The sequence below is a fragment of the Salmo salar genome, chromosome ssa05 (genome assembly GCF_905237065.1).
Source record: "Salmo salar chromosome ssa05, Ssal_v3.1, whole genome shotgun sequence".
Lineage (NCBI taxonomy): Eukaryota > Metazoa > Chordata > Actinopteri > Salmoniformes > Salmonidae > Salmo > Salmo salar.
Window position 1 is genome coordinate 78,979,085 of NC_059446.1, and position 143,442 is coordinate 79,122,526.

The 143,442-nt window shown below is 44.2% G+C and overlaps 7 protein-coding genes, 1 non-coding gene and 1 pseudogene across 14 annotated transcripts in view; 6 read left to right on the top strand and 3 right to left on the bottom strand.

Annotated features, from left to right (window-relative positions):
- Positions 1-557: 557 nt before the first annotated feature.
- trnat-ugu (transfer RNA threonine (anticodon UGU)) lies at positions 558-630 on the bottom strand. Its single transcript has one exon. It is a non-coding gene; the product is annotated as a tRNA-Thr (tRNA).
- Positions 631-3,552: 2,922 nt separating this feature from the next.
- On the top strand, positions 3,553-5,247 carry LOC106574265 (H-2 class II histocompatibility antigen, A-Q alpha chain). The gene is made up of 4 exons (XM_014150051.2): positions 3,553-3,813; positions 3,891-4,154; positions 4,292-4,573; positions 4,763-5,247. The coding sequence occupies exons 1-4, from the start codon at positions 3,756-3,758 to the stop codon at positions 4,891-4,893; spliced, it is 735 nt and encodes a 244-aa protein (XP_014005526.1). The 5' UTR covers positions 3,553-3,755; the 3' UTR covers positions 4,894-5,247.
- A 279-nt stretch (positions 5,248-5,526) lies between these two features.
- On the top strand, positions 5,527-10,214 carry LOC106574261 (H-2 class II histocompatibility antigen, E-S beta chain). Its single transcript, XM_045719035.1, has 4 exons — positions 5,527-6,328; positions 8,638-8,910; positions 9,037-9,318; positions 9,432-10,214. Exons 1-4 carry the CDS (start codon positions 6,265-6,267, stop codon positions 9,611-9,613), a joined length of 801 nt encoding a protein of 266 aa, XP_045574991.1. The 5' UTR covers positions 5,527-6,264; the 3' UTR covers positions 9,614-10,214.
- Positions 10,215-11,519: 1,305 nt separating this feature from the next.
- Positions 11,520-25,942, top strand: LOC106606101 (cytoplasmic dynein 1 light intermediate chain 1). The gene is made up of 13 exons (XM_045719036.1): positions 11,520-11,649; positions 11,825-11,898; positions 18,075-18,191; positions 18,357-18,587; positions 18,799-18,968; positions 19,224-19,317; positions 19,554-19,689; positions 19,817-19,928; positions 20,386-20,445; positions 20,647-20,691; positions 20,892-20,982; positions 22,816-22,926; positions 25,043-25,942. Exons 1-13 carry the CDS (start codon positions 11,561-11,563, stop codon positions 25,120-25,122), a joined length of 1,410 nt encoding a protein of 469 aa, XP_045574992.1. The 5' UTR covers positions 11,520-11,560; the 3' UTR covers positions 25,123-25,942.
- A 15,346-nt stretch (positions 25,943-41,288) lies between these two features.
- Positions 41,289-52,932, top strand: LOC106606103 (CKLF-like MARVEL transmembrane domain-containing protein 6). Its single transcript, XM_045719037.1, has 5 exons — positions 41,289-41,478; positions 41,898-42,027; positions 49,769-49,945; positions 50,124-50,222; positions 50,438-52,932. The coding sequence occupies exons 2-5, from the start codon at positions 41,905-41,907 to the stop codon at positions 50,600-50,602; spliced, it is 564 nt and encodes a 187-aa protein (XP_045574993.1). The 5' UTR covers positions 41,289-41,478; positions 41,898-41,904; the 3' UTR covers positions 50,603-52,932.
- A 4,679-nt stretch (positions 52,933-57,611) lies between these two features.
- LOC106605965 (CKLF-like MARVEL transmembrane domain-containing protein 7) lies at positions 57,612-72,335 on the bottom strand. Of its 2 annotated transcripts, XM_045719038.1 has the most exons (11): positions 72,191-72,335; positions 71,380-71,775; positions 70,908-71,261; positions 70,741-70,809; positions 70,141-70,185; positions 69,953-70,051; positions 69,807-69,845; positions 69,563-69,635; positions 68,488-68,537; positions 62,900-63,076; positions 62,656-62,715 (listed from the first exon to the last, which is right to left on the bottom strand). In XM_045719038.1, the coding sequence occupies exons 1-8, from the start codon at positions 72,231-72,233 to the stop codon at positions 69,571-69,573; spliced, it is 1,110 nt and encodes a 369-aa protein (XP_045574994.1). In that variant the 5' UTR covers positions 72,234-72,335; the 3' UTR covers positions 62,656-62,715; positions 62,900-63,076; positions 68,488-68,537; positions 69,563-69,570. The 2 variants fall into 2 exon arrangements, with proteins under 2 accessions (XP_045574995.1, XP_045574994.1); XM_045719039.1 differs by lacking the exons at positions 68,488-68,537; positions 69,563-69,635; positions 69,807-69,845; ... (4 more) ...; positions 71,380-71,775; positions 72,191-72,335 and adding exons at positions 57,612-58,253; positions 58,613-58,694; positions 67,006-68,454 and having other exon boundaries at positions 62,617-62,715.
- A 3,161-nt stretch (positions 72,336-75,496) lies between these two features.
- Positions 75,497-77,163, top strand: LOC106605966 (sialic acid-binding Ig-like lectin 15). The gene is made up of 3 exons (XM_014201990.2): positions 75,497-75,660; positions 76,060-76,455; positions 76,654-77,163. The coding sequence occupies exons 1-3, from the start codon at positions 75,606-75,608 to the stop codon at positions 77,073-77,075; spliced, it is 873 nt and encodes a 290-aa protein (XP_014057465.1). The 5' UTR covers positions 75,497-75,605; the 3' UTR covers positions 77,076-77,163.
- A 12,458-nt stretch (positions 77,164-89,621) lies between these two features.
- Positions 89,622-143,442, bottom strand: part of LOC106585489 (sodium bicarbonate cotransporter 3) — an 81,414-nt gene continuing 27,593 nt past the window's right edge. For 2 of the 6 annotated variants that reach the window (XM_045719040.1, XM_045719041.1), the window contains exons 2-26: positions 137,735-137,816; positions 126,291-126,434; positions 125,962-126,100; positions 125,695-125,855; positions 125,363-125,551; positions 123,661-123,780; positions 118,616-118,725; positions 113,090-113,247; positions 112,825-112,912; positions 112,547-112,693; positions 112,274-112,374; positions 108,800-108,974; positions 108,542-108,675; positions 102,944-103,189; positions 100,853-100,958; positions 100,450-100,611; positions 100,170-100,283; positions 98,346-98,507; positions 96,779-97,030; positions 96,452-96,520; positions 95,958-96,131; positions 95,631-95,762; positions 95,464-95,546; positions 94,025-94,132; positions 89,622-93,169 (exon numbers count right to left, since the gene is read on the bottom strand). In XM_045719040.1, coding sequence (XP_045574996.1) covers positions 93,088-93,169; positions 94,025-94,132; positions 95,464-95,546; positions 95,631-95,762; positions 95,958-96,131; positions 96,452-96,520; positions 96,779-97,030; positions 98,346-98,507; positions 100,170-100,283; positions 100,450-100,611; positions 100,853-100,958; positions 102,944-103,189; positions 108,542-108,675; positions 108,800-108,974; positions 112,274-112,374; positions 112,547-112,693; positions 112,825-112,912; positions 113,090-113,247; positions 118,616-118,725; positions 123,661-123,780; positions 125,363-125,551; positions 125,695-125,855; positions 125,962-126,100; positions 126,291-126,434; positions 137,735-137,816 — 3,438 coding nt within the window. In that variant the 3' untranslated portion in view covers positions 89,622-93,087. Of the gene's footprint in view, positions 93,170-94,024; positions 94,133-95,463; positions 95,547-95,630; positions 95,763-95,957; positions 96,132-96,451; positions 96,521-96,778; positions 97,031-98,345; positions 98,508-100,169; positions 100,284-100,449; positions 100,612-100,852; positions 100,959-102,943; positions 103,190-108,541; positions 108,676-108,799; positions 108,975-112,273; positions 112,375-112,546; positions 112,694-112,824; positions 112,913-113,089; positions 113,248-118,615; positions 118,726-123,660; positions 123,781-125,362; positions 125,552-125,694; positions 125,856-125,961; positions 126,101-126,290; positions 126,435-137,734; positions 137,817-140,172; positions 140,305-143,442 lie in introns of those variants that run through there. The other 4 variants (XR_006769998.1, XM_045719044.1, XM_045719043.1 and 1 more) reach the window with 4 other exon arrangements.
- Positions 103,698-104,921, top strand: LOC106585583 (complement C1q-like protein 4; annotated as a pseudogene).

The following is a 143,442-nucleotide window of genomic DNA, read 5'->3' on the forward strand; positions in this document are numbered from 1 at the left end:
ACAAGTGAATAACTTTACCTTCCTATGATTGCTCCTTGATCTGTCTGAAATCATATTTCTGTGTTTGTCATGTTGCTGTATGATGATAGTGTTGCTACTTGTTAAATCATATTTCTGTGTTTGTCATGTTGCTGTATGATATATTTGCTACTTGTGAAATCATATTTTTGTCATTTGCGTATGATGATAGTGTTGCTACTTGTTTTATCTGCCCTCTGTAAGATAACACCGCAACACTCAACATATTGTTACCTGTTTTTAATTTATTTAAAAAACAAAATACTTATCATCCTTACTGAACAAACTAGTTGTGCCACATTCTGTAATCACTCTGTACTACCACCTGCTGTAAGGAGGTTTGACAGTTTTAAAAGATGACTTTCTCTTTAGGATGCAGTTCTTTTTTGGCTTGGGAGCAAGACGGGAGATGAGTTAGAGAGTTCCTAACGTGTTTTCCGGGGCAGGGTTAGTTTGAGAGAGCAACAGTCCAATGGCTGCCGTGTGACAACAGGTGCTACTGGCCTCAGGGTCACAAATCAGCGTGGCCAAAATATGTCAGGCCCCAGCGAGAATTGAACTCGCGACCCCTGGTTTACAAGACCAGTGCTCTAACCACTGAGCTATGGAGCCTTACTTGTATAGCAACTCAGAGACTCGGCTATTTAATTACCACATCCCTACTGGCTACAATACAGATGCCACACCTCAGTAATATGTCAGACTCCTTGTATAAACACAAGTAACGATAGCTGCCGGTATCATCCCACAAAGCCTTCAGAACAGCCATTTTAAATGATATCAAGTGAGTACCACATTGAGATATACTAAGACCCAAGACAGGGTTTAGGCTCATCAATGAGTTTGGCAGAAAGAAGATTACACCGAGCTACCCAGAGAGACAAGATTATGCTTGTACTGGATCTCTGCTTGTGTCTTTCTGTGTAGATCTGTTATCGTCCAGTCTAGTTTGAACTGTGAACTGTTTGACCATTCACAGAAAGCTTTGAGGATGAAATTCTTGACTGGGCCAGGAAAAAAAACAAGATTTCAAAGGGTTTATCAAAAAGCCAATAGAAGACTGGATTTATCCTGCCTTCTAAGTTCTAAATAGAAAAATACAGTAGATGTGACAGTGCCTCCTGGTGGTATAAAGTGTTTAAAACAGGATTATAAACTGTTGTTCAAGTCCTGAATGCTGATTGACTGACAGCCGTGGTATATCAGACCATATACCACTGGTATGATAAAACATGTATTTTTTACTGCTCGAGCTACGTTGGTAACCAGTTTATAATAGCAATAAGGCACCTTGGTGGTTGTGGGATATGGCCAATATACCAGGCTAAGGGCTGTATCCAGGCACTCCACTTTGTGTCGTGCGTAAGAACAGCTCTAAGCCGTGGTATATTGGCCATATGCCACACCCCCTTGTGCCTTATTGCTTAAATATAGTGCTTAGTTCACCAGAGGAGTCCTCTACTCTCCTGGGGCCTCATTTATAAACGTCGCTTGGCACAAAAGAAGGAGTACATCACTTTCTAAGCAAACTTTGGGACACTGGCCCATATGTACGCACATAAACTGGAGAAATTAGAAACTGCGACTCCGATGGCAGAAGGATGAAACTCGAGAAACGCTTTGAAATTGATACCATTGTGTAAAATAAATCGAAATATTACCTCTCACGTATGATATGAAGAGTTCCCTGGAGTTCACACACACACACACAAAACACGATTTAGGATAAATACAAACGGAGATATGTTTTTGCAAAAGAACCCCTCATGTTGTCCAGTTTAATCGGGAATCATATTTAATTGGATCTGTAATTATTAAACAATTAATGCATGTTATGAAATGTATTCTAATAAATACTAAGGTGAACAGGAGGACAAATTATGTTATAACTGATTTACGACGTTTACGATGCAATAGCCGGGCAGATACGAGTGCACCGTTTCATATATTATCACATGTTCGTTGCGCGGAACTGTCAATGTGATAATGGCCCTGTCATTGTCAATCAGGGTAATTACCACGCCTGAAGGTGTTACGCAATTGGGTAGCTTTGACTATCAAATGGGTGGGTATTAAAACTCATGCAATTACAATGCGTAATGACGCACAAAAGCTGCTTTGGCACTGTTGGGAGATGTGGCGAATGGAAGAATTCAGAGAGCGCGACTTTTCAGAGACCAGCAAGATTTACTGGCCAATGATGAGGAGTGCTTTATGAGCCGGTTAGGATTGCCGAGAGCTGTTCTCTTGGATCTCTGTGCTGTAGTGGGCCCAGCTTTACAGAGAAGCACCCGCAGAAACAAAGCCGTGCCTGCACTTCAACTCCTTGGCAACCTCGTTGATAGCGTCGATGGTGTCTCTCTGCGTTGGCAGGACTGCATCTGAGGACACGGCCGCTGGAGGGCTGTGACGCACAAGGTGCTGTGGAGACGCCGGGGCTGGGCGCACTCAGCTCCTGCTCAGCAGCACCACCGACCCCGCTGGAACACTCAGCTCCTGCTCAGCAGCAGCACCACCGACCCCGCTGGAACACTCAGCTCCTGCTCAGCAGCAGCACCACCGACCCCGCTGGAACACTCAGCTCCTGCTCAGCAGCAGCACCACCGACCCCGCTGGAACACTCAGCTCCTGCTCAGCAGCAGCACCACCGACCCCGCTGGAACACTCAGCTCCTGCTCAGCAGCAGCACCACCGACCCCGCTGGAACACTCAGCTCCTGCTCAGCAGCAGCACCACCGACCCCGCTGGAACACTCAGCTCCTGCTCAGCAGCAGCACCACCGACCCCGCTGGAACACTCAGCTCCTGCTCAGCAGCAGCACCACCGACCCCGCTGGAACACGCAGCGACTAAAAACAATAGAATGTGTAAACAACTTGAATGCATCTGGTTTACTCTTTTCAAACGAGTGAATACTAATTACATACCTGGATCATCCGGTGCGTCTTGCATGTCCGTGTCCCACCCCGTCACTACTCAAGAGGTGGGCCCATATAATACCGGCAAGTCGCTCATCAAGGGGGTTGAGCTCCGGTGTCCCCTTTCCGCCGCCCGTGGCACAAACACTTTGTAAGGCTATGCGCCTTTTGGCCTCCACTTTTGACGGACCACTTTTTAATTTCTGAGCCAGCAGCATTCACAGCGTCCGCCACATGCTGCCGCTAACGCCTTTTTGGCATTTGCAATGCCCACAATGTGTCCACCAAACCATATTTTTGTCTTGCTTTAACCTCCCCTACAATAACTTCCACTTCACACTGGGTGACATGTTACTTTTCTCCTTTCTGTCGGGATTTGTCGTTATGGAGAAATATCAGAGGCGTTTCACTGACTATTTATAGGCAACTATGTGCGTTAAAAGGGTGGAACAAGACGCTCACTCACGTGCGCCAAATTTCGAGTTTATTGTGATTTATAAAGGGAAACTGGCGTGGGACGTGCGTACGTATTAAATCAGAATATTTTTGTGCATAATCACTTTCTGTGTTTCGTCCCTACGCCACCTTTTGACGTGAATCCTCCGCCCAGTTTTATAAATGAGGCCTCTGGTCTGTAAACTGTTTCTTCCTGGATACAGTAAGAGTGAAATAAATGTTCTGATTGGTTCTAGTCTAGGTAATGCATGTTTAGCAGTAGTATCTGTAGATGAGACTAAAGTAAACGAGAGGCGGGACCAGCACTGGAGTTGTCAGTGCCTTATTCTCGGCAGAGTTCTCCCACACGCTCACGAACTGAGAGATGAACCTCTCTGTGGCTATTGTTGTTCTCACTGCGGTCGTCTGCACTTCGGCAGAAAGTAAGTATTTTATTGATTTTAATGATTTGGTGTATTTATCACTCAACTGAACTTATGTTATCTGTTTGGGTTTCCAGTTCCTCATGAGACCGTCTATGTGCTGGGGTGTCTTGAGAAGACAAAGGTGAAGGCGGAGGCAGAGCTTCAGCTGGATGGGGAGGAAGTGGTATATGCTGACTTCCAGAGTGGACAGGAAGTTTGGACATTGCCTGAGTTCCTGGGGCCATTCTCAAGCTCCACTGTTCGTAACTTCTACAAGAATGCCGTTAAAGGCAGACGATTGTGTCGGGATGCCTTGGCTCTTTGGATATTTGAAGAAAAGAGTCCACCTGAGGTAAAAGGTAAAGAGCAAATCAACTTTTTGACAATAATTAAAACAAAGATGAAAAGTGACATTTTTGGTGAAATAATAAGTAACAAAAATGCCTATGTATTACAGTGAGTGATTTTTAAAGCTAGTGGTTGTATTCCCCCCCAGATGCCCCTGAGAGCACCATCTACCCCAGGGCTGAGGAGGAGCTGGGGGTGGAGAACACCCTTATCTGCTTTGCCAATCATTTCTACCCCCCGCCTGTCAAAGTCAACTGGACCAAGAATGGCCTGGAGGTGACTGAGGGAACGTCTCTCAGTCGGTACTATCCTAATGAAGATGGAACGTTCCACCAGTTCTCCAGCCTGAGTTTCACTCCACAGGAGGGGGACGTCTATGGCTGCACTGTGAAGCACACAGCCTTGGAGGACCCCAAAACCAGGTTCTGGGGTGAGCAACTGTTTCTCTAAATGGGGTATTTTATTAAATTATCTTGGGTCTTTAGAAACCTCTCAGATATAAGAAAATCTGAAACTCAGGGTAATGTTTCCTCATGAACTATTACCACTGCAATATATAATAGTTGAAAGATGTATTTCTTCAATGTTTTGATGGCACCGCTCTCCTCTTGTCCCCCAGAGTATGAGGTACGTGAGGTGAGTGGGTCCAGTGCTGGTCCTGCTGTATTCTGTGGAGTGGGCCTGACTCTGGGACTGTTGGGAGTGGCTACCGGAACATTCCTGTACGTCAAAGGACAACAGTTCAACTGAATTGTGACATAAATGTAAAAAATCCTCTTGCAGTTTTAGGTAAACAATGGGACAAAGAATTAGTGGCGTACCGCAGTTTCATCTTTTTTTGAGGGGGGGAAACCGCTAACTTTGTACAATTTTACACATTTTGCCATGAGGCTGAGAGAAAATGTTGAAGTTTAGCAGCTAATTTCCTGTCATTTTAAACATTTTTGCCATGGCTTATGACATGTTCATATGTTATCTGGGTAGGGGGGGCCTGACCACCTTTTCTTTTTGGGGGGTGCAGGGGGGTGTGTGGTACACCAGTGCAAATAATATTAACTACTCTAACTGTTCAAATGTTTTCCTGTCAATAAAATATGAAATATTTTTTTGGAACAAAGGTATCATAAATATGCACCCAACCTGAGACGTTCAACAATAGACACATGAATGGATCACATTCATTAATTGTTCCCGTCTTACATTGTACACTGCAAGTGGGTAATTCCCCCTCCGTCATCAATACTTACATGATCACAAACTTGAATGTCATTTCACCATTTACTAACTATCAGTTGTGTGGTAAACAGGAGGAAGTATTTATACAATGTACTGAAACTGTGAGTGAGAATGGGAGAGCATGTCTGAGCTATTGTGGGACCAATACCATAGAAACCCAAACAAGACTAAAGTAGTAGGTTGGTTAATATTTACACAGTGACAGGAATAAGAGTTTTATTGTATGCAATAACTGGTATAGAACTTTGCCTGGTGTCAAATCAATAATCATAAACAGGGTTGGGTAGTTACTTTCTAAATGTAATCTGTTACTAGTTAAGTGTCAAATTGTAATCCGTAGCGCAACTTTTGAATTACCCAAACTAACAGATTACGTTCAGTTACTTTTGCATTACTTTCCCTTTAAAGAGGTGTTAGAAAAAGACAAAGGAACCATCCAACACATTTGGTGTGTCATAGTGGTCTCTGACTTGTGGTCAGACTCGCTCAGGCGGACAAACTTAAACTTGTGCAATTGTTCAACGCTGAATTGAATGTCAGAGAAAACAAAGTGTCAATGTATTTTTTCACAAACATCCTTTCTGAATTTAAAAGTAATTCAAGAAGTAATCTAGTTTTTCTAAAGAATCTAATCTGAATACAGTATTTTAGCTGGTAATGTAGTTACACATCAGTCATGAATTACAGTGCTTTGTGATATGCTTAGAGAGAGAGTATCGCGATATAACAAATTACTTCCTGAAAGACTTGAGCTGTTTCGCTACTAGACTGACATTGGTCCATCCAATCTGATTCCTCATTCTGTTCCGTTATAGACACAGGCCAACATTAACCACATAGAGACATAGGAGGTATCTAACTCTGTTCTCGCTCTGAGAAGTAAACATGTCTGTGCTGAATCTCTCGTCCATCCACCTACTGCTTCTCTTCTCCTCTCTGTCTGGAGTAGGTGAATAAAAATCTGCTCCTGTCCTATAGATGTGATCAGGTTTGACAGGAACCACAGAATGACTTTGAATTGATCAAGATACACAAAGTCAGTCCAAAGTCTCAGTTATCGTCTTGAGCTTTGCAGAATGACTGCCATTATAGACACTTGTAGTGGTGAGATAATCAACATTAATCCTGTTGTTTATGGTCTCTGTACAGAGAGACTGAAGTGATTGAAGTCCAGTGGTGGAAAAAGTACCCAATTGTGATACATTAGTAAAAATATAGATGCCTTTTTAATAGAAAGTTACTCAAGTAAAAGTCACCTAGTAAAATCCTACTTCAGTAAAAGTCAAAGTATTTGGTTCTAAATATACTTAAGTATCAAAGTAAATGTAATTTCGAAAATATGCTTAAATATCAAAAGTAAAAGTATAAATTGTTTCAAATTCCTTATATTATGCAAAGCAGATGGCATCATTTTCCTTTTTTTAAAATGGACAGATATCCAGGGGTGCACTCCAACACTCAGACATCATTTACAAATTACGCATTTGTGTTTAGTGAGTCTGCCAGATCAGAGGCAGTAGATGACCATGTGTTCTCTTGACAAGTGCGTGAATTGGACCATTTTCCTGTCCTGCTAAGCATTCAAAATGTAACAAATCATTTTGGGTGTCAGGGAAAATGTATGGGGTGAAAAGTACATTATTTTCTTTAGGAATGTATTGAAGTGAAAGTAAAAGTTGTCAAAAAAAAATAATAGTAAAGTACAGGGAGCCCCAAAACTACTTAAGTAGTACTTTTAATTATTTTTACTTAAGTACTTTACACCACTGTTGAAGTAATAGGCAAAATTGCCATGGGGGATGGGGGGGACATGTCATTTCTTTAAAATAAAAAAAGGATGAACACGTCATAAACAATGGCAAAATGTGTAGAATTGCAGGAAACTGGCTTTAAAGGTCAACTTTGGGTACGAAAAATGGTCCAACAGAAATGGGGTGTGCCTTCGCTGGTTCATCGCTGTCATTGTGGTCATGTGTGCCGTGACCGACTTAGCTAGTTCGTTAGCTAAGCTAGCCGCTTGTAGCTAGCCAGTAACTCCAGTATGTATTGATATAATTTCACAGGATTTGTTTTTGGACGGAAGCTGTAGAGATTGGTAAGAAATGGCACTTCTGTAGCCAAATATCTTATTCATCCATTTTTGGGGTTTTTAAGCATTACATGACCTCGTATGATGGTGGGTTGATCAGTTATACAGTTTAAAGCTGTTGTTTTTGCTGTGGTTTATGCCCAAATTTTACTTTTAAAATAACTGTCCAGTGTTTCCAGATTTCTATGAAATATGATATATAATTAATTACAATAATTGTGAAATCGTTTTCCATACAGTACCCCAGGAGGATGACATCATCGTCTATGAGGAAATGGCAAGCATTTTTTAACCGTCTGTTTGAGGTGGTTTTTGTTTTTTTCCCCTCCAATTTATGCTTTGGCCACAAATACGAGTTAACAGTATGAGTTAACAGAATATTCACTTTTAAAAGTGAGATTTTCACTGGACAGTTACTTTAAAATGGCAACATTTTCTCTCAGCCTCATGTCAAAATGTGTAGAGTAGCAGGAAACCTGCTTTAAAACTGAAGGGAAAAATCTGAAGAATAGCATGAGATGAGCTATAAAAGAGCATTTGTTTTTCTCTGCCCCATGTCAAAATGTGTAGAATTACAAGAAATTACCTTTCAAACTTCAAAATCGTCTCTGATTCATGACAAAATGTGTAGAATAGCAGTATAAACCTGCAAATTTTTCTCTTAGCTGTTTCCCCCCCCAAAATTGTTTTCCCTAAAAATTATATTTATTTTTTATTTTGGGGGAGGGGCCTTCAGCTTTCCACTTATACTGTGTTTTCAAAATACCCCTCTATATATCCCTCAAAATAACCCTCAAGAGAGTCATGTCAAGCTGTGTAGAATCGCAGGAAATGCATTTTAAAATGTCCAAAGACATTGCAGGGGATGACCCCCCGTCCCCCCTCCAATATCTACACTACCATTTCACCCTTGATTTAAGTATTTAGTGGCCAAAGTGTGTCATCCTCTGCGTTCTTGTAATCGTGCACTGATGAAATTGTGCACTAAACATGTTTGTATTTTAATAAAGAATTATTCCATCTTATAATATTTCTATAGTCAAAGATGCGTAAAGAGTGAAATCCACAGAATGTATTTGTTTTCTCTGGTCTGTTGATCAGATGATATTATGAAAGAAGAGAAACGAGACCTCCAGATATCATCTTGTTTGTAACTGCTTATTTGACAGATGGCTATTTTGGACACTTTGAGATGAGGTGTTGGTTCAGCTCCGAGGATCCCCGAGATATTGAGTATCTGCTGCAGGTCTACGGCAACAAGAAGTTACTGGGACAATACAACAGCACAACAGAGAAATGTACGGTCTACACACAATGGATGAAGAACTTCACTGAAACGGCCTGCAAAGGCCCTGCTTTTCTGGCCGACAGGAGAGAAGAAATGAAGAAATACTGCAGCAGCAACGTTCCTGTGGTATATGGGTACTTACTAGATAAGGCAGGTAAGTGTATGAGTACATACTCAATGGTAGTGATAAGGAGGAGTACATACTAGATGAGATAGATGAACATCATGAAAAGAGCACGAGGCAAGCCCTGAAGAACCCAGTATGTTCTTCCCTCTCCAGTTGAGCCCTACATCAGCCTGAGATCAGTGGAGCCGTTCAGTACCAGACACCCGGCTATGCTCGTGTGCAGTGCCTACGACTTCTACTCCAAACCCATCAGAGTGATGTGGCTGAAGAACGGACAGGAAGTGACCTCAAATGTGACTTCCACAGAGGAGCTGGTCAATGGGGACTGGACCTACCAGATCCACTCGCACCTGGAGTACACTCCCACACCTGGAGAGAGAATCCCCTGTATGGTGGAGCACTTCAGCCTCACTGAGCCCAAACTGTATGACTGGGGTAAGTGGGTGTGTGGACTTGGAGTGTCTGAATGAGATACGAGTGTTTGGGAGGGAGGCTTTATAAGTCTATTTATTATAAGATGTATGTCTTAATTGTTTGTGTAATTACAGACCCCTCCCTGCTTGGGCCTGAGAGGAATAAGATGGTGATCGGGGCCTGTGGACTGCTGCTGGGGGTGGTCTTTATAGCAGCTGGACTGATCTACTACAGGAAGAAATCTACTGGTGAGGAGACACCGGCTATTCTATGTCAAAACAACCAAATACTTTTCAAGTCCAAATTTGAAATGTAACTTTATCTGTTTCATTCTCTCTCAGGATTACGAGTGTTGGTGCCGACCATGGCGCTGCCAGAAAGTTATGGCACCATATAGTGGTTCACACCAGTCTGCCTTCTGAAGGTTGTGATCTGAACCCACTTAATTAGTCTGGGTACCAGTCTTTTTAGCTAACATTCCACTCCTCGTAGCCTTTTCCGTGACATATGCCAAGGAGGTCAAGTAGTGGAATGTCAGCTAAAAAGACTGGTACCCAGACTACCACTTAATCATTCCAAGCATAATGTCCTCTGTCTCCCAGGCCTTTTGCATTGGAGGAGAGGAGAGGTTGCAGCCAGAAACTCCCAAGGCCCTTCTATAGGGATCACAATCACGACATTCAGATCAAGAGTTTACCACCGAGTGGCCAACGTGATCAAATCTATGTCCACATCCTGTGCGTCTGAGACGTTAGATCTATGATATGATTTTGTAAGGTATTTTCAGATGTGACAAACAAGATTGGTTTATGGAATTGTTCGTCCTTAGGTTTCGATTCTAATTCTTGTTTCAATTGGCAACTGATGTTATTGTTAACTTGGCTTTGTCTTTTATTAAAGTAGTCTTATTTTGCAGTTTTCATTTGTTTGGGCATTTGTTGATAGATTCGCAAGGGGTAGGCTATATTTAACCAATAAGGTCCAAGGAGGTGTGGTATACAGCCAATATACCATGCCAAAGGGCTGTTCTTTTGTACGACACAACGCTGAGTGCCTGGATACAGCCCTTAGCAGTGACATATTGGCCATATACCACAAACTTCCAAGGCGCCTTATTGTTATTATAAACCAGTTACCAACATAAATATTACTGTAAATAAGAAATGTTGCATCATACCCGTAGATCAAGTCACGTTCCACTGCTTAGACGATGCCAGATCTTACAACACCTAGGTATTTTACCTTTCAGCTAACCACATATGTTATAGCAATCTGTCAGTCGATGACACAAGTCGATGGACACAGTCGACAGTCGATGACGTGGCGTGCAACCATTGGTTGTTGCATGCAACGTCTAAGCAGTGGAAAGCAATCATACTGTCTGATATTCCACGGCTTTCAGCCAATCAGCATCCAGAAGCCAAACTACCCAGTTTATAAATGTCTATATTAGTGAAAGGCTATATAAGGCTATAAGTCAAATTACTTCCTCTCATGCTTTCTCTTCCTTCATGGACACTTGTGCAAAAAAAAAAAATACAATGTAATGAAAGCCATTTGAAAGTAAACATCCTCCATATTGTTTTCACTCATCCTTTGCTTTCAGATCAGTGCAAATCAAGGAAAGGAGACTAAGACACAGGAAAGGAGGCTAGGCTAGGACACCGGAAAGGAGGCTAGGCTAGGACATAGGAAAAGAGGTTAGGCTAGGTCACAGGAAAGGAGGCTAGGACACAGAGGTCTAGCACCAGCAGACACTCCGTGCCAGAGGATTGGTTTGCGTTCCAGGTCATCTTTTTTTGCAGTCACAGTTTGCTCCCATAAGATTGATGTATCTTACTATCATGTTGTTCCTGATCCTTTCTACAGTCCAGACGTTGTGAGTATGCTCATCTACAAAGCGTGACTGCAAAAAAGATTAAATACAAGTTGGAAGACAACTTGAAAGTAAAATGTATATTTTAAAAAATATATCAATGCAACTTTTCCCATTCCGAGCAGACACAGATTGTATGACTGCATCATTTAATAATTTATCATTTTGCACATACCCGTGTTTAAAATGTCTTTTTCACTCTGTGCATGGTGCTGCACAGGTTTGCTGCAAGTTGATTATTTTTAGATCAGTGATTCTGCGTGGCTTCCTTGTTTCAAATTTGAACTTGCCATGACCGCAGCGCTTATAAATGAGGGATCTGGAACGCGCCCTTTATTATGCCAATTCAAACATCCGGGCACTTAATCCATTCAAGGTTGATAGAAGATGGCTTCGACAGTGAGAATTATGTCAACTGCAAACACACTAAATTCTATAGAAAATCAAACCAGCGACGAGGATGGCCAGAATTTATGGTGAATATTGATCCTGAACTGTACAATAATATGGCTTAAGAAAGACTTGGCTCGCCTGTCAGAGCCACTTTGAATGGTTTTAGGGTTTGAAAGATCTGGTTCTAGGGAGTAGCGCATCTGAATGGCAGGGATACGGGTGCTTGGTATTTGTCTGATGTCATTGTCTCTCTTGCAGGTCCTCTATTTTGAGTGAGGTATCGACGCGTTCACGGTCAAAATTGCCGTCAGGGAAAAATGTTCTTATTATGGGTAAGTCTATTTAATTTTCTGCTTTCATTGTGTAATATTGGCACGGGCTGGACCACCTGCTCTCTCCGCTCCTCCAGAGTGTGCGGGATGCTAGACAAGGAGTGCCTCACCACGCGTTCTGTATTCCATTACAATGTCAATAACAGACAGTATTGGACCATTCTTGCGAGGTTTGAGAACCAATTGATTATTAACTGAATTATGGCAGGCTATTGTTGAATGAATGCATTTATAACAGCGCGGCCTATAATTGTCCAACAAAATATGGACAGTGTTTCATAGACGACTGAAAATGGCAATTTCTGCAGAAGGTCAGATCTGATCAGATCACATTGAACGAGTGATTTATATTCAACACCTGCTAGTTTAATCTGTAAAATAAATCCCTCAACAAGCAAATGAGATTACATATATTTATCTGGTCGACTAGTGGTATACAGGGCCTTCAGAAAGTATTCACACCCCTTGACTTTTTCCACATTTTGTTGTTACAGCCTGAATTTAAAATGGATTAAATTGAAATGTGTTGGTCACTGGCCTAAACACAATACCCCATAATGTAACAGTGGAATTATGTTTTTTGAAATGTATCAAAAATGAAAAGCTGAAATGTCTTGAGTCAATAAGTTTTGGTGTAAAAATTTGCTTAACAAGTCACATAATAAGTTGCATGTGTGCAAAGTGTTTAACATGATTTTTGAATCTCTAACCCACACCTACAATTATCCGTCTGTCGAGCAGTGAATTTCAAACAGATTCAAACACAAAGACCATGGAGGTTTTCCTATCCCGAAAGCAGACATTGAATATCCCCTTGAAACATGGTGAAGTTCTTCATTACTGGATGATGTATCAATACACCCAGTCACTACAAAGATACAGGCGTCCTTCCTAACTCAGTGATGGTAAATTCGGCTCTTTTTACTCACTCAGATCTTTGACTCGTTCAGTCAAATGAATGAATCTTTTGACTCATTTTGTTCATTTGAGTCAGTAAGATCCAATTTATGCTTGACCCAAAATATGGTCGGAGGCGCCCAATGGATGGTGTGACTCAAATACGGAAATTCCAGAGGGTGAGCTCGGTACCGCATCGCCGTGCTCCTCTCAGATTTTGTAAATAATGTGGATGGCTCCGCATTGACGTGATTGGTCGACGGTAGGTGAGGGCGATAAATCCTGTGTATACACAAACTCACATCCATAACAACAGCTCTACGGCAAACGATGAACTGAAGACTGTCATTCACAGTAGGGGGCTTATTGGAGCTGTCATTTGTGACTGAGACTTGTAAATGTGTGCTTTTAAACAATGTACATTTTGTTAATTGCTAGGCATACAAATGCCATTATTTCTGGATACATTTGAAACGAGGTCCATCTAGCTGTGGCTGCTACCGGACTAGATTGTGAACGACTCTTGGCGGAATGCATTGCTTGACTGCCGTGAGAGTTCAGTCGTTCACGAACTGCAGCCAACCAAACGATTCGTTCTCAAGTTGGAGTTTGCTGAGCAGAGGCTGTGTATGGTTTGGTTCTACTAAGCTGTGTCCATCTTAACATTAAATCAATTAAATGCAGTCATTCTTGCACCATACGACCAATTATCAGTTCTAGACATGTCTGTCTTCTCTATGCTCATGATGTATTTCCCTGTGCAAATATGACGGACAGTTGGGGCACGTCTCTGGAGCTGCTGAGCCGGAGGAGCGTGTATGAAAGGCGCTGCTTGGTCATTCCGACGTCTGCATTGGCCATGCAGCATTTACGATGACACGGCCTCTGCAGAAGTCAGAGGCCAAGCAGCACAGAGCTGTTGTGAAGGATGTTGTCAAGGAAGTGAGTTTGTGTTTATACAGGACCTCCCACCCTCGCCTATCGTCAAACAATCATGTCAATGCGGAGCTACAGTTGAAGTCGGAAGTTTCCATACACCTTAGCCAAAGACATTTAAACGCAGTTTTTCACAATTCCTGACATTTTAATCCAAGTAAAAATTCCCTGTTTTAGGTCAGTTAGGATCACCACTTTATTTTAAGAATGTGAAATGTGAGAATAATAGTAGAGAGTGATTTATTTCAGCTTTTATCACATTCCCAGTGGGTCAGAAGTTTACATACTCAATTAGTATTTGGTAGCATTGCCTTTTAATTGTTTTTACTTGGGTCAAACGTTTCGGGTAGCCTTCCACAAGCTTCCCACAATAAGTTGGGTGAATTTTGGCCCATTCCTCCTGACAGAGCTGGTGTAACTTAGTCAGGTTTGTAGGCCTCCTTGCTCGCACACGCTTTTTCAGTTCTGCCCACAAATTTTCTATGTGATTGAGGTCAGGGCTTTGTGATGGCCACCCCAATACCTTGACTTTGTTGTCCTTAAGCCAATTTGCCACAACTTTGGAAGTATGCTTGGGGTCATTGTCCATTTGGAAGACTCATTTGTGACCAAGCTTTAACTTCCTGACTGATGTCTTGAGATGTTGCTTCAATATGTCCACATCATTTTCCTTCCTCATGATGTCATCTATTTGGTGAAGTGCACCTGTCTCTCCTGCAGCAAAGCACCCCCACAACATGATGCTGCCACCCCCGTGCTTCACGGTTGGGATGGTGTTCTTCGGCTTGCAAGCCTCCCCCTTTTTCCTCCAAACATAATGATGGTCATTATGGCCAAACAGTTCTATTTTTGTTTCATCAGACCAGAGGACATTTCTCCAAAAAGTACAATCTTTGTCCCCATGTGCAGTTGCAAACCGTAGTCTCGCTTTTTTATGGCGGTTTTGGAGCAGTGGCTTCTTCTTTGCTGAGCGGCCTTTCAGGTTATGTTGATATAGGACTCGTTTTACTATGAATATAGATACTTTTGTACCTGTTTTCTCCAGCATCTTCACAAGATCTTTTGCTGTTGTTCTGGGATTGATTTGCACTTTTCGCACCAAGGTACGTTCATCTCTAGGATACAGAATGCGTCTCCTTCCTGAGCGGTATGACGGCTGCGGGGTTCCATGGTGTTTATACTTGCATACTATTGTTTGTACAGATGAACGGGGTACCTTCAGGCATTTGGAAATTGCTCCCAAGGATGAACCACACTTGTGGAGGTCTACAATTTGTTTTCTGAGGTCTTGGCTGGTTTCTTTTGATTTTCCCATGATGTCAAGCAAAGAGGCACTGAGTTTGAAGGTAGGCCTTGAAATACATCCACAGGTACACCTCCAATTGACTCAAATGATGTCAATTAGCCTATCAGAAGCTTCTAAAGCCATGACATAATTTTCTGGAATTTTCCAAGCTGTTTAAAGGCACAGTCAACTTAGTGTATGTAAACTTCTTACCCACTGGAATTGTGATACAGTGAAATAATCTGTCTGTAAACAATTGTTGGAAAGATTTGGGAGGTGCACAGCGACGCGGTATGGAGCTCAATTTGGTCTCTGTGTGCCTCCGAAGTCTCCGCAATTGTGTCAAACCATCCATACAGCGCCTCCAACCACATTTTGGATCAAGCATGAATTGGCTCTTAAAACCTGTTAGGGACAGACGTTCCCACCAATATCCAATGGTAGAGCGTGGCGCGAAAAACAAATACCTTAAAAATGCTATAACTTAAATTTCTCAACATATGACTATTTTACACTATTTTAAAGACAAGACTCGTTAATCTAACCACATTGTCCGATTTCAAAAAGTCTTTACAGCGAAAGCAAAACATTAGATTATGTCAGAATGCCAAAATAAATCACACAGCCATTTTCAAAGCAAGCATATAGGTCACAAAAACCAAAACCACAGCTAAATGCAGCACTAACCTTTGATCTTCATCAGATGACACTCCTAGGACATTATGTTATACAATACATGCATGTTTTGTTCAATCAAGTTCATATTTATATAAAAAAAACAGCTTTTTACATTAGCATGTGATGTTCAGAACTAGCATACCCACTGCAAACTTCCGGTGAATTTACTAAATTACTCACGATAAATGTTTACAAAAAACATAATTATTTTAAGAATTATAGATACAGAACTCCTTTATGCAATCGCGGCGTCAGATTTTAAAATAGCTTTTCGGCGAAAGCACATTTTGCAATATTCTGAGTAGATAGCTCGGCCATCAGAGGCTAGCTAATTTGACACCCACCAAGTTTGGTGCTCACTAAACTCAGATTTACTATAAGAAAAATTGGATTACCTTTGCTGTTCTTCATCAGAATGCACTCCCAGGACTTCTACTTCAACAACAAATGTTGTTTTGGTTCCAAATAATCCATAGTTATATCCAAATAGCTCTGTTTTGTTCGTGCGTTCATGTCAGTATCCGAAGGGTGACGCGCGGGCGCATTTCGTGACAATTTTTTTCTCGAAATATTCCATTACCGTACTTCGAATTATGTCAAACGCTGTTTAAAATATTTTTTTTCTGCTATTTTTCTCGTAAAATAGCGATAATATTCCAACCGGGCGACGTTCTATTCATTCATAGACTGAAAGAAAAACATGGAGTCGTCTCGTGCATGCGCACTCCACTGTCATTGTTCCCTGCCTGACCACTCACGAAAACTCCTGCTTTTTTTCGCCCAGAGACTGCAGAGACGTCATTCCGCTTTCTGATGCCTTCTGAGAGCCAATGGAAGCCTTAGAAAATGTCACGTTACAGCAGAGATGCTGTATTTTTGATAGAGATGCCCTAGAAGGACAACAAATTGTCAGACAGGGCACTTCCTGTATGGAATCTTCTCAGGTTTTGGCCTGCCATATGAGTTCTGTTATACTCACAGACACCATTCAAACAGTTTTAGAAACTTTAGTGTTTTCTATCCAAATCTACTTATATGCATATTCTAGTTTCTGGGCAGGAGTACTAACCAGATTAAATTGGGTACGTTTTTTTATCCGGCCGTGAAAATCCTGCCCCCTATCCCAAACAGGTTAATCCTGCTGTAGGACTGACTAATTGCGGCCAGCACTAGAAGGTCAAACGAACAACTAGGAGCCAATTTATGCCTTTTTAAATGAACGAGTCACTCAGAAAACATATCATGACTCTCAAGTCAGTAAAAAGAGTTGTTCAAAAATAACAGATTGTTTGCAAACTGCACATCATTAGAAGGAAACCGGTCAGGGATTTCAGCATGAGGCCAATGTTGACTTTAAAACAGTCAACATTGGCATCAACAACATTGAAGTTACTCCATAATACTAACCTAATTGACAGAGTGAAAAAAGGGAGCCTGTACAGAATAACAATATTCCAAAACATGCATTCTGTTTGCAATAATGCACTGTTTGGGGCAAATCCAACACAACACTGAGTACCACTCTTCATATTTTCAAGCATAGCAGTGGCTGCATCATGTTATGGGTATGCTTGTCATTGGCAAGGACTAGGGAGTTTTTTTTATGATAAAGATAAATGTAATAGAGCTAAGCAGTGGCAAAATCCTGGAGGAAAACCTGGTTCAGTCTCCTTTCCAGCAGACACTGGGAGATGGTCACCTTTCAGCAGGACAATAACCTAAAACACAAGGCCAAATATACACTGGAGTTGCTTACCAAGATGACATTGAATGTTCCTGAGTGGCCTAGTTACAGTATTGACTTAAAAACATTTATGGCAAGACTTGAAAATGGCTGTCTAGAAATTATCAACAATCAACTTGACAGAAAAAATAGTTATGTGCAAATGTTGTGCAATCCAGGTGTGAAAGATTCGCTCACTGCTGTAATCGCTGCCAAAGGTGATTCTAACATATATTCAACCCGCTGAGTCAATACATCTAATCAAGAGTTTCATTTATTTATATATATATATATTTTATTTGACAAATGTTAGTATTTTCCACTTTGACATTACAGAATATTTTGTGTAGATCGTTTACAAAAAAATGTCAATTACATCCATTTTAATCCCACTTTGTGACACAAAATATGGAAAAAGGTGAAGGGGTATGAATATTTTCTGAAGGTATTGTATTGGCCCTGCATATAGGCCTAACTGATTTTGTGAGCTATAGCTGCATTGATGCAAAATGATATACTTGTATAGGCCTAGAGCAGTGGCCACAGCAGGCAACTGACCTACAGGCCTAATGTAGCCTACAGTAGTCTATAACAGATTTGAATGATTTTGCTTAGCATGCAGTTTACCTGCAAGTCTGTGTTTCATGTATGCTACAGGTGAGACGGGGGCAGGTAAGACCACTCTCATAGCCAAACTGCAGGGAGTTGAAGAATACATGAAAGGCAGAGGACTGGAGTACCTGTACTTTAACGTTCACGATGATGACATCGATGGTAAGTGTGTCTTTTTGGACATAATGAGAATACAAGATTTGTTTTAGTTTATAATATAACTCTGGCTTCAGTGTATGATGGGTCAGTAGCGATCAATAGGATAGCCTGGTACAATTTCTCCTTTTTGGTGTGATTTGACCCCAAACTGTGTGTGTGTCTGTGCAGATCATGCTATGTGTAACGCATGGATTCTGGACGGTGACCTGTACCACAAAGGCCTCCAGCAGTTTGCTGTGTGTGGGGAGAACCTGGCCGACACTATGGTCCTGCTGGTAGTGGACATGTCCAGGCCGTGGACGGTGCTGGACTCTCTGCAGAAGTGGGCCAGTGTGCTACGAGAACACATCGACAAGCTCAGAGTCAACCCAGAGACACTGAGGGACATGGAACAGAGATGTATGCCTATGAATCTGAGAGAGAGACGTTCTTACTTTATAACATTAAAGACTGAAATAACTACTTCAACAGTATTTCTTTAAAACTTTGATTAGCCATGAGATGTAAACTATAAAGTTAATCGAGATGATGAATTGTTCTGAGTTTGAATTAAAAAGGGCAAAATAGCACTCTAAAACGGAATCTCTTCCACCCTCTCCCCTACCGCTAGTGGTCCGACAGTTCCAGGAGTACACAGAGCCAGGGGGCGACCACAGCGCCTCTCCCAAGAGGAGGAACCCCGTGGCTGGGGAGGCTGAGGAGGAGTGTGTGGTGCTCCCCTTGGGAGAGAACACACTCACACACAACCTGGGCGTGCCTGTTATGGTGGTGTGTACAAAGGTATGGTGGGCAAACCTCTGGCATTAGGGAAATAAATTCAGTTGCCTTGTTAACTCAACTTATCAAAGGATACTTTGTGGCGTTGGTATGGTTACTTTATTCATACATGTGTATAAAGGATGGAAAATCTGTCATTTTGTTTTACACTTTCTCATTTCCTCCGCTTTCAATTTCTTTTTCATTCTTGTCTTGTGTGGCTTACCTTCTCTCTCTCTCAGTATTCTCTTTCCCTCTCTTCACTTCCCTCCTTTGCAGTGTGACACGTTTCTCAGTCTAGAGAAAGAGCATGACTACCGGGAAGAACACTTTGACTTCATCCAGTCTCACATCCGACACTTCTGCTTGCAGTGTATCCTTCTGCCTCACAGACTGATCTAAGAGTTGGCATTCCGCTGGCGTTATTCTTTCAAACTAATATATTTTCATATTTTCTTAGATGTACTAACAATGTGCAGGCACCAGTTTCAGGATTTTCTTTCTTGTGTGAAGTGAGCATGGTTTTTCTTAGCTCGCTAGTAAAGGGGTCTTTAAGATATCGTTGGCCATTCTAGCAATAATACTATCCTTGATGTAGTGGCCTCTCAGATGGTGCAGCGCTGCTATGCACGTCAATGAAGGAAAACAAAAACATAGACCTATTGTATAAATACCTGGTCCATAGATTATACGGGTTTCCCTTTGACCTGCCGGCCCAGGTGGTGGACAAAGACTCAGTATTCATGTAAGTGTGACTCAGTGTTCTCACTAATGAAACATTTAAGCCCTTTTCTCATGTGCTGTTGACAATGACATTAGTTATTTATATATATATATATATATTATGCTTTTTTTGGTTCATTGTCTTCCAGCCCATCAGGATGGGATAATGAAAAAAAGGTTTCCATTTTATATGAAAACTTTCAGTCGTTGAAAAGGGAAGACAAGTTTGAGGAGGTTATCGTCCAGCCTCCTGTTAGAAAGGTAATGTCACTCCCAGATCTTCTCCTTGTTTTTGGCACAGACATTAAGTATTAGAAACAAGTGTAATTGAACAGACCTTTTAACTGAACTACACTCTAGGGGTAGTATCTTGGAGTTGATTGAAATTGTGACTGAATCCAAAATCCTTAGCCCTGATCAGGGTCAGAGGTTACTACTGGCATGCAGGGTTGGTGCTGTGCCTGGGTGGACTGGGGGATTCTGGGTGTTTGCTCTCTCTCCAATCCTCTCCTCTGGACTTTAATGGGCCCCGGGTTGAGTACCATAATCTCAAATAACATCAGATTACCAGGATGAGCCTGCCTGCACTCAGATTACAGTGCCAAGGCCAGGCAAATATGTACTTAATCGGATGTACACTAAACTAACACATTAGGATGACTTGCATGTCATTTTGTGGAGAAAGTGTTTGTTTATCATGTTTAGTTTTTTTGTGCAGTTTGTACATGAAAAGGAACTAGGTGTGGAGGATGACCAAGTGTTTCTCCTAAAGCTTCAGGTAAGTGAGAATGTACACTATATATTTGTACAGCTGGTATGACCCAAACACATTACTTTGATAATATTGCATAATGCTAATCTGACATCAGCTGTGATAAGTTTATTTCTGCCAGTTGCCATATGAATTAGGTTAGTCGTATTAAGGGCTTCAGACTCTATCTGGACTCTCACTGACATGCTCTGTGTTGTCTATTAACAGACCCTGTTGTCTAAGCAGCCCCCAGCGGCAGCAGGCAGACCAGTGGTAAGTGTCTGGGGAAACATGCTACTGTAAAGGACCTAAAGAGTTCATGTAAATCTTCTGATACATGCAATTAATGATCCTCTACTCCTTCTTCCTTTCCTGTCTCTTCTCCTTCTCTCCCCTCCTTTCTCATCCTCTCTCTTCTTCTCTCTACTGTTCCTGTATCATCCCTCCTTCATTCCTCCTCCTTTTCATCTCAGGACACCACAAACAGAGCACCCACTGGCTCTCCTCGGGTGTCAAACCGCTCGGCAACAGCAAACGTGGCCAATGTGATGCCCATGCAACCAGGTACTGAGACCATAGATCCCCGATAACTCATTCTACTAAAATGACAAAGATTAGCTTTGGCACCAGTATTAAGTTTGCACCTACTGTGCATTTGGAAAGTATTCAGACTCTAGAGTTTTTACACATTTTGTTACATTGCAGCCTAATTCTAAAATGGATAAAAAAAAATGTAATCCTAATTCATCTACACACAATACCCCATAATGACTGCAAAAACATGTTTGTAGAAGTTTTTGCCAATGTATATAAATAAAACGGAATTATCACATTTACATAAGTATTCAGATCCTTTACTCAGTACTTTGTTGAAGCACCATTGGCAGCGATTACAGCCTCGAGTCTTCTTGGGTATGACGCTTCAAGCTTGGCACACCTGTATTTGGGGAGTTTCTCCCATTCTTCTCTGCAGATCCTCTCAACCTCTGTCAGGTTGGATGGGGAGCGTTGCTGCACAGCTATTTTTAGGTATCTTCAGAGATGTTCGATAGGGTTCATGTCCGGGCTCTGGCTGGGCCACTCAAGGACATAGTGTCCTTGAGTGGAACCAGAGACTTGTACCAAAACCACTCCTGCATTTGTCTTGGCTGTGTGCTTAGGGTTGTTGTCCTGTTGGAAGGTGAACCTTCGCCCCAGTCTGAGGTCCTGAGCGCTCTGGAGCAGGTTTGCATCAAGGATTTCTCTATACTTTGCTCCGTTCATCTTTCCCTCGATCGTGACTAGTCTCTCCGTCCCTGCTGCTGAAAAACAACCCCACAGCATGATACTCTCAGGATACACCGCCATGCTTCACTGTAGGTATGGTACCAGGATTCTTCCAGATGTGATGCTTGGCATTCAGGCCAAATAATTCAATCTTAGTTTCATCAGACCAGAGAATCTTGTTTCTCATGGTCTGAGAGTTCTTTAGGTGCCTTTTGGAAAACTCCAAGCGGCTGTCATGTGCCTTTTACTGAGGTGTGGCTTTCGTTTGGCCATTCTACCATAAAGGCCTGATTGGTGGAGTGCTGCAGAGATGGTTGTTCTTCTGAAAGGTTCTCCCATTTCCACAGAGGAACTCTGGAGCTCTATCAGTCACCATCGGGTTCTTGGTCACCTCCCTGAACAAGGCCCTTCTCCCGCGATTGCTCAGTTTGGCCTGGCGGCCAGCTCTAGGAAGAGTCTTGGTGGTTCCAAACTTCCGTTTAAGAATGATAGATGCCACTGTGTTCTTGGGGAACTTCAATGCTGTGGAAATGTTTTGGTACCCTTCCCCAGATCTGTGCCTCGACACAATCCTGTCTCGGCGCTCTACAGACAATTCCTTCCACCTCATGACTTGTTTTTTTTTCTCTGACATGCACTGTCAGCTGTGGGACCTTATATAGATGGGTGTGTGCCTTTCCAATCATGTCCAATCAATTAAATTTACCACAGGTGGACTCCAATCAAGTTGTAGAAACTTCTCAAGGATGGTCAATGAAAACAAGATGCACCTGAGCTCAATTTCGAGTCTCATAGCAAAGGGTCTGAATACCTATGTAAATAAGGTATTTCTGTTTTTTATGTTGATTACATTTGTGAAAAATTCTAAAAACCAGTTTTCACTTTGTTATTATGGGATGTTGTGTGTAGATTGAGGATTTTTTTATTCAAGCCTATTTTGAATAAGGCTGTAACGTAACAAAATGTGGAACAGGGGTCTGAATACTTTCTGAATGCGCTGTATATTTTGTACATAGGGAATATACCGTTAGCCTAACTGTTATTTTTTTAAACAATACCTGCCAACCTCGCCTGTGCAAGTTCGCTGAGTAACTGTGATGTTTTGTCTCTTTGTTTTCGCTGTGCCATTAGGCGGGCAGACCAGCGAGGGCGTGCTGGCTAACTTCTTCAACAGTCTGTTGAGCAAGAAGACCGGGGAAGGGGGTGGGGCCAACAACACGCCCAGAACAGTCCGGAAGTCAGGTACTGCTCCACACATGGAAGATCTGTAACTCTTTTGTCATACACCTTCTAGTAAAGTTCTAAGGAGCACAGTGACAGATATTCTTCCCCAAATTTCCACAGAAAGACAGGACTTGAAATATAAAACATCCATTCTGTCATCTCACTGGTTGTTTAGGTGCACTGTGCACGTGTGTGTTCTGTCCCCCTGATCTCTCCTTTATTAGACTCTCTCACTCCTTCCATTGTCTTTACCAGCGGTTCTAAACCTCAGTAACTAAGCTCATGAGGCATTTACAAGTTATATTCTTCAAGAGTTGTTGGTGTAATAGAGAATTTCCATGGGAACCAGAAGGTGAGCAGTCATTGATCAAATCAATCCGATTGAATACAAGTTGCAACAGGGAGACAACCTCCAGCATGGAACATTTCCAACTGGCCTTCTCTAAGCAGGCCCTATGTTCTAATATCACAACACCAGTGTTCTGTGAACACCCGCCGAGAGTCTTGTAGGAAGTCACCGCATCATCTGCTAGTGCTACAGAATCACAGAATACAATAACAATCAGTGTCCTTGTACCTCCAGTCTGGCATCAATCACTATCAACAGATATGAGCACAATCCATAACATTCAGTATCAAGTCTAGTGACCAGCAACCCATACACAATGAGTGTCCCAAATAAAACGTGTGTAAATCATGTGTATTACATGAAGGGAGAACATATAAGTATTGTGGTAATATGAACTTTATTCATCTGAAATATTCCCATTACAAATGGCTACATATCAACACAAGTTCAGAGATGGATGTACCAATCTTACACGGAACAAAATGTATAAAATACAACATGCAACAATTTAAAAGATTTTACAGAGTTACAGTTCATAAAAGGAAATCAGGCAATTGAAATAAACTCATTATCCCCTAATCTATGGATTTCACATAACTGGGGATACAGATATACTTCTGTTGTTCAGATACCTTTTTTTTTTTTTAAGTAGTGGTGTGGATCAGAACCAGTCAGTATCTGGTTTGACCACCATTTGCCTCATGCAACGTGACACATCTCATTCGCATAGAGTTGATCAGGGTGTTGATTGTGGCCTGTGGAATGTTGTCCCACTCCTCTTCAATGGCTGTGCGAACTGGAACACGGTGTTGTACATGTTGATTCAGAGCATCCCAAACATGCTCAATGGGTGACATGTCTGGTGAGTACGCAGGCCAATGTGTCTGTACGTCCAACCAGCCTCACATGTGCAGGTCCTGGGCTGGCGTGGTTACACGTGGGCTGGCGTGGTTACACGTGGGCTGGCGTGGTTACACGTGGGCTGGTGGACATTCCAACTCTTTACATGTTGTGTTTATATTTTTGTTCAGTATAGATTGGCCCCTTTTTTAAAAGTAGTTAATAGTTCTGTCCTAAATTATCCTTTTTTGTTTATGCTGGTTTTCAGTCAACCTTCTTTTAATAATCATGACGTAATCTAGAATTGTCTAATGATGTGGATGGTAGATCAACTGATCATAACTGAGGTCTCAATATGGATTGTATTTTAGAGCCCCTTGCCTGGTGTGTGTGTGTGTGTGTGTGTGTGTGTTAGTGGATGCTGGCCCCGCTGGCCCCGCTAAGGTTGGTGTATCATGTAACTCTCCTGCATGCGTTCATATTCACGGAGCATGCTCACTCTGCCATATTACCATTGACAAAATCCTTATTTTATGTTGTACTTGGTCAATTAGACCGAACGGCCTGTTTCCCTGCCCTCGTGTTGCCTTATTTGAATGCCTGCGCACACTGAGAGCCTGCCTGGCCCAAATGAGTGGCTGGGTGCTCCATCGGCTCCCCAGACGTCAGACAGGTCTGCCACTAACGGACAGCACAGAGCTCACGTCCTCCATATCCTCTCTGGTTGTAGACATGTATCTGGGTCTTCAAGGCCTTAGTAGTTGGTTACAACTCATTTCATTGTTTTCAGAATTTGATGTATAGTTTGTTTCAAATGTGTGTTTTATTTGTCATATTCAAATGCTGCCACAAAGAGAGTACAATTGCAGGCTGATCTTTGTCCCAATACTAGTAATTGGGTGAAAGTGTATTTAACACCTACACCTATTTTGTAAATTCTTCCAGCGTCAAAGGTGGGACTAGACGGTGAGCCAGAGGCATCCTCCCCAACCTCCTCACCCCCAGCCGACATGGAGGAGTCCTGAACCCCCCAACCCCTAACCCTCCCTGCCACCCCACACGCACACACACTCGCTGGGTCCTCTCCCTCTTTAGACCCTCGACTGTCAGATGGATCAGAAGCTGGACTGGAAACAGAACAGAGCGGTCTTGGAGCGGTTGCCGTGAGACCGAGCCTTGCATGCCAACCCGTTGAAACACCACCAAAGCAAAATGACATGGACTTACTGAAAACCATCAATGTATTACATAGAAGATAAGCTCACAGGATATTGGAGGGAAATGGAGTAAGTCTGACTCGTTGTTGCTTTCTTTTAGAGCAACATTAAAATGAGAGGAACCGGATGTCTTGCGTGTGGTCTTGAAGCCACTGTGACAAATGCACATCCTTGATGTCACTCTGAACACTGTGGCTGTCTGCGAGGATGTTTTCAAAGTGGAGGAGATTGATGTTTTCCATTTGTAGAGATGGGTCTTTGGTAGACACCAGTTCCATTGTTACATGATGTCATAATGCACTGGCACACTGATGGATGAAGACTGCTGTACAATCAGGCAGAATGATTGAAATAGTGTTTTAGTGCTTATAATGGTCATAATCAAGGGTTCTGTTAGAACTCAAGAATCCAGAGTCAAGGATGATGCTCTAAAACCAGGGAAATTAATTGGTATTTTCTTTTTACTTGTGTTCATTTGCTTGGTTTGGATTAGGGTAATAGGCAGACCACTGGAGTGTTTATTGGCATAGGGGAATCATCTATCACAATCTTAAAGTAGTCAAGTTGTCATTAACTATTCAACTGTTAAATCTGCCATCATTCAATAAAGCTGTATTACTAATCAGAACTCTGCTTTGTTCTGTTTCTTTATGCCTATGGTACCTCTTGCATGGTGCAATAGCCAATGGTATTGTATGACTTCCACCACTATTATTGAGTCGTATCCTGGTACTGGCCGGGAAGTCTGAAAGACGAAAAGGAGGTCGCGGAACGGGGTGCTAAGAAAATCATCGTCGTTCAGTTTCAAATAGGGAGAAGATCTTGATGAAATCCAGTGGAGGTGGTTGAGCAACACTGGGCTGTGATTGGAGGTTAGGATTGAGTGAGGAAGTAGGAGAGGTTGTGTCTGCTAAAGTTCTTTGTGATGGAAGTTTGGTGTGTTTCAATGTTAAACAGTATGAGCAGGTATGTAAACATGTGGTTGACAGTAGCATGCTGGATCAAACTGGACGGCAGTGGGTGAAGGGAGTTATTGCAGGAGTTCCAGAAAGTGTTAACATGCAAGAAATAAAGGACCACTTGAAGGTAGGCGCTCTTATCGAGGCAAAGCACCTCCAGATGACATGAGATGGAACATGGGATGGAACAAGGTGGATAGCTTGTCAGTGCTACTATTGGTATTGCCAGGGACAGTTAGGGTTGGGTATATGAGTTACTATGTGTGAGCATATGTTCTGACACCGTTGCTGTAACTGTCAAAGGTTTGGGCATGTGGCTGTGGTGTGTAAAGGCAAAAGGAGATGTGCAAGGTGTGGGGGAGGACATACATACTGTATGTGGAGACAGGGTCCAGTTAAAGTGCTATAACTGTGGGGGGGGGGGGCGTATGGGGGTTGTTCAGTGGTGTAAAGACAGGTGTAAGTGTGAGCGTAACATCTCGTATGCAGAAGCAGTGAAGGTAGTTCACGCAGAAACAATTGAGGCACTGAGGAGAGCAGGTATTCCAGGGCAGATTTGGATGCAGGTTGGGCCTGATGTAGAGAGCAGGTATTCCAGGGCAGATTGGGATGCAGGTTGGGCCTGATGTAGAGAGCAGGTATTCCAGGGCAGATTGGGATGCAGGTTGGGCCTGATGTAGAGAGCAGGTATTCCAGGGCAGATTGGGATGCAGGTTGGGCCTGATGTAGAGAGCAGGTATTCCAGGGCAGATTGGGATGCAGGTTGGGCCTGATGTAGAGAGCAGGTATTCCAGGGCAGATTGGGATGCAGGTTGGGCCTGATGTAGAGAGCAGGTATTCCAGGGCAGATTGGGATGCAGGTTGGGCCTGATGTAGAGAGCAGGTATTCCAGGGCAGATTGGGATGCAGGTTGGGCCTGATGTAGAGAGCAGGTATTCCAGGGCAGATTGGGATGCAGGTTGGGCCTGATGTAGAGAGCAGGTATTCCAGGGCAGATTGGGATGCAGGTTGGGCCTGATGTAGAGAGCAGGTATTCCAGGGCAGATTGGGATGCAGGTTGGGCCTGATGTAGAGAGCAGAATGGGGGAGAACACAAGACTGGTAGGAGACATGAGGAAGGTTGTTACATTTGTGACAGCAGCACTCAATTGCACAGAAAAATGACAATCAATGACTAAGCCGATACAGATCATAGTGGAGCAGGCAGTGAGGCATCTTGGGATCACAGGACTGACAGGGGAAAATGTACAGGATGACCTCAATAAGATTGAGAATCAGTCCAGCCAGGAATCATGTATTGGTTAATTTTCATTATGGTGTTAATCCTTCACTGGAACGCCAGAAGTTTGATGGTGAATGGGCAAGAGTTCAAACAGTTTCTTGAGGAGTTACCAGCCAACCTGATGTGATAGGTCTCCAGGAGACATGGCTAAAACCTCATCTAGATGTTGTATTACAAGGTTGTTGCAGTCTGTGATACCTTTTATAATGCAGGGGATCCCATATAGGTGTGTGGGAGAGGGGAGTGGGACAGCAGTATGTTGTGGTTGGGAGGGAGGGGGGAATATGGTAATAATGAACCTTTACAAGCTGTGTAAGAGTTGCTGGTCCTTGGAAATGTAGAAGGTAAAGATAGGAGACAGGTAATGTGGTGGGGGATTTTAATGTTCATAGTACACTCTGGGGAGGGTTATAGACTGATAGGAGACAGGTAATGTGGTGGGGGATTTTAATGCTCAGTACGCTTGGGGAGGGTTACAGACTGATAGGAGACAGGTAATGTGGTGGGGGATTTTAATGTTCATAGTACACTCTGGGGAGGGTTACAGACTGATAGGAGACAGGTAATGTGGTGGGGGATTTTAATGCTCATAGTACACTCTGGGGAGGGTTACAGACTGATAGGAGACAGGTAATGTGGTGGGGGATTTTAATGCTCATAGTACACTCTGGGGAGGGTTACAGACTGATAGGAGACAGGTAATGTGGTGGGGGATTTTAATGTTCAAGTACACTCTGGGGAGGGTTACAGACTGATAGGAGACAGGTAATGTGGTGGGGGATTTTAATGCTCATAGTACACTCTGGGGAGGGTTACAGACTGATAGGAGACAGGTAATGTGGTGGGGGATTTTAATGCTCATAGTACACTCTGGGGAGGGTTACAGACTGATAGGAGACAGGTAATGTGGTGGGGGATTTTAATGTTCATAGTACGCTCTGGGGAGGGTTACAGACTGATAGGAGACAGGTAATGTGGTGGGGGATTTTAATGCTCAGTACGCTCTGGGGAGGGTTACAGACTGATAGGAGACAGGTAATGTGGTGGGGGATTTTAATGCTCATAGTACGCTCTGGGGAGGGTTACAGACTGATAGGAGACAGGTAATGTGGTGGGGGGATTTTAATGCTCAGTACGCTCTGGGGAGGGTTACAGACTGATAGGAGACAGGTAATGTGGTGGGGGATTTTAATGCTCATAGTACACTCTGGGGTGGGTTACAGACTGATAGGAGACAGGTAATGTGGTGGGGGATTTTAATGCTCATAGTACGCTCTGGGGAGGGTTACAGACTGATAGGAGACAGGTAATGTGGTGGGGGATTTTAATGCTCATAGTACACTCTGGGGAGGGTTACAGACTGATAGGAGACAGGTAATGTGGTGGGGGATTTTAATGCTCAGTACGCTCTGGGGAGGGTTACAGACTGATAGGAGACAGGTAATGTGGTGAGGGATTTTAATGCTCATAGTACGCTCTGGGGAGGGTTACAGACTGATAGGAGACAGGTAATGTGGTGGGGGATTTTAATGCTCAGTACGCTCTGGGGAGGGTTACAGACTGATAGGAGACAGGTAATGTGGTGGGGGATTTTAATGCTCAGTACGCTCTGGGGAGGGTTACAGACTGATAGGAGACAGGTAATGTGGTGGGGGATTTTAATGCTCAGTACGCTCTGGGGAGGGTTACAGACTGATAGGAGACAGGTAATGTGGTGGGGGGATTTTAATGCTCATAGTACACTCTGGGGAGGGTTACAGACTGATAGGAGACAGGTAATGTGGTGGGGGGATTTTACTGCTCAGTACGCTCTGGGGAGGGTTACAGACTGATAGGAGACAGGTAATGTGGTGGGGGATTTTAATGCTCAGTACGCTCTGGGGAGGGTTACAGACTGATAGGAGACAGGTAATGTGGTGGGGGATTTTAATGCTCATAGTACGCTCTGGGGAGGGTTACAGACTGATAGGAGACAGGTAATGTGGTGGGGGATTTTAATGTTCATAGTACACTCTGGGGAGGGTTACAGACTGATAGGAGACAGGTAATGTGGTGGGGGATTTTAATGCTCAGTACGCTCTGGGGAGGGTTACAGACTGATAGGAGACAGGTAATGTGGTGGGGGATTTTAATGTTCATAGTACACTCTGGGGAGGGTTACAGACTGATAGGAGACAGGTAATGTGGTGGGGGATTTTAATGTTCATAGTACACTCTGGGGAGGGTTACAGACTGATAGGAGACAGGTAATGTGGTGGGGGATTTTAATGCTCATAGTACGCTCTGGGGAGGGTTACAGACTGATAGGAGACAGGTAATGTGGTGGGGGATTTTAATGTTCATAGTACACTCTGGGGAGGGTTACAGACTGATAGGAGACAGGTAATGTGGTGGGGGATTTTAATGCTCAGTATGCTCTGGGGAGGGTTACAGACTGATAGGAGACAGGTAATGTGGTGGGGGATTTTAATGCTCATAGTACACTCTGGGGAGGGTTACAGACTGATAGGAGACACGTAATGTGGTGGGGGATTTTAATGTTCATAGTACACTCTGGGGAGGGTTACAGACTGATAGGAGACAGGTAATGTGGTGGGGGATTTTAATGCTCAGTTGAGTTTCTGTTGAGGACTAATGTCACCAGATCAAAGTGGGTTCAGGAAGGCAGGGGAACGATGGATCCTGCACTGTGCCTAGAGTCAGTCATATGGAAGGCACAGGGAAATAAGGTGGTGGTAGCTGTTTTCTTTGATGTACAGAAGGCTTATGATGTGGAAGGAAGGCCTACTTATCAAGCTGGATAACATGGGGGTTGGAGGAAGAGTTTTTAACTGGATAAAGGATTTTCTTTTTGGGGCAATAAATACAAGTGAAGGTGGGGAACTCTGTCAGAAAGCTATGAGTTAGATAATGGTACCCCCTCAGGGAAGTGTCATTAGTCCTTTGTTGTTCTCTGTTATGATTGATGATGTATTCTCCCAGGTGAGATCTGATAATGGGAGGTCATTGTTTGCGGATGATGGGGCACTGTGGAAGACAGGGAGAAATATTACCCATACAGCCAGGAGAGTTCAAGAAGTGATTCGTAAAGTAGAGCAGTGGTCCCTCAGGTGGGGCTTCATGTTTTCAGTTGAGAAAACAGACTGTTTTTTTCTAGAAGGAAGGTTGGGGAGGAAATATACTTGAAGCTGTATGGAAGGAATCTGGAGAGGGTGGGAGGGGTTTAGGTTCCTGGGAGTCTGGTTTGACACTCAAATGATATGGGCGGAGCATATTAACTGAGTAGTTGTCAAAGGAAAGAAAATATTGAGTGATGCGTTGCTTGTCAGGAATAGAATGGTGTTGAATGATATATATATAGCGCTGTTAAGGTCATCAGTGGATTATGGAAGTGTAGCATATGGATCAGCAGCTCAGACATCTTTAAAAAAGCTAGATGTTATCCAGGCTCAAGCCCTAAGAATATGTCGTGGAGCCCTTAGGACCTCCCCGGGGGCAGCGATGCAGGTAGATTTGGGAGAGATGCTGTTAAAGTTATGAAAACAACAGCTAGCCATGACATATTGGGTAAATCTACAAGGACATACGGTTACACATCCTACAAAAAAGGTGCTCCTAGAGTGCTGGGAACATGAACAGAAATCTGAATACAACTTTGGTTGGATAGGCAATTGCATGGCGAGAGAGATGGGGTTGTTTGGGAGGGAGTTTACATTTAAATGTTTTTACATTTTAGTCATTTTTTTTGTACTGGCCCCCCGTAGGAATCGAACCCACTATCCTGGCTTTGCAAACACCATGCTCTACCAACTGAGCCACAGGGAAGGCCCCTCTGTTTCTTCCTGCTATCCCACCTTGGTTTCTCCCTCAGTCAGTGATAGATCTAGGGTTGCTTGGGAGGGTAAGAGATGTTGAGGAAGGAGTAGATTCAGTTTTAAGTGAACATTTAAGAACACAATGCTATGCTTTCTTGAATATATTCACAGATGGATCAAAGGACCCTAAAACAGGAAGGAGAGGAGCAGCTTTTAGTGTTCCTGAGTTTAAGGTGGCTGTGACGAAAAGAGCAACGGATGATTTATCTGTTTACACATGGAGTTGTTGGCCATATTATTGCTGCAGAGTGGGTGGAGGAGGTGTCATCTGCTCTGACTCCTGTGCAGCACGGGTGAGGTTTTGCAGTGCTTGTATAGGGTGAAACAGATGGGGTATTTGTGATCTTCCTCTGGGTAGCAGCTCACTTGGGATAGAGGGGAATGAGGTGGTGGATGTTATAACAAAGCAGGCTCTTAAACATCCTAATGTTGAGATAAAATTGTCAGTCGGTAAAGCATAAGCCAAGGGGTTAATCAATCAATCAAATGTATTTATAAAGCCCTTTTTTACATCAGCCGATGCCACAAAGTGCTGTACAGAAACCCAGCCTAAAACCCCAAACAATGCAGATGTAGAAGCACAGAAGCACACAAAAACTCCCTAGAAAGGCCTGAACCTAGGAATAAACCTAGAGAGAAACCAGGCACTGAGGGGTGGCTGGGTGGAGATTATAACAGAACATGGCCAAGATGTTCAAACGTTCATAGATGACCAGCAAGGTCAAATAATAATAATCACAGTGGTTGTAGAGGGTGCAACAGGTCAGCACCTCAGGAGTAAATGTCAGTTGGCTTTTCACAGCCGATCATTCAGAGTTAGAGACAGTAGGTGCGGTAGGGAGAGAGAGTCGAAAACAGCAGGTCCAGGACAAGGCAGAACAGACGAAACCGGAACAGCAGCACAACCAGGTGGACTGGGGACAGCAAGGAGTCATCAGGCCAGGTCGTCCTGAGGCATGGTCCTAGGGCTCAGGTCCTCCGAGAGAAGGAGAAAGAAAAAGAGAGAGAATTATGGGGAGCATACTTAAATTCACTGAGAGAGAAGGGAGGAAAGTGTAGTCACAAGGCTGAGACTGGGACACACAAGGCTCAATAGTACATTGAAATTGGTGGGGAAGCATCTGACTGGGAGGTGTGATCATTGTCAGGAGGCGATGGAGACAGTGGAACATGTTCTATTTCAGTGAGAGAAAGGGAGCGATTGTTATTAGATTTGAGGAGTAATGGGGCTGAAGAGCCAGGATTACGTGAACTGCTGGGGAAATCTTCAGGGGATGTAGTATTTAATTATGTATTTTGTTTCCTTAGGGAGATGAGATTATTGGGTAGGATTTAGACCTTCACTGTCTCTGGTCCACACTCCAGTCCAGTTGGTGGCAGTAATGCACCTTAAAGTTGGTTGCCAACCACCATATAAAATCCAGACGATGAAGAAGAGTTGTATCCTGAATGCTTTATTTCTGTTCAAGGGATGCAAGGGGGAGCCTTGATACGGAAGGGGAATGAGCTCGTGAGTCTGATGTAGGACAGCAGGAGGAAATGGTGACTGTGCTTGAATTTGAAAGTACGGCAAGTAAAGTGTGTAATAATGAATGGAAAATAGTGACATCAAAGAATCGAACAAAACAAGCAAAAGTTGTAGTAGAAGACTAGGACCGGTCCAATAAGGCATTTCTTATTAGACTGTGTTTTTTGGACAAGGAGATTCATTCTGGAAATACATTTGTAATATCGAGTACTGTGAAGAAAGCAGTGGGAAAGGTGGTTTCAATAAAGGTGACTAGAAGCGGCCTTGTTTTGGTTAATTGTGTTGATGAAGAACAGAAGAAGCGTGCACTGGATCTGGCTAGATGTATTGATCTTGGGAGCAGGGCGCCTGCCAAAGGAGTTATAGCTGGAGTCTCGTTGGATGTAGATAATGAGTACCATAATTTCCGGACTATTAAGCTCACCTGAATATAAGCCGCACCCACTGAATTGAAAAAAATATATTATTTTGAACATAAATAAGCCGCACATGTCTATAAGCCGCAGGTGCCTACCGGTACATTGAAACAAATGAACTTTACACAGGCTTTAACGAAACACGGCTTGTAACAAAAAATAAAAAATGAGCAGTAAGCTTTAGTTGTCTTTTTGTACTGAGTCAATTCCTCACGCTGCTGTTTCCAATGTCTTATCATCGACTCATTAAGACCAAGCTCCCGAGCAGCAGCTCTATTTCCTTTTCCAACAGCCAGATCAATCGCCTTCAACTTGAAAGCTGCATCATATGCATTTCTCCGTGTCTTTGCCATGATGAGGGTGACAAAATGACTACTGTAATCAGAATGATGGGAAGTTTGAGAGCGCTCGATTTAATCTAAACAGTAAACAAAAAAGTTGTTTGACCGTAACCCGTTCGGCAATTTCATTGGTCTAATGAAAGCTTCATGCCGCCAAAAAACTGAGCACGTCACAGAATGTGGGTTTTTTGGCGAAAAAAAAGTTGTGGGTTATAGTCTGGAATTTACGGTACCTTAGTCAGAAAATCCAAGGAGTGGTCTGTGCACGTCGCCTGACCCGTATGGTAAATGGAAGGAAGGAGAAAAGCCTGTCGATATTACTGTTGTTTGAGGAGACTCTACCTGAATATGTGAAGGTTGGATATGTGAGGTATGCGGTGAGAACATTTGTGTTCAAACCATTACAGTGTGGAAATTGTAAAGGATATGGGCACGTGTCAAATTTTTGCAGACAGAAGAAGTATGATATTGAAGAATCTGTCAATGGAAAATGTTGCAACTGTGGTGGGGATCATACTCTGGACTTCCTTGAGTGCCCTGTTAGGGTGAAGGAGGTCGAGGTGTCAAGGATCAGGGCTGCCAGCGGATCTCCGAGAAGTTTTTGGGGCTCCAAGACTTCACAGCAGAAGCATTACAAGGACTTTTGTCGCTAGGAAATGTCCCGCCCTCACCGGAGGCTTCTGAGGCTGTGTTGGGACCTGATTAGAATTCGTTTTTTACAGAAAAGCATGTTGATTTTGTTTAGTTAATTTCTTTTTTGATAGTTTGTATGATATTTTATTTATTTTTACCCAAATGTTTTCCTTTTTGGGATCCTTATTATCCACCTTCACAGTAGGTGGCGGAATGCACATCTAATTGTTGCGAACATCATTATAGCATAGAAGAAGAAGAAGACCTTTTGACTTGTTTCACAATATTGTTGCGTCACAGTATCCTGTATGAAGACTAGACTGTAGTCTATCTAGGCTAGACTACTCTACTATGGGGGGTGATAAGTGCCAGAATTAAGCCTTGTGAAGCTGCTGATACCTCTCATGAAGTCACTTAACGTCTTCCTAGCACCATAAAATACCGCCATGATTTAACATGGACTGTCAATGGAGACAGTTTTTTTCTAAGATGTCAAATTGCCGACGTGTTCACTTCACGTTCATGTCACGTAGACGTGTCCACCCCTAACACATAAAGTCTTAGAGAGAAGATTACTTCATTCTTACCCGTATCTGTCGTTCAGTATGCAGATTTTCATATTTGTAAGGGTATGACACACAATCTATAATATTGAACTCTGCTTTGGTCAAATAAAGCAACCATTACAAAACAACTTATCAGGGCAAAATTTGTACTGTGACACTTACCGATCATGTGCCATGGTGAAACAACTGATGGGCTTCAACTCTTATGCCAGGCTTCACCCTCTCAAACTTCTGTCAGGCTAGACCTTTAAGCACAAGGTGACAAATTGAAACATTGTGTTCTCTCTGATATGACATTTATTGAAATCATAATAATTTCAGATATAATAGAATTTGATCGATAAACAAAAGGTTATTTTACTTGCCCAGCTGTCCACATCCTTGACAATCCCATGCCAAAAGAAGCATATGTTGATTTTGGCAATCAGGCGCTTCACTCTGAAATGGCCAACATGCATCTCGGTCAGCATAGCCTCCTTCTCCTCAGTGAAAATCCCCCTCCTGTGTGGCTGGCCATCCTTCCCCCATAGGTACATGTGATTGCCTAACAAGTTTAAAGACAAGAGTTGTTGAAATACTCAAGTCCAAGTAATTTTGCACGACTGTCTTTCTTTGTTTCTCTCTCTCCCCCATCTCTCTCTGTCTTTCACTCTCTTCCCACCTCTCACTTTCACTTTCATCCTTTCTTTATCCCCCCCCCCACCAAATCTCTGTCTGTGTGTCTGTCTAGCAAAGACACCTAGTTAAGGGCAGTTGGAATGCCATAATTGGTAAGACCTATCCATTTGATTGATCAGGGTTAACTTGTATGTCTGTCATATTGAGGTATCTAGCTATAACTAAATGTATAACTAGCAACTTCTAGATGAACTACCTAGATGGAAAATGGTTGTTGAAAAATGGTTGTTCATAGCTAAATCCTTCCAGTTATGTAATAGAAGTTAACCGCTTTACGTTACCCTGAATAGTGAATTTCTGCCCCCTACGAATGTTGCGCCTCTTGTCGAGATCAGTGGTCCCTTCATAGTACTTCACCTGGTTGGAAAGATCAAATAACATCTCCTTGAGGGATGCCATTGAAGTGCAAGCTACATGTAAACAGAAAGCTACAAAAACAGTTAGCTAGCTAGTTAACGTTAGCTAAACAAAACTGTCTGGCTAGCTAGCTAGCTGACTAGGGAGGCTGATGTAAGTAAATAAGTAACGTTACAGTAGCTAGCAATTTCAATCCAAAAGCAGCTTAATTTTTTTCTCCCTATTTAACAATATTTTGTTATATAAAGACAAATATATGGTAAAGAAAACATTTGTTAGACTACAGACGGAGTCTTCTTCTTTGATACTATAGCGGTTTACAAACAAATGTCACAGGCGCATGCCGCCATCCACTGCCCTGGCTGTATATCAGCCCAAATACAAGTAAACAAAAACAAAACCCAACATAATCCTTTATTCAGATTCAACTGCCAACACCCATTCCTACAGGCTCTGGGGCCTGAGAAAGAAAAGCATCTTCAGCCAGTATTCTTTGCAATGTTTCGGCAGTGAAGTCCTTGAAACCCAAATACTTTTTTTGCAGGGGAACACTATTTGGCATGACAGGCCCTTTAATTTTTCATTTGTTTTCCATAAATGACTACTGTAGTGGAAGGATGAGATGGTGATAATACTCCTGACTGGCTGGCGTTCCCGTGGAAGTCCTGGGGTCACTGACGCCAGGAGAGGTGTGAAGACATGAAAAGGTGAATCAACAAAATGAATGTAACTGTGTGAATTAAATTGTCATGTTTGGATTGTTCAAGAGTTCAATAAGAGCTATGAATTTTTTTCTATTTTATTGTACTGCAAGTGCTATGGATTTATAGTTACAGGGAAACTGCGGATAGTTCAGAGGGTGCGACACAAGGGTGCGCTCCTATCATTTAAATATAGTTGATTAGATGAGAATCTGGTTGTGTTTTCCTTTCTTTGACTTTTCCCCACGCCATATGTGTACCCAATTAGGCTAAATGTAATCCTATTAATAAGCTTGAAATGTTTTCCTATTAATTTGCATAGGTTAACCATTGTGATTAATGATATTTACTATCTTCTACTTTTTATGAATAAACAGGCATCTGTAAAAACAACAAAAAGTTGACGCTCCGCATAGGCCCTTTGATTTTTAATTTGTTTCCCATGAATGACGACTGTAGTAGAAGAATGAGAGAAGATGATATACTCGCGACTGATTACGAGCTGGCGTGCGAGGCCCAGCATAATGACTCAATCACCATTTATTACATGGCAGATGGCAGACCATCTGTGGGCTATCACAAGTTTCAAACATACCTTATCTGTGGCGATCTCTAAGAAGAGACATTCTCATGGAAGTCCTGGGGTCACTGATGCCAGGAGAGGTGTGAAGACAGATGAAAACGTGAATCAATTAAATTAATGTTACTATTAAATTGTCATGTTTGAATTTTTCAAGAGATCACAAAGAGCTACACATGTGTATATATTTTATTGTACTGTAAGTGCTATGGGATGTATTGTTACAGGGAGTGTTATTTTGTTTGTCGGGCAGCGGATGTTTCAAAGAGGGAGTGACACAAGGATGCACTCCTATCATTTACATTGAGTTGATTAGATTTGAATCGGGCCGTTTTCCTGTCTTTTGTTTTAAGCAGTCAAAAGTGCAAAGAAATGTTAATTCAGCTTTGGTATCCGTTTCTTCTTGAATTTGGTTAAAAGGACAGTGAATTTGTTCATACTTTGAGAACTTGCTACAAAGCTCTTGTGTGTATCAGACACACATTGTGTTGTTTTCTCTTAGAGCCTATTCTGAACTGAAGACGTGCTACCACGTTGTTTTAGCCTATTGGTGATAGTCATATACTTTGTTATTATGTAGCATGTATTTCATGTACACTAATTTTGTGTCAATTATTTCATGCTATTAGTTAAATAGAGTAACTTCATTCCTCGTTTACAGAGTAATTATTTGATTGACTAAATGCTTCTAATTTAGAAGGTCTATTGGTAGTAAATATTATCACTAAACACATATGGTAGCATATTAATGGGTACCACCTTGACATCTCTGATCTGCTTGCCTCAATTCATTAATGCTAGAACATTGGTCGCCAGGATTAGGTTTTTGTATCTAGTCTCTTAATAATTGCATAATGGTGCAAATTAGGCATGTTCATTATAGTCATACTGAGTAGGTGATGCATTCATTCGCTATCTTGCTAGATCCTCCAGAGACGCACAGGGCCTGTTGCATTTATTTTTACAAAAAAACAGAACCACCACTGCAATATAGGTCTACACTCAAAACGGGTTCTCTTGGTGACTGCGAAAGATCCCTGTTGGAACCTCTAAAAGAGTGTACTCAACAAGTTTAGCCTAAGTTTACACAATTTAATTCTGTACTCAAACATCTGCCTGGTATTCGATAACATGCATCATAGCACCACCACCTTTGAAGGTTTTCAGTAACCTCTGCTCAGACTTAAATTGCAGTGTTCCAAGAACCTCCACCAGGGGTGACTGTAGTATCCTCAAACGGACAAAAAGGAGACACAAGAGGCACCCCACACTCATTTTAGATCTCAAGGGGTCTTTTTTTCCATACTGTATGCTCTCACTCTCATCACTATCTCCTTTGCCATCTTCTCATGTCTTTTCTTGGAACTCCATCCACACACACACACACACACACACACACACACACTGTAGCATCTTGTTTACAATTTTCACATTTTAGGCATCCAGCTGAGGCCTTGGATGGATCATGTTGCAATGAGATGGCCACAGGGGTATGTACAGTACCAGTCCAAAGTTTGGACACACCTACTCATTCAAGGGTTTTAATTTTTTTTACAATTTTCTACATTGTAGATTAATAGTGAAGTCATCAAAACTATAAAATAACACAGAATCATGTAGTACCAAAAAAAGTGTTAAACAAATCAAAATATGTTTTATATTTTAGATTCTTCAAAGTAGCCACCCTTTGCCTTGATGACAGCTTTGCACACTCTTGGCACACTCAGATCATCCGTTCACCTACTCTGCCTCTCTCACAGAGGGACTCATCAGACCAAAGGACAGATTTCCACCAGTCTAATGTCCATTGCTCGTGTTTCTTGGCCCAATGAAGAATCCTCTTCTTATTGGTGTCCTTTAGGCCAGATTCCCGCAGTCTCCTCTGAACAGTTGATGTGTCTGTTACTTGAACTCCGTGAAGCATTTATTTGGGCTGCATTTTCTGAGGCTGGTAACGCTAATAACCTTATCCTCTGCAGCAGAGCTAAAACTCTGGGACTTCCTTTTCTGTGGTGGTCCTCATGAGAGTCAATTTCATCATAGCGCTTGATGGTTTTTGCGACTGCACTTGAAAAAAACTTGAAAAATTCTTAATTTTCCGTATTGACTGACCTTCATGTCTTAAAGTAGTGATGGGCTGCCATTTCTCTTTGCTTATTTGAGCTGTTCTTGCCATAAAAAACACAACTAAGTGACTCAAACACATTAAGAAGGAAAGAAATTCAAAAAATTACTTTTAACAAGGCACACCAGTTAATTGAATTGCATTCATTATGAAGCTGGTTGAGAAAATGCCAAGAGTGTGCAAAGCTTTCATCAAGGCAAAGGGTGGCTACTTTGATGAATCTCAAATATAAAATATATTTTGATTTGTTTAACACTTTTTTTGGTTACTACATGATTCCATGTGTGTTATTTCATAGTTGATGTCTTCACTATTATTCTACAATGTAGAAAATAGTAAAATAAAGAAAAACCCTTGAATTAGTAGGTGTGTCCAAACCTTTGACTGGTACTGTATGTACAGTCCTTTCCAGTGTGGTGGCAAATTAGTTGAACAGGAGAAGAGGATGTGGTTGCTTGTGGAGAGAGAACAGTGTGGCTGGTGGGTAAAACAGCTGCAGTGACGCTGATTGAAGTAGCGTACCCACCCACCCACATTTACAATTTCATTGATCAATTTGATAAATAATACTAGTATATACAGTTACATTATTGTAGAATAGGCTACTCCTGTATCCAGACATTTACATATTACATTTAAGTCATTTAGCAGACGCTCTTATCCAGAGCGACTTACAAATTGGTGCATTCACCTTATGATATCCAGTGGAACAACCACTTTACAATAGTGCATCTAAATCTTTTAAGGGGGGGGTTAGAAGGATTACTTTTTCCTATCCTAGGTATTCCTTAAAGAGGTGGGGTTTCAGGTGTCTCCGGAAGGTGGTGATTGACTCCGCTGTCCTGGCGTCGTGAGGGAGCTTGTTCCACCATTGGGGTGCCAGAGCAGTGAACAGTTTTGACTGGGCTGAGCGGGAACTGTGCTTCCTCAGAGGTAGGGAGGCGAGCAGGCCAGAGGTGGATGAACGCAGTGCCCTTGTTTGGGTGTAGGGCCTGATCAGAGCCTGAAGGTACGGAGGTGCCGTTCCCCTCACAGCTCCGTAGGCAAGCACCATGGTCTTGTAGCGGATGCGAGCTTCAACTGGAAGCCAGTGGAGAGAGCGGAGGAGCGGGGTGACGTGAGAGAACTTGGTAAGGTTGAACACCGGACGGGCTGCGGCGTTCTGGATGAGTTGTAGGGGTTTAATGGCACAGGCAGGGAGCCCAGCCAACAGCGAGTTGCAGTAATCCAGACGGGAGATGACAAGTGCCTGGATTAGGACCTGCGCCGCTTCCTGTGTGAGGCAGGGTCGTACTCTGCGAATGTTGTAGAGCATGAACCTACAGGATCAGGTCACCGCCTTGATATTAGTGGAGAACGACAGGGTGTTGTCCAGGGTCACGCCGAGGCTCTTAGCACTCTGGGAGGAGGACACAATGGAGTTGTCAACCGTGATGGCGAGATCATGGAACGGGCAGTCCTTCCCCGGGAGGAAGAGCAGCTCCGTCTTGCCGAGGTTCAGCTTGAGGTGGTGATCCGTCATCCACACTGATATGTCTGCCAGACTATATCAGGATACCGTTATGATTTCATTGGTCTTGTCAGGCATGATTTTAGGTCTTTGATCGAAGTTGTATTTTGTACCTCGTTTTTCTTCTTTAGTGAAAAGTACTTATGCATCCCCCATTCAATTCAGTTCGAGTGTGAATGTGTAGGCCTAGTGTCAGTGGAAAAATAAACCCATAGCTCCAGCACAGAATGGCATGTAGGAGTAGTTTATTACAATGTAAAATATGTATATATCCTATAATACAATGGCATGTAGGGGTAGTGTATTACAATGTGAAATACTATATATCCTGACGACATGTTAGTTACATGTAGGCGTCACGTAGACGTTAGACGTTCAATGGTAGGCAACAGCCACACGGTGGTACAGTTGCCTAAGCTTAATTCTGGCACTTATCACCCCCCATACTCTTCTGTTAACGACAGGGGTGTAGACAAGCCGTTCATTTGCGGAAGTGTGGGTCCAGGTTTTAAACAAGAACGCAACAACAAAGGGCATCGCATTGGAAAGTCGTGGAAATACGGCATCTATCGCCAAGCCATACCAATTCAGTTGGTTGCTCCAAACTTGACGCGTGAGTCCATCGTTTATACTTTTTTTGTTGCTTACGCTATAGCCTTTATTAGTTTTTCCTTTCAATTTGATTTCATCTTTATTAGCTGTATGTTCTCACATATGTGAGTGTTTGATGCAGTCTACCCTAGCCAAGATACCCGATGGAGTTGAGTGCGGAGGCGACGAATTTTCGACTACATAGAGTCAGTATCAGTCGATACTTGTAAAATGCCCAGTGACAGGCTACCCTAAATTTAACACAAAGTTATTTCTTCCATCGTGTCTTTTGAAGTTAACAAAATGCCACGCTTTCGCTTTCGCTCTGTAGTTTGTCGCTGGTCTGATAGTGTTAATAAATGATAGGCCTACACTAACATGAAGTACATAGTTGCAGTCTTATTGAAGTTGTACTTTTTTCTTCAAATCTATTCCTTTCAGTCACGCCATGGCAGCTGCGGAACCCGTCTACAGTCCAACAACAGTTTCAGAGACTAAATCCAAAAAGTGGTTAATTGTACCAACAGATAATTTGGATAAAGTCAGATGTTTGATAAAGGTGGTTGAAGTGGTAAGTAATATTCTTATCATAGTTCTTATGATACTGTTAATGTTCCACTGTGCTGGGCAAGTCTTAATCCAAGCATAACATGAAAGTACACTGAACAAAAATATAAACGCAACATGTAAAGTGTTGGTCCCATGTTTCATGAGCTGAAATAAAAGATCAGACATTTTCCTTATGCACAAAAAGCTTATTTCTCTAACATTTTTGGCACAAATTTGTTTACATCCCTGTTAGTGAGCATTTCTCCTTTGCCAAGATAATCGATCCACCTGACAGGTGTGGCATATCAAGAAGCTGGTTAACCTTTCTGGGAAGAGGGTTCCACTAGGGGAACACCTGGCCTACAGCCAGTGAAATTGCAGGGCGCCAAATTCAAACAGAAATCTCATAATTAAAATTCCTCAAACATACAAGTATTATACACCATTTTAAAGATAAACGTCTTGTTAATCCAACCACAGTGTCCGATTTCAAAAAGGCTTTACAGTGAAAGCACACCATGCGATTATGTTAGGTCAGCGCCGAGCCACAAAAAACCATACAGCCATTTTCCAAAGAAGGAGAGGTGTCACAAAAGTCAGAAATAGCATTAAAATTAATCACATACCTTTGATGATTTATCTGATGGCACTCCCAGATCTCCATGTTAGACAATAAATGTTCGATAAAGTTCATCTTTATGTCCAAATACCTCCTTTTTGTTCGCGCATTTAGTCCAGTAATCCAAATGCACAAATTCTAGACGAAAAATCAAAAAAGTTCCATTTGAGTTTGTAGAAACATGTCAAACGATGTTTCTAATCAATCCTTAGGGTGTTTTTATCATAAATATTCAATAATGTTTCAACCGGACAATACTGTTTTCATTAGAAAGGGAACGGAGCGCATGACTAAACTAAAGGCTTTCACCTGGGCCATCTGCTAAGAGTGCTCTTATTCGCCCCCCTTTCACAATAGAAGCCTGAAACAACTTCTAAGGACTGTTGACATCTAGTGGAAGCCTTAGGAAGTGCAATCTGACCCCACAGACACTGGATATTCGATAGGCATTCACTTAAACTACAAACCTCAGAATTCCCACTTCCTGGTTGGATTTTTCTCAGGTTTTCGCCTGCCATATGAGTTCTGTTATACTCAGACATTATTTTAACAGTTTTGAAAACTTTAGAGTGTTTTGTATCCAAATCTACTAATTATATGCGTATTCTAGCTTCTGGGCCTGAGTAGCAGGCAGTTTACTCTGGGCACACTTTTCATTCAAACTTTCCAATGCTGCCCCCTATCCCTAAAGAGTTAAATGACATGGTCATTACACAGGTGCACATTGTGCTGGGGACAATAAAAGGCCACTCTAAAATGTGCAGTTTTGTAACACAACACAATCGCACAGATGTCTCAAGTTCTGAGGGAGTGTGCAATTGGCATGCTGACTGACTGGTGGACATTCCTGACTGCAGGAATGTCCACCAGAGCTGTTGCTAGAGAATTGAATGTTCAACATGGTTTTAGAGAATTTGGCAGTACGTCCAACCGGCCTCACAACCACAGACCATGTATATGGCGTTGTCTGGGCGAGCGGTTTGTCAACGTTGTGAACAGAGTCACAACGTGGTGGGGGGGTTATGGTATGGGCAGGCATAAGCTGCGGACCATGAACACAATTGCACTTTATCTAAGGCAATTTGAATGCACAGAGACACCGTGACGAGATCTGGAGGCCCATTGTCGTGCCATTCATCCGTCGCCATCACCTCATGTTTTAGTATGATAACGCACGGCCCCATGTCGCAAGGATCTGTACATCATTCCTGCAAGCTGAAAATGTCCCAGTTATTCCATCGCCAGACGTCACCCATTGAGCACGTTTGGGATGCTCTGGATCGACATGTACGACACCGTGTTCATGTTACTGCCAATATCCAGCAACTTCGCACAGCTATTGAAGAGCAGTGGGACAATATTCCGCCGGCCACAATCAACAGCCTGGCCAACTCGATGTGAAGGAGATGTCACACTGCATGAGGCAAATGGTGGTCACACCAGATACAGACTGGTTTTCTGATCCACACCCCTACCTTTAAAAGTATCTGTGACCAACAGCTGCATATCTGTATTCCCAGTCAAGTGAAATCCATAGATTAGACCCTAATGCATTTATTTCAATTGACTGATTCCCTTGTATGAACTGTAACTCAGTAACATCTTTGAAATGGTTGCATGTTGCTTTTTATATTTTTGCTCAGTGTATTTCAGAGGGGAGACCAGAAGGTTGTCTTCCTATCTGTTCTGATGGCACCAAGTAGTAAAACAGGGTTAGATCAACTCTGGTGACAATATGACTTTTATCTAGTGGTGTCATCACATGTTTACTTTGTGCTCCAGATATAAGACCAGATGAACAAGTTTGTATGTAAAATGTCTAAGTATAAACACCTATCTCCTTGCCAGTTATGATACCATGTTCCTTGTAAGTGGATAGTCTGCGTGTAATAAATAGAATATGCAGATTTTCAAATGCTACCATTTCATTGTTTTGTATGTAACTGGCTGCCAGAAACTGTGGGCTGTTTATCCCACAATTAACAGGCAAGTTTATAAATCTTTGTAGCTTTCTTAGGGTGTGACCATTGTCAGCTGTTTTTCTTGACTATTCCTTGAAATGTGAAAGTCAGAACAGTTGCAACAGTGATGATGCACCCATCAGACCACTCCCAGTCCTCCCACATCCCCTTCATGATGGCCTGGGGTATTTGTCAGCAGAGAGATGAACCTCAGGAACCTTTAACTGATCGTCAGGCCTAAGACGGCAAAGTGGTTTTTCAGATTTCAGAGTCCAAATCTGTCACTATGGAGCTGCTGAAATCAGATCCTGTATCTTTAGCTCTATATAGCCTGTCTAGAACAGCACTCATTTTTTACATTTACATTTTAGTCATTTAGCAGACGCTCTTATCCAGAGCGACCTACAGTAGTGAATGCATACATTTCATTTCATACATTTATTTTCTTTTTTTCTGTGCTGGCCCCCCGTGGGAATCGAACCCACAACCCTGGCGTTGCAAACACCATGCTCTGCCAACTGAGCTACAGGGGGCTACAGGGAGCCCTGTCCACTCCAATTGGACAGTTGGACATATCACCTATCTCACATATTAAAGAGGAGACTGGGTCGGAAACCATTTTAGACTATTTAAATGCCTCGTTTGCCTATATGAAAGAGCAGCTGTGCTTAAGTCAGCGTGTGTGTGGCGCGCATATGTTCTGGCTGGGGGCGTCTTTAAATATCAATTCTGTTGAATTGGATGAGGATACTACAGCTTGGAATTCTGTTGAATTGGATGAGGATACTACAGCTTGGAATTCTGTTGAATTGGATGAGGATACTACAGCTTGGAATTCTGTTGAATTGGATGAGGATACTACAGCTTGGAATTCTGTTGACTCATGTTTGACCCCTTTCTGTGTCCCGCTGGTCATCACAAGTGGCAGAGCTGTGAAATGTCTACATTTGAACTGGATATCATCAATGGCTTACTCTTATTTCTAGACCCCCAATGTCAAGGCTTCAACTATTTCACTGCCTTCCTAACTGCAGTGAAATGTCATCTTCAATTGAATTCAAATCACATGCTTTATGGCTGCTATCTTGTATTTCTCCCCAGTTAACAAGATCTTGAAACAAACTCTTTCCGGGCAGAGGGAGGGCTTATTTGGGTGAGGGCACGTCTTGTAGTTTTAGGTTGGCCTGTGAGTAAGCAGGTTAGAGGTGGAGGTTTACTAGTTGCCATAGTTTGTGATTGAGCTCTTAGTCCAGGCAATTTTTTTGGTGTTTTGCATCTCCTTCTGAAGCAGTCAGAGTTGATTCAGAGTTTGTCTCTTGTGGAAGCGCAGTCTGGAGACAGACAGTGATGACACAGCTCTGTCTTCCTCAGATCACTGGGTCCTTAGTCAAGCTAATCAGAGTCAGGTGTTAGCAATACCATCTAGCGATGCACTGCAAATGAAATTAGCAGCCAGATGCAAAATGTCATTACCAGGGTTATTTTAAGCCTTGCTGTTTGACCTTAGTGTGTGTGTGTGTGTGAGAAACAATGGATTCCTCCAAATATGATCAAAATTGCAAGAATGCGTGGCAAGCTCATTGCACATAAATATCTGTGGATTTAAATGTAATTTAAAGCATTTCCTGCTTAAAGCCACAAAGAACCCTGGATTCTAATGCTTTTTAACTCTGCTCTTTCTCTTGCAACACAACACTTTGCTAGAGTTGTGTGTTCATAGAACATTGTGGAGAACACACACGCACACACAGTCTTGCACAGCTAACCTTGTGGGAACACAATTCAGTGCTATTCAAAATCCCATTTTCCCTAACCCGTACTCATACCCTAACCTTATCCCAAAAACCTAACCCGTACTCATACCCTAACCTTATCCCAAAAACCTAACCCGTACTCATACCCTAACCTTATCCCAAAAACCTAACCCGTACTCATACCCTAACCTTATCCCAAAAACCTAACCCGTACTCATACCCTAACCTTATCCCAAAAACCTAACCCGTACTCATACCCTAACCTTATCCCAAAAACCTAACCCGTACTCATACCCTAACCTTATCCCAAAAACCTAACCCGTACTCATACCCTAACCGTATCCCAAAAACCTAACCCTAGCTCCTAACCCTTAACGTAATTCTAACCCTAACACTTATTCTAACCTTAACCCTAAACCCCCTAGAAATAGCATTTGACCTTGTGGGGACAAACAAAATGTCCCCAGTTGGTCAAAATGGTTGTTTATTTACTCTTCTTGTGGGTACTTAAAAAAAATACTAAATTGGTTTAATCTTTATTTAACTGGTCCCCACAAGAATAGTTAAACACACACAACAGACCGTAAAGAAAGTGTTAAAGGTGCTGCAGAAGATGTTGTCTTGAGTAGGAGGCCCAGTCAATTATTACAGTGTTGCCGTCAGACTGTCTGTCTGGTCATGTAATGAAGCTGCAGATATAGAGCTGTGGCTTCAGTAACACCAGGGCTGGGGAGACAGACCATGGTGCATTTTACCTTGTAATATGGAACAAAGGCCTACATACTGTACAGTTTAAGCTACTGTTTTTATAGATACACATATGGCACATTATGCTCAGCACCGTATTACAGAGAACATGTTTGCTGTCTATCGTTTAGTTTTAGGTACCCATTTAGCACTGTCTAGCTGAATAGTGTGAGGACAGATCCTCAGCGCAGTATGCTATCTGGCGTGGGGACAGATCCTCAGCGCAGTATGCCATCTGGCGTGGGGACAGATCCTCAGCGCAGTATGCCATCTGGCGTGGGGACAGATCCTCAGCGCAGTATGCCATCTGGCGTGGGGACAGATCCTCAGCGCAGTATGCCATCTGGCGTGGGGACAGATCCTCAGCGCAGTATGCCATCTGGCGTGGGGACAGATCCTCAGCGCAGTATGCCATCTGGCGTGGGGACAGATCCTCAGCGCAGTATGCCATCTGGCGTGGGGACAGATCCTCAGCGCAGTATGCCATCTGGCGTGGGGACAGATCCTCAGCGCAGTATGCCATCTGGCGTGGGGACAGATCCTCAGCGCAGTATGCCATCTGGCGTGGGGACAGATCCTCAGCGCAGTATGCCATCTGGCGTGGGGACAGATCCTCAGCGCAGTATGCCATCTGGCGTGGGGACAGATCCTCAGCGCAGTATGCCATCTGGCGTGGGGACAGATCCTCAGCGCAGTATGCCATCTGGCGTGGGGACAGATCCTCAGCGCAGTATGCCATCTGGCGTGGGGACAGATCCTCAGCGCAGTATGCCATCTGGCGTGGGGACAGATCCTCAGCGCAGTATGCCATCTGGCGTGGGGACAGATCCTCAGCGCAGTATGCCATCTGGCGTGGGGACAGATCCTCAGCGCAGTATGCCATCTGGCGTGGGGACAGATCCTCAGCGCAGTATGCCATCTGGCGTGGGGACAGATCCTCAGCGCAGTATGCCATCTGGCGTGGGGACAGATCCTCAGCGCAGTATGCCATCTGGCGTGGGGACAGATCCTCAGCGCAGTATGCCATCTGGCGTGGGGACAGATCCTCAGCGCAGTATGCCATCTGGCGTGGGGACAGATCCTCAGCGCAGTATGCCATCTGGCGTGGGGACAGATCCTCAGCGCAGTATGCCATCTGGCGTGGGGACAGATCCTCAGCGCAGTATGCCATCTGGCGTGGGGACAGATCCTCAGCGCAGTATGCCATCTGGCGTGGGGACAGATCCTCAGCGCAGTATGCCATCTGGCGTGGGGACAGATCCTCAGCGCAGTATGCCATCTGGCGTGGGGACAGATCCTCAGCGCAGTATGCCATCTGGCGTGGGGACAGATCCTCAGCGCAGTATGCCATCTGGCGTGGGGACAGATCCTCAGCGCAGTATGCCATCTGGCGTGGGGACAGATCCTCAGCGCAGTATGCCATCTGGCGTGGGGACAGATCCTCAGCGCAGTATGCCATCTGGCGTGGGGACAGATCCTCAGCGCAGTATGCCATCTGGCGTGGGGACAGATCCTCAGCGCAGTATGCCATCTGGCGTGGGGACAGATCCTCAGCGCAGTATGCCATCTGGCGTGGGGACAGATCCTCAGCGCAGTATGCCATCTGGCGTGGGGACAGATCCTCAGCGCAGTATGCCATCTGGCGTGGGGACAGATCCTCAGCGCAGTATGCCATCTGGCGTGGGGACAGATCCTCAGCGCAGTATGCCATCTGGCGTGGGGACAGATCCTCAGCGCAGTATGCCATCTGGCGTGGGGACAGATCCTCAGCGCAGTATGCCATCTGGCGTGGGGACAGATCCTCAGCGCAGTATGCCATCTGGCGTGGGGACAGATCCTCAGCGCAGTATGCCATCTGGCGTGGGGACAGATCCTCAGCGCAGTATGCCATCTGGCGTGGGGACAGATCCTCAGCGCAGTATGCCATCTGGCGTGGGGACAGATCCTCAGCGCAGTATGCCATCTGGCGTGGGGACAGATCCTCAGCGCAGTATGCCATCTGGCCTGTTCCTTCCAAACAATCGATAAGGAAACAAAAACAAAGTCAGGAACCGTGTGAGTCAGTTAAAGTGTGGTTTTGCTGGCCTTGTGGCCTTTCTTAGGAATCTTTATTAATAGTGACTATTGAGAAATCAAAATGGGGTCTGTGGCTGTCGTAAAGGGGTGGATCCTTTAGCTGGTCACCGTTATAATGGCAACATGAAAAAGCTATTTTGTGTGGCGCGATTATGAATAGAGCCAGTATGTGGTGCTTCCATCACGCTGTGATGAGCTTTAAGAGTACTGTGATGATCACACCAGAAGAATCCTCTCATTGTGAAGATTACATTAAAGAGTTGTCCCTTCCTCCAAGCCCAACTCTGAACTTCGCATGAAATATTTAGACATTTTCATATACCCTCATTTACATAGGGCTATGATAGTCACTCAATTCTTGAGTCAACTCTACTGATGTCACTATATTGGCACAACATATAAATATAGCGTCAGAAGACGTAATACTGAGTTCATCAGTACTCAAGCAATACATAAGCATGTTTGACGACACTAAATGACCTCTAACCTGTTCTATATCTGAGACAAAAAACACAACTTCCCATTTAGCTCTGGTAGTACTACAGTGCCATCTGTTGTTGAGACTGGGGTAGTACATGATCAGTTAGTTTTGACTTGTGTCCTCAGCTCCTGTCGTTTGTGGCCTTCATTCTTGAAGAGGTAGTGACGAACTGTATGAGCTGCTCTCCGCTGTACTTCTTTGAGTTTGTCAGCTGCACAGCCTTCCTCTTCACAACTCTCCTCCTCATCCTCCTCGCTACCACCCTGCACAAGAGAGTGGGCATCAGCTGCTGGCCCTCCCTGGTGAGTACTCAGTGTGTATGAATATACACATTTTGTGCACATATGTTAATAAATGAGGCCCACTGACCTGCCTAACGTGTATGTTTATCATTCATAAGAGTGTGTGTGTGTGTGTGTGTGTGTGTGTGTGTGTGTGTGAGAGGATACGTGTATAACCATGCTGACTTGTCTCTTGCAGGACTTTGTGTACACAGCTTTGATGGCTGCATTCTTCCTCATCGCCTCCATTGTGTTTGCCTCAGATAATAGTGGAACTGACCTGGAGAATGCTGCTGTGGTAAATGAACATCTTTACTCAGACTGTCCTCATACCTCAGGATCCTGGTTACTGTTTTTTTCAAATGAAGACAAAATGTCAGCCCAAACCAAGCTGGGTTTAGATTGAAAGGAGAACTATTTTGTCAAACTGTTTAGTGTCGTTTTTTTCTGTTTGTTACAAGATGTTTTACTAATGTTAACACTTGGTAATAACTTATTACTATTTATATTCAGGCATTTGGCTTCCTGGCCACTGTGGCATTCCTGGTGGATGCTGGCTGGTTTGTGAAGACCAGGGGTTTTCCTTTTAAAAAGACCAACCAGCAAGCAGCAAGCAACGGCGGGGCCCCCGTGGCAGAGGCCGAGAAACTCAACAGGGAACAGAACGAAGCAGACTAGGCCCAAGGATACCTAAACGAGTAACACTGGTATCTCTTTGTCCCACATTTACACACGCAAACAAGCAACACACTAAGACTATCAGAGGGCCACCTTATATCTGCTTAAAGGAAGGAAAGAAATCTCCAGTAGTTTTAACATCTTATTCAGAGGCCTGTGCTGTATACATTCTGTTTCCTTGGACCATGGACCTGCTTGGAATGGGACCACTCATTGATAAAAATAGACCAAGGCTCTCCAACCCTGTTCCTGGAGATCTATCCTCCTGTAGGTTTTCACTCCAACCCCAGTTGTAACTAACCTGATTCAGCTTATAACCAAGTAATTATTAGAATGAGGTGTGTTAGATTAGGGTTGGAGTGAAAACCTACAGGACTGTATCTCTCCAGGAACAGGGCTGGAGTTTAAACCTACAGGACTGTATCTCTCTAGGAACAGGGCTGGAGTTTAAACCTACAGGAGGGTATCTCTCCAGGAACAGGGCTGGAGAGTCCTGGAATAGATTTATGAGATTTTAAGATCACTGTATTGCCTTACCACTGACTGTCATTACTGCATTTCTCAGTGTTACTGGGATGACCACCTATCTGTACTTGCAATTGAGTCTAATATTTTTCTTAATCTTATCAAGATGCCTCCAGCTATGGAAAATGCTGTATCTAATCTCTCTCTAAAAAATGGGTTAGGAGTTAAAAAAATAATATTTATCCAGTTATTTACAGTCAAACCCAACACATTCATATCCATTTTGGAAAGTACAGTTACATTATTTAACTGGAAGAAATCGTTTTAAGTCGACATCATTTATTAGCCAGTTTTAAGGAATGACAATATGATTAAATTCAAACTCTTTAGTAAGGAAAGGGAACAGTAATGCCAGAAACATTTTTACAGAAATACATATTTTTTAATTAATGGGCCCCTGTCATTTTATTTTAGACCTATTTCTCACAAGTATCGCCAAGTCATTGATTTCTATGGTTTTAAAATTTCAGTCCATGCAAGCAAGTATTTCTATGAGTCCAACTCCACGTTCCTTATTGGTGTTCATACCATATAGATACAGTTTCATTGATTGCTATATTTAAAATGTAACTGACCATATCTAATGTTTTTAAATGCCTTTTCAACCACAGTTTGTATTTTAATTGTATGTGTTTTTCTTTATTTCAGAAGTAAACTTGGAGGGAGGGAGGGAGGGAGGGAGGGAGGGAGGGAGGGAGGGGTCAGGGGTCAGGGATGATTGAACTATTTATTGTCCTGGATGGATTTTCTTCTTTCAGTTATTCTTCTGTTCAGTCATGTGACCTTGTGTGTAATGAATTAAGTTACTTTCAGGTTAGAATGAGACCTCAATGTTCATATTTTAGTCAACAGCTAAGGTAACGTTAGCGATATGACGTAGATGCACAAAGTGAACAGCATAGTGGGTTGGCGTGAGTCTAAACTTCTCAGCTGTTTTGTTCCCGTGGCTACCACATTGTAAGAGGTTTAAGTGAACCTGGGCAGATACTGTGTGTGACTATGTGAGAGTGAAGTCTTGCATCGTTCTCGTTGAAATATCTGTAGTGTTGCTTGTGCAACGTAATTTCGCTGACTCTACCTTAAACTCCCAGGTTGTAGATGAATAGTTTTGAAACGTTCGTTTCAGAGAATATCCTGGGATTGTACTGATGGACACCTCTTTTCCCCCAAAAAGTTCATACACATTTGATTGGCCAATGAATTACTTACTTGATAAGTAGCATGTGATTTTGGATAGGGTCAGAAATCCAGATTTCTTTCAAAAAAATGCAATCAGTCAATCAACAGATATGCTGGATTCATCCAGCAGCTGATCTGAAATGTCTTAGGTAATAGTAGAAAGTAATAGGGTAGACATCTATAATACGCCTTTTTTCTAGTATTGGAATAAGACATTAGTATTGAAGCTGTTATAATCAGTGACTCCTGACTGACAATTCCCTTACAGGCAAGACATTCCCATCCAAGTACAGTACAATAAGATTTCTCAGGACAAATACTGTAAAAGGTTAATGTTGTTCATGTGGTGTTGTCGATGAAAGAAATGTGATACTAGTGCCCTATTCCTAAACCTATCAGATACACAGTACATTAAATAACTAGGTGTAAGGGTTGAATGTTTGACTTGGAATTGGGCATATACATAGCCCTTATCTAAACCTGTGCCTTAACACTGACTAGTAATATTCATAGATAGCCATATATACTCAATGTTTTGCGCCAATGTTTTATGCCTTCATTTTTGTAATTTAAAAAACAGTGTCAATAATTCATCATGCAATAAATGCCATCACTTTTCTGAAGTATTTAGTTTCATGTGATTACTGGTTAAGAGCTTATATCTGTACATATCCTCTGTGCAATATGTCTATAGATGTATCTGTTGTTATTTAGCCCTTGTAATAATTCTAGTGTATCAGAGATCGTAGTGTTGTACAGGTCCAACCCCTCAACCTGCATGTGAATTCAGTTAGTCCACAAGGGGGCACATGTTACTCACGAGACAACCATCAGTAGCTCAACAGGAATTGCTTTTAGGGAATGCGAACCGTAATATAAACCGTTTTTAAGGAGTGGTCCACCACAAAGATATTCATAATATGATCATCCCTGAGGTCATTTTTGCTATTCTAAATCCAAAGCCTATCATCTTAATGCAGTTTTCATTTTTGTATAAAAAAAAGTCAATATCTCCTTTTTACTTAATTTTTTCATTTTAGTAATTTAGCAGACGCTCTTACCCAGAACGACTTACAGGAGAAATTAGGGTTAAGTGCCTTGCTCAAGGGCACATTGACAGATGTTTCACTACAGAGATTCTGTATTATATGGGTGGGTTGAAACCAGTCGTGCCATGGATTTTATCCCCAGCTCATGCTTATGTAAATTACCTCCACTAATGAAACTTTGAATAAGATGAATTTATTTCCTCAGCTTATATTGTGAGGCAGATGGAGAGCTCATAGAACAGCATGTCAGAATAAATGCAGTTGGTGAACATGAAGCTGCTACTTTGGGCTGCTGAAAGTAAACAAATGGGGCCCCAGGGAGAGCAGGGCTGCTGGAGCCAGCACAGTGTGAGTCATGTTCTCCCTACTAGCCTCCCATCTCAAACCCAAACAACGTTTCCACAGACATCTCACTTCCACTGCTCCCTCCCTCCCATCCGCCTTTCCTTCTCCCTTCTTAGACTGGACTAGGCTGCCTTCTCCTGACGTGTATGTAGCTGAAACCAAACAGAGCTTTCATGGAGGGTTTGATCAACAGGCCAACAATGGACACCATATTGCATGGGGGTAGTGGTACTGATGTCTCTGATTCTCACACATAATGTCTCTGCTGGCATATTCCTGGCAGGTTTCTCTGCACCAGGCCTCTCTGTGCCAATAGAGTAGGTTGATATCAGACCAGAAAAGTTTGGGCAGCAGCAGTTTAAAATATCAAGAATATCTCCACCATTTACATGAACACATAAGCCTGAAACTCGGGAAGACATGATTTTGTCAACAACATAACTGTAATAATACCATCCATCCTCTTTTAAAAAAGAGTGTACAACCCTTTCCACAGAGGGTTCTACATGTAACCCAAAAGAGTTCTACCTGGAACCAAAAGGGGTTCTCCTATGGGGACAGCTGCATAACCTTTTTTCTAAGAGTGTGTACTTTAAAGTGAATTCCCTTGCCTCCACCGGGAACAGTGAGGAGGAGGTACTAATCAGTATTTCCCTGTGTTTAGGCCATGTCCCACCCGGCAACACAGGAATGTCTTGGACCTTTCCCAGGTCATTAATGGAAGTGTATGGACATTTTCAGCTGGGAATTTTGTACACTTGAATAGGGGAAGGGGGCTGTTCAACAGTTTGGGGTCACTTAGAAATGTCCTTGTTTTTTTAAAGAAAAACCCTTTTTTTGTCCATTAAAATCACATCACATTGATCAGAAATACAGTGCAGACATTGTTAATGTTGTAAATGACTATTGTAGCTGGAAACAACAGATTTTTTATGGAATATAGGCGTACACAGGCCCATTATCAGCAACCATCACTTTGTGTTCCAATGGCACATTGTGTTAGCTAATCCAAGGTTATCATTTTAAAAGGCTAATTGATCATTAGAAAACCCTTTTGAAATTATGTTAGTAGAGCTGAAAACTGTTGTTCTCAATAAAGAAGCAATAAAACTGGCCTTTACATCAGTTGAGTATCTGGAGAATCAGCATTTGTGGGTTCGATTATAGGCTCAAAATGTCCAGAAACAAAGACCTTTCTTCTGAAACTCGTCAGTCTATTCTTGTTCTGGGAAATGAAGGCTATTCCATGGGAGAAATTGCCAAGAAACTAAAGATCTTGTACAACGTTGTCTACTACTCCTTCACAGAACAGCGCAAACTGGCTCTAACCAGAATAGAAGGAGTGGGAGGCCCCGATGCATAACTGAGCAAGAGGACAAGTACATTAGATTGTCTAGTTTGAGAAACAGACGCCTCACAAGTCCTCAACTGGCAGCTTCATTAAATAGTACCCGCAAAACACCAGTCTCAACATCAACAGTGAAGAGGCGACTCCGGGATGCTGGCCTTCTAGGCAGAGTTGCAAAGAAAAAGCCATAACTCTGTCCAGTGTCCGTGTTCTTTTTCCCATCTTAATCTTTTATTGGCCAGTCTGAGATATGGCTTTTTCTTTGCAAACTTTTGAACGCTAGTGTATATACACACACAGTATACTATAAGAAACAGTAATGCGCATGTAGGTCAAGGATCCGGTTCTACTATTTGTATCTACCACTCTGAGAGAAAACGCTTTATGTTCAACAACTTCTCAACCAGTGGCGGTCGGTGCCGTTTAAGATGAAGGAGGATGCAATTGTTTTTTATGAGCATGGCCTTTTTTCTATTACAGCATATTGGATGACTGTCATTCATTTTCCATTCACCCTGCTCAATGTAACATCGATAGGTTTAGGCTACTACGTGATACTCTAATGTTCCCTATACCAATCATGAGGCTGCTACATCCTAGCCTAAGAATGGAAGTTTACAAAGTACTGTAGGTGCACAGGTCGAGAGAAATTTGAGTAATCAAGGTGACAGACATTGTGCAAGGCGGTATTGAATGTGACAATCTTGCCTGCATCTAGCTGATCTGAGGTGTAATCATTAGTCCAACAGTTGCAAACAAGAGTTTATATTGGACAACAAAAATTCACAGAATAAATACACCCCTGTTAACACACAAACACAGTTCACTTTCATAGCAGCCACATATAAACCCCATGAGCCCTGTGATCGTTGGATAATTCCTTCTCGCATCTACGCTCTCACCTTTTTTCTTCGCTTTTTAAAAAAACTTCTGTGCACAACATAACAGCTTTCTATGACCAGGCGAAAAAACCTTTCCAAGCCAAACCTTCATATCATAACCACTACACACAGCCTACATCGTTGTCACCATATTAGCCAACGTCAAGTCAACATAGCTACTAGAACTCAGTGGTGGAGAAAGTACCCAATTCTCATACTTGAGTAAAAGTAAAGATACTAATTAAGTAAAAGTCAAAGTATTTGGTTTTAAATATACTTAGTTATCAAAAGTAAATGAAATTGCAAAAATATACTTAAGTATCAAAAGTAAAAGTATAAATGTTTTCAAATTCCTTATAAAGCAAACCAGACTGCATAATTTTTCATGTTTTTTAAATTTACTGATAACCAGGGGCATGCTCTAACACTCAGACATCATTTATAAACGAGGCATGTGTTGAGTCAAGTCTGCCAGATCAGAGGCAGTAGGGATGACCAGGGATGTTCTCTTGCTAAGTGTGTGAATTGGACAGTTTTCCTGTCCTGCTAAGCATTCAAAATGTAATGAGTACTTTTGGGTGTCAGGGAAAATGTATGGAGTAAAAAGTACATAATTGTCTTTAGTTATGTAGTGAAGTAAAAGTTGTCAAAAAATAGAAATATTAAAGCACAGATACCCCCAAAAAACACTTATTAGTATTTTTACTTAAGTACTTTACACAACTGCTAGAACTAACACATTAGTAAACCTGCTACAATCATGCAGAACAGTGTACAGTTAGCAAACAGTTTAGCAGTTACACCTGCGGGCCCCAGTGGCAATAAATTAATAAAACCAAAAGCTTACCTTGACTTGGAAGAGTTCCAGTGTTGGATAGCCAGCTAGGTAACGTAGCACCTCTCTCTGTTTGAGCCGGGTGTTTGAGTAGGCTAAACTAGCTAGCTGCATTCGCTAGCTAAGTAAGTAAAAAAAAAAGAAATATAGCTAGCTCACTCTTGCGTCTCCTTTATTTAAGAATTGAATTTTTCAAAACTGCTCAACTATTGTCTTTCTCTTTGAGTCAACTACTCACAGCAGTGCTAGCTAGCTGTAGTTTATGCTTGCAGTACTAGATTCATACTCTTATCCTTTGATTGGGTGGACAACATGTCAGTTCATGCTGCAAGAGCTCTGATAGGTTGGAGGTCTTTCTCCAGAAGTTGAAATAATTACTAATGTAAGTCTATGGAAGGGGGTGAGAACCACAAGCCTCCTATGTTTTGTATTAAAGTCAATGTACCCAGAGGAGGATGGAAACTAGCTGTCCTCCAGCTATACCATGGTGCTACCCTACAGAGTGCTGTTGACGCTACTGTTGACCTTCATTGCAAAACAGTGTGTTTTAATCAATTTTTGGGGTGACATGAAGATATTTATAGTTTTTATCTAAAAAGGATAACTTAATGTTTCACTATTTTTATGAAATTCACTGAGGATGGTCCTCCCCTTCCTCCTCTAAGGAGCCTCCACTGGTCTCAATGTCTTATTTTCAACAAACAAGGATTCAGAGACATGGATGCTGTTGAGTTTCCCTTTTGCTTCAGTCAAACAAAAGCATGTTTGAAATCTAAACCCATATACAAACTCAAACACATCAGATAAAGAAGAGATGTTTAAATACACGTGATAGTGTGAGGCTGTATAAAGGTTGACATTTTTATTGTTATATTCTTCTCATAAGCAGCCTATAATACTGTGACAGACATACAATAGTAAGCGTGAACATAAAAGCACAACATTTTATCATCATAAAAATTTGCTCTCAAATAAATAATGTAAACAGGGGTGGCATTGACATATCTAACTCTAAAAAGCTTCTGGGTAACACTGAAAAACAGCTTATGTCCTCTTGATTTCAAAGCATTCAAATAGCGACCATTCAAGATGGAGGGGTGGTTTGGTCTGGCTCTCAGCCTAGCCCTTAGTTTAAACACTATGGAGGCACTTATATGAAACAACAGCTGCCTGCTCTTCAAAGCACACACAGGTGACTTCTTATCCCTAACAACTGACCAGTCATCAGGATGGTGTATCTCAAAGAAAGAGAAATTACTTTAAGCTTTCTTTGTAAATTGTACAAAATAGAGTGTTTAACAAAGTTAACTGGCTAACTTGTAACTATCCTGAAGTGAAACCAGTCTCGGGCTAAACTGAAGTTCTGATTGTTTAATGGGCCCCGGGCCAGTTGTTGGGGTAAGAAGTTACTGTCGCACAGCACACTGACAATGAAGTCATCTTGGTACTTCAGGGGAAGAAATGATAGATCCGTTTTACACAGAAGCACCTACAGTTAGAGTTAGAGGAAGAGTGATGGGGAAAGAGGAAACACTAGTTAACCAAAGTTGAGGCAACTAACAACAAAAAGCCCTTCCTAGCCCTTGTAACAGCACTACGTAATAGCCGGCAGCACAGGAAATGGAACGGAATTAACTCCTGATCTGCGTTGCAAAAGAAAGCTCCACTGTAGCAAATATGCAAAGTGATATCATTCACCAGTGTAAAAAGAGGAACTATTTAATGATATGATTACAGGTTAAAATTGAATTCCTTTTCAGTTGAGCGTCTGTCTTTCAAAGGCTCGGTACATGTTGCTAGGCAACTGAGGGAAAACCCAATAAGGATTTAAAAGAATTTCAGACTTACTGGTTGGCTGGGAACCACATGTGACCTTATAGGATGTCCATATGCTGACAGCCAGTAGGAATGTGGCGATGAAGCCAAATGCCTGTAAAGGTCAACAAGAAAGATGCCTCATTATCCTCCTATAAAAACCCTACACGTTGGTCATCTGTCAAGCATTGAGGGGACAGCTGTAAGTCCCCAAGCTGGTTACTGGGTACAAGTGTAAGAGGAAAAAAACATTTTAGGAGAATGATTAACTGACTTTTTAGATCTCAAAACTGTACTTGACAGGATGGGGTGAACTCCTTAAAGGTGAATGGAAACACTTTAGGAAGTAAAGTTAAGAGATGTATTCCATCCACTAATACTAAACATGTGCATTTAACATAGAAACAGCTCAATTGGGATTTTGATATTGAACAACGTTTATTCGAGTAGCGCCATCTTGAATTGCTATAGTAACGACTGACGCCAATGCTGACACCAGGAGACGCCTTGTCTCCACTGGACCTGAAAAGTTTCTCACAACTTTGATAGCTTTGTCATTGATACCAGGACAAAAATATTAACCTGTTTGGGATAGGGGGCAGTATTTTCACGGCCGGATAAAAAAACGTACCCAATTTAATCTGGTTACTACTCCTGCCCAGAAACTAGAATATGCATATAATTAGTAGATTTGGATAGAAAACACTCTAAAGTTTCTACAACTGTTTGAATGCTGTCTGTGAGTATAACAGAACTCATATGGCAGGCCAAAACCTGAGAAGATTCCATACAAGAAGTGCCCTGTCTGACAATTTGTTGTCCTTCTGTTGCATCTCTATCGACATTACAGCATCTGTGCTGTAACGTGACACTTTCTAAGGCTTCCATTGGCTCTCAGAAGGCGCCAGAAAGTGGAATGAGTCTGCAGTCTCTGGGCGAAAAACAGCAGGAGTTTTTGTGAGTGGTCAGGCAGGGAACAATGACCTGGAGTGCGCGTCCACGAGATGACTCCATGTTTTTCTTTCAGTCTTTGAATGAATATAACGTCGCCCGGTTGGAATATTATCGCTATTTTACGAGAAATATAGCATAAAAATTTATTTTAAACAGCGTTTGACATACTTCGAAGTACGGTAATGGAATATTTTGAATTTTTTTGTCACGAAATGCGCCCGCGTGTCACCCTTCGGATAGTGACCTCAACGCACGAATAAAACGGAGCTATTTCAATATAACTATGGATTATTTCGAACCAAAACAACATTTGTTGTTGAAGTAGAAGTCCTGGGAGTGCATTCTGACGAAGAACAGCAAAGGTAATCCAATTTTTCTTATAGTAATTCTGAGTTTAGTGAGCACCAAACTTGGTGGGTGTCAAATTAGCTAGCCTGTGATGGCCGAGCTATCTACTCAGAATATTGCAAAATGTGCTTTCGCCGAAAAGCTATTTAAATATCTGACACCGCGATTGCATAAAGGAGTTCTGTATCTAAAATTCTTAAAATAATTGTTATGTTTTTTTTTGTAAATGTTTATCATGAGTAATTTAGTAAATTCACCGGAAGTTTGCGGTGGGTATGCTAGTTCTGAACATCACATGCTAATGTAAAAAAGCTGTTTTTTTTATATAAATATGAACTTGATTGAACAAAACATGCATGTATTGTATAACATAATGTCCTAGGAGTGTCATCTGATGAAGATCATCAAAGGTTAGTGCTGCATTTAGCTGTGGTTTTGGTTTTTGTGACATATATGCTTGCTTTGAAAATGGCTGTGTGATTATTTTTGGCAGGGTACTCTCCTGACATAATCTAATGTTTTGCTTTCGCTGTAAAGCCTTTTTGAAATCGGACAATGTGGTTAGATTAATGAGAGTCTTGTCTTTAAAATGGTGTAAAATAGTCATATGTTTGAGAAATTGAAGTTATAGCATTTTTAAGGTATTTGTATTTCGCGCCACGCTCTACCATTGGATATTGGTGAGGCGTTCCGCTAGCGGAACGTCTGTCCCTAACAGGTTTTTAAGGCAAGAAACTGTATAGAATGCATTTTTATGTTGGTAATTATAAAATTTACATTTTAGAGTATTTTTTTTGATTGATAAGATGAGTCTGTGAAATTAAATTAATTTGATAAGAAGCCGAGTAGACAGTCAGCCAAGCTGAGGTAACTAGCTAGCTATTTTGTTGATTTAGCTAGCTCTTCTCTTGTCCTTTTCCATGTTAATGTTGTGTTCACTAACTGTAAAAAATGAAATGCTCATACTGGCAATTTGAAGAGCATTTGTCATTGGCATTAGCTAAGAGCTAAAATCAACTGGCTAGTGTCTGATTCAATTTGCAGCTAGCTAGCTAGACAGAGTCAAGGAAGATAGGGGCTGTAGAGACTGGACAACATGCTGCTTAGGCTGCAGACAGGGCCAAGGAAGATAGGGGCTGTAGAGACTGGACAACATGCTGCTTAGGCTGCAGACAGGGCCAAGGAAGACAGGGGCTGTAGAGACTGGACAACATGCTGCTTAGGCTGCAGACAGGGCCAAGGAAGACAGGGGCTGTAGAGACTGGACAACATGCTGCTTAGGCTGCAGACAGGGCCAAGGAAGACAGGGGCTGTAGAGACTGGACAACATGCTGCTTAGGCTGCAGACAGGGCCAAGGAAGACAGCGGCTGTAGAGACTGGACAACATGCTGCTTAGGCTGCAGACAGGGCCAAGGAAGACAGCGGCTGTAGAGACTGGACAACATGCTGCTTAGGCTGCAGACAGGGCCAAGGGACAACCACACCCTCACAGCCTAGATGAACTTCATTGTACTGGAGGACAACTCTAGAAATTGTTGGATTTGTTACAGGAAAGATAGAAAGGAGATTATGACGTGGTTTGTTTGTGTTGCACCAGAATGCAAGGGCAAGTAGTTATGCATTGTAGGGGGATCAATTATTTTAGGTTGTGGTACTCCAGTGAGTGTGACTCATTGCAGACATAGGCACTAACTAGTAAAGGGACTCCTAGTCTTCAGTGACAATCTGAACTACTGGCTGGTCAGTTCTCTTGCATGCTTTTAATTTGTTCCCATTCTGACTCTTCCTGTATAAGGCTATAAGCCTAGTGGAATGTATGTGCAGAAGAAATTGAAGTTGTCAAAGCCAATTATTGTTATAATGTTCCTTATTCTTATCATATTTTGTAATTCCAATTTTCGATGTGACTTGCACTTTGTTTTCAGGATTGAGTGAGACGATGTATTCCCCTCAGTTTTTTCAATAAGGTTCTTGATTTATTCATATTATATTACTTGTGTATGTCTTTCCTTATCATATGTAAGACTAAATGCCATTTGTAATATGTTTTGGTTCACATTTATGTTTAATATACAATCCATATAAGAAAGTGTTTGATAACAGAACATTCCATAGAATTCTAGTAAAATACCACCGTTCACTAAAACGTCTGGAACTCATTCATAGTAGAACATATTACTATTCTGATTGGCAGTTGTTTGGGGGAAAAAACATAGATTTTCCTATCAGATTTTTCTTAACTGATTACCATTTGATTGATGTGGTGCTATTGTATGTAATATAATTTGTAAGGGCTGTTTCTCAGCTTTCAAAATATGTATAACATTTTCGGATGTGGTTTGAAACCAGCAGATTTTGCTCATTAATGCACGCAGAGTTCATGGTCTTTCAGACAGTTTTCAGATTCAGTCTTTTTTGGGAAATCCTGCCAGTGATGCAGCAATGCCAATATGGTGATTTACAGTTCCAGTTTACTGGTGTTCTAAAGCCTAGTGTTTCCACTCCCCTTTAATAACCATTTGGCCTGCTTTAAAGTGAATTCCCACACACTCACCACACAACAAACAGAAATAAACTATGGAGAGCTTAGATATAAGGTTCCATTTTTGCAAACAGGGCCTCTAAATTATCTTCAGCTAAATACTGAGATACTAGGATAGATAAAATGAATGAACATTCTTCAGCTCTGGAATGGAGCACCAGAAAACAGGAAAGCATCTGCTATGTTACTCACCGAACCAGCTTCTAGTTCAGACACACCTCCACTCTTAACAGCTGCAACAATAGAGGCAATGAAGACCAGGATGGTCCCAACGCCATAATGCAGTAACTCCTGAAACAATGAATGGTATAGATAAGTGTTGGAACGCGTGTCTGTGGAAAAAGTACAAAAAAAGTTTTAAAAGATTATGCACACTACTGTAAGTCTCTCTGGATAAGAGTCTGCTAAATAACTCAAATGTAAAAAATGTAAATGTGTGTGTGTGTATAGGCGTGTCATTTGCCGGGACACTCACCGTCATTGTCCAGTTGATACAGGGGATCTTACTCTGCAGTCTGAACACGTACATGAGGTAGAAGATGAGGAAGGCTATGAGGAACCATAGCGTCACCACCTCAAAGTACCGAAAGGCTGAGAAATCAGTCCAACCTCGTGCACAGTGTACACACAGGAACGCAATGAGGAGGGCTACCTGCAAACACACAGACAAATAGCAATTTGTTTCCATGTCCCAGTATGTTTCCAACCGTGGAGCATTTTGGCACCATATCAACACTGCAACTCCTGTGTTAAAAATTTATCTTAGTCTGCAATAGCGAACTGCAATAGCATCGAATAGTCCCCGCGATATGCAACTGTTCAGGGAAGTCAGGAACCAATACACGCAGTCAGTCAGGAAAGCAAAGGCTAGCTTTTTCAAACATAAATTTGCATCCTGTAGCTCTAACTCCAAAAACTTTTGGGACACTGTAAAGTCCATGGAGAACAAGAGCACCTCCTCCCAGCTGCCCACTGCACTGAGGCCAGGTAAATCCATGGTAATCGAAAATTTCAATAAGCAGTTCTCTACAGCTGGCCATGCTTTCCTCCTGGCTACCCCGGCCAACAGCTCCCCCCCCCCGACTAGCATCACCACCCTGGACGGTTCTGACCTAGAATATGTGGACAACTACAAATACCTAGGTGTCTACAAATACCTAACTCTCCTTCCAGACTCATATTAAACATCTCCAATCCTAAATCAAATCTAGAATCGGCTTTCTATTTCGCAACAAAGCCTCCTTCACTCACACCGTCAAACTTACTCTAGTAAAACTGACTATCCTACCGATCCTCGACTTCGGCGATGTCATCTACAAAATAGCTTCCAATACTCTACTCAGCAAACTGGATGCAATCTATCACAGTGCCATCCGTTTTGTTACCAAATCACCTTATACCACCCACCACTGCGACCTGTATGCTCTAGTCAGCTGGCCCTCGCTATATATTCGTCGCCAGACCCACTGGCTCCAGGTCATCTATAAGTCTATGCTAGGTAAAGCTCTGCCTTATCTCAGCTCACTGGTCACCATAACACCACCCACCCGCAGCACGCGCTCCAGCAGGTATATCTCACTGGTCACCATAACACCACCCACCCGCAGCACGCGCTCCAGCAGGTATATCTCACTGGTCACCATAACACCACCCACCCGCAGCACGCGCTCCAGCAGGTATATCTCACTGGTCACCATAACACCACCCACCCACAGCACGCGCTCCAGCAGGTATATCTCACTGGTCACCATAACACCACCCACCCGCAGCACGCGCTCCAGCAGGTATATCTCACTGGTCACCATAACACCACCCACCCGCAGCACGCGCTCCAGCAGGTATATCTCACTGGTCACCATAACACCACCCACCCGCAGCACGCGCTCCAGCAGGTATATCTCACTGGTCACCATAGCAACACCCACCCGCAGCACGCGCTCCAGCAGGTATATCTCACTGGTCACCATAACACCACCCACCCGCAGCACGCGCTCCAGCAGGTATATCTCACTGGTCACCATAACACCACCCACCCGTAGCACGTGTTCCAGCAGGTATATCTCACTGGTCATCCCCAAAGCCAACACCTCCTTTGGCCGCCGTTCCTTCCAGTTCTCTGCTGCCAGTGACTGGAACGAATTGCAAAAATCACTGAAGCTGGAGACTTATATTTCCCTCCCTAACTTTAAACATCAGCTATCTGAGCAGCTAACTGATCGCTGCAGCTGTACATAGTCCATCTGTAAATAGCCCACCCTATCTACCTACCTCATCCCCATATTGTTTCTATTTACTTTTCTGCTCTTTTGCACACCAGTATCTCTACTTGCACATCATCATCTGCTCATCTATCACTCCAGTGTTAATCTGCTAAATTGTAATTACTTTGCTACTATGGCCTATTTATTGCCTTACCTCCTCACGCTATTTGCACACACTGTATATAGACTTTTTTTCTATTGTGTTATTGACTGTACATTTGTTTATTCCATGTGTAACTCTGTGTTGTTGTTTGTGTTGCACTGCTTTGCTTTATCTTGGCCAGGTCGCAGTTGTAAATGAGAACATGTTCTCAACTGGCCTACCTGGTTAAATAAAGGTGAAATAAAAAAAATTAAAAAAATTCTGGTAACAGTAGGTTGGTCCAGATCCAGAATCTAGTTTTCAACACAACCCAGCTGTCACGATTGTCGTAATAGATGGACCAAGGCGCAGCGGGTACGTGACCGTGTGGCTCAGTTGGTAGAGCATGGTGTTTGCAACGCCAGGGTTGTGGGTTCGATTCCCACGGGGGACCAGTACGGAGAAAAAAAATGTATGAAATGTATGCATTCACTACTGTAAGTCGTTCTGGATAAGAGCGTCTGCTAAATGACTAAAATGTAAAATGTAATGCTCATTTTTATTAAACCAAAACAAACACGAAAAACGATAAACTGACGACAAACAGTCTTGTAGGCTCACACAGCAATACAAAGAACAATCTCCCACAAAACCAAAACAAACAGACTCCTAAATATAGGACCTTCAATCAGAGGCAACGATAGACAATCCCCATTACCTAAACCTAGAAATACAATACCCTAGCACAGACATAGAACTAACAACATAGAACTAACCAAAAAACCCCGGACTAATAAATCAAATACCCCTCTACATGAACACATACTCAAACACACCCTGAACCACATAAAACAAATACCCCCTGCCACGTCCTGACCAAACTATAAGAACAAATAACCCCTTCACTGGTCAGGACGTGACACCAGCTCTCACATGGCTAATGTTCAAGGTTCACAATTTTCCCGTTCACATGCTGTTAAACATGCTTTATTGCTTCATATTGTAGGGCAGTTGCAGGGTATATGGAACATCATTGACATTATTAAACCACAAGGGATAGGCTGAACGCCATTAGCAACTAAACACTTCTGTAAACAGGAAATAACACCCATAACCAGCTTCCTCCATTTTTCCTCTGAAACACCACCATCATTCCTGTGATGACTATAAATAAGCAAGCCTGTAACAGAAAAGTAGTGAAGATTAAGATGCAAACCACTGTATTCTACTGTGCAAACACAGACATAAAGAGGGGAGAACAGACAACGTTCGTTCTCCCCTGATTTCACAACCGTTGTTATGAAGGTGTGATTTCCCTGATTTCACAACCTTTGTTATGAAGGTGTAATAAAGTGACATTAATTACGAAATTCTGACATTCTGAAGATAATGATAAGCATTCATTTATTTGAAGGTAGACAGCAATATGACATCACCATACACAGTGGGACAAGTTCCTGCATTACAGAAATCAACAACAACAAAACTCTAATCTGCCTAGACTTCCAATATATCAAACAATTACTGTACATCTCAATCAAAACTGGATGTTGATCTGACTGTGGCCGGTATCACCTGCGCACTTGCCTCATGGAGAGTTAATGCACAGCTCAATATTTGGAGGGGGGGGGGCTCCACTAAACTTGTAGTTTTTATATAGGCTATTGGTTTCCACTGGTATAGGCCTAATTCAGGTTATAAAGGCTATTGGTTTCCACTGGTATAGGCCTAATTCAGGTCATAAAGGCTATTGGTTTCCACTGATATAGGCCTAATTCAGGTTATAAAGGCTATTGGTTTCCACTGGAATTGGCCTAATTCATGTTTGCATGTTAATGTTTTGTGTAGTAGCCTAACCGTCAGAGAAAGCCACCTAGACAGTGGTGTAAGGTACTTAAGTAAAAATACTTTTAGCCTTGACTCAAATAATATATTACTGGGTGAATTTCACTTTTACTTGAGTCATTTTCTATTAAGGTATCTTTACTTTTACAACAATTGGGTACTTTTTCCACTTCTGCTAGTAGCATACGAATGAATCAGAGTTTCTGTTACGCACCTCGCTCCCCTTTATCCTCAGCTTTTGAGTGCATTCTCCACGTTTTGGATTAAAGATCACGAAGACAGCAGACAGCAGACAGTAAGCAATATAAAATACAACCCAACCCCAACATAAAAAATAATAACGTACAAAATATTTTATAATTCTGTGCAGAACATCTGATCAAAAGCTCTTACCACTTGGGCGATTTTCAGTAATCCTTGTACAGAGCGAGTATAGCCCAAGTTCAAGAACCCTTCGCCTGAAGACGATGTCGTCGTGGTAGTGGTAGTAACAACAGTATGAGACATTTTGATATGTATAAATAAAATACAGTGTAAATAGTCTAGACTACAGTTTATCGTGGCCCAGGAAACACAGGCAGCTGCTACTACTGTGCTCCGTCTACTTCATGGTCGTTACTAGTTACCACAGCCACAAAGTCATAAACCCCGCCTGTTTCTACAAATCTTCTTAAAATGTGATTTTAAACCTAATCCTAACCCCACTGCTAACCGTATGCCTAACCGTAACCTTAAATTAAGACCAAAAAGCACAATTAGAGTTTTTTTTTACGATAGTCAATTTAGACTTTGCGGCTGTGGTAACTCGTGGAAACCATATTTCATCCAGGGTGAGGTTCAGTTGGGGTGGGGTTTCCAGTAAACAGTAGCATTTTTCAACTTCAACAGCTACAATGTTGCTTTTACTCAATGGGCCAGTTCGTTTTGCATGGCCCCAGGTGAGTGGTGAATGTATTTAAGGACCAATGGAATGGACTAAAATGTGTAAAGTCCCCGCACCCGACACACCGGGCAAAGAAAAACGAACTCGCCCATGGACATAAAATGACTGACTGGAAGAGAAAGTGCTATCAAAATACGTATTGTCCGCAAATCACTCACGCACAATTGGGTCTCATTTCTAGCCGCATGCTACTGGCAGCGTCACCGCGTGTGTTATGGATGTAAATAATGAAGCATTTACAGTCTCCACCTAAATAGTGTTCACATGATGGTTGAAGTTGATCTGTAGAAGTTGATTAAGCACGTGGCAATCAATGTGAATATGTTTGAAGTTCATCAAACCTATTCCTTCTATTGTTAATGACACTTTCGGCCCTATATCATTGTAGCCTGCACCATAGAGCCATACCTATTCGACCTCCTACTCTATCGACAGCTGAATTGTATTTGTCCCAGGTTAATTGAAGCATTTTTCCACCCACAATGCACAAGCAAGCAAGATGCTCACATTACTTTAAGGTCAGACCTAATGTAGGTTTTGCGGTTGAATTGGTAACCATGTGGGGTCAACAGGTGTTAAACTATAGGCCCTCCATCCTATCCCAAGGGGACTGCACTAATGGGACTACCCCATGCCATGCTAAAATAGATTCAGTGTAGTGTAGTATTTACATCTTCATGGTTTAAACATCATCATTATGTCGTTCTGCCCCTGAACAAGCCAGTTAACCCACTGTTCCTAGGCACCCACAGACACTTACAAAAAATAACCAACTAAGCACAGATGTTAGGCCCATGTCAATCAAGCTACATAACAAAATGGATAGAAATGAAGTAAGACTGAACCCCATCAGGAAGGAGTTTTTCATATTTCAATGCTTTACAGCAGTAGGGTTTTGTTTCTGGCAGCCCCCATCCATAAACAGCTGTTACCATGGAGATGATGGCAGGATGCTCTTCTCTGTCACCACGTCCCGCGACGGCTACAGAGCAGAATGGGAAAGAGTGCTTAGAAAACCTTACCACATAAAGGCACACACACGCACGCACGCACGCACACACGCACACACGCACACACGCACACACGCACACACGCACACACACACACACACACACACACACACACACACACACACACACACACACTCTGGCTGTGCATACCAGTAGGCCTAGTCTCCCTATGAGCAAGTGAAGCCAGATATGGGAACCAAACCACACCCTAAAAGGACATTACCATGGCGAGCCAAACAGTCTTATGCATCAGCTGTACAATCTGAAGAACCTGAATGAGTTACTCTGCTTGTGGTCCAGAGGAGCTACATCCTCCATGACACTTTGAGAACATCACAAACACTGCAGCCAAAGGAAACCAATACATTTACATGTACAAATGCACCACACTCTTTCTGCTTCATGGTTCTGCAGGGACGTTTAGTTTCGTTTAGTGATGCACCACATGGACCCAAGCGACTTTGCGTCCTTGAAAAATGCTATATAAATACTATGTATTATTCTGAATATTATGATGATTATTATTCTACACCAATATGAGAAAACCCTTCAGTAGTTTGAGTCCAGAGTTCCTTGCAGAGCCGGTGGTTGACCACACAACTACAGCTACACTCAGGTTTTGCCCAGATAGCATCAGCTGGTTCTGTGGTGGTTGAGGTGAATGACTGCACTGGAGTTCCGCTTTGGGTTCATGTGATGTGTGTTTAAAAGGAAACCCAGAAGTATAATGTTGTAATGGCGCTACAGAACAATAACAATTGTTATTGAGTAACATTTTTGACAATTACAATAACAATACAGTTACGATAACACTTGTAGGGCAATTATGTAGTTGCACCTCCATAAGAATAACAATATAAAAACGGAATCTACCAAGTTGTCCCAATGTTGTGAACAATGGCAATAAGATTGACTGCCAAACTCTTGTTGATTACTTTTGAAGGTGTCTTGGGAAATGTCTGTCAGAATGAGGGAGGTCAGTTTCATTATGACATACCTCTAGAGTTACATTCTCTCTGTTGTGCCTCGGCAGTTCACCCACCCTAGCTTCACAATAGCATAGTGGACACCTGAAATGACAATGGACAGCATAATCAGAATAATGGAATGACAATGAAAGTGAAGGGTTGGCGTTATATCATGTTATGTCATGTCATGTTAAGGACAGTGCTGTCTCAACTGTATTATGCAATCTTAGACTTTCTTGTGTCACTTCAAGAAAAGCACTAAAAATAATTCACCTTCATCTGGTATGGGGACACGAGAGCTTCTTTGGGGTGCTTAAAAGAAAAGAGGGCAATTTCACAAGCTTATCTGAGCTGGTTCTGGTACTTAGTGGTATACCTATGGAATTCATGACCCAAAATTGCAATAATTGAATACCTACATTGAGTGGTGGTATTCAATTGAACGTCTGAGTATACCAGATTTAGCTCCATGTTGCCATCTTCTGGTGAATCATGTTTATACAACGACCGTGGGCTTTCTGTTTGTGCAGAGAACGACAGTAAGAAACTATGTGACACATTACAGATCTGAACCATCAGCAAATCCTTTACGGTCTTGTCCACTCACCCATTTCTGAGACATTGGCGTAGATAGAGGTTTCACTGACCACAGCTTTAGAAACAGGGAAGTAAAATGTACAAATGTAAACTGCTGTGGCGCACAAAGTTTATGACTGAATGAGAGGACATGAAGAGCTATGCTCAGACTCGACACTGAACCCAATCTTTTTGCCCACTTCTACAGAGGTGTAGTTGGGACAGCAGGCAGGGATTGAAGGATACGGGAGAAGAGGGTGTAGAATACACAGACAATGAGTGGGCCGTAGACAAGTAAAGCTGATGGAGTGGTACATAGGGAGATAGTGAATAATGGGGCAGCAGGTAGTCTAGCGGGTTAAGAGTGTTGGGCCAGTTCGAATCCCTGAGCAAACTAGGTGAAACATCTGCCGATGTGCCCTTGAGCAAGGCACTTAACCCTAATTGCTCCTGTAAGTCACTCTGGATAGAGCGTCTGCTAAATGACATAAATGTAAAAATGTACTGAATAGCCTACCACTTAAACTGGCTTTCAACTCAAACTCTGCCCTTTCATATGAGGAAAAATGATTACTGATCAGAAATACTATTCAAAGACTCAGATTGTCTAGAAAAGAGTAAGACCCCTTACCTATAGCAGGATCTGTGCACAACTCAGATTGCTGCTTAATCTTTTCTGAATTGCAGAATCTCAGGTATCCTTTTGGAAAAGACCAGAGATAGTATATGAATCTGTAAATACACCAAAAATATCATATCTAAACTAGTATTTTTTTTTTTTTTACAGAGATCACCCACCTCTTTTTCCCAGGTAAAATAAAGCCATGCCAAGGAGCAGCAGGAGAAGCAGGACCCCACACACAGAGAGGGCTACGGTCAGCGCAGTGGGTCCAGGGGGGAACCGTCTCTCTGCCCTCCCCAGGCTGTTCTCTGCCCTGCAGGTGTACACTTCCTGGGTGAAGAAGGGGATTGAACTGGTCCACTGAAATGGGTGGGTTCCTATGGTGCTGACACCTGGGTCTATGTTGCCCTTAGAGGAGGAGAACCAGGTGATGGTGGATGGGGGGTTCCCCTCAACTACACACCTGAGGCTCCCGTTGCCTGGTCCGAGGGACGCCTCTACCCAAGACAGGCTGAGAATCTGGGCCTTAGCTAGGGACAAAGCACAAACCTTGCATGAGTATCATTGTGTTAAAAAGTGTCATATTCCTAGACCACCAGACCCTCAATAAAAAAGATTTTATTGCTGACAACGTAGTGAGACCGTTACCAATGATATTGAGCTGTGTGCCGCTGGCAGTCTGCCACTTCCCATCACCCCAGTAATAGTCCAGCTCCACTCTGCAGAAGTATACTCCATTGTCTGTGACCGCCAGATCTCTGATGAGGAGAGAGAGATCCCTCTGCTTAGGGTCTCCTTTGACTGAGAAGCGTTGGTATGACTCTGGAACTGAGCATTCATTCATTCCACCTGTAGTAACATTTGTCACCTTGCATTGGAAGAAGGGCTTATCATGGAATTGTCTGGTGATCCACTGAACTGTGATGTCTTTGGGGTAGTCTTGTTGCTTGGGGTGGGTGAAGGAACAGGGTAGGACCACATCTCCTCCTATGGTGCTATTCACTACAGGGGGAACTGTCATGGACCACGGCTGTGAGAAGGTGCCTAGTGGGAGGAATATTAGTTCACAATTAGAGAAATTAGAGAAATCAACCATATTAAGGATATTTCATGTTTGTTTTTTCTGATGGTCTCAAGTGGTTTTTAAAACTTGTATTCTAATTGGTTCAACTGGCAATATATTGTATTCTAATTGGTTCAACTGGCAGTCTATTGCTCCTTGTTGATATTCTGTTGTACTTTATTTAAACACACAAGTCACTACCCAAAAGGATCAACAAATCATCTCTTATGATACTATATAAACATAAACTCATCAATATTACAACACTAAAGAGGGATAATTACCTTAATTCCTTTATTCCCAAATGATTCAACAATGCTAAAGCTTAAATAGGAATGTTTCACCAAAATGAAAAACAATCTGAATAGAAATAGCTAAACCTGGAGTTTGGCCTACCTGTAATGACAGAGAAGAGAGAGAAGAGTTGAGCCTGCAACATCCTAAAGGTAATCAAATATATACGTATCCCACTAGCACTGGAGAGAAAGAAAGTCAAGTCACAGAGAGGAATTTCTACCAACACAATGCCTCAAATCAGGAAACAGAGTTGTGAAATGTACAACATGAGAATAGCCATTTCCTGTTTAGCTCCAAAAGTGCTTACTGTGAAACAAGTATGAGGGCTTGGCTGAGCCTAAGTGCATTAAAAATGGAAGTGTATCATTTCTTTAGGCCTATTATGTGAATTTAAGATATGTTTCCTGAGCCTCTTTACTTGGTATCTATTATAGAAAGCATTACGACTGGAACAATAGAGGACCTCAGTTTAGTCTAGTGAGAATTGAGCAATATAATAGCCCTACAGCACCTTCAGAAAGTATTCACACCATTTTACTTGTTCCATATTTTGATGTGTTACAGCCTGAATTTAAAATTGATTACACAATACTCCATGATGTCAAAGTGGAAGTATGTTTTTAGAAATTTTTACAAATGACACTGAATAACAATATAAAACGCAATATATAAAGTGCTGGTCCCATGTTTCATGAGCAGCAATCAAAGATCCCAGAAATGTTCCATACGCACAAATTTGTTTACATCCCTGTTAGTGAACAGAGTGCCCGATGGTGGCGGTGGGGTTATGGTATGGGCAGACATAAGCTATGGACGGAGAATACAATTGCATTTTATTGATGACAATTTGAATGCACAGAGATACCGTGATGAGATCCTGAGGCCCATTGTGGTGCCATTCATCCTCCGCCATCACCTCATGTTTCAGCATAATGCACGGCCCCATGTTGCAAGGATCTGAACACAATTCCTGGAAGCTGAACATTTCCCAGTTCTTCCATGGCCTGCATACTCACCTGACATGTCATCCATTGACCATGTTTGGGATTCTCTGGATCAACGTGTACGATAGCATGTTCCAGTTCCCGCCAATATCCAGTAACTTCCCACAGCCGTGGAAGAGGAGTGGGACATCATTCCACAGGCCACAATCAACAACCTGATCAACTCTATGTGAAGGAGATGTGTCGTGCTGCATGAGGCAAATGGTGGTCACACCAGATATTGACTGGTTTTCTGATCCACGCCCCTAGTTTTTATTTAAGGTATCTGTGACCAACAGATGCATACAGTATCTGTATTCCCAGTCATGTGAAATCCATAGATTAGGGCTTAATGAATTTATTTCAATTGACCAATTCCCTTACATGAACTGTAATTCTGTAAAATCTTTGAAATTGCGGCATGTTGCGTTTATATTTTTGTTCAGTATTTTTTTTTAATGAAAAGCTGAAATATCTTGAGTCAATAAGTGTTCAATCCCTTTGTTATGGCAAGCCTAAATCAATTCAGGACTAAAAATGTGCTGAACAAGTCACATAATACTTTGCTCTGTGTGCAATAATAGTGTTGAACATGATTTCTGAATGACTACCTCATCTCTGTACCCCACACATACAATTATCTGTAAGGTCACTCAGTTGAGCAGTGAATTTCAAAAACAGATTCAACCACAAAGACCAGGGAGGTTTTCCAATGCCTTGCAAAGAAGGGCATCTATTGGTAGATGGGTATAAATAAAATAAAAAGCAGACATTGAATATCCCTTTGAGCATGGTGAAGTTATTAAATACACTGTGGATGGTGTATCAATACACCCAGTCACTACAAAGATACAGACGTCCTTCCTAACTCAGTCGCCAGAGAGGAAGGAAACCGCTCATGGATTTCACCATGAGGCCAAAGGTGATTTTAAAACAGTTAGAGTTTACATCAAATAAAATTGTATTGGTCACATACACATATTTAGCCGATGTTATTGTGGGTGTAGCGAAATGCTTGTGTTCCTAGCTCCAACAGTGCAGTAGTATCTAAGAATTCACAATACACACAAATTGTTTTATTTTTTTCTCACATTTATTTAACCAGGTAGGCCAGTTGAGAACAAGTTCTCATTTACAACTACAAATCTAAAAGTAAAAGAATGGAATTAAGAAATGTATAAATATTAAGACGAGCAATGTCAGAGTGGCATAGACTAAAATACAGTAGAATAGAATACAGTATATACATGTGAAATGAGTAAAGCAGTATGTATACATTATTAAATAGACTAGTGTTCCATTATTAAAGTGGCCCGTAATTGGGAGTCCATAGGGCGGCACACAATTGTCCCAGCGTCGTCCAGGTTTGGCCGGTGTAGGCCGTCATTATAAATTAAAAAAAATTCTTAACTGACTTGCCTAGTTAAATAAAGGTAAACATATAGATAATAATAAAATAGGAGAAAACTATTTGATAGGAGAAAACTGAGGATGGATCAACAACATTGTAGTTACTCCTCAATACTAACCTAATTGACAGAGTGAAAAGGAAGCCTGTACAGATTAAAAATATTTCAAAACATGCATCCTGTTTGCAATAAGGCTCTAAAGTAAAACAGCAAAAAAATGTGGCAAAGAAATTGACTTTGTCCTGAATACAAAGTATTATGTTTGGGGAAAATCCAACACAACACATTACTGAGTCCCACTCCTCATATTATCAATCATGGTGGTGGCGGCATCATGTTTTGAGGACAAGGAAGTTATGATAAAAAAAAACAAAAGAAAACGAAGAGAGTTAAACATAGGCAAAATCCTTTCTAAACTCCTTTCCACCAGACACCGGGAGACAAATTCACCTTTCAGCAGGACAATAACCTAAAACACAAGACAAAATATACACTGGAGTTGCTTACCAAGACGACAGTGAATGTTCCTGAGTGGCCTAGTTAAAGTTTTGACTGAAATCATCTTGAAAATGTATGGCGACTTGAAAATGGCTGTCTAGCAATGATCAACAACCAACTTGACAGAACTTAAAGATTTCAAAAAATAATAAAATGTGCACATATTGTTCAATCCAGGGGTGCAAAGCTCTTAGAGAGAAAGACTCAAACCCAGAAAAACTCACACCTTTAATCGCTGCCAAAGGTGATTCTAACATGTATTAACTCAGGCTTGAATACTTATCAAATCAGATATATTAGTGTTTATTTATTTTTATGAATACATTTTTTCATAATTATTCTTCCACTTTGACAGAGTATTTTGTGTAGATCGTTGACCAACAATGAAATCCATTTTAATCCCACTTTGTAACACAACAAAATGTGGAAAAAGTCAAGTGGTGTGAATAATTTTTGTGTATAGGACAGTGTGTTAGATGAGGGAAATACGCTTTAGAATCTCATATGATCTGTACTGGAATGACTGGCAGCCACGGGACAGTGTCTGAGAAACAGTGAGTCAGGTGAGGAGACAAACATAGAATCCTCGCTGCATATGCTATCCTTAACACAGCAGTCTCAAGCATGGACACCCGGTCACTCTGCAGAATGGTGAATCTCCTATTGTGTTTCATGGAAGGTAAGTAGGTTACAGATGGACTCGCGACTACAGCATATGTGGATCAAATATTTGTCAGACAAACTGTGGGGTCACACTATTCAGTGATATAATTTTGCACTGTTTTTATCAGAAGGAAATGGAAAACAGAAAGCAAAGTTAGATCAAAGTGAACTTCCTCATTTTCAAAGCATGACCGATTTGGACACCACTATCAGATTGACATTTTGCTTACAGGAATACAGAACGATTCCAGTTTTCAAAATGTGTTTTTAAAACCATAGTTGAAGTTTGATTAAACATACTTTAAATTGCACAGTAATACAAACTGTGTATCACTGTGCAATTTAAAGTATCATATATCAGCTCCAGCTCTCCATCTGTCCTGAGCATTAATAACATGTATTATGACACATCCAGCCCTGGGCGCTGCTTCGAACGATGACGGCTGGTCCATGAAGGTTCAGGCGGAGGTGCGTGCCATGGAGGGCTACCCGGTGGTGCTGCCTTGCTCCTTCACCCACCCCCACCACACGCTGCACTCCTCCCTGCAGGTGGTGTGGCGGCTGGGCCACGGCCAGGGCTCTACGGTGCTGTACCACTGCTCCTCTCCCACCGGGGCCAGGACCTGCCAGCCAGACCCCCAGCAGGACCAACGTTATCGCCTGGAGGGGAACCCCCGAGAGCACGACCTCTCCCTGCGCATCAACAGCGCCGCCCTGCAGGACAACGGACGCTACTACTGCCGTGTGGAGGTCCCCGGACACGCACACGCCAGCTACGAGGATAAGATGGGCACACGGCTTAGAGTGGAGGGTAGGGGGATTCTGTATATGATGAGTACACTGTAGAATGTAGTACTACACAGTTTGTTTTAGACCTTGAAAGTGATCTAATATGTCAACTCTGTATGGGTTTGTTTGTTTGTCTAATTGTAGATGGATTTATGCGTATTTCATGGATATGATTGTATTGATTTGGGGTGTCTGTGTTTGCCATGGCTTTCATGGTTAGCTGCCCCACGAATCCTGGGACTGTCAGTGGAGGGCAGTGAGGAAGCTGGCTACAGGGCTCAGTGTCGTGTCCAGGGCTCTCCCCTACCTGACGTCCAGTGGCTGGGGCCTGACGAGCACATGGAAGGGTTCGACATCTCGCCCCTCTCCCAGGAGTCCCTCGAGCAACATCACACCACCAGCCAGCTCCGGGACGTCCTCCCTGGGCAGCAGTACACATGTAGTGCCTCCAACCCCCTGGGGAAGGACCAGGCCACCCTGTACATGCTGCCCCCCAGGCAGGTGCAGGTCTCTGGGGAGGCCCCTCCGCTGCTGCTCCTGCTCTCCCTCTCCCTGGGGTTCAAGGTGCTCCTGCTGCTGGGGATGGTAGTCTGGCTGCCGCAGGGAGGAGGCCCAGCCTGGCTCAGATGCTGGTTCAAATGATGTTTCTATACGCATACACACATACAAATGTTTTAACTTCTCATACATTTTTCCGTTTGCCTTCAATAAACAATACATTGTGGACCTATTTGCATGTAATTAGATCCCACCTCATTCCCTACCAAGGGTTTATATGTAATGAATAGAGTGTAAATCATTAGTTTATTGTTTATGAATCTAACTCATTGGTTGAAATGTTGTGATCATCTAACTATTTGTCAAGCCTCAAAATGGAGGCAACACACAAAAGCGCTGTACATTTAAAGGGGAGGATGGTGTTTTAATGGTGGTTATGGTGGTTTAAAGAATACAGCACAAGCATAGCTTCTTATACAAATATGCCACATCTAATGTCATTTAAGGTAATATAACAAGCTGCCATGTGGGGAATAGTACTTTAGGTGTCTCATTTGAGTAAGTTTTTATCTTGTTCTTGATACCATGTCTTGTTGAGGCGTTTTGACTGATTTCACATCTATGCTAATACGGCTACAATTAGCTATCTAGCTAACCAATAACTGTAACAATGTATTTGAGAGACAAATGCTCATTGTGCAAATGTATTTGTTTTTTATAAACATTTGGAGATGAAATATAGTTTACATGTTGTCAATAGTCTAAGCCAACCACGTGTTTCGCCCCATAATTGCGCACGTGTCGGTTTTGCTGCTAAACAACCAACCAGTCTATAACATGTGCAAAAGGAAAACATTTATCTAGTTAACTCCTCAGTATTTCAATTCACATGTTTCACCTTTTCAAAGACTTTACACAAGACTACAGTAGATAAAAAAAGACGCTATATTTCATAGATTTGATACAATCAGGTTTGGACCTGTAATATGAATAACAAGTAAAAACAGTCTTATTTGTCAAGAAGTTCTAGATCAGAGACATCAGAATGACTTTATCCAGATATATGCCTCAACTCCAAATATAGAAAAACACCAGACAGTCAGTTTCAATCATTCTGGATCGAGACATACAGTATAGCTGTTTAGAGACTATATCTTATGAAATGCCCTTCACAAAGGAGCTTGAATCTAGTGAGTATAATGAATGAAGGGTCCTACGGAAAGGGACGTGGTCAAGTATAGAGCTCTACTGAAGGGGGAAGTGTAGTGGCTCTCTGTAGCAGACGGCTGGGAGAGCTTCACAGCAGCTCTGGTCGCTCCAGGTATAGTTTCCCTGGGGGTCCAGTGTCATCATGGCACACTGGCCCTGTATGGGGGTCCCTGGCTCGTCCTGGGCCCAGTGGCTGAAGGACACAGCAGCCTTGCTCAGCCAGTACCACTGTCCTGTCAATGAGCTCTGACGGAGGCCTATCCACACCTGACCCTGCGTCTGTCCCTGAATCTGGGTCTCAGACTCCCTCAGTTTATTGGTCACTTGAAGTAGAAATTCTTCTGTGTTCAGGCTGACCAGACTGTAGCCCTGATCTTGGCAGTACTTCAGAGACTCGGGCCAGCCACCCTGCTCGTCCCCAAGTGTCACAACCTCTGGCCTCAGCAAACAGCCCTTAGAATCTGTGCATACAAGCACACACACACACACACACACACACACGAGAGAGTAATCAATATATTCCTATAAAAAAACTGGCATACAACAGACATGAATGATATGTATAATTCACAGCAATACAACTCTATGAAACCTCTACAACACCATACCTGGATCTGTGCTGATGCTGGCAGCCGAATTCCCCAAAACCATGCCGTTTGTCTCTCCCAAGTAGTAAGCAGCCATTTCGGAGGAACTATGCCAGATGACATGTTTCCTGTATTCTGTCCCAAAGTCAACGAGTGCCCAGGAGTACTCGGTCCCCATCATGGGAGTCCATGTGACATCCAGGGCTGTGTTCCCCTGATGCACCCCCTCTGTCTGGGCTGTGGGGGCTACTAACAGGGCCTGGTTCTTCATGGCGTTGAGGGAGTGGAGGAGGTAGCAGGAGGAGAAGCTATGCGTTGGGATGAGGCTGAGTAGTAGGCCTGGCCTGTGGAGGGTCAGGGAGACAAGACTGGAGGTCTTGACCAGGGAGGAGCCACCAGGGAGGAAGGGATAGAAGGGCAGCTCGTGGGAAGACTGCAGTTGGAGGGGCTCTGTGGGGGGTCCGCTGAGTAAACTCACACTTTGGTTGGTCGTCAGCAGAAAGGTAGTTTCATTCAAAGCTCCATTCTCCAAAGAGGGGTGCACGAGGTATTCTGACCCCCACGCTGTGACGGGGTACAGAGGGCTGAATAGAAAACTACAGGTGCAGTTAGTTGTGGCAGCGCATGGGTGGCTGTACAGAACCGCCACGGGGTGGTCGGCCAACACGTGTGGCTCTGGCAGCGATCTATTCAGCCAGAGTTGAACCAGTTGGAACAGCTGGAGTGAGACAGTCTCGTTCTCACCTGCTGGCCCTGAGATGGTGACCTCGTTAGTTTCTATATTGTTTATGATGATGAGCCTAAACAAATGGTTCCCTGGGTCTATTTGAGGCTGAGGATGCGTCATCTCAGGTATAGGGGGGACATGGTACTCTGTACCCAAGCTCTCCACCGGTGGGACTACCGTGGTCTGGATGCTTTCACCTCTTTGGCTGATGGCAAGGACAATGATGTCGTTGTTGCTGGTCACATGGATTGTGTTGTTAGAGAACTTTGACCTCTTGAGCCTTATCCAACTTGCCTGAATCACAACTTCCTGTGCTGCATTCAGGTTCCTGGTATCTGTGGAACCCAGTTCCTTCATTTTCACAATTACCGTGGTGTCACTGTGTAGTGCTGTGATTACAATTCTGTTGTAAGGCTGAGTGGGATGGTAAAAGGCGATGTTCTCCGGGAATGCAGTGATGAGCTCTTTGCCAAAGCTATTAGGAAAAGAGAGTGCTGTGGACGCTTAAGAGGGGTAGAAACTGCTAAAACATCCATTTTCATATGCAAACAAAACAATTCTGCTCCAGGATAAGATTATTTAATCAACAAAAATACTCAAACATGTCAACAGACTTAAGAGTCTGTGTTCCATACTGTTTAACTAATAAAGGAAATTGTATTTTAGGTGACTATGTGCTGTTGATGACAGAGGTGGACAACGCTCCAATACTACTAGTGTCACACCAGCAGAGGGGGACATACTACAGGCCTGATCAGCCTGTTTTCTTTTCATTCAACACAACGGGCTCATCTCAATAGTGTTAAGTGGCTTCCTCTCCTATTCTCCTTTCCTTCATCTCCAGTAATCTGAAAGGACAGGATAGGTGAAAGCTTCAGTACCCGTCAAAGATTTGGACACCTACTGTACTCATTCAAGGGTTTATTTTCTACATTGTAGAATAATAGTGAAGACATCAAAACTATGAAATAACACATATGGAATCATGAAGTAACCAAAAATGTGTTAAACAAATCAAAATATTTTATATTTGAGATTCTTCAAAGTAACCACCCTTTGCCTTGACAGCTTTGCACACTTGACATTCTCTCAACCAGCTTCACCTGGAATGCATTTCAATTAACAGGTGTGCTTCATGGAATTTCTTTCCTTCTTAATGCGTTTTAGCCAATCAGTTGTGTTGTGACAAGGTAGGGATGGTATAAAGAAGATAGCCCTATTTGGTAAAAGACCAAGTCCATATTATGGCAAGAACAGCTCAAATAAGCAAAGAGAAATGACAGTCCATCATTACTTTAAGACATGAAGGTCAGTCAATACGGAAAATGTCAATAACTTTGAACGTTTCTTCAAGTGCAGTCACAAAAACCATCAAACGCTATGACGAAACTGGCTCTCATGAGGACCGCCACAGGAATGGAAGACCCAGAGTTACCTCTGCTGCAGAGGATAAGTTCATTAGAGCTACCAGCCTCAGAAATTTCAGCCCAAATAAATGCTTGACAGAGTTCAAGTAACAGACACATCTCAACATCAACTGTTCAGAGGAGACTGCGTGAATCAGGCCTTCCTGGTCCAATTGCTGTAGAGAAACCACTACTAAAGCACACCAATAATAAGAAGAGACTTGCTTGGGGAAAGAAACATGAACAATGGACATTAGACTGGTGGAATTCTGACAAAAATAAAACAAAACTTTATTTTGTCATATGCGCCGAATACAACAGGAACCGTGAAATGCTTACTTACAATCCCTGAAACAACAATGCAGTTCAAGAAAGAGTTAAGAAAATACTTACCAAATAAACTAAAGTAAAAAAAATAATAAAAAGTAACACAAAAAAATAATAACAAGGTTATATACAGGGGGTACCGGTACCAAGGGGAGTGTCAATGTAAATAGTCCAGGTGGCCATTTGATTAATTGTTCAGCAGTCCTATGGCTTGAGGGGTAGAAGCTGTTAAGGAGCCTTTTGGTCCTAGACTTGGCGCTCCGATACCGCTTGCCGTGCGGTAGCCGAGAGAACAGTCTATGACTTAGGTAACTGGAGTCTGACATTTTTTGGGGGCTTTCCTCTGACACTGCCTAGTATATAGGTCCTGGATGGAAGGAAGCTTTGCCCCAGTGGTGTACTGGGCCATACGCAATACCCTCTGTAGCGCCTTACGGTCAGATGCCGAGCAGTTGCCATACCAGGCGGTAATGCAACTGGTCAGGATGCTCTCAATGGTGCAGCTGTAGAACGTTTTGAGGATCTGGGGACCTGAGGGGGAAAAGGTGTTTCGTGCCCTCTTCACAACTGTCTTGGTGTGTTTGGACCATGATAGTTTGTTGGTGATGTGGACACCAAGTAACTTAACTCTCGACCCGCTCCACTTCAGCCCCATCAATGTTAATTGGGGCCTGTTCGGCCCGCCTATTCCTGTAGTCCACGATCAGCTCCTTTGTCTTGCTCACATTGAGGGAGAGGTTGTTGTCCTGGCACCACACTGCCAGGTCTCTGACCTCCTCCCTATAGGCTGTCTCATTCTGTTGGTAATCAGGCCTACCACTGTCGTGTCGTCAGCAAACGTAATGATGGTGTTGGTGTCGTGTTTGGTCACGCAGTTGTGGGTGAACAGGGAGTACAGGAGGGGACTAAGCGCGCACCCCTGAGGGGCTCCAGTGTTGAGGATCAGTGTGGCAGACGTGTTGTTGCTTACCCTTACCACTTGGGGGAAGCCCATCAAGATGTCCATGATCCAGTTGCATAGGGAGGTGTTTAGTCCCAGGGTCCTTTGGTCTGATGAGTCCAAATTTGAGATTATGGGTTCCAAACGCAGTGTCTTTGTGAGATGCAGAGTAGGTGAACGTGTGATCTCCACATGTGTAGTTTCCACCGTGAAGCATGGAGGAGGAGGTTTGATGGTGTGGGGGTGCGTTGCTGGTGACACTGTCAGTGATTTATTTAGAATTCAAGGCACACAACCAGCATGGCTACCACAGCATTCTGCAGCGATACGCCATCCCATCTGGTTTGCGCTTAGTGGGACTATCATTTGTTTTTCAACAGAACAATGAACCAACACACCTCCAGGCTGTGTAAGGACTATTTGACCAAGAAGCAGAGTGATGGAGTGCTGCATCAGATGACCTGGCCTCCACAATCACCCAACCTCAACCCAATTGAGATGGTTTGGGATGAGTTGGACCAAAGAGTGAAGGAAAAGCAGCCAACAAGTGCTCAGCATATGTGGGAACTCCTTCAAGACTGTTGGAAAAGCATTCCAAGTGAATCTGGTTGAGAGAATGCCAAGAGTGTGCAAAGCTGTCATCAAGGCAAAGGGTTGGTACTCTGAAGAATCTCAAATATAAAATATATTTTGATTTGTTTAACACTTTTTTGGTTACTACATGATTACATGCGTTATTTCATAGTTTTGATGTCTTCACTACATTCTACAATGTAGAAAATAGTAAAAATAAAGAAAAACCCTTGAATGAGTAGGTGTGTCCAAACTTTGGACTGGTACTGTATATTGTCAGGATAGGTGAAAGCTATATGGTGGATGAATTTGCTTCCACCCTGTTCAGCCAGTTTTTCAAAGGAGATGAGGAGATTTATATATTGAGATGAACCCAGTTTGTATTTTCTTCAGCATTTACAGCATCTCTAATGACAGAGTCACTTTGTAAAAGGTCATAAAACAGGTCACAGTCGTGCAGAGAGATACTGAGTTGGATTGGTCTGGCACCACTCCCATGGTTGTGACGAGGGCCATGGCCGCTAAAGCCAGATGGGAGCAGGGATGGTGTCAGATGGGTCGTGGAGGTTGGCAGGTAACTGGGCTGTGAAGGCAAATATTTTTTTTAATTTGTTACAATTTCAGAAACATAGCAAAACAGTCCTGTCATCTAATATTTATGTGGCCGTTGGTTGTGGTTGTTTAGGTACTGTATGTTTAGGTAGCAGCTTTGGTTAGGCACACTGTGGGTTGTTTACATATCAACCAATTTCCCTTAGCCCAAATTTGACCATATGCTTTGGCAAAGACAACATTGGAAATAGGAGGCCTACAGGCCAACTCCTGTTGTTGCCATGGCAGGTCTGTGAGGACAAGTCATTTGCATCTCTGACAGGTCCTGTCATTTGAGAAAGGTGTGTAGCCAAAGTTGATGGATAAGGCTAGTTTCAACATAAATAGGCAATAGCATAAATACTTTGAGTGAAAACGATTGAGCCTAAATCTGTGACAAGTGAATTCCAGCCTTACTCCTTCCTCAGGCTATTATACAGATTTTTACTAAAGTTAATACAGTAAATACACTGAGTGTACAAAACATTATATTGAATTGCACCCCCTTTGCCCTCAGAACAGCCTCAATTCGTCGGGCATGGACTCTACAAGACGTCGAAAGCGTTCCACAGGGATGCTGGACTATGTTGATTACAACGCTTCCCACAGTTGTGTCAAGTTGTCTGGATGTCCTAATACTTGTACACTGTGTATATTTGGGTATCTCCAATCGAGCAAAATAGTTTTAGTGGCCCCCCTTTTGACGGCGGAGAGAAACATGTACGCTTTAAAGTACATTTACTGCAATTCTACACATTTTGCCATGGGGAAGAGAGACATTTTCCAGTTTTAAAGCTAATTTTCTGCAATTCTACACATTTTTCCATGACTTATGCCATGTTAATGATATCTGAGTGAGAGTGACTAACAAAATCAATGGGGCCCCCTGGTGGTCAGGACCCCTGATAATGTGCCCTGCGTGCCCGGTTGGTATTCGGCCATGATTACTACAAGTTTATATAACTGGCTAGACCAACTTTCCAATCTAAAATTGTTACCTGACGTGGCTAATTGAGTGACTGTCAGTGAATGACAAAACAAGTAAAAAACTGCTGATGCACAACCAAATTTCAAGTTTGCACCTTGTGTATTCTACTATTGTAACTCTCAACATTAAGTTGAGACCCTGAGTTCGGAGCCCGTAAGCACCTGCTTATGTTGCTTATGCCTAGAGCTGGCCCTGGGGATCTCTTCAGAAATACATTTTTCATAAACAGCACTCTTGTTCATTACTTTCCATGTATTACCTCTCTTAATTGTTTTTTTTTATTTAAGCATTATTACAGATTATTTATACATTTTACATTTACATTTAAGTCATTTAGCAGACACTCTTATCCAGAGTGACTTATTATACAGAATAGTTATTTAATAAGATTGAGTTATTTAAAAAAGCTATCAAACATTGGTATGCTACATTTGTAGAAGCTTAAAGACAGTCCGTATCCTCTTACCTTGGGGCAGAAACACTCTTCACCTTCCCTCAGTTAACTGACTCTAGTTAGACTCTGTCTTGCTTTTTCCTCCTTGGAAACACTGACACATTTGACAGTCAAACTCTTGACAACTCTTTGCATGGAAGCAGACAGAGGCCTGGAAGACTGGGATGTGAGGGTGAAAGGTGACAAAGGAAAGGTTAAGTAAATGGTCATAGCACCTGCACTATGACACATCCAATTCCATTTAATAGCTTGTTGCCATTACTACATGTCGGCACTCTGGTGTTGAATTGTATATCTTTAAAAGTAATGTCAAAATTCAGCTTTAAATGATTTTAAATGACTGAAAATGAAACGGAGTTGACCCCACTTCTTTAAAATGTTTGATTATTTAAGTGTTCCCTTTATTTTTTTGAGCAGTATATATACACTGCTCAAAAAAATAAAGGGAACACTAAAATAACACATCCTAGATCTGAATGAAAGAAATAATGTTATTAAATACTTTTTTCTTTACATAGTTGGGCATGCTCCTGATGAGGTGGCGGATGGTCTCCTGAGGGATCTCCTCCCAGACCTGGACTAAAGCATCCGCCAACTCCTGGACAGTCTGTGGTGCAACATGGCGTTGGTGGATGGAGTGAGACATGATGTCCCAGATGTGCTCAATTGGATTCAGGTCTGGGGAACGGGCAGGCCAGTCCATAGCATCAATGCCTTCCTCTTGCAGGAACTGCTGACACTCCAGCCACATGAGGTCTAGCATTGTCTTGCATTAGGAGGAACCCAGGGCCAACCGCACCAGCATATGGTCTCACAAGGGGTCTGAGGATCTCATCTCGGTACCTAATGGCAGTCAGGCTACCTCTGGCGAGCACATGGAGGGCTGTGCGGCCCCCCAAAGAAATGCCACCCCACACCATGACTGACCCACCGCCAAACCGGTCATGCTGGAGGATGTTGCAGGAAGCAGAACGTTCTCCACGGCGTCTCCAGACTCTGTCACGTCTGTCACGTGCTCAGTGTGAACCTGCTTTCATCTGTGAAGAGCACAGGGCGCCAGTGGCGAATTTGCCAATCTTGGTGTTCTCTGGCAAATGCCAAACGTCCTGCACGGTGTTGGGCTGTAAGCACAACCCCCACCTGTGGACGTCGGGCCCTCATACCACCCTCATGGAGTCTGTTTATGACCGTTTGAGCAGACACATGCACATTTGTGGCCTGCTGGAGGTCATTTTGCAGGGCTCTGGCAGTGCTTCTCCTGCTCCTCCTTGCACAAAGGCGGAGGTCGCGGTCCTGCTGCTGGGTTGTTGCCCTCCTACGGCCTCCTCCACGTCTCCTGATGTACTGGCCTGTCTCCTGGTAGCGCTTCCATGCTCTGGACACTATGCTGACAGACACAGCAAACCTTCTTGCCACAGCTCGCATTGATGTGCCATCCTGGATGAGCTGCACTACCTGAGCCACTTGTGTGGGTTGTAGACTCCATCTCATGCTACCACTAGAGTGAAAGCACCACCAGCATTCAAGTGACCAAAACATCAGCCAGGAAGCATAGGAACTGAGAAGTGGTCTGTGGTCACCACCTGCAGAACCACTCCTTTATTGGGGGTGTCTTGCTAATTGCCTATAATTTCCACCTGTTGTCTATTCCATTTGCACAACAGCATATGAAATGTTTATCAATCAGTGTTGCTTCCTAAGTGGACAGTTTGATTTCACAGAAGTGTGATTGACTTGGAGTTAAAACAACACAATGTATGTGTTCCCTTTATTTTTTTGAGCAGTGTATAATGCAAATAATAATGCAAAAACACAGTGTTGGAGAAGCATTATATATATATATATAATAATAAATAAATAAATAAATAAATAAATAGGCATTGGCTTTTGTCGGTCCTCCAATAAATCGGTATTGAAAAATCATAATCGGCCGACCCCTAATATGAATGGTACATGGCCACGCAGAGTGCCTGGATACAGCCCTTAGCCGTGGTATATTGGATATATACCTCAAACCCCCGAGGTGCCTTATTGCTATTATAAACTGGCTACCAACATAATTAGATGTAAAAATACAACTTTTGTCATACCTGTGGTATACCACGGCTTTCAGACAAATCAGCATTCAGGGCTTGAACCACCCAGTTTATAATATAGTATAACATGGGGGTGATTGGGCTTTATTTTAAAGGGGTTTCTTATCAACACCAAACGTGTGTGTGTGTGTCTACAGTGTACCAAAAACAGTCACTTTGAATAGTAAATTAGCTTTCAAATCATTGTGCACATGATTTCCATAGAAGAAGCACAAACCAAACTGAATAGTCATCTGAAATATCTGAACACTTAAATCTGAGTCTGGTATTGATAAGGGGACCAGATGTAGTCACTAGAATAGAGGGACTCAACATCGACTGCTGCTTCATTTTAAAGTGGCAATCTGCAGCTCCAACAACAACAAAGCGGACACCTGCCACTGAGGGGTGGGGCTGGATAAATGTTACCACTCAAATTCATGGAGAGAGCAATGATACCAGTACTGACCATCCATGACATCAAAATAATAGTTTTACCATGTTTTGAGGCTATAACATGGTTACATTTATATTGTTTACTAAGGAATAAAACAAGCTTTCGGGTTCTGATGGGGATCATCAACTGAACTAAGTTCAAAGTATTTATAAGTTATATTCTTCAAGACTCAATGGATATATTTAAAAGTAAAACATTTAAAATAATAAAATGATGAATGCCACGTTCAAAACAACAGGGAACTCTGGGAAAGAATGAGCTCCGACGGGGAAATATCGATTTGAAAGATCATCCAACTCGGAATTCCAACTCGGGAACTAGGGCCTCTTTCTAGCGCGCCAACTTTCTGACCTGAAGATTACTGACGTCATGATTTGTCCTCGTATTGTTCTGAGGCATTTATAAGTTACAGTGCATTCAGAAAGTATTCAGATCACTTAACTTTTTCACATTTTGTTAGACTTACTCTAAAATTGATTCAATGTTTTAATCCATAATGACAAAGCGAAAACAGTTTTGTAGACTTTTTTGCAAATGTATTAAAAATAAAAAACAAATACCTTATTTACGTAAGTACTTAGACCCTTTGCTATGAGACTCAAAATTGAGCTCAGGTGCATCCTGTTTCCATTAATCATCCTTTAGATGTTTCTACAACTTGGAGTCCACCTGTGGTATTGTAAATTCAATTAATTGGACATGATTTGGAAAGGCACACACACACACACGTCTATATAAAATGTCCCACAGTTGACAGTGCATGTCAGAGCAAAAACTAAGCCATGAGGTCGGGTTGCCTCGGCCGGCGACTAGCAGCTGACTGTAAATACAATGAATTGGACATGATTTGGAAAGGCACACACACACACACACACACACACACACACACAAACACACCTGTAGCTTCGAGACAGGATTGTGTCGATGCACAGATCTGGGGAAGGGTACCAAAACATTTCTGCAGTATTGAAGGTCCCCAAGAACACAGTGGCCTCCATCATTCTAAAAATGGAAGAAGTTTGAAATCACCAAGACTCTTCCTAGAGCTGGCCGCCAGGCCAAACTGAGCAATTGGGGGAGAAGAGCCTTGTTCAGGGAGATGACCAAGAACCCAAAGGTCACTCTGATAGAGCTCCAGAGTTCCTCTGTGGAGATGGGAGAACCTTCCAGAAGGACAACCATTTCTGCAGCACTTCACCAATCAGGCTTTTAAGGTAGAGTGGCCAGACAGAAGACACTCCTCAGTATGACAGTCCGCTTGGAGTTTGCCAAAAGGCACCTAAAGGACTCCGACTATGAGAAACAAGATTCTCTGGTCTGATGAAGCGTCACGTCTGGAGGAAACCAGGCACCGCTCATTACCTGGCAAATACCAATCCTTACAGTGAAGCATGGTGGTGGCAGCATCATGCTGTGGGGATTTTTTATTTCACCTTTATTTAACCAGGTAGGCTAGTTGAGGAGGTAGGCAATAAATAGGCCATAGGAGCGAATAATTACAATTTAGCAGATTAACACTGGAGTAATAAATGAGCATATTATGGAGGGACTGAGAGACTAGTCACAATTGAGGGAAAGATGTACAGAGCAAAGTACAGAGATGCTTGATGAAAACCTGCTCCAGAGCGCTCAGGACCTCAGACTGGGGTTCACCTTCCAACAGGACAACGACCCTAAGCACACAGCCAAGACAATGCAGGAGTGGCTTCGGGACAAGTCTCAAGGTCCTTGAGTGGCCCAGCCAGAGTCTTGATTTGAACCCGATAGAACATCTCTGGAGACCGGAAAATAGCTGTGCAGCAACGCTCCTCAGAAACTCCCCAAATACAGGTGTGCCAAGCTTGTAGCGTCATACCCAAGAAGACTCGAGGCTGTAATCGCTGCCAAAGGTGCTTCAACAAAGTACTGAGTCAAGGGTCTGAATACTTTTGTAAAATGTGATTCGTTTTTTTTATTGGTAATACATTTGCAAACATTTCTAAACCTGTTTTTGCATTGTCATTAGTGTAGATTGATGAGTGTAGATTGATGAGTGTAGATTGATGAGGGAAAAAACGATTTAATCAATTTTACAATAAGGCTGTAATGTAACAAAATGTGGAAAAAGTCAAGGGGTCTGAATACTTTCTGAATGCACTGTATATTCAAGACTCAATGGATATTCATTTTAAAAAGTCTAAAAATGGATGAAGCAGATTGCCCCTTTAAATCAAAATAGTGACTGTCTGTAGTGTGAGCAGTATGTTTTGTATGCATTTTAGTGTACTAGCAGATCAGTGATACAATACTACTTCTGTTCATCACCAAGCAATGTAGCTACAACAACTTGTCAAAGATTGAGGCCAACCAATACAGCTACAATGTAGTAACTTTATTGCTTTCTGTCAACAACCTCATTTCCATTACAAAAAAATGTAATCTTTCATTTGCGTTATCTGTTATGTACAGTTTAAGAACAATTAATTAAAAACTTCACTGATATCAAACCTAATGGCAACATGAGGCCAATCCAATCCACTTTATAGGGGACTGAAATGTCTAGTCACACGGTGCTGAAAGATCGCCTGTCCTCAGTGATCGTCACTGGTTTCGGAGTTTCACATAGCAGTACTATGACAATTTATTCTGTGTTCTATTGTTGTACAGCGTAGGGAAGATACTGAGAAAGAGGCACCTTGGACTGCTCTTAACAAGCTCCCCAGTAGACCACGTTTCCTAGTCCCAGCCTGCTTAAGTACTCAACTACCAAGAGATAATGCACACCAAGGCAGCGCCAGTGATGGGAAAAAGTACCCAAATGTCATACTTGAGTAAAAGTAAAGTTACCTTATTAATAGAAAATGACAAGTAAAAGTCACCCAGTAAAATACTACTTGAGTAAAAGTCTAAAAGTATTTGGTTTTAAAATATACTTAAAGTATCAAAAGTAAACGCTAAAGTATCAAAGCAAAAGTAAGACTAAATTAAAATTCCTTATATTAAGCAAACCAGACGGTACAATTCTTGTTTTTTTACATTTACTGATAGCCAGGGCACACTCCAACACTCAGACATAATTTCAAATAAAGAATTTCTGTTTAGTGAGTCCGCCAGAGCAGAGGCAGTAGGGATGTTCTCTTGATAAGAGTGTGAATTTAACCCTTTTCTGTCCTGCTAAGCATTCAAAAGTACTTTTGGGTGTCAGGGAAAATGTATGGAGTAAAAAGTACATTATTTTCTTTAGGAATGTAGTGAAGTAAAAGTTGTAAAAAATATAACTAGTAAAGTAAAGTACAGATAACCCAAAAAATGACTTAAGTAATATTTAAAAGTATTTTTACTTCAGTACTTTACACCACTGGTAAGCACAAAGTCAGAAGGAACAAGTACATATGTCAATTTCCAACATTCATACGTATGGGGCCCATAATTGACCCAGAGGGCAAAACAGCTGTTAAAACAGATGCACTTTTTCTTGAAATGACTTTTGTTTTCATCAAGGTGTTCAGATGGAAGCGGTCAGTCAGTTATTGAACTTGAGGAGTCTCCTCTTTATTGAAGTCAAAACAAATTCTTGCCCCCCGTACGACTTACACCCAATGTTTCATAACCTTCATTCCAAATTTGTGTAACACTATAGATTTAAATAAAACTAACTCAATCACATAATTCAAACTGATGAATTCAACTCAATCACAGAGCCATGAACAGCAGACTGATGCCTTTCCCAGTAGGACTCCTGTAACAGTAAACATATTGGATAATCAACCAAAAGTATTACTATTCATTAACACTAAATCCACGGGACAAAATGACTTAAGATCTTTTTTTTTTTTTTACAAAACAGCCTACAACAGAATAGCCAATAAAAGAAGAGCACAGAGAAACCCACCTATCAGTGTTGTCCAGTGTCAAATAGGAAAAAGGGGTTTACAGCTGAAAGGGAGGGGCAGAGAAACACACAGCAACATCTTCTAGCAACACTAGTGAATTGACAATGAGGGAGTCAGTCAGTGAGCGAGAGGGCAACAGAGTGAAAGTGAGAGACAACACACAGAGACAGACAGAGAGCGAGAGAGACAACACACAGAGAGCGAGAAAGACAACAGAGGGAGGGAGAGAGACAACACAGAGAGAGGGAGAGAGACAACACAGAGAGAGGGAGAGAGAGAGAGAGACAACAGACACAGAAAGAGAGTGCCAGGGAGAAAGAAAGAGACTGACAGAGAGAAGGTGAGAGAGAGACAAGGGCCTCATTGAGCCCATTGGTTCCTGAGACTGATCTAAATAGATACATGTATATAAAAAGGTACATATAGCCTGCCCACCCCTCTCGTTGTGCGGCAGGCGTATCTAAAGTGCACAGATATAAAGAACATTAATTACCGGCCAGCAACAAACAACGACCCTGCCCCCGCCTCCTACTCCCTCCTCCCTCCCATACTCTGCAACGTTGACCAATTCAAAATAAATTAAATGCATTACATTTTGTAACGATATAGATAATAACAATGATAAAAAATATATATATAGACAATCTAAAATATATACCCCATAACAGAAAATATTCCATTGGATGTAAAGCGTTTAAATGGATAAAAGTGGGTTTCCCCTCGTTATCATAACCAAGGGGAGGCTACAGCTCTGGTAAGGCTTCCACTACACTAGATTAAACCCAGGCTACCACAGCCATGTACAGTCACACTATTGAACAGCTTTAAACCTGCCCTGAAGAAGGCATCACTTTTAGAAACCTCTATAGACTTACTCTATACATATTTTCTTCCTTTCAAGTCCACCATTATGTATGTATGGACATGGACACGGCAGGCAGGCAATACCCTCACCATTACTCCAAAATAATAAGACCGCTCAATCGAGAACATTTTGTTTTTGAAACTTCATCTTATTATAGTCCGTTTCCAATTTGGGATTGTTTAAGATTAGTAAGAGATGTTTGCCAATTAATTCAAGAAATATTCTGCAAACTATGGGCTATGCTGTGGTCTGTCATGTTCACTTTGACAGAACATCTTCAGCCTTTCAACCTTCTGTGACTGATAATCTGAATCAACAGCACATCGTACACATGACTCTGATATTGTGAAAAGCCATCTTAAGCTGCTCTTAAGGTTCTTACACTTGTACACGCACCCATGTGTGCACACACCCACACACAATTAAATATAATATGTGCTCTAAATGTATTTGGACCTTTTGTTGAGCATCCCCTGCTTTCTCAAGCAGAAAGTGTCTATTGTTCAGAGTGAGCCAGATAGAGTGCTGTGAGTAGTAGCTGTTGTTGTGGTCAAGCCACCCGGGTTGCTTAGACTGCTGTTAGGCCTACTGCTTCCTATGAACCACCTGGAGACAGTCTTGACAAGTTTGAAATGCTTACAGCAACTCTTCTAATATAATGCACTAAGGGCGATAGAGGCCACTACATGCATCCATAATGCATTGCCCTTGAAGTAAGTGTTACGAGGACAGACTGTACACCATATCACAGAGACAGACTATGGATATGTTGGTAAAAAGCCTGATTAAAGTCATTCCAAGAAGACCAAGTGGTTCCTTAAAAAAGGCACACCTGAATCTAAAGCCAATGTTTTTTTCACCTTAAAACGATGATAAAATTAAGACTAATTTCCCAATAAGAACTAAAGAAACATGGGTAAGTAGCGCTGGTTGTGTCTGTGTGCCCCTTGGCATTGGTATGGTAGCAGCTGTTAGGGCAATGGACAGGGCCATGAAGGACACTGCCCCCTGCTGTGTGGGAGGACAACGCCACCTGGTGGGCTAGGGGCTGACGTGGCACTCTCCCTGCTCCTCCCGTCCCTCCTTCATAAGGAGGTCTCAGCATCCCCATACTTCTCCCCCTGGTCATTCTCCAAGTTTATCTTCACACAGGACACCTTCGCCTGGCTGGGAACAGAGAATAACACCATCATCACCACCGAACGTCAGTTCATTCATTGAAAAATGCTAATTATATCTAAATATAGCTGTTTACAATTAACGAATTAAACTTGAATTTCAGTAAGTTAAATCCTCCAAACTCATTCAACAAATGACAACCCAATACAGAGAGTAAGAACTCACTCACCACCCCTTTGCCACACAACGTGCAATGTTGCAAAATGTTTAAATGCAACATTGCAAGACTGAACATACCCAAATGCTCTCATCTTTGATGTCTTTGAAAATATTGGCAGTTCTAAGATATTTGCCATGCATCCAGTACTATTGATTTGCAAGTTGGTGCTTCATAGTATCTCCATTGTGGGAGAGGGGTGTTATAATTAGCCTTTACGCTCTTAGTTCATTGAAAGGTTATTCAAAGGTTAATATACTGTCAAGCACAAAAAGGTATGGGTTCAACTTCTGGACTATATAGGACGATAGGGTGGAGGCATAGAACACGAGGCTGGATTCCAAAAGGGAACACTTGCTGCCTTCTCTGGCCCTCAATCTTGAGAGTAAGCAATAATAGCCTTATACAAGGATTCATCAATATTCCCCCACACTTAAAAGCATGTGATTAAGACACATATTGACATACATTAATTTCATGCACATTTTTAAATAGTTTCAGAATGCATTTTCAAAATATTTAAATAGAAAAGTTTTTTTATTTTTATTTAAATATTTAGTCAAAATGATTATCAGGGTGTGATTTTCTGAGAGGGATGGGAGCATGTTTCTGGGTTTGGCCCCAGCAGCCAGACAGGAAGAGGAAGGATGAACACCTGAATCATACTGAGAAGGAGTTATAGCTACCTGCCACTATGTTTCAGAGCTTTGGCACTGTCAGAGTTCATGGAGACAGACTTCCAATTGGCGGTTTTGGCCATTTCATCAGAAATGTTTACCATAGAGGGGTCCAAACTGCAGGGGAACAAACACACACCACAACACACTCAGCTGGCGTACACAAACACAAACCACAACACACTCAGCTGGCGTACACAAACACACACCACAACACACTCAGCTGGCGTACACAAACACACACCACAACACACTCAGCTGGCGTACACAAACACACACCACAACACACTTAGCTGGCGTACACAAACACACACCACAACACACTCAGCTGGCGTACACAAACACACACCACAACACACTCAGCTGGCGTACACAAACACACCCCACAACACACTCAGCTGGCGTACACAAACACACCCCACAACACACTCAGCTGGCGTACACAAACACACCCCACAACACACTCAGCTGGCGTACACAAACACACCCCACAACACACTCAGCTGGCGTACACAAACACACCCCACAACACACTCAGCTGGCGTACACAAACACACCCCACAACACACTCAGCTGGCGTACACAAACACACTCAGCTGGCGTACACAAACACACTCAGCTGGCGTACACAAACACACACCACAACACACTCAGCTGGCGTACACAAACACACACCACAACACACTCAGCTGGCGTACACAAACACACACCACAACACACTCAGCTGGCGTACACAAACACACATTTTCAAGGTCTCATTTCTGAAACAAACTCAAATGATCTTTGATTGGCAGCAGTCAAGATACAGTATTACAGAGGACCCTTAGAAAACTATCATAACCATTATAAATTGCAATACTAAGGGAAATTAGCTATTTAGTATTACTTCAAATATAATAGTTGGATGAAATAGTCGCTTGATTGCAAGGACAGTCTGTGATTGGTTGTTTTTCTGGTTGTTATGGGGCTGAGGGTCGGGGGGGGGTCATGTTCAACAACAAATCAAACACAAGAGCTATATTTCATTCCACAAGGCTGTCCACTTCCATAGGCCCTTCAGAGGGGAGGAAACAGCGGTGTGGAATGAAACCGGTCCGAGGAGGTCAGGGCAGCTAATCAACCAGGTAGGAGAGCAGCTGTATGAGGGGTGCATGGTGAGACTAGAGCAGGCCTGAGAGACCAACCCCTGCTCTCTCCTCTGCATCGTGTGGCATGTCCAACTCAACACTGCTGTCACACCTGCTTTGGGAGAGACGGGTCAGTGCTTCAAAAGGGGTTACTCTTCCCTGTAACATGAATATACTAGTCCATAGTTCTCCAAAGTACTTCACAATGCATTACAGAACCCGCGAGGAACAGCACTGATGGGCTATGGTGAATGGGCCGTGACTTCCTCCAAGTATAATGGACATTGATATACTGCATCAAAATTGTCCCCAACCACTAACCTGACTTTGAGGGTCTTGAGGATGCCCGGCCCGTCGTAGGGGTGTGCTATGCCCTCTTCCACTTCCAGCATGCGCTGGGCCTCCTGTAACCATGGAAACAGAGGGAAAGTGTCAGTGGGACTGTCACAGCTCTCTGCAGTAGTCTGTGAGAACAGTTGGACGCGCACCTCCTTGGCTTTCTTCTTCTTGTCGTCCTCCTTCTTCTTCTTGCTCTCAGGCATCAGGTCGTCCAGCCAGCTCAGCTCCCTGTTGGTGAAACATAGGTCCAGCAGCTTCCGTATGAACACCAGGGCCAACACCTAGAGACACCAAAACAAAATCACTGACTTGTACTTTTAGCTCTTCATTAAAATGGCATCATCCTGACAATCCAATTCTGTGCCATCTCTTTGCTTGACGTATTCTCTGTCTTCAGTTCATACTTCTGTTTCTGTAAGAAATTGCCTGTGAAGTGTATTTCTAGCGCCATACTAACAGCATATCCGTATTCTTACCATCATGGGGAAGACGACGGCGGCGGCGGATGCCTTGATGACCCACAGCAGCACCAGGCAGGTGAGCTGCACCAGGGTGAACACATGGACCTTCCACAGGGGAACGTAGCGCAGGTAGATCAGGTCCGGCTGGTGCTTGGCTGGCATGCAGAACAGCTTGATACGGTCAAAGAACTACAGGAGAGGACAACCACAACACAACCATGTTCAGACCACAGGAGGCTGCTGAGGGGAGGACGGCGCTTAATAACGTCTGAAACTGAGCAAATGGAATTGCATGAAACACCTGGAAAACATGTGTTTGATACCATTCCACTTATTCCGCTCCAGCCATTACCACTAGTCTGTTCTCTTTAATTAGGTGCCACAAACCTCCTGTGGTTCAGATGTACCGTTGAGCGTGTGTGTGTGTGTGTGTGTGTGGGGGGGGGGGCAACACTGCAGTGTAAACCTACCTCACTGATCACATGACATAACACACCACACAGACTGACCTGGATGCCTTTGAGTGAGGACACACCCATGTAGAGAAACACCCCGTAGAGGACTGGCATAGGGATGAACTAGAATAACAACACAGGGGACAGAAGGTACTTTAGTCATTTAATCATCGTCCTCACCCTTTTCTCATTTCTTTACCCACAAACCACTGGGGTGTTCCCTTTCCTCATCACTCTGGTATCAAAAAGAAGTGATGTTCCAAAACAGTGAAAGGATGTTGAGGATCTGATCAAGAAATTGGGCACCAGCCTGCTATCCTATAAGAGCGTCTCTTGTTGATTTGGAACATCCTACCAGTCTATAACAGAGTCTCATCTCACCTTGAGCACAGAGGTCATGAAGACAGAGCAGCCCATGAGGATGAAGATCATGAAGCTGGTGACCCTCTGCTCTCTGATCCCCAGGAACTTGGGCTGTTCCCCGGGGGCCGAGCACTCTGACTCCAGCTTCAGACTGTTGACGTGGGAGATGGAGAGCACGGTGGCTGCTACGAACCAGGGCAGGCCCATGATGGAGCACACCCCCAGCATCACAGACACCACCAGAAGATCCAGGTGGTAGCCACAGCCTTTCTGATGGGGGGGGTGAGACAGTCCGTCAGGAGAGAGGCCAACCAGGGAGGGGGTGAGAGTCAGTGAGGAGAGGGGCCAACCAGGGAAGGGGTGAGAGTGAGGAGAGGGGCCAACCAGGGAAGGGGTGAGAGTGAGGAGAGGGGCCAACCAGGGAAGGGGTGAGAGTCAGGAGAGAGGCCAACCAGGGAAGGGGTGAGAGTCAGGAGAGGGGCCAACCAGGGAAGGGGTGAGAGTCAGGAGAGGGGCCAACCAGGGAAGGGGAGACAGTCAGGAGAGGGGCCAACCAGGGAAGGGGAGACAGTCAGGAGAGGGGCCAACCAGGGAAGGGGAGACAGTCAGGAGAGGGGCCAACCAGGGAAGGGGAGACAGTCAGGAGAGGGGCCAACCAGGGAAGGGGTGAGAGTCAGGAGAGGGGCCAACCAGGGAAGGGGAGACAGTCAGGAGAGGGGCCAACCAGGGAAGGGGAGACAGTCAGGAGAGGGGCCAACCAGGGAAGGGGAGACAGTCAGGAGAGGGGCCAACCAGGGAAGGGGAGACAGTCAGGAGAGGGGCCAACCAGGGAAGGGGAGACAGTCAGGAGAGAGGCCAACCAGGGGAGACAGTCAGGAGAGGGGCCAACCAGGGAAGGGGAGACAGTCAGGAGAGAGGGCAACCAGGGGAGACAGTCAGGAGAGAGGCCAACCAGGGAAGGGGAGACAGTCAGGAGAGGGGCCAACCAGGGAAGGGGAGACAGTCAGGAGAGGGGCCAACCAGGGAAGGGGAGACAGTCAGGAGAGAGGCCAACCAGGGAAGGGGAGACATCTTGACTACTTCTATGTCACAACCTCTCTCTCTAGATATCATCCTGTCTTCCTCTATGTCACAACCTCTCTCTCTAGATATCAGCCTGTCTTCCTCTATGTCACAACCTCTCTCTCTAGATATCAGCCTGTCTTCCTCTATGTCACAACCTCTCTCTAGATATCAGCCTGTCTTCCTCTGTCACAACCTCTCTCTATATATATCATCCTGTCTTCCTCTGTCACAACCTCTCTCTATATATATCATCCTGTCTTCCTCTGTCACAACCTCTCTCTCTAGATATCAGCCTGACTTCCTCTATGTCACAACCTCTCTCTCTAGATATCAGCCTGACTTCCTCTATGTCACAACCTCTCTCTCTAGATATCAGCCTGACTTCCTCTATGTCACAACCTCTCTCTAGATATCAGCCTGACTTCCTCTATGTCACAACCTCTCTCTCTAGATATCAGCCTGTCTTCCTCTATGTCACAACCTCTCTCTCTAGATATCAGTCTTCCAGTGTGTCTCTCACCTTGAGTTTGTGCTCCTTCCTGTTGATGATGACAGCGGTGATCTGTTGGTCCATGAAGATGAGGATGGTGCAGAGCAGGGCAGGGATGGCTGCAGCCAGCATGGTCCACCAGGGGTTGGTCCCCAGCGGGGAGATCAGCCAGCCACGGTTCTCAGACGTGGGCTAGAGGAGCAGGCACGGTCAGGAAAGAACGTCACAACACACACAGTAAACCGGTAGGCCACAACCCACACAGTAAACCGGTAGGCCACAACACACACAGTAAACCAGTAGGCCACAACCCACACAGTAAACCGGTAGGTCACAACCCACACAGTAAACCGGTAGGTCACAACCCACACAGTAAACCGGTAGGTCACAACCCACACAGTAAACCGGTAGGCCACAACCCACACAGTAAACCGGTAGGCCACAACACACACAGTAAACCGGTAGGCCACAACACACACAGTAAACCGGTAGGCCACAACACACACAGTAAACCAGTAGGCCACAACACACACAGTAAACCAGTAGGCCACAACACACACAGTAAACCAGTAGGCCACAACACACACAGTAAACCAGTAGGCCACAACACACACAGTAAACCAGTAGGCCACAACACACACAGTAAACCAGTAGGCCACAACACACACAGTAAACCAGTAGGCCACAACACACACAGTAAACCAGTAGGCCACAACACACACAGTAAACCAGTAGGCCACAACACACACAGTAAACCAGTAGGCCACAACACACACAGTAAACCAGTAGGCCACAACACACACAGTAAACCAGTAGGCCACAACACACACAGTAAACCAGTAGGCCACAACACACACAGTAAACCAGTAGGCCACAACACACACAGTAAACCGGTAGGTCACAACACACACAGTAAACCGGTAGGCCACAACCCACACAGTAAACCAGTAGGCCACAACCCACACAGTAAACCAGTAGGTCACAACACACACAGTAAACCAGTGTCTCAAATAGTAGGTTGATAATACTCTAAAATAGGGCAGTGCTATCCAGGTTTCTCTTTATAACTGGAAGTTGACAAAATAAATGAGTTCATATTTTCCATACCCTGATCTCATTCAATCAAATCCATTGACAATCAGTGCTGCAGAGCCTCTCGCCTGGCTTATTGCCTCAGCAAACTGCGTCAGCCACTCCCACACAGCTAGCAAGCGAGCACCCACCATGTAAATGGGGGTGGCGAAACGGGAATTTGGACCAATCCCTGACAACCCATGAACGTAGCTATGAAGCTCTACTTTGTAACAGGCTGTGTTTTTTCCCGTTTCTCTGAAAACACCTGAACGACAGAAGCGAGGGAAAAACGTTTCACCTGATATTTCAGTGAAAAGACATCTGATGAACATGAAACCCTCAGGACTTTCCAACACTTCTTAGCAATACAATGTCCCATCGATCGTACTCTGATTGGTTGAGGAATACCTTCCGCCAAGAGCAAATATGAACACACCGATTTCGGTGTGATCTGAACGTTCTTAGCATGGCACTTGCCTTACATTTGGATTTATACCCCGTAATGTCACATTCAGTATTGTGATTTTTAGACAAGGTTAACAATAGCCTCGTTAATGTTTTCAAATGATTTAATATGTATTTTGATGACCACATTATTGACATTTAGTCAAACAGATTTTTACAATTCTCGCATAATGTCCATTGTTTGCGGTGTCACTTAACACACTAATAATAGTAATGTATTCAGATATAATCATTTAGACTTTTTTTAACGTTAAACAATTTAAAAGGCTCAAACTAAACGAAATTCTGAGTTAACTGTTTGAAACCAATCTGTACCTGAAAGCGGTCAGGCACATTCAGTTTGGGGGAGGGAATGCCCACCAGGTAGTCCACCAGGACCATGATCATGATGGTCAGGAAGACCGCAAAGTCACTGATGGTCGACCGTACCTGGAACACAGAAGGACAGAGAGTGAGAAGGAGTGCACAGCTGAAAAGAAAAGAGGTAAAAGTTCAAGTATAGAGGATCAAACCAAGGGAGAGAGCAGAGTGGTAGGACCTAAACTCACTAGTACACAACCCTGACAGACACATCACTCCTACTCTAATGCCAAACCTTGGTGGGAAAGTAGAGCTTGGTCTTGAACTGCTTGAGGAAGGAGGAGAGGAAGAAGGTGGTGAAGAAGAGGATGACGGACCAGAAGAGGACGTCAGGGATGTAGGGACCATGGTGGCCGCAAGCTGGCCCAACAAACTCCCCACGCAGCCTAGAACAATCCTACAACACAGACCGGGGGAAGGACAGTTGAGGGTTGTCAAAATCAAAATCAACTTTATGTCCATGCATGAAATCAATATAATTATACTATTGAAATGGAAAAACAGTACGAGACAGATTACAACAATAAGAAGGTACCATGGACGCCCCATAAGCACGCACACGCAAACAGACACACGGAAAAACACACGGAAAAACACACGCAAACACAGACACACGGAAAAACACAGACACAACTTACATTGACATCCAGTTGGGTCCAAGATATGGATTCTGGTGCGACCCCGCTGTGGTTCCAGACCTGCTGGATCTCAGGCGTGGCGTTAACCGGCGGAGAACATTGACATCTGAGACAGAGACTGAACATTAACCGACATCGTTCACCAACTACAACTGACCTAACTCTCCCACAACTGACCTAACTCTCCCACAACTGACCTAACTCTCCCACAACTGACCTAACTCTCCCACAACTGACCTAACTCTCCCACAACTGACCTAACTCTCCCACAACTGACCTAACTCTCCCACAACTGACCTAACTCTCCCACAACTGACCTAACTCTCCCACCTGCCACAACTGACCTAACTCTCCCACCTGCCACAACTGACCTAACTCTCCCACCTGCCACAACTGACCTAACTCTCCCACCTACCACAACTGACCTAACTCTCCCACCTACCACAACTGACCTAACTCTCCCACCTACCACAACTGACCTAACTCTCCCACCTGCCACAACTGACCTAACTCTCCCACCTGCCACAACTGACCTAACTCTCCCACCTGCCACAACTGACCTAACTCTCCCACCTGCCACAACTGACCTAACTCTCCCACAACTGACCTAACTAAAACACATGAGGTAGTTTGGATGTGCAGAGTACACTTCCTTTGAACTATGTAGAAGGTCGTAGCTCAGCGTTCTAACATGTAGAAGGTGAGGTCGTAGCTCAGCGTTCTTACATGTAGAAGGTGAGGTCGTAGCTCAGCGTTCTAACATGTAGAAGGTGAGGTCGTAGCTCAGCGTTCTAACATGTAGAAGGTGAGGTCGTAGCTCAGCGTTCTAACATGTAGAAGGTGAGGTCGTAGCTCAGCGTTCTAACATGTAGAAGGTGAGGTCGTAGCTCAGCGTTCTTACATGTAGAAGGTGAGGTCGTAGCTCAGCGTTCTAACATGTAGAAGGTGAGGTCGTAGCTCAGCGTTCTAACATGTAGAAGGTGAGGTCGTAGCTCAGCGTTCTAACATGTAGAAGGTGAGGTCGTAGCTCAGCGTTCTAACATGTAGAAGGTGAGGTCGTAGCTCAGCATTCTTACATGTAGAAGGTGAGGTCGTAGCTCAGCGTTCTTACATGTAGAAGGTGAGGTCGTAGCTCAGCGTTCTAACATGTAGAAGGTGAGGTCGTAGCTCAGCGTTCTAACATGTAGAAGGTGAGGTCGTAGCTCAGCGTTCTAACATGTAGAAGGTGAGGTCGTAGCTCAGCGTTCTTACATGTAGAAGGTGAGGTCGTAGCTCAGCGTTCTAACATGTAGAAGGTGAGGTCGTAGCTCAGCGTTCTAACATGTAGAAGGTGAGGTCGTAGCTCAGCGTTCTAACATGTAGAAGGTGAGGTCGTAGCTCAGCGTTCTAACATGTAGAAGGTGAGGTAGTAGCTCAGCATTCTTACATGTAGAAGGTGAGGTCGTAGCTCAGCGTTCTTACATGTAGAAGGTGAGGTCGTAGCTCAGCGTTCTAACATGTAGAAGGTGAGGTCGTAGCTCAGCGTTCTTACATGTAGAAGGTGAGGTCGTAGCTCAGCGTTCTTACATGTAGAAGGTGAGGTCGTAGCTCAGCGTTCTTACATGTAGAAGGTGAGGTCGTAGCTCAGCGTTCTAACATGTAGAAGGTGAGGTCGTAGCTCAGCGTTCTAACATGTAGAAGGTGAGGTCGTAGCTCAGCGTTCTAACATGTAGAAGGTGAGGTCGTAGCTCAGCGTTCTAACATGTAGAAGGTGAGGTCGTAGCTCAGCGTTCTAACATGTAGAAGGTGAGGTCGTAGCTCAGCGTTCTAACATGTAGAAGGTGAGGTCGTAGCTCAGCGTTCTAACATGTAGAAGGTGAGGTCGTAGCTCAGCGTTCTAACATGTAGAAGGTGAGGTCGTAGCTCAGCGTTCTAACATGTAGAAGGTGAGGTCGTAGCTCAGCGTTCTAACATGTAGAAGGTGAGGTCGTAGCTCAGCGTTCTAACATGTAGAAGGTGAGGTCGTAGCTCAGCGTTCTAACATGTAGAAGGTGAGGTCGTAGCTCAGCGTTCTTACATGTAGAAGGTGAGGTCGTAGCTCAGCGTTCTTACATGTAGAAGGTGAGGTTGTCCAGCTTGTTGTTCATGTTGATGGGGTAGAGTTCCCCCAGGTGAACCAGCTTCTCCAGGGCCTCGTAGATGAAGATGATGCAGATGAGCGCTGCGAAGGCTTCCTCTGTGAAGCGGGTGATGTAACAGACCAGGGAGCTGGCGTCCGTGGCAACCAGGACGAGGCACAGAAAGGCCGTCCACAAGCCGATGCTGGTCCTCAAGGACAGGTAGGACAGGTCGTAGTCACTGGACAAGGGGAGATGGGGACAGAGGGTTAGGGAGACAACACACACACACACACACACACACACACACAATTCTAAACTTATATGGACAACTTAAAGTACTGGCATTGGTCCTATACAACCCTGATATGTCACAAAAAGGATAAATAATTTCAAACTTACAGAAGTAGGAATCCTAAAACTGAATAAGACAACCCTAATCCTGAAAAGTCATTTTGGCCTGACTCAGCAATACTAGACCAGGTCACTACTTGAACCCTGACCAGGTATACAAGGTCTGGATTTACAGACTGGGGGGGGGACATACACTATTTACATTATAGAAGAACTAGGTTTAGAAAAAGCAATGACTCAGAGAATTCCTGTTTGCTTGCAACATCTGTGTGTGTGTGTGTGTGTGTGTGTGTGTATGACAGAGAGTGGGTGTTTGTCTGTCTCTATAAGAGCTCAGGAGAGTGTGGGCCATGTTACATTCTTCCTCTTCTCTCTGCGACCCTGTTGATCACACACAGAGGCGAGCGATAATGGCACCCTGCAGCCTTCCACTGCTGGCCCTGGCCCGCCTGTCTCTGTGGGTCACAGCTTAGCCCACCTGGGGGGACCAGGACAACCCCTCCACGTTCAGACAGATCATGGACACTGTGGCAGAGCTGAAGTCCAAGTCTGACCTAACAGCCAGCGTGTTCGGTAAGATGGACCTGGGAAATATTATGCTGTGACAATTTAGGTTGTGTGTAAGCCTGAATTGCCACTGTGCATGTGCAGTGGAAGAGAGTGGGTGTGCGTATAAAGATAGATGTTACTACAGTGAAAGTGTATTCTCCTTGTTTCTAGCTATGAGAGAGAGAATGGAATCCATGGAGAAAGAGCTGCAGGCACTGAAAGGTGAGAATGATGCATCATCTGTTGTGTGGAGTGTGGTAACTGATAAGAATGTGGTGAGGCTGCACACACGCAGATGCGTAGACAATTACATGGCAACCACTGGTGTGTGATCTGTAATATTGATGTGTGTTGATAAATGAATGAAATGTGCATTCCACAGACATTCCTAAGGTGGCGTTCGCAGCATCACTGGGAGGCAATGGACTCCAAAAGGCAGGAGACTTTAACAAAAAGCTGGTCTACAGAGAGGTCTTGACAAATGTTGGTGGTGCATACAACGTAGAGACAGGTAACACACACACTTTAACCCTCTCCTCATTCTTCCCCTGTTAAAAACAACCCTGTCCTCTCAGGTGAATTCACGGCTCCGGTTCGTGGAGTCTACTACATCCGGTTCACGGCCAACGCTCCTACAGACGTCACCTTGAGCTCCATGCTGTATAAGAACGGTGGCAAAGTCATTCTGGCCGCTCACGAGAGTCCGTCCGGCGAGGGCAGCGACACGGCGTCTAACGGAGCCACTCTGTTGCTGGAGGAGGGAGACAGTCTGCAAATGATGCTGTGGGCCAACACCCAGGTCTTGGACAACGCCAACCACCACAGCACCTTCAGCGGCTTCCTCCTCTTCCCCATGACACAGCAACCAGAGACAGACCTACATCCCTCCTCTTCCCCATGACACAGCAACCAGAGACAGACCTACATCCCTCCTCTTCCCCATGACACAGCAACCAGAGACAGACCTACATCCCTCCTCTTCCCCAGAGACAGAGGTGTACATACACAGTAGCATTGTTTTCAACTGTTGTTAAATCATTGACTGAATTAAAAATAACGTTGAGGTGAAAGGCTGCTTATTCCATCATTATAAATAAGAATTTGTTCTTAACTGACTTGCTTAGTTAAATAAAGGTTAAATAAAATATTCTGCATATTAGACTGGGTGTTTAGCTTATACCTCTTACCTCCAGTGGGAACATCAGTTATTGTCCAGTAGATTAAAGATCATTTATCTTAACCCTTGACATGATCTTTTGTCCTTTAGTACTTGGGGCTAATACCATAATATACCACAACTTGATTACAGACGATGGTCCTCTTCTGTTTTAGTTGAGTGTAGGTGTCAGTCTTCACTTTACTAGCAGATAGCGCTATAGTAACACCATTTCCAGATCTGGTTTACAGTAGTCTGGCCACCAGCCCTGTACCTTTACAATGTGAACAGGTTTTCAAGTTGTAGACCACCTTTAAATCTGATGTTCGTGCTGGGCTGTATAGGTTCCCATCATATTGCTCATCAAATCCTTCCAGACGAAGGAAGGAAAGGAGACAAGAGAAGGTGTTCTTAGGAGGGAAAGGAGACAAGAAAAGGAAAGGTGACAAGAGAAGGAGGTGTTTGAGGAAGGAAAGGAGACGAGAAAGTGGCAGGGTTCATATTATGACACATGGAATTTCATGACTTTTCCATGACGTCTCCATGACTTTTAACATGTTCATCAACCAACAATTGGTGGCGTCTCTATGTATAAAAAAGTCAGTCTCTGATCCCATATACAATCTCCTGTCGTCAGCGTAATGTGGCAATACTGGGAGGCTGCTCCCTGATCCCATGTACCATCTCCTGTCGTTAAGCAAGGCACTTAACCCCCCCACAAAGTAAACTCAGCAAAAAAAGAAAACGTCCCTTTTTCAGGACCCTGTCTTTCAAAGATAATTTGTAAAAATCCAAATAACTTCACAGATCTTCATTGTAAAGGGTTTAAACACTGTTTCCCATGCTTGTTCAATGAACCATAAACAATTAATGAACATGCACCTGTGGAATGGTCGTTAAGACACTGACAGCTTACAGACGGTAGGCAATTAAGGTCACAGTTATGAAAATTTAGGACACTAAAGAGGCCTTTCTACTGACACTGAAAAACACCAAAAGAAAGATGCCCAGGGTCCCTGCTCATCTGCGTGAACGTGCCTTAGGCATGCTGCAAGGAGGCATGAGGAACTGCAGATGTGGCCAGGGCAATAAATTGCAATGTCCGTACTGTGAGACGCCTTAGACAGCGCTACAGGGAGACAGGACGGACAGCTGATCCTCCTCGCAGTGGCAGACCATGTGTAACAACACCTGCACAGGATCTGTATTTCCGAACATCACACCTGTGGGACAGGATGGCAACAACAACTGCCCGAGTTACACCAGGAACACACAATCAGTGTTCAGACTGTCCGCAATAGGCTGAGGGAGGCTGGACTGAGGGCTTGTAGGCCTGTTGTAAGGCAGGTCCTCACCGGCAACAACATCGCCTATGGGCACAAACCCACTGTTGCTGGACCAGACAGGACTGGCAAAAAGTGCTCTTCACTGACGAGTCGCGGTTTTGTCTCACCAGGGGTGATGGTCGGATTCGCATTTATCGTCGAAGGAATGAGCGTTACACCGAGGCCTGTACTCTGGAGCTGGATCGATTTGGAGGTGGAGGGTCCGTCATGGTCTGGGGCGGTGTCACAGCATCATCGTACTGAACTTGTTGTCATTGCAGGCAATCTCAACGCTGTGGTACCCTTCCTGCAGGCTCATCTTGACATGACCCTCCAGCATGACAATGCCACCAGCCATACTGCTTGTTCTGTGCGTGATTTCCTGCAAGACAGGAATTTTCAGTGTTCTGCCATGGCCAGCGAAGAGCCCGGATCTCAATCCCATTGAGCACTTCTGGGACCTGTTGGATTGGAGGGTGAGGGCTAGGGCCATTCCCCCCAGAAATGTCCAGGAACTTGCAGGTGCCTTGGTGGAAGAGTGGGGTAACATCTCACAGCAAGAACTAGCAAATCTGGTGCAGCCCATGAGGAGGAGATGCACTGCAGTACTTAATGCAGCTGGTGGCCACACCAGATACTGACTGTTACTTTTGATTTTGACCCGCCCTTTGTTCATGGACACATTATTCCATTTCTGTTAGTCACATGTCTGTGGAACTTGTTCAGTTCATGTCTTAGTTGTTGAATCTTGTTATGTTCATACACATATTAAGTTTGCTGAAAATAAACTCAGTTGACAGTGAGAGGACGTTTCTTTTTTTGCTGAGTTTAGAATACCTATTAGGAAACTGTATAAAACATGTGGTCAACCCTTAGGACAGGAGAGCCACTGGTAGTGCAGGCTTTTGATCAAGCCCTGCTCAAACACATCAGAGCCAATTTATCAAGGTCCAATGGAGCATTTTATTTCTAATGGTTTGTTAGAGGGGGACTGGAATAAAAGCCTGCACTCTCATTAGCTATCCTGGAGGATGGTTGACCTCCCTTGATGTAAAACATTGCAACATTACAACCAAATAAGTGTTATGCCTTTTGAAATCATTTGTTAATTCAATATATCAAAAGATCAAATGGCAATGGTAGGCTACAAATATTTTATTCAGCCGTTTAGTCATATTTATCTTAGAAGAAGTGTTTACTTTGCAGGCTGTTCCATACATTGGATGCCCAAATCAACAGGAAGTTTTGCAGCCACAATCTAAAAGACAAACTACATCTAATATATTTTCTAAAATTAATGTTCACTATTCACAAATAATTACTTTAATTCAGATGATCCAATTCACCACGATTGAACCAAATCCCAACTAATACAATAGCAAAGTGAATCATTTATTTAGCCAAACTGGAATTGTTTAAATGAATCATGAATTGTTCAAAAAAGTTAATTAACTTTGTATGGCCTTATTCGCGAGAATCGGTGGAACGTTTTTGGGGAGATAACGAAAACATTCATACAGACTAATAATAGCTAAACAGTTAACCAGAGGATAGAAGACATGTTTTGAATTGGCTCCCTAGTTAATTTGTTCTATCATATTTTATTGGCTAGGCCTACCTGCTGCTGTAATGTCCGACTGTCTCGCTCTTCTTCAGCAACGGCCCACTAGTCTAGCACTATGCAGATGATGCTCGCAAACACCAACATGCTAGTGTCATTCTGATCCTGGCTGATATATAGATTTTTATTTGATTGATAAAATATTTTAAAACGGCACCTAAAAAAAATTACATTAACAGAAATTATTAAATTAATTTCCATGACTTTTCAAAAACGTTTTGAGAATTTATCATTTTCCAAAACTTTTGCAGGCCTGGAAAACACAATTTAAAAATTACACAACTTTTATTAGGCTCCTGAGTGGTGCAGCGGTCTAAGGCACTGCATCTCAGTGCTAGAGGCGTCACTACAGACCCTGGTTCGATTCCATGATGTATCACAACCGGACGTGATTGGGAGTCCCACAGGCCGGCGCACAATTGGCCCAGTGTCGTCCGGGTTAGGGTTTGGCCATCATTGTAAATAAGAATTTGTTCTTAACTTACTTGCCTAGTTAAATCAAATTCTTGGATTTTCATGACCATACGAACCCTGAGGAGGTGTTTGAGACAGTTGGGACACGGCTCCAGCAGTAGCCTGCACACTCACCTGCAGAATTTGAAGAGGATCTTCTCAAAGACCAGGACTGGTCCGGTGCTGCCCAGGATGGTGAGTGGCTGGCCCGCAAACATGGAGAAGGCCACGCCCGTCAGAGACGCCCCGAACAACGACTCGATCGCACTCTGGGTGAGAGTGATGGGAGATTAGGCAAAGACGGTGAGCAATTACACATTTCTATTGCAAAGTCATCAATAACTATAGACAAATACACAATATTTCCCATTAGTTTCTGGTGACATCACTCACGATGTTTCCCTTGGTGGCCTCACCCAGCAGGCCTCCGAAAGTGATGACAGGGGACATGCAGGCGCAGTAGAGGAACAGTACAGAGGCCAGGCACTGCAGGCTCAGAGCATCCCTAATATCGCTCCACAGGAACGGAGCTTTCCTCCTTACATCCATCACCAGACCCCCAAAGATCCTGACAGAGGAGAGAGAGGGAGGGAGGGAGAGAGAGAGGGAAGACGTAAGAGAGCAGGGAAGCCAGTGAGGGAGTTTTAATAATAGTTTAATTGCTAGAGAGATGTGATATCATCTCTGCACCTTTAGTATTGGGGACAACTCTAAATCAGAGCCTAATTTTAACATTGGGGACAACTCTAAATCAGAGCCAACTCAAACTGGACAGACTAAGTGTAGTAGGCAGTTGGAATATAGCCCGACAATGGAAACCGTGCCAGCTGAGGAGACATAAATGATCGTCACACACACACACACACACACACAGCTCCTGTACAGGTCATGTTTCAGAGAGGGGTCAAGAACAGCATGTCCAAAGCCTACATAGTCTCTTTAAAGTGATGTCACCCTTAATGCCATAGTTATTAACTATCTAACTTCTTCACTGAGCAGAATGCCATTACACAGTAACTGCTGCACAATACAACTCTACTTAGTAGTTCCCATGAAATAAGCACAACTGAAGACCAGTTACCGTAATTTCCGGACTATAAGCCGCTACTTTTTCCCCACGCTTTGAACCTCGCGGCTTAAACAATGACGCGGCTAATATATGGATTTTTCCCGCTTTAAATTTGTTTTCTCCAAAAAAAACACATTGTGACGTGCTCAGTTTTTTGCCGGCATGAAGCTTTCATTAGACCAATGAAATTGCCGAACGGGTTAAGGTCAAACAACTTTTTTGTTTACTGTTTAGATTAAATCGAGCGCTCTCAAACTTCCCATCATTCTGATTACGGTAGTCATTTTGTCACCCTCAACATGGCAAAGACACTGAGAAATGCATATGATGCAGCTTTCAAGTTGAAGGCGATTGATCTGGCTGTTGGAAAAGGAAATAGAGCTGCTGCACGGGAGCTTGGTCTTAATGAGTCGATGATAAGACGTTGGAAACAGCAGTGTGAGGAATTGACTCAGTGCAAAAAGACAACTAAAGCTTACTGCTCATTTTTTTATTTCTTGTTACAAGCCGTGTTTCGTTAAAGCCTATTTATTTTTGTTACAAGCCGTGTTTCGTTAAAGCCTGTGTAAAGTTAATTTGTTTCAATGTACCGGTAGGCACCTGCGGCTTATAGACATGTGCGGCTTATTTATGTTCAAAATAATATATATTTTTTAAATTCAGTGGGTGCGGCTTATATTCAGGTGTGCTCAATAGTCTGGAAATTACGGTAGTAAAAGTAAGGATTCAGAAAGAAATCTAGTATATTTCTGATCTTTTTCATGAACTAGACATACACTATGGTGTGGTCTCAGTATTATTGGAGAGTGAACGGTCTGACTGTTTAACCCTGTTTCATGGCTAGCTCTGGCTTGATGTGTAGACGGTGTGTGTGGGGTGGTGGAGTACTGGTGTGTGGGGTGGTGGAGTACTGGTGTGTAGACGGTGTGTGTGTGTGGGGTGGTGGAGTACTGGTGTGTAGACGGTGTGTGTGTGTGGGGTGGTGGAGTACTGGTGTGTAGACGGTGTGTGTGTGGGGTGGTGGAGTACTGGTGTGTAGACGGTGTGTGTGTGGGGTGGTGGAGTACTGGTGTGTAGACGGTGTGTGTGTGGGGTGGTGGAGTACTGGTGTGTAGACGGTGTGTGTGTGGGGTGGTGGAGTACTGGTGTGTAGACGGTGTGTGTGTGGGGTGGTGGAGTACTGGTGTGTAGACGGTGTGTGTGTGGGGTGGTGGAGTACTGGTGTGTAGACGGTGTGTGTGTGGGGTGGTGGAGTACTGGTGTGTAGACGGTGTGTGTGTGGGGTGGTGGAGTACTGGTGTGTAGACGGTGTGTGTGTGGGGTGGTGGAGTACTGGTGTGTAGACGGTGTGTGTGTGGGGTGGTGGAGTACTGGTGTGTAGACGGTGTGTGTGTGGGGTGGTGGAGTACTGGTGTGTAGACGGTGTGTGTGTGGGGTGGTGGAGTACTGGTGTGTAGACGGTGTGTGTGTGGGGTGGTGGAGTACTGGTGTGTAGACGGTGTGTGTGTGGGGTGGTGGAGTACTGGTGTGTAGACGGTGTGTGTGGGGTGGTGGAGTACTGGTGTGTAGACGGTGTGTGTGTGGGGTGGTGGAGTACTGGTGTGTAGACGGTGTGTGTGTGGGGTGGTGGAGTACTGGTGTGTAGACGGTGTGTGTGTGGGGTGGTGGAGTACTGGTGTGTAGACGGTGTGTGTGTGGGGTGGTGGAGTACTGGTGTGTAGACGGTGTGTGTGTGGGGTGGTGGAGTACTGGTGTGTAGACGGTGTGTGTGTGGGGTGGTGGAGTACTGGTGTGTAGACGGTGTGTGTGGGGTGGTGGAGTACTGGTGTGTAGACGGTGTGTGTGGGGTGGTGGAGTACTGGTGTGTAGACGGTGTGTGTGGGGTGGTGGAGTACTGGTGTGTAGACGGTGTGTGTGGGGTGGTGTAGTACTGGTGTGTAGACGGTGTGTGTGGGGTGGTGGAGTACTGGTGTGTAGACGGTGTGTGTGGGGTGGTGGAGTACTGGTGTGTAGACGGTGTGTGTGGGGTGGTGGAGTACTGGTGTGTAGACGGTGTGTGTGTGGTGGTGTAGTACTGGTGTGTAGACGGTGTGTGTGTGGTGGTGTAGTACTGGTGTGTAGACGGTGTGTGTGGGGTGGTGGAGTACTGGTGTGTAGACGGTGTGTGTGGGGTGGTGGAGTACTGGTGTGTAGACGGTGTGTGTGTGGTGGTGTAGTACTGGTGTGTAGACGGTGTGTGTGGGGTGGTGGAGTACTGGTGTGTAGACGGTGTGTGTGGGGTGGTGGAGTACTGGTGTGTAGACGGTGTGTGTGGGGTGGTGGAGTACTGGTGTGTAGACGGTGTGTGTGTGGTGGTGTAGTACTGGTGTGTAGACGGTGTGTGTGGGGTGGTGGAGTACTGGTGTGTAGACGGTGTGTGTGGGGTGGTGGAGTACTGGTGTGTAGACGGTGTGTGTGGGGTGGTGGAGTACTGGTGTGTAGACGGTGTGTGTGTGGTGGTGTAGTACTGGTGTGTAGACGGTGTGTGTGGGGTGGTGGAGTACTGGTGTGTAGACGGTGTGTGTGGGGTGGTGGAGTACTGGTGAAGTGCTGCTAGATGAAAGGCTGCATTAGACCTCTTCAGCTTCTACATCAGACACATGAAAGACTTTCCAGACCTCTAGTGAACAGCTCTCTTCATGTTTATAATGCTTTTATAATGAGCTGCCAAGGTGACCACTCAGTCTGGCAGCTCCTTTTCATCAAAAGGGATTAAAGAAAACCCATTGTGTGTGTTTGTGTGTGAGAGAGAGACCCACCTCCCTGTCCTCTGTAGCTCTGGTCCTGCTTGGTGCTGGTCTTCCTTGAAGGACTCATTATGGGCAGAGCCGTTGGGCAATGAGGGCATCTTCCTCTTGTCCTGTGTAGAGAGAAAAGCCCCCCACAGGCCAGGTTACTGCACAGCCCTCAACATTCTAACCATCCGTACTGGACACACACCGTGTCCACAGCGGTTCTCTTACAATATTACCCATCAGCATGTCTCACACGTTCAATAGCAGCCAACCAACATCTTCGTCCAGATCCCTCACCTGAGACGGGACACTCTTGGGGGGCTCGATTCGTATCGTAGGGTCCCACTCTCCTGGGGGTAGGACGGTCACCTGGTCCAGAAACTCATCTATCCCCGACAGCAGATCGTTCCGGTCTTTGGCCTTGTATGCTACATCATGGAAGACCTGGCACAGGACGACAACAGCAGTCTCTCAAACGACATGTCACTGCTTCTGACGTCACAGCATGGGACCAATCGGTGATTGGCCAAGGTTGAAATTAGACCAATCCAGAGCTGTGTTGTAGTGCTCCTCACCTCGTCTGTCATCAGCGTGGCGATGGAGCGGCCGATCTCGTGGTACTGAGGACCCTTCCCAAACGGACCCAGCAGCAGGAACAGGAACCTGAGCAATAGGAGAGCAGGATAGAATCAGAGTCCATCCAAGCACACACCACCGCACACCCCCCTCAACACACAATAGATTTTTCCAAAATTGTCGTCTATTGCCATAACTCCTTCACAGTCAAAATAACTAAATGCCTGTCATACGATTCAGATAAGTGCATGTACACACTGTTACCTGGTGGGTACGGGCACCTCAGTGAGACCAGTGAGCAGCACGGCGGGGGACAGCCTGATGAAGGCTATGATTGGTCGCTCCAGGAATTCCACCTCTCCCACCAGCACGTTGGAAGCCTCCGCGCCCGGAGGGATCTTCTTCATGAAGTTCATGTCCACCTGGGAGGTTGAAGGTCACAGGGTTAAACAGGAAGAATACCTTCTTGGATGTTCCTGAAGTTGAATTGTATTGGCCATGCAGGGTTCATACACATTTAGACAGATTGAATTTCAGGACTTTAAACCAGAAATGTGGTATCAACACTTGGAGGCTGCCCTCTGATCCCATGTAGTCTACCATCTCCTGTCGTTGTGCAAGGCACTTAACCCCCCACAAAGTAGAATCCCTGTTAGGCAACTGTATAAACACATGTGGTCAACCCTCAGTCTGGAGAGCTGATGGGTGTGCAGGCTTTTGATACAGCCCTGTTCGAACACGTTGCAGTCAGTTTATCAAGGTCCGGTTGAGCAGCTCATTTCTAAAATATATTTTATTTTGCTAGAGGACTAAAATAATACATGGAATAAAAGCCTTCACTCATTAGCTCTCCTGGAGGATGGTTGACCTCCCTTGATGTAAAACATATTTGGTGGAAATGTTGCTATGGCTTTATCCAATAATTTGCTCATTCAATATATCAAAGATCATATAGGGGAAACGCATAGAGGAAACACTGAACAGTTAACTAGAGAGAGAGAACTAGCCAGGCTACAGGATTTGAATTGGCTACCAACTCAGTCTGTTCTCGATCATATTTTATAGGCCTTGAGCAATGGCCCACTGGTACACATGCAGGTGATGACACAGATGCACTGAGGTGTCATATTCCGATCCTGGCTGATTTTTATGTGACTGGTAAAAAATATGTGCCCAAATAAAATACATGAAAAAAAAGTATTCTTTTCAGATTTTATCATTTTCTAAAACTTTTCCAGGACTGGAAAACATTGTAAAATTCCAGGACTTTTCCAAGATTTCAGGCCGTACCAACCCTACATTATGTGTTTGCCAAATTTCTACAAAATTCTCAGTTATAAACTGTGGAAAAATATAAGATGTGTGTTTTGGTAACATGGTCAGTTACTGAGGATGTGTGTATAGACGGGTAGTTTGGGAGTTGTACTACCCCCCCCAAAAAAAATAACCAGCGCATGTACACCATTAATCACATGTACCGGGCAAGTAGCCTGCGGATCAGGAGTTAAGGAGACGGGGTACCTGATCCCCTACACCGTGGACGCTAGCCACAAACTACCCCCGCACCGTGAACGCTACCCACAAACTACCCCCGCACCGTGGACGCTACCCACAAACTACCCCCGCACCGTGGACGCTACCCACTACCCCTACACGCTACCCCTACACGCTACCCACTTCCCCTACACGCTACCCCTACCCACTTCCCCTACACCGTGGACGCTACCCACTTCCCCTACACCGTGGACGCTACCCACTTCCCCTACACCGTGGACGCTACCCACTAACCCTACACCGTGGACGCTACCCACTTCCCCTACACCGTGGACGCTACCCACTTCCCCTACACCGTGGACGCTACCCACTTCCCCTACACCGTGGACGCTACCCACTTCCCCTACACCGTGGACGCTACCCACTTCCCCTACACCGTGGACGCTACCCACTTCCCCTACACCGTGGACGCTACCCACTTCCCCTACACCGTGGACGCTACCCACTTCCCCTACACCGTGGACGCTACCCACTTCCCCTACACCGTGGACGCTACCCACTTCCCCTACACCGTGGACGCTACCCACTACCCCTACACCGTGGACGCTACCCACTACCCCTACACCGTGGACGCTACCCACTACCCCTACACCGTAGACGCTACCCACTTCCCCTACACCGTAGACGCTACCCACTTCCCCTACACCGTAGACGCTACCCACTTCCCCTACACCGTAGACGCTACCCACTTCCCCTACACCGTAGACGCTACCCACTTCCCCTACACCGTAGACGCTACCCACTTCCCCTACACCGTAGACGCTACCCACTTCCCCTACACCGTAGACGCTACCCACTAACCCTACCCCACTGGACCCTACCCACTAACCCTACCCCACTGGACCCTACCCACTACCCCTACACCATTGGACCCTACCCACTACCCCTACACCATTGGACCCTACCCACTACCCCTACACCATTGGACCCTACCTACTACCCCTACACCATTGGACCCTACCCACTACCCCTACACCATCGGACCCTACCCACTACCCCTACACCATTGGACCCTACCCACTACCCCTACACCATTGGACCCTACCCACTACCCCTACACCATTGGACCCTACCCACTACCCCTACACCATTGGACCCTACCCACTACCCCTACACCATTGGACCCTACCCACTACCCCTACACCATTGGACCCTACACCATTGGACTCTACCCACTACCCCTACACCATTGGACCCTACCCACTTACACTATGGATGCTTCCGTCAGAAGCGATGACATCAAACAGGACACCTAATAAATAATAAATCACATAGAATATGTGTGGTTGCTGCTGGAATATATCTGTGCTGCTGACAGCTGTACTGCTGCACAAAAAAAGATAATGAAAACATCAGATTCTCTGAACCACGGTCGGACCACTACAGACAGATCAACACAGTCACAACACTGCAGTTACACACACACACGGCACTGGCAGGTAACATGTCATGTACAGTCACGTCACGGTACAACACAGTCTCATGGATCAGCCAGGGACAACACAACAGCACTGATTGGCCAGGGCCAGTGATTGACAGGAGAGAGGACTTACTGCAGGCCTCCTGGCACCCCCGCCCCGGGAACCACAACTACAGTGGCAAGTCTGCTGAGGGCGGGACAAACAGGGGCACAACTTAATTCAGATCACACCACAAGCTGAGCTCACTCAGCTAGGGTTCAATCTGGATCCATGATGTCACCTCTTTTATTATAAAGATCATCCTCATAATACACTGTTCTCATTTTTTCACCTTTATTTAACCAGGTAGGCTAGTTGAGAACAAGTTCTCATTTGCAACTGCGACCTGGCCAAGATAAAGCATAGCAATTTGACACATAGAACAGAGTTACACATGGAATAAACAAAACATACAGTCAATAATACAGTAGAACAAAAGAAAACAAAAAGTGTATATACAGTGAGTGCAAATGAGGTAAGTTAAGGCAATAAATAGGCCATGGTGGCGAAGTAATTACAATATAGCAATTAAACACTGGAATGGTAGATGTGCAGAAGATGAATGAGCAAGTAGAGATACTGGGGTGAAAAGGAGCAAGATAAATAAATAAATACAGTATGGGGATGAGGTAGGTAGATAGCCCATCTGTAAACAGCCCATCTATGTACAGGTGCAGTGATCTGTGAGCTCATACCCATCAGTCCCCCAAGGAGCGGAAACCAGTCCCTTTGTTCAGTATCCAGCGCCACCATGTGTTATTTCAAATGAGATTGAATACAGTCTGAATGCATTGTATATCCGACCCCTTGACCTTTTCCACTTGTCACATTCAATTCATTAGTTACCTCAATCTACACACAATACCCCATAATGACCAAGCGAAAACAGGTTTTTAGAAATTCATATTTGAAATGTTTCTACAACTTGATTGGAGTTCACCTGTGGTAAATTCAATTGATTGAACATGATTTGGAAAGGCACACACCTGTCTATATAAGGTCCCACAGTTGGCAGTGCATGTCAGAGCAAAAACCAAGCAATGAGGTCGAAGGAATTGTCTGTAGAGCTCCGAGACAGGATTGTGTTGAGACACAGATCTGGGGAAGGCTACCAAATAATTTCTGCAGCATTGAAGGTCCACAAGAACACAGTGGCCTCCATCATTCTTAAATGGAAGGAGTTTGGAACCAAGACTCTTCCTAGACCTGGCCACCTGGCCAAAACTGAGCAATCGGGGGGGAAAAGGGCCTTGGTCAGGGAGGTGACCAAGAACCCGATGGTCACTCTGACAGAACTCCAGAGTTCCTCTGTGGAGATGGCTGTCCTTCTGGAAGGTTCTCCCATGTCTGCAGCACTCCACCAATCAGACCTTTATCCTAGAGTGGCCAGACAGAAGCCACTCCTCAGTAAAAGGCATGACAGTCCACTTGGAGTTTGCCGAAAGACAACTAAAGACTCTCAAACGAAGAGAAACAAGATTCTCTGGTCTGATGAAACCAAGATTGAACTCTTTGGCCTGAATGCCATGTGTCACGTCTAGAAGAAACCTGGAACCATCCCCTACATTGAAGCATGGTGGTGGCAGCATCATGCTGTGGGGATGTTTTTCAGCGGCAGGGACTGGGAGACTAGTCGGGATCGAAGGAAAGAGATCTTTGAAGAAAACCTGCTCCAAAGCGCTCGGGACCTCGGACTGGGGTGACGGTTCACCTTCCAAGACAATGCAGGAGTGGCTTGGGACAAGTCTCTGAATGTCCTTGAGTGGCCCACCCAGAGCCCCGATTTGAACCCGATCGAACATCTCTGGAGAGACCTGAAAATAGAGCTTGAGAGGATCTGCAGTGTCATACCCAAGAAGAATTGAGGCTGTAATCAATGCCAAAAGTGCTTCAACAAAGTACTGAGTAAAGGGTCTGAATACTTATGTAAAATGTGATTTCAGTTATTATTTTATTTCTAAAAACCTGTTTTTGCTTTGTCATTATGGGGTATTATGTGTAGATTGAAGGATTAAAAAAAATAAATAATTGTAGAATAAGGTTGTAACGTAACAAAATGTGGAAAAAGTCAAGGGATCTGAAATCTTATTGAATGCACTGTATAAACCCTGGATTTCTGATGCTATGTATTGGCCAATCAGAGGCTTTGAAGCCAGCAGCTGCCATATTGACTTCTCTGTAGAGCCCTGCATGGGCATGAACTTTAAGCCCGAGCCCTTCCTATGCTGTGACGTTCAGGTCCTACCCAGGCCCGATTGCTTCAAACAAACTAAAGTCCCGTCCCTGACCGAAACCAAAAATAACTTCCTCCATTAGTAAATCCATTAGCTGCTCTGTCAGTCTCACCCTGCGCGCAGCTCGCTCTGCATGCACTCTGCTCATGGCGGCTCTGAGGGAGTATCCATAGCAACGGCTCTGCTAGGGCTGCTCAATGACGAGACATGACAGAGCAGTTAGCTACTTTGTCACTAACAAAACAAGGAACATTATTTCCTGTGAAATAATCTCTCCTGTCTTATATTTGATGAGGTTGAAGCACTTCTGACACCATGTTATGATCGTTGTCAGATATGACTATTGCGCAGCAGAGCATGAGCAAATGGCAGCTTCAAAATGTTTGTGATCAATTTAGTGATACACGGGCCCTGCCCGTACCCTAGTTAATGATAAAAAAAGGCCCTAACCCAATGTATAATGTCGGGTAGCTGAGCTCTACTTGTCTGTCCTCGTGGCCGTGGGTCTACACACTGCTCAGCAGTGGGAGGAGAGACGTTACCTTGCTGAAGTCCACAGTGCTGTTCTCTCTGCTTCCTCCACTGATGCGGCTCTCACTCGGTTTACTGTTCTCCAGGTTCCCAGGAGCTGATTGGGGGGACGCCAGGAGGCCTGCCCAAGGGGAGGAGGAGGATGAGGGGGAGGGGGTAGAAGAAACCATTGGTCAATTGAACAGTAAAGTTGTGTGTATGGCCGTTATGAATGGGGAATTGGTACAATTTGTAGACGTACACAATTATGTGTCTGAGAAGGAGAGCGGGGGGGGGGGGCTATGTATGTGTGACTCAGTGAGTTTGAGAGTTTGTTCAGACATGCAGCTGCTCTGTACATGCTGGGTGAGAAACTCCACGTATCACAACAAAGTCATTAGAGATGGTAGAAATAACTAAACAGTGGGGGGGTCAATTAGGTAGACACCCATAGACATCCTCTGTGTTTACAGGACCAACCCTACGGAGGCTGGAGTTGGACAGAAAGGTTTCAGAGGGAGATTAGTGGTGGAATGTGCTCCAATGGGGCCCTGCCTGTCTGCGTCAATCCCCTGTTTCTTACTGAACCAGTCAGCCAAGATACACCACATGGTCCAGCTAGACAGCACATTAAAGGCTGGGAAAAAATAGAACACACTCACATGTTGGTATTCACACACACACACACACACACACACACACACACACACACACACACACCCTCAGCCTCTTGTTGTAAAAACGTATTTTGACCTCTCATCTTACAGTCTATGAACCTTGCCAATTGAAACTAGGACTTGCTATGGAACTCACTCTGTGTAATACTGTGCATATGGGGGTGAAACCTGAGCACGCCTAACATTAAACCCTGATATCATTTATTAGCCAGTGGTAATGGGGGTAATAGTGCCTGATTTCAATAACATAGGGCCAACTTAATGTAAACAGTTACCAAACTTTATAAAAGGGTAACTCTCAACTCCAAATTCAGCCTTTGCCCAAACCGTTCACATTTTCAGGTGAGAAGTTGTGGGTAGCAGGGAAATTGCTCATAAATATTCATTTTTGTGGGTGGGTAAACGTAGTAGTACCTGATCCCAACACTAAAGCATTCTCACCAGAAGTCCACTGGCATGTGCTGATAATAAAATTATGTGCATCTCGAGCAAATATGGCTCTGGACAGTCAGCTCTCAGTGGAAAGGTGGTGAGTTCCTGACATCTACTGCCACTGGCGGTGTAAATTAAAATCCCCAATGTAGTGCAAAAAAATTATGATAATACATTGAAATGTGGACTAACATTTATTGCGGTATTGTGTTGGGGGAAAAAAGCAAATCATCACCTTGATAATGAAGATTAGGGGCTCAATTCAATCCAACCCACATTGCAGTATTAATGCAGTAGCTCTTGGTAAAATTAACTCAGAATAGTCTTTGGTACTGTATAAAAACCTACAACTACTACCAAGGCCACCCCTCTCATAGGCATGCGTTCACTTTTCAGAATTAGAAGTGTGTGGGCACAGGATGAATATTGTAAATAAAAATGTTTTTATCTATCCATCCATCGATCTATATACAGTTGAAGTCGGAAGTTTACATAGACAAATACATATAAACTCCGTTTTTCACAATTCCTGACATTTAGTCATAGTAAAAATTCCCTGTCTTAGATCAGTTAGGATCAACACTTTATTTTAAGAATGTGAAATGTCAGAATAATAGTAGAGAGAATGACTTATTTCAGCTTTATTTCTTTCATCACATTCCCAGTGGGTCAGAAGTTTACATACACTCAATTAGTATTTGGTAGCATTGCCTTTAAATTGTTTAACTTAGCTCAAACGCTTTGGGTAGCCTTCTACAAGCTTCCCACAATAAATTGGGTGAATCTTGGCCCATTCCTCCTGACAGAGCTGGTGTATCTGAGTCAGGTTTGTAGGCCTCCTTGCTCGCACACGCTTCAGTTCTGCCCACACATTTTCTATAGGATTGAGGTCAGGGCTTTGTGATGGCCACTCCAATACCTTGACTTTGTTGTCCTTAAGCCATTTTGCCACAACTTTGGAAGTATGCTTGGGGTCATTGTCCATTTGGAAGACCCCATTTGCAACCAAGATTTAACTTCCTGACTGAGGTCTAGAGATGTTGCTTCAATATATCCACGTCATTTTCCTTCTTCATGAAGCCATATATTTTGTGAAGTGCACCAGTCCCTCCTGCAGCAAAGCACCCCCACAACATGGTGCTGCCACCTCCGTGCCTCACTGTTGGGATGGTGTTCGTTGGCTTACAAGCCTCCCCCTTTTTCCTCCAAACATAACGATGGTCATTATGGCCAAACAGTCCATTTTTGTTTCATCAGACCAGAGGACATTTCTCCAAAAAGTACAATCTTTGTCCCTATGTGCTGTCGCAAACCGGAGTCTGGCTTTTTTATGGCAGTTTTGGAGCAGTGGTTTCTTCCTTGCTGAGCGGTATAGCACTCGTTTTTCTGTGGATATAGATACTTTTGTACCGGTTTCCTCCAGCATCTTCACAAGGTCCTTTGCTGTTGTTCTGGGATTGATTTGCACTTTTCGCACCAAAGTACGTTCATCTCTAGGAAACATAACGCGTCTCCTTCCTGAGCAGTATGATTACTGCATGGTCCCATGGTGTTTATACTTGCATACTATTGTTTGTACAGATGAGCGTGGTACCTTCAGGTGTTTGGAAATTGCTGCCAAGGATGAACCAGACTTGTGGAGGTCTTCAATTATTTTTCTGAGGTCTTGGCTGATTTCTTTTGATTTTCCCATGATGTCAAGCAAAGAGGCACTGAGTTTGAAGGTAGGCCTTGAAATACATCCACAGGTACACCTCCAATTATGTCAATAAGCCTATCAGAAGCTTCTAAAGCCATGACATCATTTTCTGGAATTTTCCAATCTGTTTAAAGGTACAGTCACATACACTAAGTTATGTAAACTTCTGACATACTGGAATTGTGGTACAGTGAATTATAAGTGAAATAATCTGTCTGTAAACAATTGTTGGAAAAATGACTTGTGTCATGCACAAAGTAGATGTCCTAACCGACTTTCCAAAACTATAGTTTGTTAATAAGAAATGTGTGGACTGGTTGAAAAATGAGTTTTAAATTACTCCAACCTAAGTGTATGTAAACTTCCAACTTCAACTGTACACATCTCTGCCCCATGTGGGATTAGAACTCACAACCATTGAACTATGAGCCATTGTCATCTATTTCTTGTAACGATGGATGTACAGTGGGGGGAAAAGTATTTGATCCCCTGCTGATTTTGTATGTTTGCCCACTTACAAAGAACTGATCAGTCTATAATTTGAATGGTAGGTTTATTTGAACAGTGAGAGACAGAATAACAACAAAAAAATCCAGAAAAACACATGTCAAAAATGTTAGAAAATGATTTGCATTTTGATGAGGGAAATAAGTATTTGACCCCTCTACAAAACATGACTTAGTACTTGGTGGCAAAACTCTTGGCAATCACAGAGGTCTGACGTTTCTTGTAGTTGGCCACTAGGTTTGCACACATCTCAGGAGGGATTTTGTCCCACTCCTCTTTGCAGATCTTCTCCAAGTCATTAAGGTTTTGAGGCTGACGTTTGGCAACTCGAACCTTCAGCTCCCTCAACAGATTTTCTATGGGATTAAGGACTGGAGACTGGCTAGGCCACTCCAGGACCTTAATGTGTTTCTTCTTGAGCCACTCCTTTGTTGCCTTGGCCGTGTGTTTTGGGTCATTGTCATGCTGGAATACCCATCCACGACCCATTTTCAATGCCCTGGCTGAGGGAAGGATGTTCTCACCCAAGATTTGACAGTACATGGCCCAGTCAAATGATCCGGTTAGCAGAAAAACACCCCCAAAGCATAATGTTTCCACCTCCATGTTTGACGGTGGAGATGGTGTTCTTGGGGTCATAGGCAGCATTCCTCCTCCTCCAAACACGGCGAGTTGAGTTGATGCCAAAGAGCTCCATTTTGGTCTCATCTGACCACAACACTTCCACCCAGTTGTCCTCTGAATCATTCAGATGTTCATTGGCAAACTTCAGACGGGCATGTATATGTATTCTTGAGCAGGGGGACCTTGCGGGCGCTGCAGGATTTCAGTCCTTCACGGCGTAGTGTGTTACCAATTGTTTTCTTGGTGGCTATGGTACCAGCTGCCTTGAGATCATTAACAAGATCCTCCAGTGTAGTTCTGGGCTGATTCCTCACCGTTCTCATGATCATTGCAACCCCACGAGGTGAGATCTTGCATGGAGCCCCAGGCCGAGGGATATTGACAGTTCTTTTGTGTTTCTTCCATTTGCGAATAATCGCACCAACTGTTGTCACCTTCTCAACAAGCTGCTTGGCAATGGTCTTGTAGCCCATTCCAGCCTTGTGTAGGTCTACAGTCTTGTCCCTGACATCCTTGGAGAGCTCTTTGGTCTTGGCCATGGTGGAGAGTTTGGAATCTGATTGATTGATTGCTTCTGTGGACAGGTGTCTTTTTTACAGGTAACAAGCTGCGGTTAGGAGCACTCCCTTTAAGAGTGTGCTCCTAATCTCAGCTCGTTACCTGTATAAAAGACACATGGGAGCCAGAAATCTTTCTGATTGAGAGGGGGTCAAATACTTATTTCCCTCATTAAAATGCAAATCAATTTATAAACATTTTTGACATGCGTTTTTCTCGATATTTTTGTTGTTATTCTGTCTCTCACTGTTCAAATAAACCTACCATTCAAATTATAGACTGATCCTTTCTTTATCAGTGGGCAAACGTACAAAATCAGCAGGGGATCAAATACTTTTTCGCCCCACTGTAGCTACAAATAAACATATAATCCTCATAGCCTACATGTTTTTTTTTCCTTTCGTAAAAGATGCATGAAACCGGTAAGCAAAAACGTTGAATTTGGTCATATGCGGAAATGTGCATTCCTGCCTTTAGAATTTTGAGTAACGTCAGTAGTCTAGTCAAGGAAGCGTCATGCAAAATATATATTGGCACACTCCACTTACCAAGACCATTGCCAAATAAGGCATGCGGTCACCTGTTTTTATAGTAAGCCTCGAGGTGGTACCACCAAGCACATCCAGAAGGGAGTGTATTTCATACCGAACCGCTCCCTTGAGATGACGTAGAGGAACCTTCTCAAGGTGTGATGTAACCGCTGGGGGAAATGAGATTAACAGTAAATCAAAATAGTTCTTTCGCAACCAACTGTGGAAATGAAGACCAGAATTGACGTGTTTCACTATAACTAAGTCTAAACCATCTGGTTCTATTTTGATGAAATGTACCCTTTAAGTGCTTCACAAGTCATCAAGCACACAGACAGACACATACAATGTTAAGGACCGAGAGGGGTCAGATTATGTAAGGTGAAGAAGGTGTGGAGCGAGGGTTTCATGCTATTTGCAGGATATTTAACCTGATGGAGGTGGGGGGAGGAGCTGCACCAGGCGGGCAGGGTCTGCACCCTCAGACTCCTCCTTGTGGTCCTTGACTAGACAGGACTGGAGCCTCAGTTCCTCCACATCTGGAGCATGGACCACCACACTGGGGATACTCCAGCTCCTACCCTCACCAGCTGCTAACCCAATCTCTGGGTCTAGGTCTGGGTCAGTCAGAGGGGTGGAAGACAGGCAGGGAGGGGTGGGTCTGGGCCAGTCAAAGGAGGGGTGGGGGACAGGCAGGGAGGGGTGGAGGATCTGCATCTCGCTAGGGGAGGGGAGTTCTGGGGGGTGCTGGCACTGAGCAGGAAGCGGCTGAGGAACTGAGACCCCCTGGACTCCCTTGAGGAGGGAGGGGCGGGAGGTCGATAGACTTCCTATGGAGGGGGCAAGGGTAGTTTGTAAAGGAGAGAAGACTGGATGGAAAAAGAAAAGAGGGAGAGGGAAAAATAAATCAAGAAGGGTAGAAATCCTAAATGTGTGTTGGGAACGATGTTCTTCATGCTACGAAGCCCAGGCCTTGGAAGTGTCTTGTTAGTGGAAGTCAAAGACAAAGAGCAGGGGCATATTCAGTACATCCCAAAACGTCACATGGAACATTTGCACAACGTACATGGAGCCGCAGTAAACCAGGAGAGATTAAGTCAAGATCAATTAACATCGGTCATAATGCCAACTGCCCACAAACAGCAGCAGACATGTTCAGAACACACACAAAAACATTGTTTAGCAACCTTTTGCAACAATGTTACAGAAACGCAATAAATGCCGCGGTTACATCACACTTTAATAAGGATATACTATAGGTCACTCAAAAGGACCAATCACAAGCAAGGGGAAGCTGACCAATAATCTTCAACTGTGATTTCATTTCTACATGATGTGCACAGATTTACTTTGGTTTTAAGTTATTAACTATTAGCCTATTACAACAGTTCAACACAAAACCATCTTTCCAGGAGAAAACACAATCCAGTGCACAAAACAAACTCAGACTCATCACTGCAGTGTTCAAGAACAGTCATGATGGGAAAATCACATGCCAGTAAAAGGCCCATGCACCAATCAGATCTTGCCCATCGTCTTGTCACTCAATTACCTCAGCCAATTGACACTTCTTTAAAAAGACCCAACCCACTTCATAAAAGAACATGTGCAAAGTACATACATTCAATCTGTCAAAACACGGCTAAACTGCAGTAAAAAAGGGTGTAAATAAACCATTCTTTTATAGAAGAGCTGAAATGAGGGGATAAAGAGCAGAAGAGGAAAAAGGCGAGGTGCAGCGAGGGCCCTCACCGTTTCTCTCAAGCAGGTGTGGGTCAGATTGTTTCTTGCCGATGTCAGCGAAGGAGCGCACCAGAGGGATGCGGTTGCTGAGCTTCTTCTCGTTCTGGTGGTGGTGTCTCTTCAACATGGCCTCCCTCACCTTCTGCCTCAACCCCTCCTCCAGCTGAGCTGACGCCACCATGCTGTCTATCACCATGTCTATGGGGGTGTACAGGGTAGACTGCATGCTTTATTCAACAGTTACATGCTTTATTCAACAGTTACATGCTTTATTCAACACATTCAACTTTCAGACACAGACACAGTAAAATATCTGCAGAGACATATATACACACACACACCTGCGATCTCCTCAATAGTGTTAGCTCTCATGTCCAACATGACAGTGCCGTTGAGGATGCAGCTGCGGAGCTCGAAGAGGCTGTGTAGAGACAGCGTGGCTACGTAGGGCTTACTCCAACGCTCCCCTCCATCCTCCACGTCTTCCTCAAACTTCAACCACCTACACACACACACACACACACACACACATCAGATTAAAGGAGTTGTTGATGTGGTTGGATGAGGAAACATCCACTAGGAGTAGTGAGGAAGGGTGTGCGTCGTGCCTGGCTGTCTCCCTCCACTCGTAGACGTGTCCGTCCCGGAAGAACAGCTCGTCCAGCTCAGTGAACAGGTCGTGGGGCATGTGCTCTTCATCATCATCCTCTGTCCCCAGGATAAACTGGACCCGCTGGGATGGGGTGTCTGAAACACAGGGGGTACAGGTGGAAGATGGGTAATGTAGTACAACCAAGGGGAATATTAGTGGAAAAAGGCCAGTAAAAGGTTTGGTATAGGAAACAGGGCTGGAGAATGGAGATATGGCAATAGAGCTGATCTGAGGACAGTGAATGAAGCAGACGTTAAGGTGGGAGAGTGAACTGGTCTTAGCTACCATAGGAAGGAGACTCTCGTCCATCTTCACGGTCCGAGCGGTCTCTCCTCTTGCGGTGGTGTCTGTGGCCGCGGTGGCGGTGGTGCCTCCGTTTGGTCTCTCTGCCCAGAGGAACATGGACACCCACATAGACCGCTCTGTGACCTGGAAACAGGGTAGAGAGAGACATGGTCAATCACGGTCTATCATGTATAATAGTCTTATCTGCAGTTGGGCTGGGTATATACACTGTGCATTTAAAAATCTGAATTGTCAATACGGTTCTTCGTAATTCATATTGATTGATTTCAGCGTTCTACAATCTTTAGACCGCCTTTCTTTACAGGCCCAAAATGGCATGAGACAAATGCAGTTGTTTTCATACACTGCAGCCACCCTTTAGTTACCATCACACACACGTCTTCCTGTCTGTTGTTTACGTACGTCACACACAATGGTTAACCTTCCCTCTTATCCTCCTCTCAATTTCTACCGTGTCAAGTGGCCATACCTGAAGCGTTAAATGAATGGACGAGTTACGTGCCGTTCTGACAGCAGCTAAGAATGGATAGAAAGGACGTCACTGCCTAAGACCCGCTGCTCGTTGTCAGGACATGGGGAAAGGAGAAGGACATGTAGCCTGCTCTTTGTGCTTATAAACACACTATCTTTTGAGAGCTGGGAGCGTTAAACCGTTCTGGATGGCATACTACTGACGTCAGTCTGGACAGAGCAGATAAATGGACCAGGAGGGAGGACTACAGCATGGTGGGTCTTCATCACACCCCTGTCACATACATGTAATATGGCATAGCCCACTAAGCTCAATGGAGGGGGGGGGGGGGCTAGCATAGGAAGCATAGCATAGAGAGAAACACTACCTAATCCCCCCAGTTCCTCTCTGGTGTCTGGATCAGCTAAGGAAGGTCTGTGATACTCAACTGATACCCCTGCAGGGTTTCCTGTCCAAAAGTACTTAGTTCCTTCCATTTACATGGATGACAGAGACACACAACAACCCTAATAATATAACTAAAATCGTTATTGTTCCAGGCTTCCAGCTAACATCTTTATTGTATCTCTGGGCGTTCCTAGGAATAAATAACATTCAGGTCAGAGGTTTTCCTCTGTGGTTTCCATTAGCACCTCTGGGTTGTCAGCTGTAATGTTCTGCGCAGTAGGAGGAGTCCCTGGGCCACGCACGCACACAGCCAGTAGATAAACAATTGTCTTCATAACACTGCCGCTGGCTGGGGTCAGGTCTCCTGCAGGCTGCCACGGTCTCCACTGAGACACAGTGCACATCAATTACTATGTAGGCCTACCCCGTACCCGTGCATATCTACTCACAACTGGTGCCCCTTGAATATAGACAAGTTAACGTTACTCACTGTGGATTTATTATTACGTCTTTTACTTTTCTATTATTATTTTCTCTGTGTGGTTAGGAAGGGCCTGTAATTAAACATTTCACTGTTAGTCTAAACCTGGTCTACGTAGCACGTGACCAATACAGTTTGACGTCAACACCTGTTACCTCCCACTATAGACAACCAGTAGTTAGAGACCAAAACTCACTATTTCCTGTCTTTCACATTTCAGAAACAATCGTCTGACTTGTGAGACTAGGCTCTTAGGCAGGCTCATGATCAATGTTCCCTGCCTCAAATTATTTCTGGCACTGAGCAAATTTCAGTTATGCTGAGCACAAACGTGAACGTTTTGCGTTTACTGTGAACACCGAGGCTGTACCCGCTTTAAGTTAGTTTAACCGTGGCCAAGTAGGCTACCGTGCCCATTGGATCATAATGCAGTCCTACCAGAGTGGCTGTGAGACCCGGCGGTAGGATTTTACAGTGAGGAGGCAACAAGGAAGAACATTATTTCTTGCCCAGAGTGACTTTTTATTTGCAAGTGAAGATAATAACAGCCGACAAAATGTACAAGTATTTAGAAAATAATAAACTGGATCAAATAGAGCTCTTCAAACAAAACCCGGCAGCAAGATGACCTGTCCCCTGTCCTGTCCCACAAACAATGAGAGGACAGGCTTCTTATGTGTAACCTTTATTTAACTAGGCAAGTCAGTTAAGAACAAATTCTTATTTACAATGACGGCCTACCCCGGCCAAACCCAGACAACGCTGGGCCAATTGTGCACCATCCTATGGGACTCCCAATCACGGGCAGTTGTGATACAGCCCGTATCGCAATAGCAATACCCATGATGCAACTAAACGGGAAACCCTTACTTCTCGTTCACGGATGATCGACCAACAAAAAGAACATCACTGCCCCACATTATCATCAATAAATAAATGTTCTTCTCATAAACCATGTGGGGACCTTTATCAAAGGTTTTAGATTTATGTGACAGAGTACATAGGACCATCGTCACAGTGCCCTAGCATTATGGGGAAAATGCATCCCATAACATTTTAACATAGAAATAGCTGTTCTACGATACAGCCTACAGTAGCAGCCACTGTGTGGTGTCTACGATACAGCCTTCAGTAGCAGCCACTGTGTGGTGTCTATGATACAGCCTACAGTAGCAGCCACTGTGTGGTGTCTATGATACAGCCTACAGTAGCAGCCACTGTGCGGTGTCTATGATACAGCCTACAGTAGCAGCCACTGTGCGGTGTTCTATGATACAGCCTACAGTAGCAGCCACTGTGTGGTGTTCTATGATACAGCCTACAGTAGCAGCCACTGTGTGGTGTCTACGATACAGCCTACAGTAGCAGCCACTGTGTGGTGTCTACGATACAGCCTACAGTAGCAGCCACTGTGTGGTGTCTACGATACAGCCTACAGTAGCAGCCACTGTGTGGTGTCTACGATACAGCCTACAGTAGCAGCCACTGTGTGGTGTCTACGATACAGCCTACAGTAGCAGCCACTGTGTGGGGTCTACGATACAGCCTACAGTAGCAGCCACTGTGTGGTGTCTACGATACAGCCTACAGTAGCAGCCACTGTGTGGTGTCTATGATACAGCCTACAGTAGCAGCCACTGTGGTGTCTATGATACAGCCTACAGTAGCAGCCACTGTGTGGTGTCTATGATACAGCCTACAGTAGCAGCCACTGTGTGGTGTTCTATGATACAGCCTAAAGTAGCAGCCACTGTGCGGTGTCTATGATACAGCCTACAGTAGCAGCCACTGTGTGGTGTCTACGATACAGCCTACAGTAGCAGCCACTGTGTGGTGTTCTATGATACAGCCTACAGTAGTAGCCACTGTGGTGTCTATGATACAGCCTACAGTAGCAGCCACTGTGTGGTGTTCAATGTCAGCCTACATTCCATGAGACTTGTGCAGCGCTGGAAATTAACCTGTTTAGCAACTTGTCCTTCAGACAAGGAGGTGACTGAAAATGTTGTATTGTGCTTTTTGATGCAGAAACCACTTTACAAATCAAAAATCATTATTTGCATACCATTATTACAGAGAGTCAGACAAAAATGTGTGCTACCATCTGCCTTTTGACTACTTAGCGTCTCAAAATACAATCACTGCCCCTTTAAGATATAAAAAAAGCTCTTTACCCGACTGGCTTTTCAAAGAAGTGTATATGTTTTATGCTCTTGTAGGAAGCTTTCACTTATCACTCCCCATTGCTGACCAGAATTTGCTATAACTGGGCTAACAACGCACTAATTAGCAAAGGACATGAACAAATGTGCACATGTGGCTACATGCGGCTCTTCGCTATGATCTCAAAACAAGCGCAGCTACTCACGACCACTCGTGCAGGTCAATGGAATAGAATGCGATCTGACAAAATCTCAGATGGTCTGCATAGTTACGTTTATTTCGTTATGTTGCATTTAAAAATGTCGATTTGGTCACAATTCCTACAGTAGAGGGAAACGTTGGTGTAAACTAACAGGGAAACTAGCAGAGTGAAGTTAAATCTCGTGAGTCTCTGCGCAGGCTGGTATTTCTTCTGCAAGGCAGTCCTGGGAAGTGGAGCACCCACACACAGCTTAGGGGGAACATGATCATGATGTATAACAAAACACAAGTAAATATTACTTTAGAGAAGTATGGAGGGGTTAGGAGAGAGGAGAGACAGAGTAGCAGAAGGGGAACATGGAGGTTGGGTCTGCCTGTACCAACTGTGTGATTATGTGAATGAGTGAAAGAGTTGTAGTGTTCTACAGAGAATGAGTGAGTGAGTGTGAGAAAGAATGAAGGGGGGGAGTGAAAGAGCAGACTCTATTAAATTAGTGGAGGCCAGAGCTGCAGGATAATCCACAGTAATGTAGTTAGAGCTGGAACTAGGGTGGGGTGGGGGCGCAGCTAACACATTACATTCTCACACTCTTCTCTACCTCATTAACCAGGGTTCCACTGTTCTCTACCTCATTAACCTGGGTTCCAAGTTACACTGTTCTCTACCTCATTAACCAGGGTTACACTGTTCTCTACCTCATTAACCTGGGTTCCAAGTTCCACTGTTCTCTACCTCATTAACCAGGGTTCCAAGTTCCACTGTTCTCTACCTCATTAACCAGGGTTCCAAGTTACATTATTCTCTACCTCATGGGGTGGCAGGGTAGCCTAGTGGTTAGAGCGTTGGACTAGTAACCGAAAGGTTGCAAGTTCAAATCCCCGAGCTGACAAGTTACAATTCTGTCTCTACCTATCTCATTAACCAGGGGTTACAAGTTCCACTGTTCTCTACCTCATTAACCAGGGTTCCAAGTTGCACTGTTCTCTACCTCATGGGGTGGCAATCCCTGAGCTGACAAGGTACAAATCTGTCATTCTGCCCCTGAACAGGCAGATAACTGACTTGCCTAGTTAAAATAAAAATTAACCAGGGTCCCAAATTACACTATTCTCTACCTCATTAACCAGGGGTTACAAGTTACTGTCACGACTTCCACCGAAGTCGGCTCCTTGTTCGGGCGGCGATCGACGTCACCGGCTTTCTAGCCATCGCCGCTCCTTTTTTCATATTCCCATTTGTTTTGTCTTGTTCCATACACACCTGGTTTGCGTTCCCTAATCACACTGAATGCATTTAGACCTCTGTTCCCCTTCATGTCTTTGTGTGAAATTGTTTTGATGTTGTGTGTATTGTTACGCGCCAGACTTTTGTTTATTGTTCCGTGTTTTGGGCATGTTGTTTGGACCGGAATTAAAAGTGTGCATGTTAAATCGTCCCACCCAGTCGTCGAGGAGCACGTCCAGGAACACTCGGCAATGTTACATTCTTGGTGCCATGATGGATCGTGTTGTCCAGACCATGGACCGCTGGGAGAGACAGCAAGTCTCTCCAGTGCCTCGACCAGCGCAACCGGGGTTACCTCTGCCCGTCCCGGCCGGAACCAGTCCCAGTGGGACGAGTCTCTCCCTTCCCAGGGAGTATGATGGGACGGCAGCACAGTGCCAGGGGTTCCTGCTAGAACTGGACCTCTACCTGGCCACCGTTCACCCAGCTCCCTCGGGAAGGGAGAGAGTGTCCGCACTCGTCTCATGCCCCTCGGGGAGAGCTTTGGAGTGGGCAAACGCCGTATGGGGGAGAAGGAGACGCGGCGTTGGACCACTTCGAGGAGTTCACCCGCCGCTTCCGGGCCGTCTTCGACCATCCGCCCAAAGGTGGAGTGGCAGGAGAACGGCTCTTCCATTTGAGGCAGGGGACGAGGAACGCCCAGGAGTTCGCCCTGGAACTCCGGACCTTGGCCGCCGGAGCAGGCTGGAACGACAGGGCCCTCATCGACCACTATCGATGCAGCCTGCGCGAGGATGTCTGACGTGAGCTGGCCTGCAGGGATGCCACCATCACCTTTGACCAACTGGTGGATTTGTCCATCCGGTTGGATAACCTTCTGGTCACCCGCGGACGTCCAGAGGGGGCTCTGTCGGTTCCATCTTCCAGCACCCCCGCTCCGGTGCCCATGGAGTTGGGAGGGGCTGCGCGTAGGGAGGCTGGAGGAGGGGCCATCACGTGCACCATCTGTGGCCACAGAGGGCACACTGCTGGTCGGTGCCGTGTCGTTCCCTCTGGGAGTCGAGGCAGCAAGCAGGGCACTCTGGCGTCACCCCAGGTGAGTCTGCACCACACTCATCCAGAGTCCTCTGTTGACCACCGGTTTGTTTCCCTGAGTTTTGACTGCATTCCCAGCGTAAGGCGCTCGTCGATTCAGGCGCAGCTGGGAATTTTATAGACAGAGCGTTAGCCCTTAGTTTAGGGATCTCCAATATTCCTGTAGTTAGACCTTTCCCAGTACACGCTCTGGATAGTCGACCATTAGGGTCTGGGCTAATCAGGGAGGACACCATCTCCCTGGCCATGGAGACGCAGGGGGGACACGAGGAGAAAAATCAGTCTCTTCCTCATTGACTCTCCTGCGTTTCCCGTGGTACTAGGCCTTCCCTGGTTGGCTCATCAGACCCCACCATTTCCTGGCAACAGAGGGCTCTCACGGGGTGGTCACGAGAGTGCTCGGGGAGGTGTGTAGGGGTTTCCGTTGGTGCTACCACGGTGGAAAGTCCAGACCAGGTCTCCACCGTGCGCATCCCCCCAGAATATGCCGATTTGGCTCCCGCATTCTGTAAAAAGTAGGCGACTCAATTACCACCTCATCGATGGGGGGGGGGATTGTGCGATAAATCTCCTGGCAGACGCTGCGCTTCCCAGGAGTCACGTGTATCCCATCGCAAGCGGAGACGGTGGCTATGGAGACATATGTCTCTGAATCCCTGCGTCAGGGATACATTCGGGCCTCCACTTCACCCTCCGAGTTTCTTTTTTGTGTGAAGAAGGATGGAGGTCTGCGCCCGTGGATTGACTATAGAGGTCTCAATCAAATCACGGTGAGGTACAGTTACCCGCTACCTCTTATCACCATGGCGATTGAGTCAATGCATGGGGCGCGCTTCTTCACTAAACTGGATCTCAGGAGTGCGTATAACCTGGTGCGTATCCAGGAGGGAGACAAGTGGAAGACAGCGTTTAGTACTACCACAGGGAATTATGAATACCTCGTCATGCCGTATGGGTTGATGATTGCTCCATCAGTCTTCCAATTCTTTGTAGACAAGATTTTCAGGGACCTGCACAGGCAGGGTGTAGTGGTGTATATCGATGACATTCTGATATACTCCGCTACACGCGCCGAGCATGTGTCCTTGGTGCGCAGGGTTCTTGGACGACTGTTGGAGCATGACCTGTACGCCAAAGCCAAGAAATGCTTGTTCTTTCAGCAGGCCGTCTCCTTCCTAGGGTATCGCATTTCCACATCAGGGGTGGAGATGGAGAGTGACCGCATTGCAGCCGTGCGTAATTGGCCGACTCCCACCACGGTAAAGGAGGTGCAGCGATTTTTAGGGTTTGCCAATTACTACCGGAGATTTATCTGGGGTTTTAGCCAGATGGCTGCTCCCATTACCTCACTGCTGAAGGGGGGGGGGGGTCCTGTACGGTTCCAGGGGTCGGCTGAGGCGGACAGGGCTTTTGGGCAGCTAAGAGCTCTGTTTACTTCGGCTCCCGTGCTGGCCCATCCGGATCCCTCTTTGGCATTCATAGTGGAGGTGGACGCGTCCGAGGCTGGGATAGGAGCTGGGATAGGAGCCGTGCTCTCACAGCGCTCGGGTACGCCACAGAAACTCCTCCCCTGTGCTTTCTTCTCGAAGAAGTTCAGCCCGGCGGAGCGTAACTATGATGTGGGGGACCGGGAGTTGCTGGCTGTGGTTAAAGCGTTGAAGGCATGGAGATATTGGCTTAATGGGGCTAAACACCCTTTCCTCATCTGGACTGACCACCGCAACCTGGAGTACATCCGGGCAGCGAGGAGACTGAATCCTCGTCAGGCAAGGTGGGCCATGTCATTTACTCGTTTTGTGTTTACCCTGTCCTACAGACCAGGTTCCCAGAATATGAAGGCAGACGCACTGTCCCGGCTGTATGACACAGAGGAGCGGCCCATGGATCAGACTCCCATACTCCCGGCCTCCTGCCTGGTAGCGCCGGTCAGGAGCTGGATGCGGACATTGAGCAGGCGTTGCGTACAGAGCCCGCTCCCCTCCAGTGTCCCGTCGGGCATATGAACGTTCTGTCTGCTGTCCGTGACCAGTTGATCTATTGGGCCCACACGTCACCCTCCTCTGGTCATCCGGGGATCGGTCAGACGGTGCGCTGTCTGACTGGGAAGTACTGGTGGCCCACCTTGGGAAAGGACGTGAGGGTTTATGTTTTCCTGCTCGGTGTGTGCCCAGTGCAAGGCTCCGAGACACCTGCCCAGAGGTAAGCTACATCCCTTATCCATTCCACAACGACCTTGGTCACACCTGTCAGTGGATTTCCTAACCGATCTTCCTCTTTCACAGGGAAACACTACGATCCTGGTCGTTGTGGATCGTTTCTCTAAGTCCTGTCGTCTCCTCCCTCTGCCCGGTCTTCCTACAGCCCTACAGGCTGCAGAAGCCCTGTTTACTCACGTCTTCCGGCACTACGGGATGCCCGAGGATATAGTGTCTGATCGGGGTCCCCAGTTCACGCGAGAGTCTGGAAGGCATTCATGGAACGTCTGGGGGTCTCGATCAGCCTCACCTCGGGTTTTCACCCCAAGAGTACCGGGCAGGTAGAGACAGTCAACCAGGATGTGGGCAGGTTCCTGCGGTCCTATTGCCAGGACCGGCCGGGGGAGTGGGCGGCGTTCGTGCCCTGGGCCGAGATGGCACAGAACTTGCTTCGCCACTCCTCCACTAACTTCTCCCCCTCTCAGTGCGTATTGGGGTACCAGCCGGTTCTGGCAGCGTGGCATCAGGGTCAGACCGAGGCTCCTGCGGTGGACGACTGGTTCAGGCGCGCGGAGGAGACATGGGAGGGCGCCCATGTTCACCTCCAGAGAGCCGCGCTACGCCAAAAGACCAGCGCGGACTGAGGCCCCGGTGTTCGCACCGGGTCTGGCTCTCAACCCGAAACCTGCCCCTCCACCTGCCCTGCCAGAAGCTGGGTCCGCGGTTTGTGGGGCCATTCAAAGTCCTGAGGAGGGTGAACGAGGTGTGTTACAGGTTACAGCTTCCCTCTGATTACCGTATTAACCCCTTGTTCCATGTGTCTCTCCTCAGGCCGGTGGTGGCTGGTCCGCTCCAGGAATCTGAGGTACGGGAGGTTCCTCCGCCCCCTCTGGACATCAAGGGAGTCCCGGCGTACTCTGTTCGTTCCATCCTGGATTCGAGGCATCAGGCAGGGGGCCTTCAGTACCTCGTGGAGTGGGAGGGGTACGGCCCGGAGGAGAGGTGCTGGGTTCCGGTTGTTTTGGACCCCAAACTACTGCGGGAGTTTCACCGTCGCCGGCCGGATTGCCCTGCGCCTCGCCCTCGGGGTTGTCCCCGAGGCCGGTGTCGGCGCACCGCTGGAGCCGCGAGTCAAGGGGGGAGGGGTACCGTCATGACTTCCGCCGAAGTCGGCTCCTCTCCTTGTTTGGGTGGCATTCGGCGTCACCGGCTTTCTAGCCATCGCCGCTCCTTTTTTCATATTCCCATTTGTTTTGTTTTGTTCCATACACACCTGGTTTTCATTCCCTAATCACACTGAATGCATTTAGTCCTCTGTTCCCCTCCATGTCTTTGTGTGAAATTGTTTTGATGTTGTGTGTATTGTTACGCGCCAGACTTTTGTTTATTGTTCCGTGTTTTGGGCATGTTGTTTGGACCGGAATTAAAAGTGTGCATGTTAAATCGTCCCACCTACTCAACAGCCAGTGGAATCCCGTGGCGCGATATTCAAATACCTTAGAAATGCTACTACTTCAATTTCTCAAACATATGACTATTTTACACCATTTTAAAGACAAGACTCTCGTTAATCTAACCACACTGTCCGATTTCAAAAAGGCTTTACAACGAAAGCAAAACATTAGATTATGTCAGCAGAGTACCCAGCCAGAAATAATCAGACACCCATTTTTCAAGCTAGCATATAATGTCACATAAACCCAAACCACAGCTAAATGCAGCACTAACCTTTGATGATCTTCATCAGATGACACTCCTAGGACATTATGTTATACAATACATGCATGTTTTGTTCAATCAAGTTCATATTTATATCAAAAACCAGCTTTTTACATTAGCATGTGACGTTCAGAACTAGCATACCCACCGCAAACTTCCGGTGAATTTACTAAATTACTCACGATAAACCTTCACAAAAAAACATAAATTATTTAAAGAATTATAGATACAGAACTCCTTTATGCAATCGCTATATCCGATTTTAAAATAGCTTTTCGGCAAAAGCACATTTTGCAATATTCTGAGTAGATAGCTCGCCATCTAGCCATTTTGACACCCACCAAGTTTGGCACTCACCAAACTCAGATTTACTATCCGAAGGGTGACGCGCCCGACGCGTTTCGTGACAAAAATTCTAAATATTCCATTACCGTACTTCGAAGCATGTCAACCGCTGTAAAAAAGCGATAATATTCCGACCGGGAAACCCTGTTTTCGTTCAAAGATGAAAAAATAAAAACATGGAGTCGTCTCGTGCACGCACCCCCAGTCTCATTGTTCTCTGATCGACCACTATCCAAATGCGCTACTGTTTTTCAGCAATGGGCTGCAAAGTCATCATTCAATGTTCTGCCGCCTTCTGAGAGCCTATGGGAGCCGTAGGAAGTGTCACGTTACAGCAGAGATCCTCAGTTTTCAATAAAGAGAGTGTAGAAGGCCAAGAAATGGTCAGAGGGCACTTCCTGTAAGGAATCTTCTCAGGTTTTTGCCTGCCATATGAGTTCTGTTATACTCACAGACACCATTCAAACAGTTTTAGAAACTTTAGGGTGTTTTCTATCCAAATCAAACAAGTATATGCATATTCTAGTTTCTGGGCAGTAGTAATAACCAGATTAAATCGGGTACGTTTTTTTTAAATCCGGCCGTGCAAATACTGCCCCCTACCCTAGCGAGGTTAACTACACTCTGCTCTCCTGCACCTGACTTCGCCTCCAGTACACACCCGTAACAGTTACACAGTTCTCTACCTCATTAACCAGGGATTACAAGTTATTAGTATTCAAGTTCACCTCACAAAGCCTGGTCTCCCCAAACACAGTTTCTTGGGAGGGGATGCAGCTACAATTCCATTGTGGATCCTATAAAGTCTGGAAATTGTGCCAGGGCTTTTCCCCTGCAGTCAGAGCTCAGTGGAATGTTGGTGGAAGTCATGCATACCTCAATTACCAGACCAAGCCAGACAAACGTGACTCTGGATTTTTCATGATATTACAGTGCATGAGTAAAAACACATCTGTGTGAATGAGAGTGAGAGCATGCATTTGTAGAATCCCCTCTGTCCTATGGCCATACAACAATGGCATTACACATGGGCCTCCTTGATACTGCTCCGTGTGTACTCAGTGTATACTGTCAACATGAATAGGATCCGGGCCCATGTGATACTTTGTGTGTATATATAAACACTAAAATCAGACTTACTCTCTAGCTCCTCTTTCTCAAAGTTGGTGTGAATGGTGGAGCTCGTCTTCCCCAGGTCCACCACCGCCTCATCATCGTTCCCCTGGAGACAAGGAGAAATACAAATTCAGTGGGCAGATTGAAACAAAACACAAAAAGGAGAACAGAATGTACATATGGTGGAGATGCAGAGAGAAAGGATATTTATTAATTCAATAGCCTAAATCTTCATAGTTCCCAAAGAACAAGTTGTTTTAAAGCTGCAATATGTAACTTTTGGGGAGACCTGACAAAATTCACATAGAAATGTGAGTTATAGATCTGTCATTCTCACTAAAAGCTAGTCTAAGAAGCGGTAGATATGGTCCATGTGCTCTATGCTTCCTGTTCAGTTTAGTTTTTGTGTCTTTTGCTTTCGGTTTTGCACACCAGCTGCAAACAATACTTTTGGTTATGGAAAATATATATCTTTCACAGCAGTTTAGATGGTACAATGATTCTCTACACTATACTTGCTTGTTTTGTCACAAACTGAAATTAGGCAAACTACTAGAATTTTAGCAACCAGGAAATGGCGGAGTGATTTCTTCATAGTGCATCTTTAAGCATTGAAAGAATTGTTCAACAACCTAGACACTAGTGGGTAGGAAGGAAATAATGAGGCACTTTAAAAAAAAACGTGGGCCTACGTAGTCACTCCTATTGACGACGCAGCACAGCACCAGAGATACACAATGGAAGAGGGTAATACAGGTCACATTGGGTGACAGTTGGAGCCGTGTGAAGTTAACTTCCTGTTCTTGGTCTTACACTTCCTATTAGGTTACACCTTTTAACACAGCAGTCAAATTCAATAGGACTACTTAATCCAGCCATCTCACTAAGACCACACAGGCAATAGTATAATAGTAGAGTTTCATCTGCTTCAAGACTGGACCCAACAAAGAAATCATAGGTATATTCTGATAGCCTCTTAAACAGTCATGGGAACGACCCTGCATTTTCCATACAACTACACCACGTACAAGAACAACTCCAAACTGTCATCGTTCAGTTGATATGGGAGATGCCATTACCACTGCTTTTCAGGGGAAAAGGAAAAAGAGTCTGTGACGAGACTTCAGCTTTTGGATGTTAACAAGGTGACACTCCATCTTAACCCCTCCATATTTACTGGATTGGTTGAACAGTGCAGAAGAGAACCTCCTGACAGTTTTTTTTTCTTCTCGTCAAGACCAATATGTAGGGGGATCTAGTGTCAGGTGTTTCTCTTACACCTACTAGGTTAGATTAATTATAAGAGACAGTGTATCCTACTGTATCAGCCTAAACAGGAGAAAGGCCTTTGAACGCTATAGCCAAGGGGAATGACTCAGAGGGATGTCCCTGCTGAATAAAGCCTAGGCGGCTGGACAGCACCTGCGGGGGTAAGCGCTGAGGTAAATATTTGTGTTGGGCACAAGCCAGCACGCCTCGATTCCAAAGACAGGCTGTCTTAGCCACACGACACAGACGCATAGTGTTTCGATTTTAGTTACTTATACTTTACAAGTTTGTGTTATCCATCTCTCCAGCTTGCATTTCCTCTTGGTCTCTACATCACTCTGCATACTCCTCCTAACAAGGGACAATTGTTCTGTAACAGCAATAAACCCAAGAGAAGTAAGTCCAACCTGTTGGGTTTATTAGGTTTAGTCTACTACTTATTGAACTCATTGAAGTAGACTCTAGGTCTATTTATTAGAGACCAACTCAGACATATTAAACTAAGTGGCAGTTGGCAACGTTTTACTAACTTTCTAGGCAGATCAGCCTCCTGTCACATATGATAGATGCCACTGACTGACCTGTCATTTTCATGGCTATTCTAGAAGTGGTGCACTATTTCAGGGCACTACATCAGAGTTCAGAGTTTAAAAATGGCTGCCAACCTTTTTTCTAGAACCAAGGTGTGCCTTGTAAATATAATTAGACACACAGGCAACCTCCTGATGATGAAATAAGCCATGTGGTCCAGTGCTACTGCTCTGCAAAGCACTAACAATCCAGTCAGTACAACTCTGAACTTCTGCCCCACGGCACTTTTACATTCATGGTTTTTAAAGCTTGAATGTGCTGCATTAGAACATAAAGCAATAAGTTCATGAAGTGGAAAGTTATTGATTTAGCTAGTACAGTTGCTGGGCCTGCTAGCTAAACCATATGGAAGGAACTTCTAGAGAACTACCCAATTAGCAAGTGCTGCTTCTACTGAAATGGCTAAAAGACGATGGTTTCAGAGTAATTCAGTGGGTTTAACTTTTGGAGATAGTTTACTTGTTATTTGGGTTCCTACCTCTTCCGTCCCTGGTACAGTAATAGGCTCTCAAAAAAACTCAACAGTATTAAAAACCACACTGCTATGAAAAAAAGCACATGCCTATTCCCAATACAGACCAGAACACACACATACCACTCACATGGAGCTTTGGCTGTTGTGGTGGTCTTCAAATTGACAATATCTCCCCAGAAGTCCATGGCTGGCAGACTCCGCAGAGTGGCAGAACCCCTCCAACTAAAGAGCACCCAGGTCCTGCTGCAATCACTGGGTGGTGACTGGGTGGTTGGAGTGGGGTATCGAGGTGGCAGTGAACGCAAATAGTCCTACATGTCTGAGCAGACACAGTCTGGATGGGTGCCCAAATAGTCCTTGAATGTGTGTAAGTACACGTGTTCACAATTCGCATCTGCTTTCAGGAGGATGGTCCAAATATATGTTGTTTTCTTATTTTTAGCTGTGGGCGTGTCCTGAGAGCTGCTTTAAAAGGGTGGGTGGGCACCCACACAAATTAAACAGCATGTGGGGTGACGGGGGGGCAGCCGGTCTGGAGGTCAGATGTAAATCAGTCCACGTGCCACACTTGGGGTGCTAATAAATCAATCCATAATTATTTTACAGTTAAAAAGCTAGGCTACATGGGATTTGGAACATTAGGTTATACTAAATGTAGGTTGCTGCACCCAAAAAGTAAGACATTCGTCGGGAAGATATAGATTGTTGCATTTGTACATGGGATATTGTTAACTGTTTTGTACCTATCAAATCCAACGTGGAGGGATATTTAGGGTGTTTTATGCTAGTTTGCTAGACCAGTAGCCAGAATCAAAATGTGTGCACTTATGTAGAGCGCCTTCGGAAAGTATTCAGACACCTTGACTTATCCCACATGTTGTTACGTTAAAGCCTTATTCTAAAATGGATTAAATTCCGTTTTTATCTCAGCAATTTACACACAATACCCCATTATGACAAAGCGAAAACAGGTTTTTAGAAATAAAATAAATATCTTATTTTACATAAGTATTAGGCCCTTTGCTATGAGACTCGAAATTGAGCTCAAGTGCATCCGGTTTCCATTAATCATCCTTGAGATGTTTCTACAACTTCAGTGGATTGGACAAGATTTGGAAAGGCGAGGTGGTCAGGGAGGTGACCAAGAACCCAATGGTCACTCTGGCAGAGCTCTAGAGTTCCTCTGTCGAGATGGGATTCCAGAAGGACAACCATCTCTGCAGCACTTCACCAATCAGGACTTTATGGTAGAGTGGCCAGACGGAAGCCACTCCTCAGTAAAAGGCGCAACGGCCCGCTTTGAGTTTGCCAAAAGGCACCTAAAGGACTCACCATGAGAAACAAAATTCTCTAGTCTGATGAAACCAAGATTGAACTCTTGTGGCCTGAAAGCCAAGCGTCACGTCTGGAGGAAACCTGGTACCATCCCTACGGTGAAAGATGGTGGCAGCATCATGCTGTGGGGACGTTTTTCAGCAGCAGAGACAGAGACTAGTCAGGATCGAGCTTCTATCTCAAGGTCATCAGACTGCTAAACAGCAGTCACTCAGAGGCTGCTGCCTACATTGAGACCCAATCACTGAACACTTTAATAAATGGATCACTAGTCACTTTACCCATCCACGACCCATTTTCAATGCCCTGGCTGAGGGAAGGAGGTTCTCACCCAGGATTTGACGGTACATGGCCCAGTCCATCGTCCCTTTGATCCGGTGAAGTTGTCCTGTCCCCTTAGCAGAAAAACACCCACAAAGCATAATGTTTCCACCTCCATGTTTGACGGTGGGGATGGTGTTCTTGGGGTCATAGGCAGCATTCCTCCTCCTCCAAACACGGAGAGTTGAGTTGATGCTAAAGAGCTCCATTTTGGTCTTATCTGACCACAACACTTTCACCCAGTTGTCCTCTGAATCATTCAGATGTTCATTGGCAAACTTCAGACGGGCATGTATATGTATTCTTGAGCAGGGGGACCTTGCGGGCGCTGCAGGACTTCAGTCCTTCACGGCGTAGTGTTACCAATTGTTTTCTTGGTGACTATGGTCCCAGCTGCCTTGAGATCATTGACAAGATCCTCCCGTGTAGTTCTGGGCTGATTCCTCACCGTTCTCATTATTATTGCAACTCCACTTGGTGAGATCTTGCATGGAGCCCCAGGCTGAGGGAGATTGACAGTTCCTTTGTGTTTCTTCCATTTGCGAATAATCGCACCAACTGTTGTCACCTTCTCACCAAGCTGCTTGGCGATGGTCCTGTAGCCCATTCCAGCCTTGTGTAGGTCTACAATCTTGTCCCTGACATCCTTGGAGAGCTCTTTGGTCTTGGCCATGGTGGAGAGTTTGGAATCTGATTGCTTCTGTGGACAGGTGTCTTTTCCCTTTAAGAGTGTGCTCCTAATCTCAGCTCGTTACCTGTATAAAAGACACCTGGGAGCCAGAAATCTTTGATTGAGAGGGGGGTCAAATACTTATTTCCCTCATTAAAATACAAATCAATTTATAACATTTTTGACAAGCGTTTTTCTGGATTTTTTTTTGTTTTTCTGTCTCTCACTGTTCAAATGAACCTACCATTAAAATTATAAACTGATAATTTCTTTGTCAGTGGGCAAACGTACAAAATCTGCAGGGGATCAAATACTTTTCCCCCCCTCACTGTATGTGACCAATAAAATTTGATGATTTGGGAAAGATGAACGGAGGAAAGTACAGAGAGATCCTTGATGAAAATCTGCTCCACAGCGCTCAGGAGTGGCTTCGGAACATGTCTCTGAATGTCCTTGAGTGGCCCAGCCAGAGCCCGGGCTTGAGCATCTCTGGAGAGACCTGAAAATAGCTGTGCAGGAACGCTCCGCATCCAACCTGACAGACCTTGAGCAGATCTGCAGAGAAGAATGGGAGAAACTCCCAAAATACAGGTGTGCCAAGCTTGTAGTGTCATACCCAAGAAGACGAGGCTGTAATCACTGCCAAAGGTGCTTCAAAGTACTGAGTAAAGGGTATGAATACTTATGTAAATGTCATTGATAATTTATAAAAAATAACCAAAAAATAAACTAAAACATCTAAATACCTGTTTCTGCTTTGTCATTATGGGCTATTGTGTGTAGATTGATTAGGAAAAAAACAATTTAATACATTTTAGAATTAGGCTGTAACGTAACAAAATGTTGAAAGAGGGGTCTGAATACTTTCTGAAGGCACTGTAAACTGAGCAACACCACCAGCGAGCCAGTCAAATAAAAAAAAAGTGGGTCTGCCAATCAGCCTAAACACATCCCACCAGTCAAAAAAGTTTGGACACCTACTCATTCAAGGATTTTATTATTTTTACTATTTTGTACATTGTAGAGTAAGTATGAAATAACACATATGGACGCTTGCTACGTCGAAGAATC

Coding starts and splice junctions, on each gene's coding strand:
- LOC106606101 (XM_045719036.1), top strand. CDS start 11,561: ATGGCTTCGACAGTGAGAATTATGTCAACTGCAAACACACTAAATTCT. Junction 11,650..11,824: donor GAGGATGGCCAGAATTTATG/GTGAATATTGAT, acceptor TCTCTCTTGCAG/GTCCTCTATTTTGAGTGAGG. Junction 20,692..20,891: donor CGGCAGCAGGCAGACCAGTG/GTAAGTGTCTGG, acceptor TTTTCATCTCAG/GACACCACAAACAGAGCACC.
- LOC106574261 (XM_045719035.1), top strand. CDS start 6,265: ATGTCTGTGCTGAATCTCTCGTCCATCCACCTACTGCTTCTCTTCTCC. Junction 6,329..8,637: donor CTCCTCTCTGTCTGGAGTAG/GTGAATAAAAAT, acceptor CTTATTTGACAG/ATGGCTATTTTGGACACTTT. Junction 9,319..9,431: donor GCCCAAACTGTATGACTGGG/GTAAGTGGGTGT, acceptor GTGTAATTACAG/ACCCCTCCCTGCTTGGGCCT.
- LOC106574265 (XM_014150051.2), top strand. CDS start 3,756: ATGAACCTCTCTGTGGCTATTGTTGTTCTCACTGCGGTCGTCTGCACT. Junction 4,155..4,291: donor GAGTCCACCTGAGGTAAAAG/GTAAAGAGCAAA, acceptor ATTCCCCCCCAG/ATGCCCCTGAGAGCACCATC. Junction 4,574..4,762: donor CCCCAAAACCAGGTTCTGGG/GTGAGCAACTGT, acceptor CTTGTCCCCCAG/AGTATGAGGTACGTGAGGTG.
- LOC106605966 (XM_014201990.2), top strand. CDS start 75,606: ATGGACACCCGGTCACTCTGCAGAATGGTGAATCTCCTATTGTGTTTC. Junction 75,661..76,059: donor CCTATTGTGTTTCATGGAAG/GTAAGTAGGTTA, acceptor TGACACATCCAG/CCCTGGGCGCTGCTTCGAAC. Junction 76,456..76,653: donor CACACGGCTTAGAGTGGAGG/GTAGGGGGATTC, acceptor TTTCATGGTTAG/CTGCCCCACGAATCCTGGGA.
- LOC106606103 (XM_045719037.1), top strand. CDS start 41,905: ATGGCAGCTGCGGAACCCGTCTACAGTCCAACAACAGTTTCAGAGACT. Junction 49,946..50,123: donor TCAGCTGCTGGCCCTCCCTG/GTGAGTACTCAG, acceptor TGTCTCTTGCAG/GACTTTGTGTACACAGCTTT. Junction 50,223..50,437: donor ACCTGGAGAATGCTGCTGTG/GTAAATGAACAT, acceptor ATTTATATTCAG/GCATTTGGCTTCCTGGCCAC.
- LOC106605965 (XM_045719038.1), bottom strand. CDS start 72,233: ATGTTGCAGGCTCAACTCTTCTCTCTCTTCTCTGTCATTACAG. Junction 71,262..71,379: donor CACACAGCTCAATATCATTG/GTAACGGTCTCA, acceptor CTTTGTCCCTAG/CTAAGGCCCAGATTCTCAGC. Junction 70,810..70,907: donor ATTTTACCTGGGAAAAAGAG/GTGGGTGATCTC, acceptor CTTTTCCAAAAG/GATACCTGAGATTCTGCAAT.